Below are 144,179 nucleotides of genomic sequence, written 5' to 3'. Positions count from 1 at the left end.
AAAACATGACGGCAATTTGAAATTAATTTGTAAATATTTAAATATTGGTCATGTTTCTTACACAGTTACGCTTTTTTCACTTAGTTTGCTGTCAATAGTATGACATTTAAGTCTTGAAAATGTAAACAAAACAATCACTTAGCACAACACTCCAGTATATTATCGTTTCATGTTTTATTTAATACCGTAATTTAATTACATTCTCATTGTGCGCATGTTCAATTAGCCAGGCACACGCATTGTCAGAAAGGGAGCAAGTTGTTTTAATCTCACATTTTCAAGCACACGGGGTATGTTGTATCAATTTGCTCTCGCTTGTTTCACTGAAATGTATCTGTTGGCTTTAGTGGGACTGTACTAATGCTTTGCTATTTTCTGAAAACGCGTAATTCCTATCTAATTGGCTGAATACATATTGGTCCCTGCTGTCTGCAGCAGTGAAAGCTAAATTTTTGTCAACATCATTGCTGTATATATTTAGATGTAGCCTTTATCCAATACCTACCAGCGGTACAGGATGAACATTCAAGTGCCGCACTGCATTAGTGTTGGTTGCTAAAAATGAACTTGAGTCCACAACATTGTGCAGTCCATTTCTGGGGGCATGATAACTTCATTCTCCTCGGCCAGGTGTCGGCAAACTGCGACATTATTTATTACAAACCCAGCGTCTCGTATTCACTTGCTTTAGCGGCTCTTGTATTGAGTTTTTGACTGAATTCGAAAAAATGTAACCCGTAAAAACAAAGTTTTTCACTATAAATCCTTTATATGCGTGGCGGCTAGAGTCCTCTCGTCCTCTGGCTTGAGATGGCTGCCACCTATAGGTCAGATGATTGTCTGCCACCATTAAGCAATTGGTAATGAAATAATTTTTTTTTAAATTCCCTAAACAGTGTAAAATTTTGGAAATGTTTTTTCACAAAAAATAATTGTCACGCACAACGAGTCTGTGTGCAAAATGTCAGCTCGATTGGATCCCGGGCAGTGGGTTAAAAAATGACCGAAAGATTTGCACGGTCATAAGCAAGCACGCAAGCAGGCAAGCAAGTGAACTTAATATAAAGGATTTAAAAAATGGCTCTTGTCATTTTAGTTGCCGACCCCTGCGCTAGGCAGTGCGAAGGCCACATTCAAAACGGCAAGATGGATTACAACGCAGATGTTTCACGTGAACTTCCTCGTCAGAGGCCTAAGAAACAAGTGGGGTCAGCTGGCTTGCGATTTACGTCTCAGAGCCTCGGGCAAATCACTCAGAAAACATGTTCAAAACTGATCCATCCAGCCTGACTGCCAAAAGAATACGGCTGTAGCTAATATGACTGTGAGAATACAGTGGGGAGAACTGTAGCTGAAGTACCTCGTGGCCCCAGGACATTCCCAGTAAGCTGTTCTTGCTGTTGAAAGGATAATTATCCTCTTCGTGCAATCGGCTAACCTTCCCTCCCACCCACTTCTGTAGGGGGAAAGGCAGTCGGTTTGCTATGGCTTAATGTGTATTTATACATTTCTTGACTATTTATTTTCAGTTTTTCTCATTTTATAGATTTGCATGACTGCATTTTCTTAGTTAATATAGTTATATTTTTATTCTCGCATGAGTGACAATATTGTACATCAATTTGTAATCCTATAATGCCATTGTTTTCTTTTTTACAATTGTTGAATGAAAATGTTGTTTTTAAGCAACCTAGTTTCTGTACCAGAAAAAAAACCTTAAATTGTACAGAGTAATTGAGGTTAATACTGTTTATGTCATATGCAGGTGGAGTATATATTTAAATAACAATAGTTTTTTTAATCTTGATTTGAAGCTTACGAATCCATATACTTTGGTTCTTTCGGTAAAGTCACCCAGATAGAAAATGTATAGATCACGACGTTTCGATCGCAACACAAGCGGCCGTCTTCAGGTGAGAGACAGAGAAAGCTACTGAAACAAGGTCTTACACAGGCCTGAGATAGCTTTTGCTCACAGAGAAAGGCTAAGTGTTTAGGCTGGCTGATCTTCGGTATCAAAACATTCACCATCAATAAATTGAATCCATCTTTTGACTCCAGTAACTAAAGAGATTGTAATTAATATTCTGTATATAGTAAATAAAATAACAGTAAATTATGTTGTGGTTATTTTTCAAACATTACTATTTGAATGACCTACTGACTGTAGGGGTTGAATACTGTGCTAACATTTGAAAGTCATGAACGCTGAGTATAGGGACCCCCCCCCCCCCCCATTGCCATAATAAAGAATGAGCGCCCGTCACTGGTCAGCACAAGAGCTGCGGTTGCTTTAGGTTCACGCTCCACGTGTATTGTGATCAGACGAAGTCCACGTGCTCAATACGCGATGTTGTTCTCTTACACCCCGCAGTCGCATTACACGCCGCAGTGCTTTGTGAACGTGTCGGCGGTGCATTCTAGGACGAGGTGCGTGTTGGGCTCTGCTGTTGCTGTGTGGGAACATGTCTCGTGTTTGGCCGATGAATCTCGATGAAGTCGACGTTTTGATCACGCCATGGAACGATTCCTACACTCACGAAGGAGCCCCCTCTGCTGCGGTGTGTTTGGTGATAAAGAGTTCGATAGTCACTTAATTACGTCCTATGTTAAGTGTAGTATTTCAATAGAAAATGTATTTATACCCCTACTGTTGTATTAGCCATATGCTATATAACTCCACATTGTATAAAGTCTCTTTTTATAACTTGGCCATAACGATGGTAGGAAACCTGAGAATCAAGTTTCTTTGTGTTTTTTTTTGTCTTAGTTATTTTAAATAAACATCAAAAAATCTTTACGAGGTTTGCTTCTTTATATACTGTATATACATCTGTAAAAACATGAATATTGTCCAGCTGTATCATTACTCATGCACCCAAGACAATGCAATGACAGTAAAACCTTGGATTGCGAGCATAATTCGTTCCGGAAACGTGTTTGTAATCCAAAGCACTCGTATATCAAAGCACTCGTATATCAGTTGTGATCACGTGACACTCGGCAGACAAAGCGTATACACGTACTACTCGTATTGCAAGACCTCGCTCGTTTATCAAATTAATATTCATAAAAAAAAATTGCTCGTCTTGCAAAACACTCGCAGACCAAATAACTCGCAATCCAAGGTTTTACTGGATATATCCCATTTGGATTTTCCTTCTCTGATACTGAAGCTGCAACTGCAAGGAGACAAGCATTGGACAGGTTCCGCTTGAAGGAGAAAGTCTGAGATGGGCTAGTCAGGAAGGGATACAAAGGGTAGCTTGTCAATGCAATTTCATCCGCAGCAGCTCTGGGTTCAAAGGTTTGCACTGTGGCCCACTGCAGCCTGATTCGAAACAGAGGCGGCACCCATCCAAATCAATCTCAAGCCTCCACGTTCTGTTAAGTGCACGTCATATAGCTGTGTAAATCACTTGTCAATGACGTTACCTAATTATGGTTCTATCTTAAATCTGCTCTGGAAGTGCTGCATACATTGTAGACAATGTGTTGAATGCACTCGGCCATATTTCAGTCGTCAAACTAAAACTCGAGGATGGGACAGTCGTTAACGACTTTAGTTTAAAATGAGAACACTGTACGGTATGTTCAAAGTCAAGCTGCATCCTTGCCTTGTTAACGACTTTAGTTTAAAATGAGAACACCCTACGGTATGTTCAAAGTCAAGCTGCATCCTTGCCTTGTTAACGACTTTAGTTTAAAATGAGAACACCCTACGGTATGTTCAAAGTCAAGCTGCATCCTTGCCTTGCTAACACACGAACTGGGGAATTTCTCATTTCCAGCCAGTGGGTGACATAACTTCCTTAATCTCAGCGTGAGAGACATTCTACACATGACAACGTTTTACTCCCCCACAAAATATGAAAAACAATTCTGAACGGGGAGGATGATGCACTGAGTAACTCCATCCGCTTATAAGGCAAGTGTTCCACTTGATACAGTAAATTTGGCTGTGACGTTCCCACCTGAAGACGGAGACTTGTGTCGTGATTTAATGTAGTTATTTTCATTTACTATTATTTTATTTTATTAGTTATTATCTTTTTTTCCTACGTGACTTTACCGAAAAAACCTAAGAGTATGAATCCTTGCAGCCACGAAAGCTTAACATCTAGCTCCTACTTACCGAGATATACACACAACACTATCATGTTGCAGCCCTTTGTCAATCCACTGTTGGATGAGGGCCTCCCCCTGCTGTGTTGGGGAAAGGGATTGTTTGGCCATGCTTCAACACACTGGCGATGGAGTGGCCGAAAGGGCAGGACCCATTCGGATAACTTGCCGCTGATGTTAATCATGGCTCGAAATCGAAATCATGTCACCGAGTTCAAACGAAGAGTGTGCAAACCGCTACACCACCACTCCCCACCGTGTACACACATGTATACATTATACATAGGGGCCGTCCATAAATGACGTCACGTACCTGGGGGGGGGGGGGGGTCAGACATTTGTAACGATGTGTGACGAGGGTGGGGGGGTGAGAAATGTGACGTCACATTAAACTGCGCAACTTAAAATAAATATAGACAGCACGTTCTACTTAATTAAATATACTTTTTAATAAATATTTTCTCCTGCAATATCAGAGCGCAGCGCCACATTAAATACGCACTACAATGACAATAATTGAAAGCGATTTGAAGCATGTTTTATATTTTTTAGGGGGGGGGGGGCAGAGCTTTGTGACGTCATATTTGAGGGGGGGTCTGACTTTTTGTGACGCCGTGTGACGAAGCGGCGGGGGGGGGGGTCAAAAATCGTGTCACGTCATTTATGGACGGCCCCTTATTAAAAATAAACAAAGGAAACTTAATCTATAATCATATTTCCGACAGGCAGCGAATAATAATCATGATGATGATATGTCCATTCGAGCACCAGGGCAGGTTTTGTGGTTGGTGGAGAATGGAGCAAATTGGGGCATGCACGTGCTCACCCATCACACCCTGCCGTGCACAATTGGAGGCATTCTCCTCTCGCCAGGTGTGACTGACGTGGCGTGGGACGCCGTCTCACAAAGATCCCCCCCCCTGTGTAGCCTTAACACACTATAGGGGCAAGTGCTGTTAGCGAGCACCTATCAAAGCCGGCAAGGCACACGAGGGGGTGGGTTTCCAACACCACGCCCGGCCGCCTTTGTCTCCCTAGTGGCTATGTTTCCACATCACACCGGGTACTCATTTGAGGCTGGGTCGACCCAGGGGAGGCCCGCGACCCGTTGGATAATCGTCACTGGCGTTGGCCGTGAGCGGGAATCGAACCCCGGGTCTCCAGGTTCGTAGCGCAGAAGCGCGCTAACCGCTGCACCACCGCTCCCCGTCTCTGTCACACATCAACAGACACGCGTTTCAACCCAGCTCCGTGCTGAGTGGCTCAGTGTGGGCGTAACACAGACAGTGGCAGTGTAATCCCGGATGAAGAAAAACACATCCTTTTGTAACAAATAGCATGCATGTAAGTTCATGTTCCGTTAAATCGTGTCATCGTCGCCTATCTACCACGATTGTAATCAAAATCCAAGGCCGTAATTATAATATATATTGGAGGGGACACATCTCCCCCCCAATATTTAAATGTGCTCAACATGTCCCCCCCCCCCCCCAATATATTGCTATTAAATAGATTTATGTTTATATGATTGTGGTTATGGTTGTACTTTATTCATCCCTAATACAATGAAACAAGAAAAGGTTAAACATTTTAAAACATAGCAATTTAATACAATACACTATTCGACTTTATTGTAAAAAATAAATAAAAAGTCCATCCTGTGTGTTAGTGAATTTTTTAATATTTTAGGCAGGAAGTGGCAGGAAATTCGTTTTCAGATTTAGATTTTTTTTTTTCTGGGGTGGGGGACCCCCAGACCCCCTGGAAGATTTAGTCCCCCCCAATGTTGACTCCATGGCTATGGCCTTGTCAAAATCCCTATAGGTTGTAATTGCAGAGCACTGCGCTTTAAAAGTAGTTTGCTGAATAAAAAAAATATAGAAGCGCTGTAATTAAAGCCCGTGTTGAGTACTGTATATATTATGATCGGTAGCAATACATGTAGGTCAAGCGTGTGTTGACATAAGGGGCCCTCCATAAATGACGTCACGCACCTAGGGGGGGTAAGACATTTGTGACGATGTGTGACGAGGGGGGGAGGGGGGGGTTAAGAAATGTGACTTCACATCAAAATGCGCAACTTTAAATAAATATGAACTAAATAGAATTGTAATAACAACACAAATTTTGATTAATTGTCATTATTAACTATTTGATTATTTTAAATTACTAAGGTCACCTTTTATTAATTCCATGAAGGAGCATTTTGCTTCTCCATGGGAGAATGGAGAAACATATATTTTGTAAAAGAATGTAATGATTGTTATTAAAAATTTTGATTCTAATGATTCTACCAGGGCTTTTCATTCTGTGGAATGAATGTGATTGTTATAATTGTACTCTCCATTTTTCTTCGTTCTACTACAAAGTTTTAAATATTTTTTTAAGAGTTATAATTACTTTGAATATTTTATAATCATAAGAGAATTTCAATGTAATATTCTGAACATCTGCAGTTTAGTTAGACGTTGAATATTTTCAAGTGAATTTTATGCTAAATTTCCAACGCCTCCTTTTTAATATGTGTTTTCTCCTACAACATCAGAGTGCAGCGCCACATTAAATACGCACTACAATAACAATAGTTTAAAGTGATTTGAAGCATGTTTTATTTTCAAAATTGAAATATGTTTTTTTTTTGGGGGGGGGGGCAAAGCTTTGTGACGTCATACGGCCAAAATCGCGTGACGTCATTTATGGAGGGCCCCTAAAGACGTAATCGAATGCATTGAGGGAATCTGTGGAAAGAGAGTGCCTCAATGACATCTCGTCTGGATAAACAAAACAACGTATTGTAAAAAAAAACATATGAGCAATTGCCAAACAAAAGAAAGCTCGTACTGCATAAACCCCAACGCATAAAGCATTACAGCTAAACTGGAAAGTGCTAAGACAAAAAGACAAAGATCTCCCGTATAGCCTTAAATTGTTGGGACCAGTGCTGTTAGTGAGCAGCACCTATGAAGGCCGGCAGGGTACTCGAGGTGGGTGGGTGGCCAGCACCACGCCCGACCGCCTTTGTCACCCCAGTGGCGATGTTTTGACACACCGCCAAGATACTTATTTGAGGCCGAGTCTACCGAGACAACACAGGGCTCATACGCACACAGTGCAATACTCAAGCCCTGCCGCAAGGCGGCGGCAGTCGTTTGTTTCAAATCAAACCATTATAATATTGAATCTTGACTTAAAGCTTTCGTGACTGCAGGAATTCATATTCTTGGGTCTTTCGGTAAAGTCACGTAGATAGGTTCAAAGAAAATAACAAAAAACTACGACGTTTCAATCGCAACACAAGCAATCGTCATCAGGAGGAAAAAAAATTACGGGAAAAGCTGCAGAGGCAGGCTGTTGTAAAGGTTTGAAATTGGTGTAACCCAAGGGTCAAAAATGAAGTGGGCGGGTCTAGTGATGTTAAAGTGAGAAATTTGCATGTTAATGTAAGATCGGAGGTGGCTATTGTAATGTGAGAGATTAGCATGTTAATGTCGGCATCATCAGGAGGAACAAGTATAACCCGTAAAAACAAAGTTTTTCACTATAAATCCTTTATATGCGTGGCATCGGGGCGGCTAGAGTCCTCTCGTCCTCTGACTTGAGATGGCTGCCACCTATGGGTCAGATGATTGTCTGGCAGCATTAAACAATTGGTAATTAAATATTTAATTTTTTTTCCCTAAACAGTGTAAAATTTTGGAAAAATGTTATCACGAAAATGCATTGTCACGCACAACGAGTCTGTGTGCAAAATGTCAGCTCGATTGGATTACGGGAAGTGGGTTAAAAAACGACCGAAATATTTGCACGGTCCTAAGCAAGCAAGCAAGCGACCTTAATATAAAGGATTTAAAAAGAGGAGGAAAACTGCTGAGGCAGTCTGTTTTAAAGGTTTGAAATGGGTGTAGCCCAAGGATCATAAACTAGGTGGGCGGGGCTAGTGATGTTAAAGTGAGACTAGCATCGGAAGGTAGGATGGAAACATCACAGACAGTTATGACTTAAACTGGTTGATAACGTCCTTCCAATGATTGCTCAGTTTATACAGATCTTCTCGGTTTGAAATTGTGTCTGTCTACATATCTGGATGGCTTCATGAACGAATCTTTGTTGATAGCCAGTGGGTTTGCAAAGTACCTTCGTCTTAGAGAAATCAATTTCGTGTGAGCCAACCACATTAAAACAATGATCAGCCACGGCCGAGGTATTGGTCCTACCGTGTGTCAGATCTGCCTTATGTTCACGAACACGCTCCGAGACATGTCGCTTAGTTTCCCCAATTTAACTACTGCCGCAGACACAGCTTAGTTTGTAGACGCCAGGGTATTGCATGTCAGGGATCACATCTTCACAGATGGGATCAGATTACGAATTTTATGTACTGTGTTAAATCGAACCTGGATCTATGTGACTTTACAGAAAGAACCAAGAATATGAATACGTGTTTACTTACTTTGTTTGCAATGCGTTTTTGTTGAATTATTTTTTTAATATAGGACAGTAAACATGCCAACATTGGACCAACGTTGTTCCAACAGTTCCATGTTTACTGAGAGCAATTTTTAGAGTGACTCTGTGAAAGATTTAATATACAATGCATCCACAGATACGATACATTACAGTAGCACACACAATGTCACGTAAAAGTCTCAACATGAAATGTAAGTGAATAATTTCAATACTTTACTGCAATGTAACCACACTGTTTAAATTGTATTTGAAAATTCTATGTTATTGATATGAGGTTATAATACCCGTTAGGTGGCACTATTGCACTTTCAAGTCGACCTTCACATTACTGGACAGTACCATTCTGGTCCTGTGCTTCAATTGAATGCGTGTGCTGAAAGTACACTGCCAAACACTGAATGTTCTTATGCCGAGGATCAGTCTACTTGCTTTTTATACACCATACAATGATATCTGTATATATCTCCAACAGGTACTAAATCCGTTTTTCCACTGTCAATGAAAGGCGGAATGTAACACATGCAAGAACACATTTAAAAAGCTCTCCTTATTTGGGAATTGGCAGCCCATCCCAATGTAGCTAGGACCTGTTTTTACACGCTTTTATTTAACGCACTCTGTCTGTTGTGGTATCCTTTAAAAATATTGTAACTACATTTTTACCCACTTTCCAATGTGATATCGACTGCAAACTTGGTATACTTATGTCATACCGATGACAAGACTATATTCTATCATAAAAAAATCCAAGACATATTTTTGAACATTTTACACGCTTTTATTTAACTCACTCTGTTGTCGTATCCTCAAATCTTGTAACTCAATTTCAACCGTCTTCCCAATGTCGTATCGACTGCAAACTTGGTATAGGTATGTCATACTGATGACAATACTATATTCTATCATTAAAAATAAAAATACATTTTTCAAAACAATATTTTTTACGGCTTTAATTGTCGACACTCAACTCACGTTGGCTGTAAATCACCACGTGGTCCCTTACGTCACGGCAAGCCTCGGGGAGCCACGCCCAGGGGCGGGGGATGTGGAAGGAGGGGAGGGGCGATGGGGGAAGGGGGCAGGGGGAGGGGCAGCTCGGACAGTACATTTCATTAAAGCGTGTTAAAAAAGTATTTTAAATATTTTATTCCATAATAGAGGTTTTTGGGTTTCGAAAGCGAGTCATGAGACTAACAACACTTTCCTGAATAAAAATACAATGTCGAAAATTGTAGGGTTTTTTTATTGAACTTCCCTCCAGTCCAAACTCAAAAAAATAATGGTTACAGAGAACAAATGCAGATTAAGTACTTTCAGCACTCAGTTGCATACTGGAGTGAACTAATATCGAGAACACCTGTTATCCGCTACCCTATTACCCGTGACTCCCATTATCCGCGGTTATCCGCAATTTTCCCTGGTACATAAGTGGAATTCCCAGATAAGCCTGCGAATAATATGATCCGCAATACACTATCACTTGCCCCATATCATGACGGATATGGGTTATCTAATTATTTCTTGAATCATAGTTAATTCGTGTCATTATTGCCCCTCATCTGGGTGCTGGTTACGGGACAGGGTTTAGGTCCAGTTCCCAGTTCCGTTTCATGGATGTGGTGGTGTCTGCTGCATACGAGATGATCATGTGCTCCATGGTGTGTTAAAACGAACCTGCATTCACGTTTTAAAGCTTTCGTGACTGCAGAGATTCATATTCTTGGTTCTTTCGGTAAAGTCACGTAGAAGGGAAATAATACAAATAAAACAATTCCCAGATAAGCCTGCGAATAATATGATCCGCAATACACTACCACTTGCCCCATATCATGACGGATATGGGTTATCTAATTATTTCTTGAATCATAGTTAATTCGTGTCATTATTGCCCCTCATCTGGGTGCTGGTTACGGGGCAGGGTTTAGGTCCAGTATACGTTCCGTTTCCCTTCTACGTGGTAAAGTCACGTAGAAGGGAAATAATACAAATAAAACAATGCAATTCTCACGACGTTTCGATTGCAACACAAGCAATCATCATTAGGTGTGGTTTTCACACCTGATGATGATTGCTTGTGTTTCACACCTGATGATGATTGCTTGTGTTGCAATCGAAACGTCGTGAGAAATGTTGTGTTTTATCTTTATTTTATTGTTTCCCTTCTACGTGACTTTACCGAAAGAACCAAAAATATCTGTATTTACGTGTTTGCCTGTGGACATACTGTAGTTCATATCTATACTACACATTTGCATTGGTCCACCACGTGCTGACAGGGGGTACCTTGGTGGCTTGAGCAAAGAGCTGGGTTTTATTGGCTTAATAAAACGGCGTCCCAATATGCTGATTTACGCTCACATACTTACACCCACATATACGGACGCGCAAATAAAATGTTCTCCCTTTAAGTCTACGTTGGCTATAAGGGCGAGTGCTGTTAGTGGACAAAAACATTGACAGGGTGTTTTGAACCTGATGAAAGTTGCCGAGCGTAATGCATGAGGGAGGCTGGGAGGGAGCCGGGCATGTGGGAGCAGCCTCCGGGCTGGGTTATGGGGGGTGGTTGAAGAGGGAATGGAGGGAATAGGAGAGGGTGCGGTGGGAGTTGGGGCTGGCGGTGGAGGTGATGCGAGGTGGTTGTAAACGGTGGCTGTGCTCAATCAACGCGTGTGTTCATATTTCATGGTGTGTGCAGATGGCACTGCAGCATAACTCCGGAGCAATGCTAGGAGCCTCAAGTGCCTGGATGCCCAGCATTGTGCTCTGCAGAATGCTTTGTGGCAGAAAACGTGACGGTTGACTTCAACTAGAGCAGGCAGTTCTCCCTTGTAAAATAAATATTCTATCACACCGGAGCTGTCGTCTGAGTGTACGACTGTTTCTTTTTTTTTAAATCCCATTTATTTAATAATCCAAGAAACTCATGAAACTCTGAACCAAAAAGAGCACGACAATAAATAATAACATACCAATTAATGATTAACACGAATATAAGTCATGTTTTCAACCTACACACGGGCTTGTCTCTTGTAAATGGCACCGATTTTGGTATATACTGTTCAAAGTGCTCACCAGTGTAATGCCGCCTATTGTTGCTGATCACAAGGTCAGTTGCGAATGGATTGCAAACCTTTAATTGACATCACGGAGAGCACACAATTTATGATTCTCAAATGCAGTACTCAAACACCAGGCAAAGGTGATATGGATTTTGCAAGCAATATAATTAAGTTACCTTCATAGAGATCTCTCCAAAGCAGCAATGATGGCCTTGCAATAGTTGTGAAATTACATAATCAGTTCAGTTTGTTACTGCATTGTGTCATTACATATCAATGGAAATTGTAGAATTACCATGGCAGAGAGCAGTCTCTCCAATGGATGATCATTCTCAGTGAGCCTTCAATTTGAGGACAATAATTCACACAAAAAAGTATGTTTTACGTCGTGGTTTTAAAAAAAGCGAAATTTTCTGTACTGTGTATATACTGCGTGGAATCATAGGGCTGTGTTGTATTCATAGCGAGGTGTGATAGGCAGCAGGGGTTTTGTGTTCAAGGAGTTCGTTTATGGTTCTGAGCAGCGTGAGCAAGTCATTTCATCACTTTCAGTGTGAGGAATGGCTCTTTAAAACTACTGACAGGTGTGTGAGAAGGCTATGATGTTTACAACACGAGGTACAGAGATACAGTCGATGATGATGATGTCAATTTCATAACTGGATGTGACTTCCATTTTAAGCAAGTGTATTGCCTGTTGTTCAACGCCGTATACCATTTATCCTTCAACACCATTTAACGTTTTAAAATGCAGTAAATAAGAGACTTTCTTTAAAAAGTCGAACATTGCTTTGTTAGTCACTTAGCCATATTTGAAATATTTGGTCACAGAATACAATCAAAATGGTCGTGAAAATAAATCCAGACGACATCATCTTTAGATAAACTGGTGTAGTCACAGACTAGTGCTTGCGTGTATCATGCATCCGACACGTGACATGTGCATGCATGTTTACTACTTTATCTCTGAAAACGTTACACGATGAGTTTGCGTGCGTTTATTTGATATGTTGCCCGGATGATTCAATTTTGCCAGTTTCACGGTTATTTGACAAGGGAGATCCGTGGCGCGTGAGTATTGCAGCAACAAAAATAGATCATACAAAAAACAAAGCATGATTGCAGACGGTTACAAGGCTCTGAATGAATATTGCACAGCGAACTAACGAAGTATTTAACTGCAAAACGAGGTACACGTATTAAGCAAATCTATATTTAAGCAATATTCTTAGGTTTTTTTCGGCAAAGTCACGTAGGTAAAAACCTCCGAAACGTCGTGATTTTTATTTTTATTTTATTTTACTTTTTAATGTTTTTACCTACGTGACTTTACCGAAAAAACCTAAGAATATCTATATTTAAGCACACAAACACCGACGTTTGTCTTACACCAGTGACACGTTTGCCGAGGTGATGCAAACAACTCGCTGGTTGGTAATTCTGGCTGATCACCAACACAGGTGCCCCCTGGGGACAGCTCTTGACCAATGCAGCACATAAACATTTGTGCATTCAGCAGTGTGACCAGTTGGGTTGGTTGCTCGACTAAAGAGGTCACATGGTGACGCTGCATTTCCAATAAACTCAAGACATTTGTCAATAACACTGTATAACGTTTCAGGTAATAGCCCTTCTTCATAACACATAGTATGACCATAGTGAGTGGACAATGAGTTGACCTGAGGAAAATACTGTACAATTATTGAAAACAATATACTGATCACCGGCCTCCTCGACAAGGGCACGGAAGTGGCTATGTTAATGTGAGAGATTAGCATGTTAATGTGAAATCGAACAGTGGTGCAATGCAAAGGCATGAGAGTGCCCTCGTCGAGGAGGCCACTTTGGATTGCACCACTCTTCGATTTCACATTAACATGCTAATCTCTCACATTAACATAGCCACTTCCGTGCCCTCGTCCAGGAGGCCGCTCTCCAATCTTACAGTTACATGCTAATTTCTCATATTAACATCACTAGACCCGGCCACTTCTTTATGACCCTTGGGCTACGCCAATTTCAAACTTTTAAAACAGTCTGCCTCAGCAGCAGACCATGCTTTCCCACCTGATGACAGACGCTTGTGTTGCACCCGAAACGTCGTGATTTTTTTTATTTTATACCTACGTGACTTTACCGAAAGAACTAAAGAGTATGGATTCCTGCAGTCACGAAAGCTTCAAATCAAGATTGATAAGGCTATATTTTAAATGAAGGTGAGGCAGGCATTAATTCTGTCCTACCAGCTGCTTGGTGTTCAGTTTGAAATACGAGGTGGCATTCTATCCTTTTTCTGGTCTCATTCCCACCAGAAATCAAGGCCACGCATTGATATATCACGAGGGCTGTGCTCCCCGCTGTTGAAGTGACGGGCCACTGGTTTGGACATGCCTTCGCGGTAATCTGACAGACGAATTCGGGCAAATCTATCACCGAGGCATTCACCAGTTTCTCCAATGTAGGTGGAGGCCTACAGCTTTTGAACGTGATGCAATAAACCAGATCGGTATGTGTATAATTCACTCTGTGGTGACACTTAAAGGAAGCAAGTATATAAAAAACACAGTGAAATTAATATATTGCCCGAGTGAATTGATCATCTGTTTGGGAAAGAGAACAGTAATTATAATAGAATAATGGGTCGAACAGTACACACACTGCCAGTTATTCAAGCACCTGTGCAAACACCGAAGCCAAGGGCATGAGTGGGAAGTCTTTATATACACAGAAATCTTTGTTGTTTCAGTCAACACTAATAACGGACTCTGTGTGCAAGTGCATTTGTGACTTGTGTGTGTTAGATTAACGGTAAGTCTGAACATCTAGCCTCAGTATTCGTTTTAAAGACATGTGTGGGTGTGTGAATGAGTGCACGTGTTACTGCATGTGAGTGTAGTGGCGAACATGGGAAGCGGTAGCGTAATGGTTAGCAATAATGCCATATGAACCTGCCATCCCGAGTTCGATTCCCAGCCACAGATAACATCAGTGGTGATCATCTGAACCTGTCCTAGGCCTCTCTTAGGTAGACTGTGCCTTAGATGAGTATCTGGTGCAGTGTGTAAACATCTGCACTGGGGAGACAGACCCAAGCAGTCGGATGAGGCCCTCGCAACGCCACCCCATCATGTGCCATGTCGGTGTGGACGGCACTTGGCCCAACAGGCTGTGTAGGTTATGCGAGGGGTATATTTGTCTTTCGTAGTGGTTAATGCATTGACTTCACAATTAACCTAGTGACGTTGGTTTGATTCTTAGCCAAGAAAAACGTCAGCGCATGCTATCTGAACCTTCCCGGGTCGTCCCGAGGTCAACTCAACCTTTTACGAGTATTTGGTGTGTTGTGTAAACATCAGCACTGGAGTGACAGTCATGGTGCTGGCCACAATCGCATGTGGCATGCTAACCTCAGCAAGTGCTGGTACCAGCACGTGCCCTACAGTTTTTATTAGGGGTACTTTGTGTGTTTCAATTTCACTTTATAAAGTGATAACCTTAAGTAGCATTTGACATATCCGTCAGCTTGTAAGGCAAAGTAAATATATGGATGAGATGGAAGATATAACGCGAAACCTTGGGGAACCTGCTGTAAATGTTTTTAGTTTTTTTTTAGTTACATATGTTAGTGAGTCAGTCTCCTCTCTTAAACTAGCAGATGAAATAAACTCATTGAGGGCACAGGATGACCTCGACTGGCTGTTGATATAGATTTGTAATAACATATTTGTACAGTGCTATGGGTGTATGTGAGTTCCCGTGTGCATGTTCAGTATTGAGTCGTGCTTATGTCCTTGAATTTACCACACGAGACCTGCAATTTTGTAACGTTTTTGAAGAGAGCAGCTGCATTTGAGTGGAATATCAACACCAAGAGGCATTTGCCTGAAAAATCCATGTGCACGCCGCATCACACACCCTACTTGCTATGTTTTTTAACTGGGCAATAAACCTCGAATAGAGATGGGAATATGGTTCTGTACCCAGATCTTATCATACATTTAGTATATTATTATTGGCTTTGCCAAAATTTGATAAAAATAAAAGTGGCCCTGAACCTAAAAAGCAATTAACGTTTATAACATAAAACAAAAATAAGTTTCTGCATCATAATATCGATATCTTTTGGACGTGGTGCAGTTCATGGACATAACATTGCATATAATGCAGAATATAGACATTTGTAGGTGTAAAAAGGAGTTCAAATGTATTCATGCTCCAACGAGCATTGTGCGCTGCTTATTATAAAAAAGAAAAATTCACCAGGAAAGTTTCAGTGAATCTTCAGATTTTTTTTTCTTGAGGGTCTAGCAATGGGATGTTTGGCAAATGTCTTTCAGAATGTACAGTATTTTTGTTTGAAGTGAGGTGTGCTTATACACTATATATACAGTAGTGTACGGTGTGAACTCAGTGTAAAGTGCACATCGTGTGTTGGCAGGGGCAGTTATGAAGCTACACAAAGCTGAGACCCCAATTTTGCACAGTGGTTTGAGGCCATGAAACTTAAGGTGGTCAAAAATAATGTTGGAATTTTTTGTTGTTGTTACTATTAAACCAAGGAAAGCCTTGTAAATAATAGCCTAATTGGGATGTTTGACGGATTTTTCTTAAAATTTGTCCATTTGGACGTTAACGGTCAAAGAGCCATGTGAGTGGGTCACATACAGGTAGTCCTCTACTTACGATAGAGATGCGTTACGACGACCCCATCGTAAGTCGAAAATATCGTAAGTCGGACCGTCGTAACTCGGGGACTACCTGTACTTATCTTGGCCACCTGCTGTGCTACCATCTCCCGACCATCTCGTGTTGCAAGGAGGGTTTAAGACGTGTCCACAGAACATTGTGAAAACTGTGTGTTCCAACGACTCTGCGACCAAAAGTGCTATATTACAGGCGTGCCCCATCATGCCTGGCAAAATGTGATTATGTCTGCCACAGCCACGCAACGGAGCACTGCATGAGCATGGTTTTCGTTCATTGACCCAGGCCTCCCCTTAAACAAAACGAAACCACGATTACTCAGAATTGGCCCTCGCCCGTATAACACATTGAGACGTTGCTTGATTTAATTTAAACTGAGAATGCTCGGTACAGGCGCTCAAAAATAGCATCGGAAGTAACCATTTGTTGCACGTTCTGACAGTGTCCTCAATGTGCTGGCAGATCACAGGGGGTAAGGTGACCAGAATGTCATCGGTAGCCAAAAGAGTCAGCGTGCTCTTGTGACATCGCTCACAAAAAGCTGTGCGTGCCCTCGCCACGCCTTCACGGCTGACTCCCCTATACATCAGTCAGGTAGGTAGGGGCGTTCACACAGAGGGTTGGGCCATTGATAATTATATTAGTGACCAGGTCTGTATGTGTACTGTACTGTGCTAGCACTCACGAGGAGCGGTGGCGCTGCGGTTAGCAGATTTTGCGCTACACACCCCAATGGACCAAGTTCGATTCCCGATCATGACCAACACAAGTGATGATTATCTGAACCGGTCCAGGGCTTTCCCCTATGTCGACTCAGCCTCAAATGAGTACCTGGTGCGGTGTGTTAACTTAAGTGCTGGGGAGACAAAGGCGGTCGGGAGTGGTGCTGGCCACCCACCCCCTCGTGTGCCGTGCCGGCCTTCATAGGTGCTCGCTAACAGCACTTGCTCCTACCGTCCGGCTAAGGCTATACGGGGAGTCCTTTGCATTGTGCTAGCAACGCAGGATAAGCCAGGCTTGACTTTTGGACAAGGTTCCCCATGTCAGCTATCCCGTAAGAGCACTCACCATCCTGAGTGTACCTTGCAATGACAGCCAATTGTGTCTGCTGAAGCGCACGCGATTCGTCTTTAATTCTGCAAACAATGCATCCCTTTCCTGCAGCTGTTATTTAAGGATCAAGCATGTCACGTCCTTGAATGTGGCCTCAAACGCGCTCAGGTATCAGCGCGCAGGGCACCCTCTCTGGGGGTTTTTGTACAAATTTTACGCGTTTCTCATCATAGGCGTAAACAAATATATAAACATGACATCAATTGCACTTAACTGATGGACAGAAGAAAGTCTTACACTTACTGAACAGTGCCACACTTTTTTTTGCATCAATCTATAATGTATGCTATTGTTAGGTTATGTTGAGCTGAAAAACATTCAGCTCATTTAGTTTAACAACGATGTGAATTGTTTTTGAAAGCATATCTGAGCGCTGACAAAACGCCTTTAATGGCCCGCTTGTACAAATTCAGCATTTAAGCTTTCTTGTTTGCCTTTTAACCGATCTTCCCTTCAAACTTTGCATTAACCATTCGAAGCAGAAAAGTAGTTCAAGCGAGTCATCCGTCACCTTGTGTTCTCTGTGCCTGGCTTTCAGGTGAGCATTTGTGTCTACAATGTTTCTATTACAAGCCGTAATGCACTTTCACCTGTTTTGATTCCAGCAACCACGGCAGGCCCTTGGCTGTGAGAAAGCCATGCAACAGAACGGGAGCTGGAAAATAAACAAAGCGCCATTCCGTGCCACAGTCACATTCCTTGCTGGGCCCTCTCGTACGCGTGAAGTGAAACTGTTTATAGAATACGTGCTGAATGAGGGCTGGTGTGCTGTAGCCTGTGTAGCACACACACACACCTTTGGTGGCCTGTCCTTGCTCATTTGAGCCCTATCAACATGAACTTGGTGCAAACTGCTTTTTCTTGAACTGTTATTGGCAATATCGCCATCCGGGGTGTTTTTTTCTGAAAGAAATGTCACACACAAAAAAAAACCTGCTATAATTCTCAGTGTTTGATGTGGCTTGGCACGGTTCCAAATATGAAGGTTTATCAGTTATTGTGGGCCACTGATGTCCTATGTCACTGGAGGATAATTTAATCACCACTGGAACCATTGCCACTGACCATATCATGGTGGTATGGTCGGTAAATATTGGAACTATTGTCACTGGAATGGAGTACAGTACAGTATAACCATGCTTGCAAGAAAGTACTGTACAGCTGTAACATGCAACTACTGTACTATCAAAAGATTATCGATGTTAATAATAGCAAGGCTAACTTAACGATATTGCTTTCAGCATGCAATTGGTCAGGTTTTTGTTAGTCCAACAAGTAATTATTAGCAATTAAACTGTTGGAATAGCCTTCACAGATGAGACACATTGGCCACTGCCCTGCAAATGTGTTGGCCAGGCACCTACTTTTTCCATGAACAATGGTATCACAGTATAGGCAGCTGGAGTGTTGTGTCTGTTGCTTTGCTGGCCTGCAATGGCAACAGCTGCGATTAATTCAACGCAGGTATTTTATATGCATGCAGTCTGCTTCGTGAATTCACTGGAATTACTTTGGAAGTGTCTGTGTCTCATTCTGTTGGCAGGAGGATACATTTTTCAAAGGCCATTCTCGCATTTGTGTTAAGGTTCCCACTGCAAGCCCACTCCATCCTTAAAACACAAATGCAAGTCGTGCGCCAAATTCATGCAGTTGCTGCAAATATTAGCCTGAAGTTGCTTTCTTTATGAAGGAGAACTCGACTTAATAATGGCCGTTTTCAATTGACCTCTCTCTCTCTATCGATGGGAAAGTAATATTTCAATAGAACTCTTTTCAAAATGCGGTATTGATTGGGGCTTCAGATACGCGCGTGGTGTGTGCGAGTGTGTGTGTGAATGTTTTTTATATATTGTATACGCATTGTGTGTGCCCACCGCATATTGAAACACCCGTCAATATACTTTGATTTTAGACCTTATTTTTGCGTTTAGTTTGTTGTCCTTTCCCCGTACCTCCTATTAGCAAGGTTGGCTGCATACGTTGCGAAAGAAGCTCAACATACATACTGGACATCTGTGAAAAAGAGCCTCATAGCTCATCGGATTCCTCCAGGATAAATGCAGATTCTGATACATTACTCGTGTTACAATTTAAATTGAGTCCCCATTAAAACTTACGTGTATTTTGTAGCATTGGCTTAGTGCCGTTGGTACAGTGAAAGTTGGATTAAATATAATTAAGCTAACTGGCAGTTATTATTCTGTGTTCCAAATTGTGAGTTACCTCCAGTAACATCACCATTTACATTGTGCTGCTATAGGCAGCATGTCATGAGAAACTGGTAAGAACATATTCATTTCATTCTGACTGATTTAGTCGGCAGCAGTGTAAGAACTCCAACCCCCCCCCCCCTTGATTCTATTCATTTTCGCAATTAAGTTTTGATCGATCCATTGGCCTGATGTCACATCGGCTTGTCATTTGCATGAATTGTTAGTAGTTGATTCCCACACACTATTTGATGCATGCAATTTGAGAAGAATTATTTTAATTGATTAATAAATGCATCATTACATGCCCATGAGTACAAAAAACACACCTTCTTGCAACATACTGGTGCCATATACTGTACAGTTTTTAAAAACAGTACAATAGCTCAGGTAAAACTAGCCTTCGTGTGTATACACATCTTGTGAGCAACCATTATGTGGCCTGCCTTACTTTATGAATGGATTTCTACCTGTGAGCCTTAGACACGGCACACATTATGCATCATAGGTTCAAACCGGCTATATATAGCGTGTCTATATTTCATACCATAGGGCAAAGTTGTGGTGCCCAATATAACCACATATCAGTGGGGATTTCAGAGCAAGTGCCCAAGGCTCAAAGAACAAAACGTCGGTACCAAAACGACACAATGACGAGATGAAAAGGAGTGAGCGTGATGGATGGATGGACTCCGGGGAGATGCCATGCGCCAGAATGAAATATGAATTGGACTTAGGCAGCCAATTGCAACGTTCTCTAGTCTATGCCCTTTGGTCATTTCTACCCACGTGCAGCACAGTCAATCACATTGGGGTTCATTTAGACTATGGCTGTTCTACAGTTAAAATGATTGCAGCACTTACGATGTTTGTGTGCATGCATGTGTGGGTGGGTCGACTTTGGGGAGACTGTGGGGAGCAGTAGTGTAGCGGTTAGCGCGCTACGCTACGAACCCGGCGACCCAAGTTCGATTCCCGCTCATGGCCAACACCAGTGTCAAGTAACTGAACCGGTCCTGTTCCTCCCCTTGATCGACTCAGCCTCAAATGAGTACCTGGTGCGGTGTATACACATTGTCACTTGGGCGTGGTGCTGGCCACCGACCCCCTCTTGTGCCATGCCGGCCTTCATAGGTGGAAAGCTGATATTAATAAGCTGGTACCCTCATGGCATGTTTGTCGCTGTCACAGTGGCCAACGGGGGATCTGGGTGGGTGTGTGGGGACTGGTAAATCCACCATCTTCAACTAAATTACCAAAAAAAACTACGGAAGAAAAATCCCAAACCAACTTTGTGCTGGAGGCCCCAGGGAGGCAGTGCACCTATGACATTTCCTGGCCAAACCTAATTTGGTGGAGCTAGAAGACTGAACCCTGCCACTTGGGGGTTCCTCCAGAAACAACAGGAGACAACTGCGGTTGACCATGTGGATTATCTAAATGCTTTCTGCAGAGGAAAGGCTGAAATATCCTTTGTCAAGAGCTAGACTGGCACTGCCTGCACCCCTATAGAATACAGAACATCTATTGGGCTGGTTCTAGCTCCAGTCACTACAAGGGGTGAAAAGTCCTCCACTCGGTGCAGAAAGAGCAGAAAATGGTGCACCTAGCCTGGCATAAACGATATGGAGACATCACCACCACTTAGTGGCGAATGACAGCTGTTGTTGTTGTAGACTGCTGTATAATATTTTAAATAACTCAACATGTATGTGCAATTTGATGAGTATGGACATGGATAAAAATGGGCATTGGAAGGGCATGTCACATGAAGACTGAGCAAGTTCTCTGTTGGACTATCTTATTATTGTGAAACGGCGTGCCAAAATAATGAGATAAATTATGAATGTAATATCACTTTTCCACACAGGTATTCACTTGTAATTTTCCCTCCATTCACACAGGTTCCCATCTGTGCACGTAATACCTTTGAAGCACTTATTTCTCAAACTGGAATCAAACGCTCGCTGGTAACTGTGACAACTGGCAATTGAACACACTTGTTTTTTTATATTATGGCTGCAACCATTTTATTTAAATAAAACCAGATTTTTGTTTTCAGAAATGCAGACCTGGCCTGTGTTAAAAAAAAAACATCTGAAATGACATGTTGACCTTCGTCGGTATGAAAGGTTGAAAGGCAGCTGGAATTCTGCAGTCACACCCCAACCCACCTCCTCTTTATGAAAACGTCCTCCTGAGTGCCAGGTATCTGGCTGCTGTTGCACATTATACTGTAAACTGAACTGTCGAAATACAAAGGTATGCCGATGCTCAATCAAACAATTGAAGATCGGTGCAATTCTTTGCTTGAGGATAATAATAATCATAAGTTTCAACTCGTAACGAGCACAATATTCGCTTACTCTCGTAGAGAGAAAATGACTCGTGAGATGCAGTCAACCGGAGACAATTGGGAAGACAGCAACGTGGTGATCCGGTGCCAACACTTGCCCATGCACTGCAGTCCTCGATATATGAAGGTGTTATCAGACAATTAATGAGCATTTACACGTGGGAAGAAACTGCAGCACCCGGATCAAATCCACACGTGCGAGGGGGAAACACTCTATCCCATACAGACGGAATAGGTGGAGTCGACATGTTTGCTGCACTGTGTCGTCCTGGAAAGCCAGGGTATAACATCTCGATATCTACAGGAAGGGAGTTTCGCAAAATGTGTGCTATCCACCAGCCCTTGCCTCCACAGTCTTGGATTACATGCGTCTTGCCACCACCGTCCAGCTATAAGTTGACACTATTAATGGACATCTCTCACTTCGGGTAAGAAATCAAGGGTCGAGCTCAACAGTTGAGTGGCTCATTGCTTTCACACGAACATCAACCAGACACCTTTATGTATTCACATGTCACGTGGCACATGCCACGAGATCAAACAAGAAGCAGCCGGGAGGCTGCGTCATCCATCCACGACAGCGTCACGGTGTCCTCACAGTGCAACAGTCATGCCTCCACATCACCTTTCAAGGGGGGTAGAGTTGGAATGATTGTGCGAAATGCATCCTTAATTTTCAGCGATAAATTAATGGGAAAAGCCATTCCGATTGACGAAATTTCGCTTAACGCATGTTTTTGAAAGAACGCTTATTTAACTCATTATATCAATGACTGTTTACACATAAATTAAATGCATCAATCAATGATGTTTCAGTCATCCTATTCAAACAGGCTTATGCCACGTATTTGAATATTTACAGACCCATACAGGAGTATCAATACAGCTTATATCGTATACAAAGTACATATCCTTTACGTACAGTAATGTACACATTTTTTTGTTATAAACTCATGATAAATATTCATAAACACGCCATTGTGTGTGTACTCAGCTGCTTACCAGTATTAGCACAGGCGTCAAATAACAAATGGAGTGGATTTTTTTTACATGTCTGTGCCAAATATATTCGCGAGGTTAATGTTGAACATATTTTGTCGCTTTTGTGATTTTAAAACGCAGTGCACTCATTGCAATTGTGTCCAGTGCATCATCTTGTGAAATATCATGGTGTGTTTTTACCATTCCCTTTGGGAATCTGGCATTCATATGCAGGGGATATTGTTGCACATATCGTGCTGATCGAATTGAAACATCTATTGAATGGTGTCAGGTGAAGCTCCTCATCCGTCCAGTCTCGAAACCAGGTGTGCTGCATTTGCCACCGAGCATTCGATTTAATTGTAGGGATAAAAGTGGAAGGGGGTGGAGGGAAGGTGGTTTCTCAGGGCGAGGTATGTACTTTATTCATTGGCGTGTGAACACACTGTCGGATGGTCAGCCTCCGGCCCGCAGGCCTGATTGCTGTTAAATTGTTAGGTAAGGTAAGTCAGGAATGTGTTCCATCCCCTCCCCCGCACTGAGCAGCCAACATACATGACTGCAGCAGCGTGCTCGCACAGAGGCAACAGCTCAACTCGTGTGCAATCACGCTGATGGAGACTGTAACCATGGACTGAAGCAGTCGTGAAGGAGATGGTGGTCTGATAAATGTCGCGATTGTGACTGTCATTCAGCCACTTGTTTGTTTACAGAACGATGGCCATTTCCAAATAAAACGGAACCCAGCTACCTGAGTTGGATTTCTAGCGATGGATCATATCGCTAGGGAGTGAAATCTGAACCGTTCTGGCATAACCTTCACCAAACTGCATTGAACATTGGTGAAGTATGGTAAAGCAACTCCCTTGACCGATCGAGCACGGGGAGAGGCCTTCATCCAGCGGTGGATCGACAAAGGATTGTACATATGATCACACTGTACTCAACAACACATGAAATGTTTTTTTTTGTATAACTGATAAGTGGATTTCCTCTAAAAGGGATATCCAGAGAGATAGCTGACAATTCCACATGGAATGTGACCCAACGTGTTATTCACAGAGCTCGGTGTGAATTCCTAAGCCCTTACATTCTAAAGTAAGCCACCTTAAACAAAGGACAGGACTGTTCTGCAATGTATATGCTCAGAAACTCTCGAGGCGACAGTGGACATTGCAAGTGCTTAACGAAAATTGTGCATTAATAATACACGACGGTACATTCATGCTACAATGAAGAATAAGAACTTAGAAAAGTGTCATTGCATTGTGGATATAAATATAGTTTCTTGGTCCCAAACATAACAGTGGTGGCGAGATGTTAACTACCTCGCCTGGTATACAAGAGGTCGTGTGTTTGATCCCGACCCTGACGGCGGTAGATTTGGAGTTTGCATGTTCTTCCCGTGGTCGCGTGGATTTTTTTTCTCTGGGTCCTCCGGTTTTTCCCTACGCATTTAAAAAAAATGCGCTTAGAGCATTTGGCCGCTATAACTGTTCACATGATAAGACACTTCACTAGTTCTAGATTTGAAGCTTTCGTGACTGCAAGGATTCATATTCTTAGGTTTTTTCGGTAAAGTCACGTAGGTAAAACATTACCTACGTGACTTTACCGAAAAAACCTAAGAATACACTTCACTAGGCTATCATTTGTGGCCAGGTCGCTTCTGAACAAAAGAGCTACTTAGCTCAGTGGACCTTACCTACTGAATTACAATAGTTTTAGTTTAGTTTAACAGCAAAATGTGTTTCACGTGTTAATGTATGTTATAAAATATAATTACACTTAAAATGTATCAATGAACATAATGGTACTTTAATCATGGTTGGCTTATATTAACAGATGCCTGTCTGTTTTATATAATAATGCTATTACATTTTAATAACAATCTTCTTGAGAGAATGACTCATACATAAGAGCTTTACATTTCCACCACTGGTTCAGGGTCATCTTCTTGGTTCTTTCGGTAAAGTCACGTAGAAGGGAAGTAATAAAATAATGAAAATAAAACATAATAAAATTATTCTCACGACGTTTCGGCCACAACGCAAGCAGCCGTCCTCAGGTGAAAACCTTTATTTTTATTATTTTATTACTTCCCTTCTACGTGACTTTACCGAAAGAACCAAGAAGATGAATCCCTGCAGTCACGAAAGCTTTAAATCAAAATTTGGTTCAGGGTCATCAATGGAGGTGAGCCGCGATCCGATGTGCACTTGAGCATTTAACACAAAATAAGCATGGGCGTCTTGGAGAACATAAATAACAAAATAATTGAACAGATATCATGCCTCCTTCCCGTATTTTCCTCTCAAAATAAAAAATGTAAGTACAATTTCACGTATCTAATTCATGGAGTGAAGCTTTTCACCAGCATTCTTTTAATACGGGCAATCTCAGGACTGGTTTCTCGTCAGTAGAGTCAAGCTTACTTTAAACCAATGCTGGTGAACGGCCAGATGAACCGTCACATAAGTACCGTATACAGGCATATATTGTATTTCTACATTTTCACTTAACTGTGAATTATATACAAAAACGATACTGTCATACAAAGTTTTGCTTTTATTATTTTTTACCATATATTTTGTAAGCTTTTTTTCACTTACATATTTGATCGTTTACTGTTTATTTTACGGTAGAAATATGCGCAATTTGCTAGCACACTATAGTTGATGAAGAGCAACTGCAGTTTCTTGGCAGGGAGGCCCATTCCCTCTGTGCCTCTATGAATGCTGTCCTTAAGAAAAGCCTTGTAGGAGGACGTTTGTGCGTGCGTTGAGTTTCATAAACAGCCAGTGACATGCAGTGCTAATAGCCAACAGTGTTTAGCCTTCTGGACCATACCATTCTCCCTCAGGATCAAATCAGCCTGCCAAGTCAGGTACATGTGCAAACTGGTAGTGTTGGCTGGCCAGCGCTGGCTAGAGGCAGAAGCAGGAGATTATTTAAGCAAATGCCCCATTCTCATTCAGAGTTAGTGGGAGAACAAACTTTCATAAGAGGAAGTTCTGTGTTTTTGTGCAAATTACGCTGACATGATCATGAGATACGATGCAAACCAGGCCTATCACAAACAGAGGACTATAGTGCTAATGTCACAACAATTATTCCGATAAATGTTCCATTATTTGACACTGTTTGAAGCTATGCCCGGTTAGACATACCAAGGTATACCAAGGGTTACTTAATACAAGAGCAAGAACAACACTTGTGTTATGGTTCTTTAGTGTTTTGTCTGAATTTCATGAGCATGTTAATTTTATTTTGTTCTGTTTTGTACAAATTACTCATAGAACGTCGATGATATATGTTTTCCTTGCGTACACCAAACACTTGCTTGCAAAATAAATATTGCATCCCAATGAGCAGTCAGTTGCTTGAAAATGAAGTATGTATGTTGAATTTCTTTCGCGGCGTACGTGATGGATTGAATCTTTGTGTTACAATGTCACACATCTGAGATAAACCCAGTGAGACAGCATTGTCGCACAGTTAATTCTATGAACAATGTCCCATACATCACACAGTTCTAGAGGTGTTTGTTGTATTTTGTTGTTGCGAAATTACCCAGGCTGACATGAATTCTTCCATATCCCTACACAACATTATAAGGAATGTATTAATAACAACTACTCTGGATAAAATAAAAATACAGTAATACCTTTCACAAACGTTATCTAAATATTAGTTTTATTTATATTGGTAACATAATACAGCCATTGCTTTCAACAGCACTTTTTCAAAGCCTTTTTCTTAACGTGTCACCTAATACCATGCAAAGTTCAGTAACGTAAAGTTAAATTCAGGCGAGCACTTCTGCAGATTTCAATTGGCCCAGTTCTGAGCCTCTGACCTGGTGGCTGAGCATGTTGATTTGCCAGCATGCACCTCGTTAAATTGTTCAGGGAGAGCATCAAAAGTTGCTGTGGTTTCCCATCTGTTTTTCCCTCCCCACTCCACCTGCCTCACGTCCAAATTTTGCCATTCAATGTAAAGCCACACCTCTGTTTTGTAGCCAACGTTTAGCAATCCTCACTAGCCACGAGTATAGACTTCATGTGGATATGAGTAACACATGTGCTCATTTTAAACTCATTCTCCTTATTTGGTACTCATGTGCCCGTGGGCAATGTTTCTCTATTACGCAAGCATTGTCAATGTTTGAAACCTACGAAGGTTAATCAATATTATATAAATACATATTTTTAACATGATTACGAGAACACTCATGCAAGCGCACACACACTTAAACTCACACATTACTGTGGCGCACAGCTCTCCTAGCTGACATCAAAGGCGAAGCATTTTGCATGTCAAGTGCCAAAAATAGCAGTGGCGGAAGCTTTGATGGATGTCTTTGGGCTCAGATGATCAGACTGGGCATAAGCATACCAACGAGCTCTCCCCAGGGCTAGATCCTGAGATTTAGCTGCCAGTTACTACAACTCAATCATACACATATGCACGCTCAGACATACACACACCAGCACCATCATGCGTGTGTAACTTTCTGTGTACGTTTAACAACATATATATATTACATGGATACATAATTTGTTATTTTGGAACACGGTACAGTTTCAAAGGGGCAAGTTACGTAGTTTTTCGACATCGGTCATGTTTCTGATTAGTCTGGCCACTTACTGGATTGATGGAGCAGCTTTCATGGGCAATTTAGAGAGCTTTGCTTGTCAGCTAAGCTATGCAACGTCATGTTAGCACCCAGAGCATGTTCACCAGGTCAAGTGAGTACAGATGTCCTCATCGTCACTGACTGCCGGATGAGTAAGTGCTTTCTGTCCTGTGGGTTCATCAGTGTGGCGTCAATGACTGTCCTCAGTTGTTCGATCTTCCTCAAGATGAATATGGGCTGTATCGATATCGATCACATGAATCTCCTTGCACGCATGGATCCCATCAAGGCGTGGTGGAAAACCTTGTGCAATCACCATGTGCGCATGCTCTTTTGAATACAACCGAAATAAATGCAGTGCAGCCGATTTTGCGGCCAATATGTCAGTACCAGGGAACTCGTCCTCAGTACACGGGTCAGGTGTGGACAGCAGATGTGGTACAAATGTTGCCTCAGTGACTCCAGAAAGTCAGGAGCAGCTGATCATGGTCTCGTATCCCAGCAGCGAATCCCCATCATCTGAAGATGGTGCACGATGATTATAACAGTTTGGTTCACATGTATGTCTTCTGCAGTGAGTGTTGATAATTATTAATGCACGGCAGTGGAATGAATATATATTTATTATGCAAATCTCCATGAAGTGCTTGACCATGCAAATATGAACCATGATATTAATTCGTCTAAATAAACGATTGACGATTTTTTTTCTTCTAAACTCTAACTGACTCGTTATTTTGATTTGGTCAGTGGGAACAATCTAAGGCATGATTTAACTGAGTGTGTTTGTTGTATTTTATTATAATTATACATATTGTATACATTTACAGCAAAAAACAAAAGAAACCTTGAAGTTATTAAATTCAATTAAAAGTATAAAAAATAAGGGTGTAGATGATACAGTACCTAGTATTTCCAAGAACTAGTACAATCAATTAAAAATTGGCTTTTCGGTGACAAAATTCAGCCTCAAAGTGCCCAAACAGTATCGTAGCATCAAGGGAAACATCAAGTGGAGTCAAGTTGCTTTGATTAACCAGCGCAAAACTCAAGACACGAGGAGAGGCTCATTTTGCAAGGGTTACCTCGGCCACCAAAATAACAAAAAAAACAAGTACGGATGTAAAACAAATAGAAATCAGTTTAACACATAGGCTTTCGTAACCACTATCATCCATAAAAGAGGTTTTTGGGTTGTCGCCTGATGAAGCTAGTTGTAATTACTGGCGAAACGTCGTACTCAGATTGTAAATGTTGTGGCTTGGCTCTCCAACACACCGGTGTGCTGTACTAGTGACGAATTGGCCATGTTCTGTTTACGTGACAACCCTTACTAGTTGGCTGTGTCGGGTGGTGGCAGGTTTTAACGACACATTTATATATTTACGCGATCTAACCAAAAAAATATATATTACAAATAGAAATCAGTTCAGAAAAAAACTACTTTCAACGTGAAATAATAAATTCCCTCCAGCGAAAGTCCGCTATGCCAGATTATTTCTAACCTGATTTACAATTACAGTATACTGTTTGGGACTTTCGGTAAAGTCACGTAGATAGAAAAATAATTTTAAAAATCACGACGTTTCGATCGCAACACAAGCAATCACTTCAGAGGAAAAAATACAGCAGGCGAACTGCTGAGGCAGGATGAATATCGCGAAATTTCTCTAATAAAAAATCACGACGTTTCGAAATTTCGCGATATTTCTCCTGCCTCAGCAGTCCGCCTGCTGTATTTTTTCACCTGAAGACGATTGCTTGTGTTGCGATCGAAACGTCGTGATTTTTTAAAATTATTTTTCTGGCAAAAAGTTGGAATTGCTTCACTGAAATCGTGACAACTGGTTATTTTTTGTAGCATATTTTTCTGGTTCTTTCGGTAAAGTCACGTAGATAGAAACAAATTATAAAAGTAATGCTTTTAAAATTATTATCTCACAAAGGGACCCTGTATGTAAATTAGCCGTGGTTAAATAAAGGGACAGAAATGGGAATGAAGCATTGACCCCATGTATAAATGTGACTATATAAAAGTGGGGATGATCTTTTATTTATGAAGCAGTGACGCGAATAGACATTACAGGAAGGCGTCATAACAATTGCTTGGTTAACAAATTAAGTTATATAAATTAAAACTACAAAACTAAACTATTTGTACTTTGCCAGGTAATACATATTATGTAAACTGCTATGCCATAATCAGAATACTTTTTATATAACAGTGGTGTGGAACCTACCCTAGATGCCTAAATATATATTGTGTGTCAAGCCAGACCTCCTTGGTTGGTTTAGTCAGTTTAGGCACTTTGTGATATTTTTGTTTTAGGTCAAATACATATTTTGTTCCATTGTTTTGAAATTAAATTTGATTGTTTATAAAAGTAAATATAATTAGCTTCAGCTTTATGTTCAAGGCTGGCAATATTTCCATTAATCACATTTCCCCACGTATTAAGAGACCTTGATGGTGTTATTGCTGCCCCAGTAACTCTGTGCACATGTGGTTTTGATGTTATCACTCAACAGATAACACGCACACACACTTGTAAATCAATCAACACTGCATGCAAAAGGCACAAGGTTACCCAACGTATTGTGGAATTCCAAAGTCAAAGTGTGGAAAATCAAAGATTTGCGCATCAGCAGTTTAAACACGTTTAAAAATCATTACCATGTACAGAAGTAAAAAAAGCTAACTAAAAAAACCCGAAACTATTTTATCAAGTAAATCCCACTGAGCTATGAACTATTTTGCAGCGGTAACTTGGCCACGCATGATAGCGCATCGAGGTGGCTTAATAATCACATATGGAAATGTATGGCAGTCAAATAATCTGAGCGCATGTTTCTAAATGTGCAAGGAAAAACTGGAGGACCCAGCGAAAAATCCACGCCACCACGGGGAGAGAGAACACGTGAGCTCTAAACATACAGGTTTTGTCAGGGTTAGGATCGAAACCACGACCTCCTGTGTGCCAGGCGAGGGAGATAACATCTCAGCACCGCATGTAATCCTCTGTAGCACAGGTAGGTCTTATTATGCATTTTGCACGATGAGTGTTTATACTGTCAGATTAATTAGTTGGTATAATATTTTCACCCTGTATATATGTCATTGCATAACTATCCGAGTGTAATAAGGCATTCATATATATTGTAAACATCGCGCTAGATGCAGAAAATAATTTCTAATAATGAATGTTGTTTTATTTATATATGTTGTACTTGGTTCATATAACCCCTACAGTTGCCAGAGATGGCTACATCATCACAATGCAATGTAAATCAAGATATTGATTACTGGATTCCGTATATTGAATACAATTGCGACCCTGGATCGCGATTATTCATAGAATCGTGAGTAGGAGTTCCTTATTACACCTCTAGTTTCTACCTTATATAGTTCACCAAAGGTGTTCTACATGCATTACATTGTGCCTGTCAAGGCCTTGGATTTATGTACACGTACATAGGCCTGTATTTAGACAGGATTACTTTTGGAATACACGTTGGATTACAACTGTTCTTATTCTTGGTGTTTTCGGTAAAGTCACGTAGAAGGGAAATAATAAAATAATAAAAAGAAAACATCATAAAATTCTCACGACGTTTCGGCCACAACGCAAGCAGCCGTCCTCAGGTGAAGAAACAGAGCTGTCGGAAAGACAGCGTCCTAATTTCCGACAGCTCTGTTTCTTCACCTGAGGACGGCTGCTTGCGTTGTGGCCGAAACGTCGTGAGAATTTTATTTGGTTAAGTTAATTTTTTATCATTTTATTATTTCCCTTCTACGTGACTTTACGGAAAGAACCAAGAATATGAATCCGTGCAGTCACGAAAGCTTTAATTCGAAAAATACAAATGTTCTATTCGCCTGGTGCAACACGTGAAGTGCGTGGCCAACATCATTCCTCGCTGCCTGTGTTTGCCCACTTCTTCTGCTGTTTACACCATACTGAGCGTTCCTTTTACCGAGCTCACGAAGGCAAAGTTCGGACACCAATTGCCCTTGAGTTTATACACAAGGGCGATCACCACTAATTCAGTCTGCGTGCACTTTGACGCCACGTGAGGTTTCGAAGGCTCACTTCGTAATCTGGGTCACGGGACAGACTCAGGTGTTATGGGTTGTCTGGCCGTGTCACCTTGCTGTGTTTTAGCCACCAGACGCAGTGCACCAACACCTATGCGCTTCCACTCCCCTCTGTGTAGATACAAAATACTAATATCCCCCGTATAGTCTTAACATACTGTTGGGGCAAGTGCTGTTAGCGAGCACCTATGAAGGCCGGCATGGCACACAACCTGGGTAGGTGACCAGCATCACGCCCGGCCACCTTTGTTTTACTGGTGGCAATGTTTATACACCGAACCAGGTACTCGTTTGAGACTGAGTCGACCTAGGGGAGGCCCAGGGTTTGTTCAGATACTCTTTACTGGTGTTGACTGTGAGTCGGGTGTCATACACAAAAGCACACACACTTAACACGTTTGCGCATGTTGGTGAGATGCATGCAAACTCAGTTGTACATGTGAATCCAGATACACATGCTCACTCATACATACATACATGCACACAGACGCATACGCTCACATGTACATATCCCTTAACAACATACTTTATATAACCGTAACATGTCAGCCTTAGGAAACCAGCATCGCCATTGTTTGGTGCCATGGTAATGGATGTATTTGGCACACTGCCCAACAGCACAGACAATATAGTAACAAGTGATTATCACGGCTGGGTAATTTTGAAACCTCAGTCCTTATATCCTGCGACGGTCCATCTTTCCTTGCTGGCCCTTCAACATGTGCACATAATGTGCCCTGCTCAGTTTGTACTCTATTATGAACACAGCAGACTGAAAATAAGGACCTTGTAGGGCATTGTGCCCATACAAACAGGCACTCAGAAAGTGACCCGGTGGCTCATGGGTCAGAGCACTGAGTTGACGCCACATATCCTGGATTCGAATCCAGTGAACCACCCGGAATTAAACCAGTGCAGTGTTTTTGTGATCTCGGCGTAGTCACCAATGACTGCACCCCCCCCCCCCCTATCATATTAGGTTTCGTGTTTCACTCAATTTGGTAAAAAAATCATTCGAGTTTCAAGCATTAAAATGACAGTTTCATTAACTTGTCATAAAGAGGTCACTTAAAGGGAATCTCAGAAGTAGTGCTGTTATACTCTTAGGTTTTTTCGGTAAAGTCACGTAGGTAAAAATAAATAATAAAAATAAAAGAAATAAAAACGACTGTTGTTCTCTTTTAGCCCAGCCCACCTCCCCCCCCAACACGTTCCATTCATTGGCTACCACATTCAGATAAGCCCCTCCCCCCTCCCCCCTTAACTTGTATTTAAGAACTCGTCTCTTGGAATTTTGCCTCACTGGTTACAGTAAATCTAGCTGTGACGGTCCCACCTGATGACGGAGACTTGTGTTGCCTCCGAAACGTCGTGATTTATTATTTTTATTTTTTATTTCTATTATTTTTATTTTTACCTACGTGACTATACCGAAAAAACCTAAGAGTATGAATCCTTGCAGTCACGAAAGCTTCAAATCTAGAATTAGTGCTGTTATATCACTATCGCATTCCACGAACCTCTCTCAGTTGGGGGGTGATGCAACACTGCACTTTGACAATTCTGAAGGAGCACTTTGTCACGTGGCAACAGGACAGCAATAGCACAATATGCTATCGCGAAAGCAGGCACTGATACCATTGTTATGTAAACAACAATATTGTTATGTAAACAACACAACAATAGAACAACAGCGTAACAATATGCGTACTGTAGATGTTCAGTTGCTCACAGGATGTTTGGAAAACAACAACTTCACGGACATAAAGCCAATTTGTGAAGGCAACTGTGCAACATGGAGAGAGTGCCGAAACTGCTCTAGATATAAAGCACTGGAACGCAATAGTGTGGTCTGTGGCAATGATTTTCTTAAATTAAACCTCATTGTTGACTGAAGTAAGGATGGATTCTGAGTGAAACTACCACTGTCACAGGACTGTTGCCTAAATAGACCACGTGGATCTCTTGCTCAAAGTATCTTGTGGTGAGAACTTATGTTCGAGATCGGAATGTCCTTGTACATTCAGCCTCTCAGAGGATGTCCCAAAGGACACAGGGTTGTCCCACAGCCACCACTGGCTTAATCAGGCACTCGGAATAACTCCAGTGTCTCCTCGTGCTGAGTCGACCACACGTGTATCACCAGCAGTTTCAGGCTCGAGTTAGCTCCATATATATAAAAGTCAAAGTAGTGATTATGTGTGTGTTCAACATGTTTAGCGTACTTCTCGACATGCAACAAACTGGTAATTTGCCATGTGGGTACTTTCCAGACGGTACACCATGCACAAATTATAAAAATACACTTTGGTGTTTTTTTTTTTTGGGGAGGGGGGAGCTCAATAATGCATTTATTTTTCTGCACAGCAAGTGAGCTGTGACGTCAAATCTGTCACGTGACCCGCGCATGTGGAAGCGTAACGCATTGTAGTGTAGCGGGTAGCGCGCTGCGCTACGAACCCGGCGACCCGAGTTCGATTCCAGCTCACGGCCACCACCGGTGACTATTATTTGAACCCTAGACTCAGCCTCAAACGAGTATCTGGTGTGGTGTGTGAACGTCGCCACTGGGGAGACAAAGGCGGCCGGGCGTGGTGAATCCAAGTCCCGGGCGAAGCTGGGTAGTAAAGCTAGTGAATAATAATATAATCATGAGCGGGTGGATTTTTATACTCAAGCGGAAGAAGGTCGAGTGGAAAGATTTTTTTTTCGCAAAGTCGCTTCAAATATCACGTTTCTTTACAGAAAGTGACGGTCATCTACGCATCACAGTGCGACATCCGTACGTGACGTCACTGCAAAAGAGCCCCCCCCCCCCCGTCATTACTATCATAAGCAAGACATTTTTTTACGCAAATTCGCTTTAAATTTGACGTTTCTTTATTGAAAGTTATGCAAATAAATAATTCTACGCAGCAACAAAGTGTACTTTGTGTCTTTATTTATTTCTTCAGCACTTGAAATAAAAGATGAGTCAAATTTGTGCTTCTAAATTATGATAAAATATGAAAATTTCTCCGTGAATTTCCAGACATTGAATCGAATTCAAATTGATTACAACCCCAGCGAGCGAAAGCAGAAGAAAATAAAGTATCAGAGCAGTGATTTCTAACTAATTGAAGGTGAGTTAAATGCAGTGCTACAGTGACATGAAGTGAGGTGTTTCATGACATAGTTTTGTGCAAGAATCATTGCCATTAATACGGTACAAGAGATTCACACAAAATTTCGTATACCGAGGTTTCATTTCTTAAGTTAAGACAAATTAATTTACGTGCAACAATTCCTAAAAAAATATTACAATCGCACAAGGAAACGTAAATGTACATCTTAATAATTACAGCTTCCGTCCTAGGACGGGCAAAAGGCTAATTGAAAGTCAATTATATACAGTGCTACAGTGAAATGCAGTGCAGTGTTTGATGACATTATTTTGTGCAATGTTTACTGCCATTAAATTTACACAAGATACAATTATACTCTGCTCAATTTTTTCGTAAATATTACAGCTTCCGTCCTAGGACGGACAAAAGGCTAATATCATATAATAACACTATGTAACACAATTTTTGTTCCTGGGTGGAAAGTGTTATTTCGTAATTGCTTATGCCTAAAAAGTATAGAAAATGGCTATTATTACCCACAAACTTTGCTTTTGTGACCAGGACAGTGATATTTTGAAATTTACCTATTTTCAATGAGAAAACAGGCGAAGTTGTGTCTTTTCGTTCACATAAAGTCAGAAAATAACAACATGAATCAAAATTAACATGTTTTCCCACCTGATGACGGACGCTTGTGTTGCGCCTGAAACGTCGTGATTTATTTTATTTTATACCTACGTGACTTTACCGAAAGAACCAAAGAGTATGTATTTATACTAAATAAAAAAAATTACTACAAAGATTTAGGAGTAGTTTTTCGAGATTTAGATTATACTGTAAATCACTTTCACGAATCAGTCCCCAAATGTAGTTTCCCATCATGTTCTCGTTATACTGCCCTTGGTAGCGGCATTCAAAGTCCAGTATTTCCTGGTGGAAGCGCTCGCCTTGCTTCTCCGAGTACGCTCCCATGTTCTCTTTGAATTTATCAAGATGAACATCAAGTATATGAACGTTGAGGGACATCCTACAGCCCATTGTGCCGTAGTTCTTCACCAGAGTCTCAACCAGCTACACATTGTTTTCGACCTTGTGATTGCCCAGGAAGCCACGAACCACTGCGACAAAGCTGTTCCAAGCTGCTTTCTCCTCACTAGTGAGCTTCTTGGGGAATTCATAGCACTCCAGGATCTTCTTTATCTGTGGTCCGACGAAAACACCGGCTTTGACCTTTGCCTCAGACAGCTTAGGAAAGAAGTCTTGAAGGCTGCCGACTCCTTATCTACAGCTCTGACAATTTGTTTTATAAGGCCCAATTTGATGTGCGGTGGTGCCATTAGCACCTTCCGGGGGTCTACCAGTGGTTCCCACTTGACGTTGTTCCACCCCACAGAGAACTCGGCCCGCTGTGGCCAGTCCCACCTGTGGTAGTGCGCCTTGGTGTCTAAATCTTTTGTAGTAATTTTTGTATTACTTAGTATAAATACATGTTAATTTTGATTCATATGTTGTTTTTTTCTGACTTTATGAGAGCGAAAAGACACACATTCTCCCGTTTTCTCATTTAAAATAGATGCATTTCAAAATATCAATGTCCTGATCACAAAAGCAAAGTTTGTGTGGAATAATGTCCATTTTCTGCACTTTTGAGGCATAAGCAATTAGGAAATAACACTTACTACCCAAGAACAAAAAAAATTGTTACACAGTGTAATTAATACATAAAGTTAAATAAATATATTACATAGAAAACAGTAACGATAGTAAGCTTATTTTACCCTAAGTTTCTTTTGCAAGGGGAGACCTGAGTTACTATTAGTTTAAAGGCAGAACAGCGGCATATTTTGTAAGTAAAAAAATTGGTGCTAAATTAATCATACCGAAATTACTATTAAAATTAAATGTATACGCTTTTTAGTTACATCCACAAGATCTTGTTTGTTTCGTGATTTTGGTAGTGGAACAATGGTTTGTGCCATCACAGGTACCTATTCAAATATTTACATAAAAGTGACAAACTGTAAAAAATAAACATTGTATGAGGTGTAATAATTCACGGCAGCGAAAGGGCATTTCAGGTCCCTACTGTTTAAATACCTTTAAAAGTCAGTCTCCTTTTTTAAATTGATGAGGTTGAGCTAGTGATTAAAAGTCAAAATTTCAATGGCATACACAAGTCTGTGAACAACCACTGTTATTGTTAGCAACAACCATGTATTTGTGGAAATATATATTTTAATGCACAGTAACTCAAACCCTAAACAGTGATTGGTAACTTCACAGCACACGGACGCACGTGTCTCAGTAAAGATCTCCAAAGCACGCTTTTACGTGCATCAATAAATGTATGATCAAAATATATGGATCAAACCTATATTTTAATGTGTTCGTGTTGTAGTAGTGTGTGCACATCAGATGTCCTTCATATGCAGATGTTCCAGGGTCACGCAAGTGAAAAATCACAACCGCATTTTGGCAATGTTTAAGCAAAAAAAAAATGTTTTGTGATGGCTAAATAACATTCTAAATATTTATCCTCCCATGATGGAACATTTAATTTGCACCCCCTCTTTGGGGTTGAAAATATGGGACCTGTTATGGAGTACCACAGACAGTTGAGATGGACCAGGTGGCCTTTCACCTCAAGGCAGGCCTGCAAAAAGAGCTCATTAGCTATATCACAGGGCCTTCCCATAGGCCTATCTGCACACAAAAACCTTTCTCTTAGAAGCAAAAGGGACAATGCTCTCACGATTTTAAAAGGCATATACAGTAAAACATGTTTTACAGCCACCTAAAAAAGTAAAATTGTAATGAGGATATCTGAGAATGCCTCCTTTGGCAAACCTGTTGGATTTCCTGTTTTTGTCAAGAAAAAAGCCGACTCAAGTAAAGGAAGTTCCCCATTAAATATTTTTCTTCAGAAAAAAACACCCATAGTACAATAATCTTCTGACCCTCAAGCATGACAGCTTTGGTAGTAGGTTGAATTATTACATTCTGAAAAAATAAAGCCAGGAATATACTTTTTAGTTTTAAATGCATACATTGAATCATATTTAAACTACACATATTTCCATACATTTCAGTATGTATACAAGATGCAGTCATGTTTTTATATGATTTTAGTTACTCATTAAAAAGTGAGCATGTTTAATGCTGTTCCATTGTTCGTTATATTTTAGGCTTTCTCATCAGATAACATTGTTGTAATGTTGTTTTCATCAGAATGCTTTGATTTGCAGCTGAGCCTAAAGACTCCTCCAGTGATTCTAATAATTCTTAGTCATGTGTGTCCCCCAAATTATGATAATAAACCTCAGCCTTACTGGATCAAAGAAGTTTCATCCTGGCCATAGCCATACGGGTAGTTTTTGTAATAGCATGTTTACGTAGTTCATGGTGTGCAGTATCTTACTTGGCTAGGTGACAAGGTATCAGGCGCTCGTTTATGTAAAAAAAGTCTGGTACTGGCACTGGTTGAATGACAAAACGGCATTGTATGTAGGGGAAATGAAGGGGACTTTGTGAGCGTGCATGGCGATCGGCAGGAACGAATAGCTCTGTGCCAGGAAGAATGACAACTGTAAATCACGTGAGAATTATATCGTTGATGAATTAGGCTTTTGGCTAACACATCCTAGGATAAAGGGAATGTGGGGGAGCTGGGAATAGGGGCAATAAGGGAGGTTTGTTCGAGTACCAAGTAATGGCTGGAGATGAGAAGGGCTATATTCGGAAATGGGACTATAATGCACCCAGGCAGGGTAGCCTTTGGAACTTGCCTGCAAACCACGAGCATTGCCTTTGAGGGGCAGAGCTCCAGCCATAAAGGCAAAGCAAGATTATGTTACTTTAAATACCTGCAGCAACACTGCTTGGATGTATAGAACATGATTTTGCAATGCTCAGATGAGATAATATATTTGGAAGAATGGGCGCTGTGTCATGTGCAAAATGATATCATCAGAAAGTCACTGTTCGTCTCAACCAAAAGCCGTGTGTGTGGTTACAGCCTACAAGTGCAATACAGACCACTCGTAACGTTCCTGGATTCGTTACAGGGGTCTTGTTGCGTACCAAAAAAACAACACAATGTAGCCATGTTTTGCTTTGGGCCGAGTTCTTAATTCACAGAGGGTTGTGAATTTCAATCTCAGCTTGAGGGGTCAAACACAGCCCATCGTCAGCCTTCCCGTAAATTGAATGGGTACCACTTTTGGGGATGTTAACGGTGGTTGTGCTTTGCAGATTGCATCAGCCACATCAATCTGCAATTTGCACTCCTGACTCAGAGCCGCTAACGAAACTCAGCGCTGGCCAACACTCGTTTGAATACGATATGCCTCGTCTTTTATAAATATAGGACAACTAGCTTCTTTGCCCGTCCTAGGACGGACAAAATTGAGCAGAGTATAATTGTATCTTGTGTAAATTTAATGGCAGTGAATCTTGCACAAAAGTATGTCGTCAAACACTTCACCGCATTTCACTGTATCAAAGTATTAATGGCAGTGAATCTGGCACAAAACGAATTAATACACATTTCACTGCAGTTCAATGTAGCACTGTATTGATGGCAGTGATTCTTGCACGAAACTACGTCATAAAACACCTCACTTCATGTCAATGTAGCACTGTATATAACTGACCTTCAATTTGTTCAAATTCACTGCTCTGATACTTTATTCTCTTCTGCTTTCGGTCGCTGGGGTTGAAATAAATTGGAATTCGATGCAATATCTGGAAAATCACCGAGAAATGTCTATTTTACCATAATGTAGAAGCATAAATTAGACTTACCTTTTGTCTCAAGTGTTGAATAAATAAATAAAGACACCAAATGCACTTTGTTGCTGTGTATAATTATTTATTAGATTCACTTTCAATAGAGAAACGTGAAACTTAAAGCGAATTTACGAAAAAATGTCTTTCCGCTCGACCATTAAGTAATGCTCACCTGGTTCTAATAATTGATTGACATCCATGCATATATATGTATTCAAGTATGGAACAGTGTATGTACGGAGTAAATAACAGTAATTTTAACTTGGCTATTTATCAGGCAGAGCTACGTGTTCCTTCGTTTCTTAATCTGCTGATGCGTGCTGGAATGTGCAGGTGTGTTCACACACTTCAAATTAGTAAAAAAAATAATGCAGATAGTTACTGCGCTGAGCTTGCGGACTAAACTGGATGTGCCTTGGTAAGGACATTTAATATGGAATGTGGCCAGATTGACAGCTTTGGCTCTTTGTAATATAAAGTCATAAACTGACCATCTGTTTTCTTAGGGACCTTTAAAGTGAAGCTAATTCCTTCACAAAGCAATAAGAACGTGATTTTAAATGAAACAACCTTCTGTTATTCAGACGTCTCCCAGTGCTAAGGGGAGCGTATATAGTGCTGTGCTAAATCTTGACTTAAAGCTTTCGTGAATGCAGGAATTCATATTCTGTGACTCTTTCGGTGAAGCCACGTAGAAAGAAAAAAATATCACGACGTTTCGATCGCAACGCAAGCAATCGTCATCGGGTGAAAAATAGCGAGAGAGCTGCTGAGACAGGATGTTATAAAGGTTTGAGATGGGTGTAGCCCAAGGGTCATAAGCGAAGTGGGCGAGGGCTAGTGAAGAAATTTGCATGTAAATGTAAGATCGGAGAGAGCTGGGAAATCTCCATGACGACGAAGCTACGGAGGTGGCCATTGTATTGTGAGAGATTATATTGTTGGTTTTCGTAACCAGGCGGTTGGTGGGATCTCTATTGATTTTGAAATAGTTACTATCATTAAGTAGGTCCTGAATTTTGTTGTTGTATGTGGTTTTGTCCATGATGACAGTGGCGTTGCCCTTGTTGGCTGAGAGGATGACTATGTCATCTCTCTTTTTTCGTTGAGAAAGCTCAAAGCGCTCATCCTTGCTGATGTTGCTAATAGGTGTCTTGGCGTTTTTGAGGATTGCAGCGATTTCCGATCTTGCCACGTCTGCAGGAATGTGTCCCAAACCCTTAAGGGCTACGTCGACCTGGGCAATGATATCATAAACTGGGATGTGTTTAGGGGTGACTGCGAAATTCAACCCTTTAGCTAGAACTGGCTGTGATGTTTAGTAGTTATTTTCGACTCTCTGGTGTTACATTAGCAGGTTAAATGCCTTTACATTAACAGGTTAAATGTCTCACTAACGCAGCCACTGTTGCTCGTTTTCCTCGATGTGGCGGTGGCTCTACGATCTTACATTGACATGCTAATCTCTCACAATACAAGGGCCACCTCCGCAGCTTCATCATCATTGAGGTTGCCTAGCTCTCCGATCTTACATTTACATGCAAATTTCATCACTAGCCCCGCCCACTTTGCTTATACACAATACAATGGCCACCCCCGTTCCGTCATCATCGTGGAGGTCACCCAGCTCTCTCCGATTTTACATTTACTTGCAAATCACCTTTAGCCAGTTACTTACTCAGCTAGTTTTGGTGGCACCGGCTTCGCAGCAGCCTCAAACAAAATAAGAGATACCGTTGGGGTGGTAAGGCGCCCAGCCAGCAGCCAGCCGGGAAACTTGAGGCATAGATTAATCATTATAACCCAGGTTTTCAAGGGTCAATATGCTCTCGATTGATTATTTAATTAAATATTTAATTAAATATTAACGTGTTTGACCCATAGCTGGTAATAAGACTGGTTCTTGCTTTCAGCTGAATGATGGCCTTTGCCACATTGAAAAACTTGAAGATTATTTTTCTCATTTAACATTTTAAATTGCAAAGTACCGAAGAGCACCAGTATCAACTGTAATTAATTTAAACTAACAATTAATCCCTTGACGTTCTGTACTAAGTTCTTGTGGCCTTGCATCCAGATAATTGTTCAGAGCCAAATTCATATTCACCATGACATCTAAATGTTTTAATCGTAGCCACTTAAATATCATGAATTGCATTTTCTTTGTTAGATATCATGTATGCTTTGTTCAATTAAGGGAGAGAGACCATATATGCAAATATAGGGTTGTGCTTTACTTTTCATTTAATCAGATCATCTTAAATATACCCAATCTTCCTTGTAACTGCATAGCATGACCAAGGCATATCGTTATACTGTACATTATTTATTTGCCTTACGTTAATTATATGAAATTTTGTGATCAACACTTGAATTCCCACGATTATATGGCCACTGTATCTCTATTGGCTTACCAAGGATAAATATGGGGCAAACGAATGATTTGACTCAACAACATTGTTCAAATGTTAACAGCATTCCTCCCTGGCAGCTAGATAGGTCCCAAAAGTGAGAAAAAGGACAGTACAGTCCGTTCTCCTAAAACGCATCTTTTCATAACGTGAATAGTTTATAACACGATCGAGTTAACAGAAACACGTCGCGCGAGTAGGAATAAGCAGTTGTGCGACTGCCTCGGCATAGCATCGCACAAGGCATTGGGATGCTGCTGGATGCTTCGAGATGCTACCGACGCATCTCGGCCCTTGTTCAGCCCGCGTATGCATCTCACGTGTTATCGCGGACTGTGCTTTACCCTATATTATATATTATGACGAAATTTTTATATATCACGTGGCGTTCTTCGGGCACGCAATTACCGCGTTATAGAACAGACAGTACTTATAAATGCAACCCCCTCCCCCCCCAAGTGAAATTCTCAGAAAATCTTTTACTCAGACACTTGTTTTTAAGCAACTACAATGATGGACTTGGTCTCTTTATCAACAGCATCTCAGTCAATCTCGAGCAGATGAAGCTGACAATGACACGTCTTCAGAAGGACAGTGCTGTCTGTCACCTGCATATTTTCATATCTAAACTCAAAGTCGTCAAACAAGCGAGGGCAAAAAAATCTGCACAAGACGCAATTGTTAAACTTGTACTAGACGGCAGTGTGACAGACTGCGCAGAGAATGTTATCTCGTCAATCGGTCGGTTGTTTTTGTGCCCACATTGTCTCAGTGAAATGGAGAAGGATTTAATTCTCAAGAGCTGTTGTTATAAGGATAGGCTGAACATGTTGATCGTCTGGTGAATAACACGCGGGCATGTTTCGGTCTTGTGAAAGCACTGCAGTACGTAAAACAGGCTAGGCATGTGGGATATTCCAACATGTTCATTCTAATTTGTTTTCATGTGTTAATAAATTAATCTATAATTGTACTTCAGATGCATTACAAACGCTGTACAAAACACTATCTTATAATTCATATAATAACGTACAATACAACTAAAATACTGTAATTATTTAATGTTATGTATTCCTTGAAAACGATTTCAGCATCATCAACATTTGCCACATTAATTAAGTGATTTACTTTAACCAGGCTGTATAACAAAATTGTAATTGAATAATTACACCACCTAAACAAATATGAGGAAAAAGACTGGCATGTGATATACACCGATACACCCAAACAAAGTGGGACAAAGTCAGCCAAAGAGCTCGGCAGCAGAACAGTCAACTGACAACCAGACGGTTTTCATGAGTTTGAATCCCATTCCAGGGTTTATTCAGGGCATCATTTATCTGGGGTCAATAAAGTATGGACTGGAAAGTAGCAGCGGTTGTCCTGTCCAGAGGCTTGCACCGCACCATAGGGATGTTGCAATTTCCACCCCTATCTCAGGGTCACCAATGGAGATGAGCACCGACCCACGCTTCTTTGAGCCGGGAGAAACTCTTGACTTAAAAGTGGCACGGACAGGGTGCCAATGTGTATGTGTTGTGTGTGTAAACTTGGAAGTAGACTTCTCTCTTGAAGGCAACGCGTTTCTTTGATATAAACGATAACAATAGCTGTAACACTAAGGGTTATTGCCCCTGTAACACTACGTGGCACGGCCCCGTCACCCGATAACCTAAGGGAGGTTGTGCCTCCCTTCTAGCGGGCCCTACAGACTCCGGGCTACGCTTTCACGGTGGGTGGGTTACCCCAGGTTAACCAGTGCACCTCCCGCTCACTCTTCTGTCCGCCCCCTATCGGCCTGTGAGCGTGGTGACAGTGATACGACATACAGCGCCTTGGTATGGCGCAACATATGTACAACACAGGGTCCCTTTGTGTGAGTCTTGTATGCCGCCAGACAGCCCGGGGGCTCTGGGAAAGATTTGGCACCGAGCCCAAGTCCCCTCCCTTGTTTTCTTACTCCTCTTCTTCATCCTTTTGCCAGTGAGCTTCAAGCGGCGAAACTCTCGCCTAAGTGAAACAATATGGGGGGGAGGAGGGGGGCATTAGCGATGAAGCTGGACAGTGGAAGGGGGACAACTGCACTGCACGCATGCACAACACATCCCGCAGACCACACTTTCACCTTGTACCCATATACAGTGCTGTAGATGCAGGCCACTCGACACTATTGTGGTTTAATACGAGTAAACCGTTTTTCTCCCAAGGGCTGGGTAAGCAGATCACAGCTTTTTGAATAACAACCTGCAGAGAGCACGGGCTGGAAATGCTGTGACCGCCATTGCTCATTAACAATCACTGCCATGCCACTGATTGTAGTAAAACTATGAGATGTTAACGACAGTTAATACGTGAATTAAGTGGTGGACCAGTGGATTAGCACATTGTGCTATGAGCCCAGCCCCTTGAGTTCTATGCTAAGCCATGGCCAACATCAGTGGAAGATTATATCTGAACAGCTTCCAGAACTCTCCTTGACAAACCCATATTGACCAGCACTGTGACGTATGGCTAACTTAGCCCTTTGTGACCGACATGGTGTTGTCTGAACCCTGGAAAGTTCTTGAAGGCTGATTGGGATCAACATTATTAAATAAAATAGGATAAGTACTGGATGGAGTGCCTTTTTCAAGTTAAAAATGGGAATGAAAAAGCAGCACACTGGCGTTTGAAGGCTAAAGTGTAAATATATTGCATAGCACCAGCTGTGACATGGATACAAAAAAAACACACGGACACTGTAACTTTTGTTCTATATTATTTGTCAAAGTAAACAAGGATGCATTGAGACGTTTATGCTTATAAATCCACTGGGAGAAAGAAAAAGGTGCACACAAATCAATATACAAAGTACTTGGGCACTGATATTACCTGTGACCAGAAATCAAACTTAGTTTGGTGGGTTTATTGCGTAGGGTGCAAACCACTCCCGGTGTGATGCCTCCAAAATAAATCATGCTCTGTTTTTTTTTTACTGTGGCTTAACAATAACAAGAAATAAACAAGATAAACTAACCAAACACGAAAAGTAAGTAATGACACTTTCAGTTCTGAAACATGTACATTGTAGGTGTCACAGGTCATGCAGTCTAATATACTGTACATAAATCTAAATTTAAAAGGTTAAATAATGTCTGAACTTTAAACGTTGAATCTCAACTATCAACAGGCACACCTTTTAAATGTATTTTATGCACGACATACCATCGCTATACATATGACACCTATATGGGAACTTTTTATAGAAAGAGAGCACAAAGGGGCCTGTCATCCTTTAACTCTGTCACAAACAATCTTGAGAGCACTGGTTCTTAACGTTTACTGCAGCCTTGTACCCATTTGGCTCTCAACAATGTATTTTAATAAATACATAGGTTTTATGAAACAAAGTAGTTGTACTTATGTGGCCGTGCTTAATTTGTGTTTCGATGATTTACCTTCTAAAAAGATCTGGCCATGTCTCGCACCCTCTGAAAGGGCATCTCGCACCCCCAGGGGGTGCGTGCACCCCAGGTTAAGAACCACTGCTTTAGAGTGGGACCCAGTATCTTTTCATGAACCACATGCTTGGCATTCTGTCTCATTACCATGTCAGGAGGAGTTTAATTTGTAAGTCCCGTGGATAAAGCCTACTAATTTTAAACGGAAGAAACATTATCTTTCTGTCTGGGCTCTGACAGCCCTGCGTGCTGATCTGACCCGAGCAGCCATGACGTGTCGGGCACCAAGGACCCGGTGTGGCTTTGGGTTGTATCATCCAGCACTTGGTAACGTGCGCACTGATACGATAGGCATGCAAACGTCCATAAGTGGCATCCGAGGCTCACACAAAGGGACCTGTGTTGTACACACGCGTGGCATCCTCGCCGTGCCACTTTAAAGTCAGTGTTTCCCTGCTCAAAGAAGTGTGGGGCGGTGTTCGTCTCCATTGGTGACCCTGAGATAGGGGTGGAAATTGTACATTCCTGTGGTGTGGTGCGAGCCTCCTTATAGGACAACCGCTGCTACTTTCCAGAAAAATAGCAATTCATATGTTATTGACCCCAGAGAAATTATGCCCCAAATAAACCCTGGAATGGCATTCAAACTCATAACCGTATAATTAGTTGACTGTTGTGCTGCTGCGGTCTTTGATTGAATTTGTCCCACATTGTTTTGGTGTATATCACGTATTGTTTTGTTTTCGAGGTCGCGCTTCCTTTACTGACCACCTTCCACGACGCCGACATCTTAACGGCATGGTGTGAGGCTTAACAAATCTCCCCTACCTGAAATCGACAGTCACCAAAGACCCTTTTTTGCATTTTATGAAGATGTTGTCAGGCAGAATGTCACTGACAACTGCGTTTAGCTGCTACTCATTCACCTGAAGCAGCTTAACGTCACACGGGTTTTTTTCTCGCGAATACTTATCTAGGTTTCACCGAGAGAAATAGAAGACAGCATGTTCACGCTTGCCCACTAAAGTCACAATTGTGACCGTCCGCGTAAGTGGTACGCTCTGTGACGGTGTCATTCTCCGGCATTCTACATTCCTTGATGGGTAGAATCTGCACAATATCAGAATGCTTGCTAGGATGGGTATAACACTAAATGCGACCAATTAACAACAAGTTATCAAGAGCCAATCTTGGTAAAATGACACAACATTAATTTGTTAAAATGCAGTGTTGGAATTGTATATCATTGTGTCTAATTGTCTACACAATGTAATATCTTTCATAGACAGGTAAATGACTCATTCCTTCATCCTGTATGTGCATGCACAGCAGCTATAAGTGTAGTGACTGGGAATCTCACTGTGTTTTGCCGGGCCTGCGAGGCCACGGCGGGATTTATACTGTTGTGTGTACACCCCGGACACGGTGTGTAGTACCAGCCTTAGTGGGGGCTTGGGCGAACGCTGGTTCAGCGCTGGTTCAGCGCGGTGGCAGCATGCACAGCGTGCGGTGCGGGCTCCGGTTGAGAGAGCGAGAGAGTGTCAGCCAGCTAGGGTTACGTTGGGGGCATGATACTCTGGCTGACCTGGGGACATGTGACCGCGTGATACTGAAGGGGGGACCACCGGTGGAGGGGGCCAATGGGTGGTCACATGGTCTGAGAAGAACTCTCGAGAGCCTTCAGGCAAGGGCGAGAGAGATCGAGAAGGTGGGCGGGGCGAGAGGCGGAGCCAGCCCCAGCCCGGCCCGATATAAGGGGGGCCCTGAGAGGGGCTCGGGGTTCTTACTGTTGGAGAGGCAGGAGATCCACGTCAAGCTTGAAGAAGCCTCCAGCCACGCGGTCCGGGACCCAGCTTGTGGTCTGGACCGGGATAGTAGAACCGTGTCTAGTTCCGCTGTAGCGTGGTTAGTTGGGTGGTCACCACCCGAGACTATGTTGTGTTAATATCCTGGGGTATGTTGTGCTAAGAATTTAATAAAAGTGTTGCTCCCAAGACAACGTCTGCCACTCAGTTGGACTCACTAAATAAACATAACACATCCGTAGCCAGATGTGGTTGCTGTGTCTGACAAAAAAAGACTGACTGTGTGTGGGCTTTAATTGCCTCGTTCCCCAGGAAATCTCAAAGCAGGAAAACAAAACCGATGAAGTCCCAGGTATGTGGCCGGGAGTGAAAGGGATGTTGACATTCTCCCATTTCTATACATGGGACACAGTGCATTTGCAATGAGGGACACTGTTCCTCAAACACACCCTGAATTGTAAACAAATCATAAAATGCACCTGGCAAGTGTGGTGGGCTATCGCCTGTAGATATGGTAGCTCACTGCAGTGTTAACAAATGAACACGCACGTTTTGGGCAAAGTCTAATTATGATGTGAGCAATGGGTGTCCATGAAGAAGCCATAAAAATCACTCAATTTACTGAAATCGAATGTTCCCTGTCCGTATTCAAGTAGTAACTTGCCATTTTCCAAAAACGGAATCTTTTTTCTCGTAACGGCCCCAACTGGTGTCATCGTTTATTTGCCGCCGTCTTCACAGACGGCACCTCCCTCCACTTCTCTCTGCCCTCCGCCGGTCTCGCCTTCGTTTCCGTAATCTGTCCATCGACTTCTTGCTCTACTATCTCCGGATCTCTGAAGAGGTGTTCATCCTTGTGTTATGGCCTCTTTTTTTAGACAACTGACAGGTTTCGTGGATGAGGTGTCCATGATTTGGACACCTATATTTTCGTGTATGTACGTTGAATTACTTTCACACCATATGCAGCCAACCGTGCTAATCGGAGGTATTGGAAACACTCACTGTTCTGTCAATGATCTAGTATCTGTCTATAACTCCACATCTTAAATGCTTTGATCTATTGTTGCTCATTTTACTTGTGATATATATGTAGATGTATGTATATGCCTGTCATCTGTCCTCCGTGTACCCTTGGCCACTCCGTGCACTCTTATCCTTTGTCTCTCTCATTCCTACAACCCCGATCTGTAATGCATTTTAAGACATTCTGGAAATATGCCTAGATTCAGTGGCTCACAGCCAATGCTCTATGGCCCCGAGAGAGATTCCTATTAAATCTTTCTCAAAAACCATGGTTGATGTGCCCTGGCTAAATTGGGCTGCCCGAACATCTTTCAACACTTATTGTGTCATCCGTATCGGACAGAGATTAACAGTGCATGGGATTTAAAATAAGACTGTACAGTGGAACCTTTTTCGCAGTTAATAGTTGTGCATATACTGTTATGATGTTACCCATTCTATATTAGGGGAACCCACTGCAGACAGTCTGAAGTTATGGAATACAGTACCGTTATAACATTTTTAAGTGCATGTAAAGTAGTTATAAATAATCTACAGTATCCATAATTCACGCGATGGGTTGTTTTAAACTGTAGTGACAGGGTATTTAAACAAAAAAAAACCCATAATTAGCTGCCTTTAAGGGGGGTAAACCTTGTTCTGCATGGTTACGGTAATATGAGAACACTGTAGTGAAAAACTTTGACAATAGCTAATAAATCTAACGAACACGTACAAAGAAATTGCTGAGGGCACACAGCATGCCCAAGCGTGTAATATTGCCATTCACATTGACAATGTAACCACATTAAAGGTTGATTGATATGGATGTTATTTTCTAAATTTCAATCCTTCATGTTAGAAAAAAAGAAAAATTACTTGAGAGCTTATTTAATAATTTGCAGTCCTTTAGCGTATAACATTATGTCTATTTTATGTACGTGTAGTGTACCGAACGAGCAAGCGGAGCGAGCAGACACGCAAGCGGGAAAATCACGACGGATTTACGGGGTGTCGAACGCGAGGAGTTCTGTTCAATAAAAAGTGACACCGGAGAAAAAGAAGTTGTCTGCGTGAAATAAAAACACTACATATGCATTAATCATAACGCATTGGCATGTGCATGCTAAAATGAGCGTATTGTGAGCATGGGAATCACCTTTACTTAATTGTCGCCGTGTCACATGCCTATGAAACAGCATACAGTTAAATTAATATTGTTGGTGGAAATGTCGAAATCACCACTATTTTCTGAGAATGTATCTGTTTTCTCACACACTGAAAGAGAAAAAAAACTTTCACCAGGTCCTTGGAATTATACATTAACGAAATAACATATCACCGCACCTCCGATTAGCACGGTTGGCCACGTATGGTGCGAAAGAAGTTCAACATACATACGTGTTCGTGTTGCAATAGGATGGCATTTTAAAGTTGACTGCTTCACCAAACTAGACCTACAGTGGGCAGATTTATGCAAAACATTTGCCAGGAAAACAACTCATGCATATGCAGTTGTAGTGTTTGTACATCTGTAGGACTTGAAATATCACGCGCCAGGCGTTCTGTTGCTAGGCAAGCGAGCAGAGTACAGTGGGAGCATCTGAGGACACGGTTGTTGTTGTCGTGGCATTAAGGGGGGGGGGGTCGTTAAGAGACGCAACAGGTGTTAGGGGTGACTGAGGACGCAGGCCGGTGATTGGTCAGGAGGGTGAGTGGTTAATGACTGGCGCCGGCCTGGCGGCAATAACATGGTCACGTGAGGCTGGGGGCCTGGGGGCGAGTAGCAAAGCGGGGGATGAGATAATTGATTGGGACTGCTTGGTGCGGGGATAAAGGGCACAGCGTAACGGAGAGACGGGAGTCTTGGTTGGGATTGGAGCTGGAGTGGTTGGTGCCCGGGACAGAGACGGAGCAGCAGTGAGCAGGAATAGATACGATAAGGATAGAGAGAACACAGTGTACGGTAGCAGTGAGAGTGAGCGAGCGAAGTCGCGGAGCGGAGCGAGCGAACGGGGAGACATGGAGTGTTGTTAATGGCGGGTTGTGCATCGGAGCGAACAGAGAGACACGGAGCGATGGTGTGGAGGAAGTGTGAACTCTACGCGTGAATAAACGAGACAAGAAAGACAACGAGAGTACGAGTCCTACACATCTATCGATCGATATATATAAAAGTCAAATATTGTCTGTGGGTTTGTTTGTGGGTTTGTGTGTTCGCGCGCTTGCGAACGATTTGCCTCTCCAACGGTGGGGTTTAGGTAAAAATTAATAGCCAGGTACCAAGCCGTAAGCCTCGCAGTGAGCAAGCGCTATTCCTTCTTCACATCCGTCAACTTTAAATTGAATACCTAGTGTGGTATGTGAAGATCACCACTGAGGAGAAAAAGATGGCCAGGCATGGTGTTGGCCACCCACCCCCTCGTGTGCCATGCTGGCCTTCATAGGTGCTTGCTAACAGCACTTGCCCCTACAGTCTGTTCAGGCTCCCACGGAGGATGTTTGGTCTTTGCCACCACCAACCACGTTATTTTCCTGCTAGGATATCCTTATATTGCTCAATTATAAGTAGGAAATAAGTAAACACTGCTAAACATAGATCTTTATTTACATTCACATTTGGTGCAACTGCGTGCAATTCAGAGCAATTACCGCTCTGGATAATTGCTCAATTTAAGAGGTCAAAGGAACCATGGTCATTAAAAACTAACTCTGGATATGGGCACAAGATGTATGTAAATATGAACATCTTGTGCTCACACATGAGTGACAACAGCAAAGCATGGAGGCAGGATATTCCCAGCCACCCTGCTAAAAAGAGTAATGTCCATTCTATTATGATATACTGATATTTTTATTCTCAGAGCTGAAATTTTGTCAAATGAAGTGGCAAATACATACCTGTCAACCCATACAGTTTACCCGTATTCTTGTACAGGGAAATTGAGTTTTCAGATCCATTCGTGTCAATACGGGCAAAAAAAGAGGTGTTTCTCCATTGTGATGGGACTTTGTAGGATGAACGTTGAGATATATAAGGGCATGGTGTGACCAATTCGGTCTGAATTTGTCTGTAATAAGGTAGGCACTGATAAGGGGTTGACAGGTATACAAATGTATTTTTTCGGGCAGTCATTGGTGCATGCGTAGTGACATTACGGACTTCACTGTGTGGTGCCGGCCCTAGAGAGGCACGGCGTGCGATGTACTCGCATCGCGGACATCACGTATGTAGCGACATCGTGGATGTCACTGCGTATTGCCGGCTCTAGCGAGGCACGGCGTGCAATGTATTGACATTGCGGACACCCGTATATGTGGGTGTAGTACCAGCCCTAGAGGGGCTCGGTGAGCGCTGATAGAGAGCGCTGAGTGGCACCACGCTCGGCGTGCAGTGCTGTCCCCTATAGGAGGGAGTGTGAGAGTGCCGGCCATGCATGGGGTTAATGTAGGCCATGGCACTCTGGTTGACCCGAGAAGGCACGTGACAGGTAAATCTACACAGGGGCTCCAAGAGGGGGTTAGGGGTGGTCACGTGTCGGGGAGAGATCCTGCTCGAGGATTCGAGAAGGTGCTCGTGGCCAAGGGCGGAGCCAGCCACGACCAGTGAGGATATAAGCCGGGTCTCCAGAGGAACCGGGGTTCAGCGTTGCTGTTGTTATCCTGAAGATCTACGTTCTACGTTCTACATCCTGAAGAGCCACCAACACGTGGACCTGGACCCAAGCTGTGGTCCGGTCCTTTGTAGCTTTCTCTCAGTGCAACTAGTGTAGTTAGCCTGGTGGTCTACCACCATAGGTTGTTATCCGGTAAAGGGGCAGTTATCCTTTTGTGTTGATATCAATAAATGTGTTGCCTCCAAAGAGTACGTCTGCGACTCAGTTGAATCCACTACACATGTATTCAGACCATCATCTCACGAATACCCAATACTGTATCATATTATTCAGCATTAAAAACAACCTTAATGAATATTATTCAGCATGTATTTATGTATATTTAACTTATTTTTCAGTGTATGTAGCCTACCGTGCTCATTGGAGGTGCGAGGGGAAGGACAAGCTAAACACAAAAAGCAGTTCTAAAGAAGTTAGTTTTCAATTTAGCATACTAAATAATAAAGTCAAAATGTATTTCCAGATCAAAATCGAATTCATTGTATCTCTTAATTAAGGCACTGGTCAAATCCACTGTAGAAATTATTACTACAATCAAGATGAACACATATTCTTGAGTCTTTCGGCAAAGTCACGTAGATAGGTTCAAAGAAAATAACAAAATAACAAAAAAACTACGACGTTTCGATCGCAACACAAGCAATAGTCATCTTTTTTCTCCTATCTACGTGACTTTACCGAAAGACCCAAGGATATGAATTCCTGCAGTCACGAAAGCTTTAAGTGAAAATGAACACACTCAATTTAATTCCAAAAACGTAGAAAGGAAAACAATTATTTAAACTATGTGAGGGCATGATCACTATTTAAGCTGCAGTCCTTCCAAATGCGCATATTTTACAAACCCCCCCCCCCCTTCAAACTTTCATTAAAGTTATTTTATCAAATGGTGAGAAAAAGTTAAACAGGTCCACTGAGTATCATGTGAAACTTGTTGGCCGAGTCCTTTGAGTAATTCCATATTTTTGGGTTTTTTGGATTCTTTGCATTGTTGAGGCCGTCTCAGGGGTAATTCTGTAATAGTTCCCACCTCCGTCGCAATTCATGAGAACATTTTTCAACAGCTTTTTACAATTCCTCATCTCCCACCAGCACCATTTCTGGAAATGTTTTTTGACTGCCGTTTTTCTCAACTCCCAAACCCCCCCCCTCTTCCTCATTTTGGTAATTGTCAAAGGAAACTTTTTTTTTTCGCCACTGCATCCTTAACTGTCTGGTTGGATATCACATGCTTCCTAGGCTTGCCCCAGACCCACGTGAAGTCGAGGAAATGACATTGTCTGGTATAAAACAGAACATTCAAAAGCAGAAGTATCAAAAGCATACTCTGGAAAGAATTTCAATTTGAGCCACTTCCCATTATTATGCAGCTGTAAACTCTTTGTAGTCCACCAAAGAAGAACTACTCGGTAAATATGGATATGCAACAATCACATTCAAGTAATGTAGATACTTTATAGTCAACGATAGAGAAGGTATCATTTATAAATTGTCATTTGGCAGTAAAAATCTCCTGCAAAGATAACTCAAAGTAAAAGTGTACCAGCACATGGAATTGCAAGGTCTGCCCTGAGAATGATGATCTGCAGGTGACATCAGATATGTAACTTATATGTGAATTATTTAATTGAAAGCATTGGTAACATAATCTTAAATGATCAAGGTTGACTAAGTGTTCCTGTTATCAAAGATTACTTCTCCTTCCACACTCGTTGACTTCGCCGCTGCAGGATACAGACTCAGCATCTCACACTATTTAAAGGCACTTTTTTTACACGTTCTAGCTTCTTCCGTGCATATCAACTTTTCAGCATCCAGCCTTGACAGGTGGTAGCCGGGTGGCTCAGAAGTCAGAGCGCTGAGCTGGCAATACTTAGACACTAGGTTCGAATCCAGGTGGCTGTCTGTGATGAAACTGGTTGCTCAAGTGTAGTGAGTTCATGGTCTCATGCCAGTCACCAACCACTGCACAACCATCATCACATTCAATTTGGCTAAATTCCAATTTCAGAAATTATACTGTCCTGTATATATTGAAACGAACATCACTCTCTCTGGCAGAGTGGTTGGGAACATGCTTTCCCCTGTTGAGCAGAGTTCACTTGAAAATGTTTCTGGGGTAGTTCTGTGGTATCTGCTTCTGTAGGCCATTCTCTAACAATGGGTTGCCCTTCTCTACTCTGCAATGCATATAAATTGATTGTTTTATGACATGACACCGATAGCACAATTGGGATAAAACTGGGAACCAAAAAGTTTCCAGCTTTGAAACCTATTAATGTTTTGTCTCTCTTGATTAAAAGATAAACAGGTACTGTCATTTGTAATTTTGATGGAGACCAGTCCTTGAAAGGAACTCATGTCATTGGCACCTGGTCGTTGTATGAATGGCTACGTATCTTCAATGAACATCTTCCCACAACAAAATGTTGGCCAAGAATTCGAATATTTACATTTATAGCTTGTTATACAGTACACACATCTTTACACCGCAGTGCACTCAATGTACACGAATACCTATCTTACAAAGACCATTCAATAGACAGGATTGCACTTTGTGTTTATAGTCCTGCACATTCATTAGTGGTATTCGTGCATTTGTCACGACTGTATTTCCTATGTTTTCGTATTGGTGATCGGGGCCAGTGTTGTCATACACCACTCGCCACTGATATCAAACGTGGCCCAGGATTTGAACTCGGGTGGCCGGGTTGATAGCGCAGCACTGCGCTAACCGCTGCGCCACCAACCCCCCTCTTGAGACCTTGTTGTCGCCTAACCATTTTACAAAAGCCCATCTCTCTCTGACTTGCATCGCGAACGCGTTTACAAGCGTGGGCCGGTTCACGCGAGCTCCACCGCGTCACGTGGCAGCCCGGACGAGGTTGAGTGTCCACCCGGTGGCTTCGAGGAGATGTACGTCGATTCCAGTTCGGCACCATGGAAAGTGGCTCATTCATCTTGCACGTAAAATTACAAACACTGCGTCGCAATGTGCCGTGGACTCTTGGTTACCGTATTATGGGCGGCGCATGATTTGCTGACATTACTCTGTGATAGATTACTGACGTTTCAACAATGAGTTATTGTACACCACTTTAAAACACCACTGCCTTTTCGTACTGAATATACCGCACATAGTTTGAGAGAATAAAATGGCACTTACGTTTGGTTTAAAATAGATTTTAAACGCATTTATCACTCGACTAACTCAAGCCATTAGATCTGTATGTGACAAAGCAGAAAATGCCAGTCCCTTACACTTTTTTAATATAAAACAATTTTCCTGAATTCTCTTGGGGTCGCTAAGTTACGACCGCAACTATTACGTGAGAAACACGGCCAGTTTCATGACAGGCATGGGATTTGTGTGTTATTTCTTCATGATGGGTTCGTCTTGTCACTGGCAGATTTGATAATAATGTGTGCGTGGTTGCTGTTCAGTGAACGTGACTGTGATATGTTGTCGTCCTTCAACCGCACATCCGATTAGCACGGTGTGTTACGTACGGCACGGAAGAAGTTCAACATACAATATCTACATTCACTGGGGCAAGATTTTGGTGCGATGGAGTTCTGGCTGGGAATGCAATGCCCACCATGCCCTCTTGCTGCTCTCGTGCACTCAAAGGGGTTGCTTTGTGGTGGTACCCGCACTCTCACAAAGCACATTGCATTGGACTTGCAATGCGGGGCTCTGCTGACCTTGAAAGACCCTGTACGAGTCCACGGTTATTATTTCCCACCAGCCCGCCCGCCCCCCAAACAAAAACCATGGATCAACTACTTTATTGACGCAAATTGATTACCGCCCACGTGTTCAGAACTGTTTGTTCCTTCCCCGTAGTTGGAAGTTTTCGCCCACACAACTGTGGGGTTACCTGTCAGCTACTGAGCAGATGCTACTGTGGTATGCAGTAGTCAGGGCAAAACCATGAGACCTTGTTGAAAGAAAACACCCCCATTGCAAGTTGTTGACGTCTGGGAGTTAGGGAGTGAATAACTTTGTTGCCCAAGGCACCCAATGTGGTAGTGTATGGTACAGTATCACACGACTGTACTCTACTTGCTGCAGGGCTGTACAGACTTAATATCCGCAACCTATCGGGCGGGAAAGGTGAATGCAGCTTTCATTTTAATAAGATCTAACAGTATTTGTTCAACCGGTACAACTTTTTTGTAATATTGTATGAAACTCATCACATTCAGGCTGCAGGCTGTACTTAACACGATTTAAAATGTAAAAAAGCATATGAATATACACCTATTCGCAACCATTGAAATAACATGGACACCCTTCAACAGTCAAAAAGTTGTGGGAAATCATCTCTTTTACATTAAAAGTAAAGTTATAAAATGTTGCTGGCGCATTGCATTGTGGGAAGGTTTGTTTACGGTACAATCCAGAGAACAATGCATTCACCATCTGAACAGAACACATTTTTACTGCTCTACATTTCCTGAGGCAGAGAAGTTTGAGAAATAAAATTAGGTACTGTACACACAGTATATGAAACTAAACGAAACGAAAAAGGCGTAAGTTTTGCTTAGCACTCAATAATAAAGTAATGTTTTAAGTTAAAGTGAGGTGTTCATTCAGTCCTGCCGGCTGAACAGTGTTCATCAGGTGTGCTTCTGCACCACTGACAGCATCACCAAATACTGTTTTATAACAGGCGACGTTTTGGGCAATGGTCCTTCATAGCACACATCGATGTTGAGACTGACAGGACATTGTAGCAAGTCAGACAGGCTAGCCCATCAACCTTCATCAGCCAAGATCAATCCACTGATAGATGCAGGCCTCCCAACGCCGCCTTTGTCGCATATCACGATGCAATAATCCATCCATCATCTGCACCCACCAGCTGATTTCATTACTCCGATATTATTCTTGAGCATTGCCAAACTTTTCTTAAGTTTCGACGATGTCATTCAATTAGGTATGCTCTCTTTTCCACGTGTGCCGCTTTCTTTCTCAATGCCCAGGTAGCCCTTGCAAAAGAGGCAACTTTCAGGCGTCCCAATAGGGTTGTTTGATCGAGTTAAAGGATGAGGCGATAACTATTTTTATTTTACCAGGCACGGCCCACTGAACTACAAAGTTATTTTTGCAGAAGCGACCTGGCCCCAAATGATAGCTTCAACGAAAGTGGCTTATCACGTGGACATTTATAGCAGCAGCCACATTCTCTAAACGCACGTTTCCAAATGTGGAAGGAAAACCCGGAGGGTCCCGGAGGAAAACATCTACGCGACCAGAGGGAGAGAGACACGCAAACTCCAAATATACAGCATCGAACCGACACTCGTGTGATTCCAACCGTGCACCTCCAGGAAACGAAAACTAAATTTTGATTTAAAGCTTTCGTGACTGCAGGGATTCATCTTCTTGGTTCTTTCGGTAAAGTCACGTAGAAGGGAAGTAATAAAATAATAAAAATAAAACATAATAAAATTATTCTCACGACGTTTCGGCCGCAACGCAAGCAGCCGTCCTCAGGTGAAAACCAGGTCCGTCGAGGCGACAGAGTCTGAATGCCTCGACGGACCTGGTTTTCATTATGTTTTATTTTTATTATTTGATTACTTCCCTTCTACGTGACTTTACCGAAAGAACCAAGAAGATGAAACGAAAAGTTGTCTTCAGCGTTCGTTCATATGCTAATGACCGTGATTGACCCCTACCCCTGCTACGTCACAATGGGCGGGAGGGAGGCACCCAATCTCGGCCAAGTTCACGCCCTCATCCCGAGCGTGCAGCAGCAGCAGCAACAACGTGCGCAGAACGTCGCGCAAATGCGCGCGGTCCCTCGCCCGTGTTGTTCGTTCCGCATCGGAGAGCCGTGGTAGGGGAGGGGCTTGGGGTGGTGGAGGGCGAGGGGAGGGGCTTGGGGTGTAGGGGGAGGGGCTTGGGCTGTGGAGGGCGAGGGGAGGGGTGTAGGGGAGGCGAGGGGAGGGGCTGGGGGAGTGGGGTGCGGACTCTGTGTTAGGGGCTGGGGTGTGGATGGACTAGGTGGGGGGGGGGGACTATGGGGGAGGGGTTGGGGGACGAGGGGAGGGGTTGGGGGACGAGGGGAGGGGTTGGGGGACGAGGGGAGGGGTAGCAAAGTGGGCGACTGGGGGAGCGACTGGGTTTTGGGGAACGAAGGGGGGGGGGGTAACTGGGGGACGAGGGGAGGGGCTGTGGGCCAAGGGGAGAGGAAGGGGAGTGAACGACTCGGGGAGGGGCTGGGGAGTGAGTGAACGAGGGGAGGGGTCTGGGTGCGAGGGGAGGGCCCGGGGAGTGAGTGAACGAGGGGAGGGGCTGGGGAGTGAGTGAACGAGGGGAGGGGCTGGGGAGTGAGTGAACGAGGGGAGGGGCTGGGGAGTGAGTGAACGAGGGGAGGGGTCTGGGTGCGAGGGGAGGGGCTGGGGAGTGAGTGAACGAGGGGAGGGGCTGGGGAGTGAGTGAACGAGGGGAGGGGCTGGGGAGTGAGTGAACGAGGGGAGGGGTCTGGGTGCGAGGGGAGGGGCTGGGGAGTGAGTGAACGAGGGGAGGGGCTGGGGAGTGAGTGAACGAGGGGAGGGGTCTGGGTGCGAGGGGAGGGGCTGGGGAGTGAGTGAACGAGGGGAGGGGCTGGGGAGTGAGTGAACGAGGGGAGGGGTCTGGGTGCGAGGGGAGGGCCCGGGGAGTGAGTGAACGAGGGGAGGGGCTGGGGAGTGAGTGAACGAGGGGAGGGGCTGGGGAGTGAGTGAACGAGGGGAGGGGCTGGGGAGTGAGTGAACGAGGGGAGGGGCTGGGGAGTGAGTGAACGAGGGGAGGGGTCTGGGTGCGAGGGGAGGGGCTGGGGAGTGATGTGAACGAGGGGAGGGGCTGGGGAGTGAGTGAACGAGGGGAGGGGTCTGGGTGCGAGGGGAGGGCCCGGGGAGTGAGTGAACGAGGGGAGGGGCTGGGGAGTGAGTGAACGAGGGGAGGGGCTGGGGAGTGAGTGAACGAGGGGAGGGGCTGGGGAGTGAGTGAACGAGGGGAGGGGCTGGGGAGTGAGTGAACGAGGGGAGGGGTCTGGGTGCGAGGGGAGGGGCTGGGGAGTGAGTGAACGAGGGGAGGGGCTGGGGAGTGAGTGAACGAGGGGAGGGGTCTGGGTGCGAGGGGAGGGCCCGGGGAGTGAGTGAACGAGGGGAGGGGCTGGGGAGTGAGTGAACGAGGGGAGGGGCTGGGGAGTGAGTGAACGAGGGGAGGGGCTGGGGAGTGAGTGAACGAGGGGAGGGGCTGGGGAGTGAGTGAACGAGGGGAGGGGTCTGGGTTCGAGGGGAGGGGCTGGGCAGTGAGTGAACGAGGGGAGGGGTCTGGGTGCGAGGGGAGGGCCCGGGGAGTGAGTGAACGAGGGGAGGGGGCTGGGTTCGAGGGGAGGGGCTGGGCAGTGAGTGAACGAGGGGAGGGGCTGGAGGAGGCGCCCCCCCCGTGGCTTGCGCTGAGCTGCGCGTTGTCCATTCCCCAGCGCCCGAGCGAGGAGGCTCCGAGCGCTGGTCGTGACTCTGGTGCCAGAGACGAATTCGGGTGAGTCGCACGGTCTCACCGTCGACGTATCTCGCCATTCGTACCATCTCCTTCATCGCGACCATTCGTTGTTGGCTTACTTCTCTGTGTCTGCTTTGAGACCGTAAAGCTGTCAGAGCCGTCGTCTACGAGCGCATCGAATTGCTATGTGTAAGTGCCGAAATGCCTAACGCGGTGGTGTAGCGCCGTAGTTGATCTCAACTCGTGATTGTTAAAGGTTGCTTGTAGGAAAGTTCAGAGGTCGTGGGTGCAAATGCTACTCGAACCCTGTTACATTACTTCGGTGGTGCGTGTTCTTCATCTACAACACACGCTGCTGATCTCCATACGTAGTTTGCTGGCTGCAGTTTCTTTGAGTTCAAGACCCCAAACCATCTCGCATTGAATCGTTCTGCCCGTGGGTGTTCGCGTGAAGACGCCACGGTGACGTGAACACTGTTGTCACCGGACAGCCCAAACGACTCATCGTGCTGGAAGGAAGAAGCCGCCGACATGAGTTCGACTCTGGGCATCAGCCTGTACGCGAGCCGCAAGCGCAAGAAGCCCGTCCAGCGCAGGTACATGGCACGACTTGACGACTACTACCTTACCTGTCACCCACTACTCAACTACAACATCATCTGTTACCCACTACCTTACCTGTCACCCACTACTCAACTACAACATCACCTGTCACCCACTACTCAACTACAACATCATCTGTCACCCACTACCTTACCTGTCACCCACTACTCAACTACAACATCACCTGTCACCCACTACTCTACTACAACATCATCCGTTACCCACTACCTTACCTGTCACCCACTACTCAACTACAACATCACCTGTCACCCACTACTCAACTACAACATCATCCGTTACCCACTACCTTACCTGTCACCCACTACTCAACTACAACATCATCTGTCACCCACTACTCAACTACAACATCATCTGTCACCCACTACCTTACCTGTCACCCACTACTCAACTACAACATCATCTGTCACCCACTACTCAACTACAACATCATCTGTCACCCACTACCTTACCTGTCACCCACTACTCAACTACAACATCATCTGTCAACCCGTTATTCACCCGTCTCATCACCCACTCAGCATCCACCTTACGCTTGAACCCCCCTTGCCAATTCGACAATCCCCTCACCTGTCTCGTCGCTCTCTCCCCCCCCCCCCTCTTCCTACAATCCACTCACCTGTATATTTACTTGTCTGCCAGTCCACACTCAAATGTCTCCCCATTCGGCTTCATGTTCGCTCACCTGCCTGGCCAAGCACTCACCTGACTCTCACCTGTACTGCTATCCACTAAACCGAATACCCACTCACCTGTTATACACATTCTCACCTATCTGACTTATCAACTTACCTATCTGACTACTCACCTGCCTTTGCGACAATTCACTCCCGTGTCTGATTATATACTCAACGCTCTGCCCGTCAACTTGCATGTGTAGTGACTTGTACCCTGTCACTGTGTGGTGCCGGGACTTAATTACAGATCAATTTAGACCTTGTTGGTCACCCCGTGCCCCTTATAAATATCAACGTTCATCCTACAAAGGCCCATCACAAGGGAGAAACACAAACAAATAGACAAAGTTTTTTTTCTGCCCGTATTGAAACGGCTGTACGTGTATGGACCTGAAAACTCGATTTCCCTGTACAAGAATACGGGGTAAACCGTATGGATTGACAAGATAAACTAGGGTATTTGTCTTGCTTCCTGACTTCCTGAATGCCCACCAAACCTCCTTGACCTACCTGCATGTTCACCCGAAACTCTGTCCGGTCAATATGCCTATCTGTTTATCCATTGAGCCCCTGTTGTTGTATCGCTGCATTTCTGTTCGCAACAGTCTATAATACAATGGCCACATTTACAAGACTGTTAACGATTACTAGATTAAATAGACACGGTGTTGTGTCTATCGGTTAATCGCTAATGTATTAAGAAGTACCTCTACTGCATATGTAAAATTGATGCGCGTATATTTTCAAGATGTTATGACACTGGCTTCATATTTGAAAACAGCGATCCTGTACAGCTTTCACACAAGGACGCGTAATATTACACTGGATGCTCTATATTCTGCAAGACTCACAACACCCCATTTCATTTCATAAAAATGTTGAATGAGAACGATCACATTGTTGTTGCCCTAAAAGGAGCTGGGCCCTTTTTTGTTTACATTATTTTCAGGGTTGTTGGCGGGAATTTGTTATGAAATCATGATGCGTGAAAAGCTGGTCGTTTCGTTTTGTTGGTGTCAGCCCTAAACTGGTTTTTGAGCACCCATTGTTCCAAACTTCCGTTCAACCCCACGGTGCAATTTGTATACAGCCTTTTGAGATGTAATGGTGGTGTGTAGTTCACCCAGAAATGCTCGTCTTTAAATAGGACTGAGCGATGCAGACACCTTTTTTCGATATCTTACCTTTAGCGGAATGTGTGTTGTTTTACGTTAAAAACACGGTGTAGCTGTCCGATACAGTATGTATTATTATTGTACTGCATGTTATTCAGCATGAAATCTGACGTTTCACTCCATGTGCCGGGAGTTTCTTTAGGAATTCAGTTCCTGAACATGATGCCAGCACATGGAGTGAACCGTTGGACATCATGCCAAACACATGGTACAACCCGAAAACGTAACAGAATGCTAAAGCCACCGCATTGTTTACAAGTCTTACCTTGTGACACAATAATATAATAGCCCCCCCTCCCCCTTAACTTGTATTTAAGAGCTTGTCTCTTGGATTTTGCCTCACTTGATACAGTAAATTTAGCTGTGACGGTCCCACCTGATGACGGAGACTTGTGTTGCCTCCGAAACGTCGTGATTTATAATTTGATTTCTATTATTATTTCTATTATTGTAATTTTTATTATTTATTTTTACCTACGTGACTTTACCGAAAAAACCTAAGAGTACACAATAATATATCTGCACTGGAACATCATTTCTGTTGTGTTTTTATGCTGTCACAAAAGATGACACCATTTGTATACATCTGAAGTGTTGTTGAAGACGCGTGGACAACGGGGTAAGGCACACGTATTTATTTACACAAAGGGCTTACAGTACTAGAGGGATGTATCGGCCCCCTCACCCGTACAACTGGGAATTCACCCCTAGCTAGCCTTCCTAGCTGAGTCCTCCGCTAACGGGCTAGGGGAGGCTGTCTGGCCCGACACTGGTTAGTCGGGCTACGGTACCCGGAATCCCAGAGGTCTGACTCTGGTTCCGGGACCACGCCACTGGCTCCAGCCTGCACTGCCCTTACAAGGGCGGCGTCCCAGGGGGAGTCCAGGGCCTATCTGGCTGGTCTTCTCTCTTCTCTTAACTACTCTAAGACTGAGCCCCGAGCTCTCTGGCTCAACCCTTTTTATACCCCGTTAGAGGATCGAAACCCCCCTCACGCCGTCCAGTACGGACGTCGTTGCGGGCACCACCCCGTGTGCTCACGGAGACCCCGCCCACTGTGTCTGTTTTCCATTAGCCCCTATGTAAACAGCCCTACACAAACAGACCCTCTGTAACAGCCCTACATCACCCCCCCCTGTACAGCTCGCAGCCGTCCCGGCTGCAACAACTTTCAATAAAGGTTATTCAACCCCTGGATCCCCGCGTGTGCCTTAAAAAAACGTTTTTAACGCTAACTTGAAGGAACCAACAGTAACAACAACAACAACGACAATGACAACAACAAAACCCTCAACCCCGAAAGGGAACAATCCGACGCACCCCCCCCCGAATAAATACGGATACCGTAAGAACGAGCTATATACAATTTGTAGCGAAGCCACAATGCACACCAATGGGCAGGGGACACCCCCCCCCCCACACAACACACAATGAACACAACATATATATACAAATCTTGCGGTTCCTCAACAGTCTGCGCATTTTTGCGCGTGTCCTTGCGGTTTCACAACAGTTTGCGCATTTTTGCGCGTGTCCTTGCGGCGGGCCCCTCACACGGGGGAACCCCGGGTGGCGGACCGTCAGGTGGCAATCGTCCGTCCGGGAGCGGGGCCTCCTCTGATGCCTCGTGACTGTTGGTATCCCCAGAAGGGGTGGTCGGGCGTGAGCCCGTCAGTCTCGATGCACCTGGAGGTGGCACGGCCGGCAAGGCATTAGGTGAGCGCGGTGGGGACGGACCTAGTGAGTCGGTCGACCCCCCACACGTCTGGCCACGCATGTGTGAAGTGGGTTTGTGTGCCGCGACGAAAGGTTTCAACCGAGAGGGGTGCACGAACCATCGCCGCTTCCCCCAACGAATGCGCACGCACTGTGGTCGCAGGACCTCGACCACTTCCACAGGCCCCCGCCACGGTCGCGCCAGCTTTGGGGAGGTAGCCAGGGGTACTTGGGGACAGTGCAACCATGCCCTGTCCCCCGGTTTCCACTGTATGACATGCGCTCGACCCAACCTGAGGCGCTCGTTCGCCTTTTGACGGAGGTCCGAGTTTAACCTCGCAGCATCCCGTGCCTCTGTTAACTTAGCCAAATTAAATTTGACGTGGTCAGCCAATTTTGTTTTACCTTGCTGGTCGGGGATCTGCAGCTGGGCGCGAACAGGCGGGTCGGGTTCGCGACCGTACATAAGGTAAAAGGGGGAAAACCCCGTAGCTGCATGGGGTGCCATCCGATATGCCGCCAAGACCCCCTGAATATGCAGGTCCCAATCAGTCTGGGAATCTGAGACCTGCTGTGCCATCATTGACGAAATGGTGCGATGCAGGCGCTCGACCATTCCGTCAGTCTGTGGGTGATACGGGGAGGTCCGAATTTTCTTTGTGCCTAAGAGGTCACAGACTTGTTTAAGTAATTTGCTGGAAAAATTTTTACCCTGGTCGGTCAGCAGCCGTTCCGGGGCACCTTTGTCCAGGACGTATCCCTGAACAAAGGCGTCCACGATGGCTGCTGCCGACTGGTTGGCAAGGGGCCAGGCCATGGGCCAGCGCGTAAAATACTCGACACCTGTCAGCAAATACTTATTGCCCCTGGGGGTGGCGGGAAATGGGCCCAAGATGTCCAGTGCGACCAGCTCATTTATTCTGGACACCTTGATCGATTGTAAAGGCGGGTTAGACTCCCGCGCCGGCGGTTTCCGCTGCGCACACCGCGGGCATGAACTCAGAAGATCCCCCACATCCTTTGTCATACCAGGCCAAAAAAATCTAGCTGTATTAGTGCGAGGGTCTTTAGAGTCCCCAGATGTAACAGGCGCTCATGCGCGGCCCACACCACTTTGCCTCGCAACTCCGAAGGGACGACCAGCCGATGTCGCTGTGATTTTGCGTCCCAGTGCATGAGCAGACCCTGTACCATTTCCCATGCACCCGAATCACCTTTCACCCGGCCAGCACCCCCGACGCGACGACGCCACCCGAGGAGGGAGGTGTCCTCCATTTGGAGGCGCCCCCACTCAGTGACGGGCAACCCCAACAGGGAATCCCTTCCCTGTTGTTCGATAGAATTATCAGCCAGTGGCTCGTCATCGTCGGTGGCTGCCAGGATCGGGACCGATGCGTCCCCTGAAGGTCTGCAACGTCCCGACCCCAGGAGGCATGCACATTCCGAGGCGGTTGGCATGCGTGACAGAGCGTCCGCGTTGGTATGGCGAACGCCCTTACGGTAAGTGGTCTCAAAATCAAAATCCTGGAGAACCTCCAACCATCGAGACAACTGTCCCGATGGTTGTTGAACTCGCAGGGCATACTGTAGTGCCGCATGATCTGTGCGGACGGTGAAATGCCGACCGTACAGATATGGGCGGTACTGTTGGCCAACAGTTCTCTACGGGTAACACAATATCTCTGCTCCGCAGGAGACAACACCCGACTACCGTATGCGACCACCCGTTCAACGCCATCAACCACCTGGGAAAGCACACCCCCAATACCCGTGTTGCTCGCATCGGTGTCGAGCAAAAAGGGTTTCGAAAAATCAGGGTAGATCAAGGGAGGGGCTTTCACCAGGGCGTCCCGAAGGGAGCGGAACGCAGCCTCCTCCTCTTGACCCCAGTGGAAACGAACCCCTTTAGATGTTAGAGCGTGCAGGGGTTTTGCAATTGTTGCAAAATCAGCAACAAACCGTCGATAATACGACGCGAACCCAATAAAACTCCTGACCTCTCCCACTGTGGTGGGAGTCGGCCAGGAGCTGACACACTGCGTTTTGGCGGGAATCGGTAGCAATACCCGAGCGTCCCACGATGTGCCCCAAATAACGCACCGAATCACGCAACAAATGGCATTTTTGGGGCTTAAATTTCAAATTAGCAGCCCGCATCTTTAGGAAAACTGCCCGCAACCTCTGGAGATGGTCATCAAAAGTTTTACTAAAGACGATAACGTCATCCAAATAAATGAGGCACGACTCCCATTGCAGTCCAGCCAAAACCAATTCCATCAAACGCTGGAAAGTTGCCGGCGCTGAGTGCAAGCCCATCGGCAACCTGTTGAATTGAAACAAGCCGTGCGGTGTACGAAAAGCAGTTTTAGGCTTAGACTCATCATCCAGAGGAAGCTGCCAGAATCCCGAAAGTAAATCGAGTGTGGAAAAGAATCGCGCTCCCGCCAAAGCGTCAAGCGATTCATCCATCCGAGGGAGCGGGTATGCGTCGGCAACCGAAATTTTATTAAGACGCCGGAAGTCAACGCAAAACCGCAACGAACCGTCCTGCTTTTTAACCAGGACGATCGGCGCTCCCCAAGGGCTGGTGGAAGGAGAAATGATGTCCGCGGCTAACATGTCATCAACAGCCGATTTGACATGTTCCTTTTCGGCGGGACTCAACCGAAACGGATTTTGGCGAATTGGCGCGCTGTCACCCGTGTCAATATGGTGACGCAGCAAGTGAGTGCAGCCCAAATCATATTTATCTCGACTAAAAACGTCGGAAAATTCTCGCAATAGCGTTTTAAGTTGTTGACGCTCTGAATCGGACAGGTCCGTCGATCCCGCACAAAGCGCCTCGAGCCACCCTTCATCGCTGTCCGAACGCGGTCGCGACGCAGGGACAGTGTTGACGGAATTGACGGCGGGCTCCTCACACGGCACCGGCGTTGCGTGAGCAAGCACGGTCCCCTGTGGGAGCACCACCGTCCGCGAGCCCACGTTTAGGACCGCGATGAAGGGTTCACTATCCCCTCTCACTATGGTCTGGGCCGGTAGTAAATCAGGTCCACTAACCCCGGCCCTCGACGGTCCCAACAGTACCCCTTGCGCCCCGGCACCCTTAACGAGGGGCCGCCGAAGCTTCAAGGGCACCAACATTTGCGTTCCCGGAGGAACGCGTACCGTTCTCTCCACGAACGCCGGCACCGTCGCGAACGCCGTCCGAGTCGCAACTGGTGATGGCAGGAACGCCATGCGTCTGCCCGATGGAAGCTCTATGCACCCCTGGTCGATCAAAATTACAATCGGCATTTTGGCCAGGAAGTCCGTCCCCAGCAGGCACGGAACCGCCAGCGAGGACGAAACAAAAATCGGCCCAGACAATTTAATTTCCCCAATACAAATTTGGGCACGAATTTGTCCGATGATGCCAAGTGAGCCCCCGTTAGCCGCATAGAATGGTACGTTAACAGGCATCAAAGGACGGCTCCGGACAGGGAGAATATTGTAAATTAATTCCGAAATAATAGTCGCCGATGCCCCCGTATCGACCAGGATGCGCACTTCCACCCCGTCGATATATCCTACAACGGCCGACGACCCCGACGATGCGGCAACCACACGATCGGCCAGCACGGACCACTGGCCGGGTTCGATATGGGTACCCGGAGTGGTGCGTGATGGTGCGATGGTGCGTGATACCGGCCCCCCTCTCGTCGCGGTGTTTGAGTGCGTGACGGGTGTGTGTGTGGGCCAAACGTGTGGGGTGCCGCGACTCGCCGGTTTTTGACGGTGGAGCTTGGGATGAGGCCCGTCGTCCCGGTGAGGTGTCGTCCCGCGCTGACGAGGAGAGCGGCACCCCGAGGCGACGTGGCCCCGGACGCCGCAGTTATAACACCGCGGGAGCGACGCCGGAGGTGACGAGTGGTCGGAACGGCCTGACCCGTCCTGGCCCGGCCTTGCACTCGTCGCCTGTTGCCGTCGGTGGTCGACGGCGTAGAGTTCCTCCGTCGGAAGGGTGGCTGCAGCCACCGCACGCCCCGCCGATGCCCTGCTGGCTTTGCGTCGAAGCGACAGGAGGTTTGCGTGGAGGAGCCGCGCCGCCTGGAGCGATGTCATTTCCGCGTCCTCCTGTGCGACGACAGCGATGTCTAGATCGTCGGCCAGGAGGAGTATCTTCTCCGTTACCATAGCGTCGATGCCGTCGTCATCCATCCGGGGGAAGGCCGACTTGGCCATCGCCAGGAGGCTCGTTCGGTACGCTAGGGGCGACTCCTTCTCTCCCCGCTTGCGGTCGTAGAACTCTTGTCTGCATTCCGCCGACGGTCCGTAGACCCCTCCCAGCAGCTGCAGCGCCATCGGTAACGTGGAGCGCCTTTCCTTGGGTGCCGATGTTAGGGCGGCAAGCGCGTCGCCGTCCAGGAGCGCCGGCAGGGCGCTGAGAGCTTCTTCGTCCGTCCATTTAGCCATCTCCTGGTGGGCGAGGAAGCGTCTTTGAAAGCCGCTCCAGTCGCCCTCTGCGCCCACGAATTCTTTAAGCGGGGGCAGCCTTTGGTGTAGCGCAGCGGCTGCCGTGGAGTCCCGTGGACTGCTGCCTCCCCGACTCGGCTGCGTCTCGGCGCGAATGGCAGATGGCATCGCCTGTCGCAGCTTTGATGACGCGCCCTCCTCCGTCGTTGATGCAGCAGCCCCAGCGCGGCCGATGTCGGACCCCAGGTTGAGGTTGGCCACGCCCCTAGCGGTCGCTGCGTCGATGGCGGGAATTTCAAAATTTAAATCTTCAGAAATGGCGGGAAGGCGCTCCACACGCCAGTTCCTCTCGCCCCGCGGTGGACCACCAGCCGCCAGCCGTGTGATGTCCCCCAGCGCAGCGGCAGCGGCGTAGAGCAGTTCCGCCAGCCTCTCATGAGCCAGCCTCAGGTCGTCTCCCCGCTGCTCCTCTTCATGGCGATGCTCCGGTAAGCCCGCATCCGGCCCCGGCTGCACGTCGTCTAGTAGAGCCATCTCGGGCTCGGCAATTTCGGCGGCGTCCTCCGCCCGCTGTTCCCTGGCTCGAGCTGTTTGGCGCGTGTCCATGTTCTTGGTTCTTCTGACGCCAGATGAAGTGTTGTTGAAGACGCGTGGACAACGGGGTAAGGCACACGTATTTATTTACACAAAGGGCTTACAGTACTAGAGGGATGTATCGGCCCCCTCACCCGTACAACTGGGAATTCACCCCTAGCTAGCCTTCCTAGCTGAGTCCTCCGCTAACGGGCTAGGGGAGGCTGTCTGGCCCGACACTGGTTAGTCGGGCTACGGTACCCGGAATCCCAGAGGTCTGACTCTGGTTCCGGGACCACGCCACTGGCTCCAGCCTGCACTGCCCTTACAAGGGCGGCGTCCCAGGGGGAGTCCAGGGCCTATCTGGCTGGTCTTCTCTCTTCTCTTAACTACTCTAAGACTGAGCCCCGAGCTCTCTGGCTCAACCCTTTTTATACCCCGTTAGAGGATCGAAACCCCCCTCACGCCGTCCAGTACGGACGTCGTTGCGGGCACCACCCCGTGTGCTCACGGAGACCCCGCCCACTGTGTCTGTTTTCCATTAGCCCCTATGTAAACAGCCCTACACAAACAGACCCTCTGTAACAGCCCTACACATCTGATTTCAAAGACACATGGTGATTACATATTGTCCTTCTTACAGAGACAACCACCTCAGATATCAGACTTTTCCATTGTGTAATGTTTCATTAAAAAAAAAACACAACACTGATAATGAGCTTCCTGTATGTACAGTGAACACATTCTCAAGGGGTGACAGTCACTAAAATAAATCACAATTTGGCTTGGATTGTGTCAGCTATGTTGTTCGTAAGGACACAGGACTTTTTCTTGGATATTTGAAAGTGTGATATATATGTCTGTATGCCTTGTTCCGATGTGTGTTGCCCACCGTATTACCTTTCCCATATACCCTGCGTGTTAGCGAGAGCACAGGTTTTGTTTACGAAGAAGCAGTGCATCATGTTATTGCTCGTTCGTGTGTCCATGTTCACCTGTCTGCGTGGGTTAGGAGGAATTGTGAAACGTGTCAGTACCTTTGTGTGCTTATAAGTGGGGAGCGGTAGTGTAGGGGTCAGCGCGCCGAACTACGAACCCGGCGATCTGAGTTCCATTCCCGCTCACGACCAACATCGGTGACGAATATCTGAACCGGTCCTGGGCCTCCCATAGTTGACTCAGCCTCAAATGAGACACTGGTGTGATGTGTAAACATCGCCGCAAGGGAGACAAAGGCGGCCAGGCGTGGTGCTGGTCACCTGCCCCCTTAGGTGATGCTCGCTAACAGCACTTGCTCCAACCGTCTGCTAAGGCTGTATGGGGGATCTTACTCTTGTATTCCTGTATGAGTTTGCGAGTCCCTATGGAAAGTTAGGACATTTATTAATCCCAAATGTCTCTCAAAACATGCTTGACTGCAAGATTTCGCCACGGGATTCATTCTGTACTTATCCATGATAGGCGTATTTTCATTGCATGCTTATGCAATATTGAATACTGTACAGTAGTTATCACACGTGAACATTACCATGGGAAATTGTTATTCTGTACATGTAGTGCTGTAGTTGGTAAGAAGTCGAAATTCCATGAAGAGGAAAGGGCTGTGCAACGTTTATAATATCACGATGCTGATACGCAAAATAAGATGTTATCTTTTAGGTTGCAGTCGGGTTCCTATATATTTGACCTTTTGCAGCCTGAATAAATGAAGTTCATGAACCAGTGATATTATGGCTGTTCTACATATGAACCTCATGGCGGGACCCCGGGGTCCCGAATAAACGGAAGTCAAAATCGTAATTAATACATTTTTGGCGACTCCGTCCCACCGCGCACATAAATGGCGCGACCCACGTGGCGCGGATCATTCTGTTGTCATGTCCAAGCGCAGCAGCGAGGACGAATGCGCACAAGAGCTGAACAAGCGAATGCCACTCAATGCTCGGGTTTGGGCAGGATCATAAGTCGTATCCAAAGCTGCTCAAACTGCCTACAGCAGCGGTGCCCAACCTTTTTGGCACCAGGGACCTGTTTCGTGAATTTTTTCACGGACCGCTGGGGGAGAGGTCATCATTGGGTCTTACCATCCTTTTCAAAGAAGCTCTCCAGCGACGTTTGTTTTTTTTGCTCATTTTGGCTAGGGGTTAGCAACTTGTGGGCTTACCAAAACTGTGCCTGTGACAAGTGCGCAGTGCGGGAAAGAGGCGCGGATGGAAGTGGTAAATAAAATAATGGGCTGGCAACACGTGCGGACTCACCGCTCACCTACTGCTGTGCGGCCTGGTTCCTAACAGGTCACGGGGGTTGGGGACCCATGGCCTAAAGGACTTAAGTCCTTTATTTGTCATAACGGGATGCATAACACAGTGAAACTGCTCTCTTATCTTCATTATTATTTGTGACCTACCAATGTCTGCAGCCAGGATCAATCGATGACAATCCTATTACCTGCAGATATTTAACAGACGAGATGCGTTGCACCGTTAAGTCCTCCTGTTTGATAATACTTCTCTTGTCGGTATGCATCTGTGCAGATAGGTTTTTTTCTTGCGGTTAAGCCATAGCCCCACATACCGCGCGTATCAATGCGGATAAGAGGAGCGGCGACCCACTACTCTGTAGAGTAACATTGGTATAAACGCTTGTTACAATATGAACAGCGCATTGAAAAGGCGTGCTATTTTATGTACTGTTTACAAAGCGTATACACAAATCCACACTGAGAAACATGATGATTGACAGAGGGGTGTAAATGATTTTTTCGACAGTGTATTTAAATAGAGGTACTGCAGGTAAGTAGTTTTCAGTTTTAAAGGCATAGTTTAACAAGACTTGCCACCATCCTTCAAAGCCATTGGTGAAAAAGAGCAAAGTTTTTGTGTAAATGATGATTTCATGTTTATGCGAGAGCTGGGGGCTTATAGGACCCCAGGGTGTCGCCATAAGGTTCATATGGGCAGTGGTATGGCCAGCATACAAAGCCCCACTGTGCATCAACGTATTTATTGTTGGCAAAGTGGTTTTCATAGTGTGATATCATAATATGGCATGGCACAGCATGGTAATGTGCAGTTGCTGCAGAGTGCAATGCGATATTGCATAAGCAGGGTAGTAATGACTCAATGCAGCTTGGGATATATTTTGTTATATACATTGTGAAATATATTTATTTTCATTCAATGTTTCCACAGTGTTTCGTACACACGTATTCTTTGCCTGCTAAAAAAAAAATCCGTTTACTTAACTTTTTGAATAAACTATCTAAATGGATGGAAGTGGCCAAGTATAGCACTCTCACCCCACCCCCCCGCCCCGGGCTGTACCCACACGTGCGCAGATACCCTAATTCGCTGGGTATGAATTGTTTTTTTGGAAAATGTGGAAGCGCGTGACCCTGTGAGTGGGCACGTGCACACGCAGGGAGGAAGAGATCATGCAGTTCAGTATTCCCTCGTTATTCGCGAGGGATATGTTCGGGATATGATCGCGATTAGAACATTTAGTGGATAACAATACAGGCCGACGAAAACCTATTTTATTTGAAATTTGTTTTATTGCCTTCAATAAATACGTAAATACGCGAGTGAGTACGTGAAAATGATATCATCACTCTATCATTTTATCTAATCACTTTCTTGCATCACATTCTCTCTCATCACTTTATCTCTCACTTCATCTCATTACATTATCGCATCACATTTTTTACACGCATTCTTTTAACTCACTGTTGTCGTATCCTCAAATCTTGTAACTCAATTTTAACCCACTTCCCAATGTGATATCGACTGCAAACTTGGTATACTTATGTCATACTGATGACAATACTATATTATATCATAATAAAACAAATTTTTTTACATACATTTTTATATGTTATGTTTCGGCTTGGGTCTAATTGTCCACGGTCAACTGACGTTGGCTGTAATTGGCCACGGTCCCTAACGTTGTGGCAAGCTTCGGGGCCACTTCCTGGAGTCGTGGAGTTCTGCCATTACTAGTACATTTTATAAAAGCGTGTTTTAAAAAAAGTTTTTTTTTTATATTACTTATTTCTCTCTCGATGCAGTCGTGTAGAGTTCCAGATGCGATAGGCAAAAGAGCAGATATCAAAGTCGCGAATAACGAGGGAATAATACTGTACACACTCAGTACACGTATTACCAGAACCTGACAATTGATAAAGCTTTATTTAATTCCTCCATGGGTAAAAGTTATTAAGCTATTACATTGTTTTTTCCATTTAATTCATATCAGGAACCATGGTGTAAAGTGAAGTCGAACTCACATTCAAACCATCTGTCTGGCTTCTTTCCTGCAACTTTGCTTACGTATTTTTTCTTTTAAGGCAGTGTTATGGATGAATGTTTTTAGAGTGTTTTAGTTATGTATGCTTTAGCACCACTGCCAACGCAGTATCACTAAAGTTTTGATAATATAGTAGCATTATAATTATTAAATACACTACGAGTGAGATGCACATGGTGGAAAATGCTTATTTCCGTCCGATTTTTTGGTAAAATCTTTCCAATGACAATGGGACAACTCTCCAGGGGTTAAGTGTTTCTGTCTTTTTTTTCGACACGTGCATCTGGCCATGTGTGTTTAGCTCGAGGTGAAATTATTAATTTTCCCTCATGCATTGTTATACAGTACATAGATTAGTTCAACCGCAGTTGTTTTGAAAGCCAATTTGTTTTCAGTAACCATAGTAGTTATACAACATAGCTTTCTTTACAGCTGATATTTGTTTACTTATCAGATAATGCTCATCGATTGTAAAACAAGTAATGTATATATGGTAACGATTGAGAAAGTGGTATAGCTCTGCTTCATATTTGCATAACATTTAAACTTTAAACGCTTTACATTTTGGTACACATGCAATTAGTATTATTTTAGCATTGTGGCTTACCTTTGCAAGAGTAAATCAAATACATCTATTGCAAAATATGCTATGCATGTAATTGCTGAAGAGAGTGATACTCTGGTAGAAAACGGAAATACAGATTGTGCAATTCATTTCTCATGGCTGACTTGTTAAACAAACATGTTTTTTTACGTGATTTTAGGTGATCACAGTTATGTCTACTAATTCATAAATGTGCCTCCTTCATAAATGAACAACAAGACCTTTGATGACAGTCATAATAATCAATGCAAACGAACTCTAGGAAAATACAAACTTAATAGAGTCATGGCCGTTGCAAATGTTGCTCAAGATATATTTTATCTAAACCAAAGTTTGCTAAACTATTGAAGATGAGTTCAACACGTAGGCTTTTGCGACCAATATCAGGCTATCGCCTGATGCAGTTGGTTGTAATTACCGGCAAAACGGCGTACTCGAATTGTAAATGTTGTGGGTTTACTCTCCAAACACCGGTGTGTTGAACCAGTAACGAATTTTCATGTTTTGTTCACGTGACAAACCTTACTAATTGGCTGTGTTGGGTGGTGGCGCGTTTAACGACACATTTATATTTACAATATTAAGATGTTACTGTATCCTGAATATTTGAACATCATTATTATTTACGTTTCATTTTTGCCATTGTTTGTGTTAAACAAGTTATGTAATAGATAAGCTGACAGTTGTGTTATAGTGGTATCCCATTTGGCCAATAATTGTTTCATATTTTTTACTCGTGAAACTTGGATCCTAGGCTTAAACAGAGGGTGACTGCCAAATCAACAGCCTACTTTATACTTTTGTTGTAACGCATTGTTAGACACAATGGTGGTGAGATATGTTTGGTCTCTGCGTGTACTGCCAACACTGTCAACACGGATCCCGTACATTTCATTTCTCATTAATCCCTCTGCAGTGCTTACCCATTAAATCTAAGTGTAAAGAAATGAACATCGCTTACACCGATACAATTGTAGGAGCTGAAACACTCAAAGATGGGTAGACGGAAGTGAAAACATAAAAAAGGTCTAGGAGATGAGCTGCCGCCCCTTCACCGTGCTCCGACTCACACGTGCGCCTGTTCTTCTCACCGGCACGTGTGCGCCGTTTAGCCCTAAGATGGAGGGCGGCCCGGCGGTCAAGACCAACCCGTCCAAGCGGCACCGCGACCGCCTCAACTCGGAGATGGAACGGCTGGCTGGCATGCTGCCTTTCCCCCAGGACGTCGTGGCCAAACTGGACAAGCTGTCCATCCTGCGACTGAGTGTCAGTTATCTACGCGCCAAGACCTACTTCAACGGTGAGTGATGCCACGGCCTGACATGGCCCGGTCGCTCCGTTGCTCCCGGGAGGTCCGCACGATGCCGGGATGGAAGGTGGGGAACTATAGGAGCTACCATTTGTTGCCAGTCGGCCTTACCTGGTAAAATAAAAAAAAGGTTTTTCTAATAGTTTAGTTTTGGCTCTGTTATCATGCCAATTGAAAGAAATTTAGGTGAATTATTGCAATTACTGTTTGGAAATCAAGACTCAATTCTGTCAGTCTTGTGTTTAATGCCTCGTTTGTATTGTTTTTTATTTTGATCTGTATTGTTTGACCAGTTTTGTTTGCTCCATAGACTAAATATGCCCGCGTATCATTAGCAAACATTGTGAATACTCATTGCATTGAATACATTTTAATTCGGTAATCGATTAAACGTTTCCTGCCTATTGTGCGCATTGACCCATGTAACACTTGGGTCTGTCCTGTCACCTGACATCGTTATTCCATTAATAGTCCATGGTCTCTCAGTTCACCTGGGCTGTGTCAAGGATCACAGTAATGTCACTACGATTTATGGTGAATGGTGACCTTTGTTGTTGTAGTGCACCGAGTTACCAAACTGCGCTGTTCAGTCGTGCATAGCAGTGGGCTCTTCTAGGATAATTTGACATAAAGTGAGCATCTAATGTGGTGTGTCAATATCAGCACGTGGGAGACAAATACATCTGGATAGAGTGCTATACCTACCTCCCCTGTTGATGCTGTGCTAGTGTCTACGGTGATTCCCTGACAGTACTTGTCACAGGAACATATGACTATTGTGCAGTATATGCCAGCACTACAGTGTATGTAGATCAGAAGGGAAATTAAACATCATATTCTTAGGTTTTTTCGGTAAAGTCACACGAAGCCATACAAATATACAAACACAGACATAATTTCAACCGTGATGATGGTTACAAACTGAGTAATCATTGGAAAGATGTGATTAACCATGCAAAAAAGATTTAACTACACTTATTTGGCCAATCTTATTTGACAGACAACTATTACAGGTTTACCATGTTCAGTTGTTTTCTCCTTGTCACAGGTTGAGTCACAAACCGTACCTCTCCATAACAAAGGCTCACCCTCTTAAGCCTCACCTTACCATACGAATAAAAAGTGTGCTATACTTGGCCCTTCCCCCCCTCTCCAACCATTATATAAACGGAGTGGTAGCTCCTGCAATCTCTCATTTACTTGATACAGCTGTCGTGGCTGTGACGGTTCCACCTGAAGACGGAAGCTTGTGTTGCCTCCGAAACGTCGTGATTTTTATTTTATTTTACTTTTATTAATTTTAATGTTTTACCTACCTGACTTTACCGAAAACACCTAAGAATATGAATCCTTGCAGTCACGAAAGCTTCAAATCTAAAATTAAACATCGTTTTCCTGTGTGTGGGGGTGGTGGTATAGTGGTTATGGGGAGAGGTACTGTCGTGGTTAACACGCTGGACTATGAACCTGGCGACCTGAGTTTGATTCCCGCTCTCGGGTAATAACAGTGGCAAATATTTGAACCGGTCCTGGGCCTCCCCTAGGCCGACTCAGCCCCCAGTTAGTCCCTAGTGCGATGTGTAAACATAGGGATACAAAGGCGGCCGGGTGTGGTGCTGGCCACTCACCCCCACGTGTGCCGTGCCCACCTTCATAGGTGCTCGCTAACAGCATGTGCTCCGAATGCCTGTTAAGGCTATATGGGGCATCATTGTTTTTTTTTATGGTGGTTAGCACATTGCGCTACGAATCCAACAACAGGCAATTGACGATGGGCCCACCGATGTAACTCATGCATTTTCACTATTCGGTGTAGTCATGATTTGATTCAATAATTAAGTTTATATTTTACATTGTGGCGAATATAGCACATCTAGTGGCTGCAGGGGTCATGTGAACCAATTACATAGAACGCATACGACCAAACATAATCGATTTCCAAGTGCATGATTCGATGCATTAATTTTGTTTATATGAATCTTCTTGAAATAAATTAATTGATGCAACGGTATATACCTATTTCGCAACTTGAGTTTGAGTGGGGTTAGAACCTGCCCTGGTGCCTCCCGTAGGTCAACATTGCCCTATATGAACAACTGGCCAGGTGAGTAAACATTAGCCCTGGGCAGAGAAGAGTTAGCCAGCTTTGGTATTGGCCACACCATCTCTTTATGCATCACGCAGTCCTTAAAAGGTCCTTAATGGATTGATGGCACTTGGCCCCAATCGTCTAATAGGCTATTTCGGGGGATTCTTTTTTTGAAATGCTTTGTTTATGTGTGCGCTACATGGTGGGAGGGACGTGTCACCGTGCAAGTGTTTTTATTCTGGCCCACCGTTGAACGTTGTTGCCGATTCGGGCCATCTCTCTGCATCACAGTTAATGTCAGAAGACTAGAATTGACTCAAGTAAATAAAAATGACTCCTTGCACGCATACAACCACACACAGCAGTTACGGAAAGGAGGTGCATTGTCTGATTATTCATTTTCTACACAGTGCGGTGTGATTGATAATTGATGTATGTGACGGAAGCATTGATTGACTTGTGGGAATAAATATATTGTATTTTTTTTATAACACTTTGGATGCGATGATTTATTTACACAAAGTTTCAAACCATCCAAAGCTTCCTTTCAATCAGTAGTCAGTCATGCACAATACCAGGCACTGTGTATGCACTGTCCATTATCGCCGATGTTTATTTAATCTCTTCACACTCACTCATCCACGTGTTTACTTGGTCCCAGACATCTGTGGATTAACAAGCAGTTACTGTATAGATAATGTAATGTGTGTGCGTGTATAATGTAGTATATTGTTGTGCCTGGCTGAAAGTCAATTTGCTTTGCACTGATCTGTTCGATTAGTGAATGCTCATTTTGCACACCAGGAGCAATGTTGATATCGATGCATAATTGGCGTGTGCACAGACGTAATGTGAGCAAATGTGTTTTATGGTTCACAAATGCCAGTCTTGGGAAAACAACCCCAGAATAGGAAAGCAAGGAAGGATATATCGTGTCACCTTTCAACAGTTGCGACTTTTGAATCTGTTTTGATGCTTATTGGCCAAGTCTTGCTCGCACACACAGAGGGAGAGTGCTCAACAACACATCTGTTTGCCTTTACCTCCCAGTTCAAGAAAATACCAATCTCGTTACTCACTTGGTGCCCAGTTACCCCTATAGGAGGCCCGCCATGGGTATTGTCCAACTGGAGGCAAATGGCAAGTGCTCCGATGGCACTCGGTTTGATGGTGAAGCAGTGTTAAAACCCAACTCCCACGACCGTTGTAGCAAGCTCCAGACCACTGTGCATTAAATATTTTACACCTACGGACACGCGTAGGTGGGGTAAATAGAGATGTAGGTAGTAGCTTGGCAGTGTTGGGGGGGGAGGGTGTTTTGTTGTCTTGGAACCTGGACTCTTGGGGCCCTGCTGGGGGGCATGGATCCACGCGTAATACTGCCATCGTGTGTGGCATTTGTATGTATGTGGAACTTCTTTCGCACCGTACGTAGTCAACTGTGCTAATCGGACGTGAGCCAGGACAACACACATAACGTGTGTTTTCCCTTCTTGGCTTCAGTTCCAAAGTTTCACGCTGGCTTTGGTATGCAAATACTACAGTACTCCCGTGTTTGTTTGAATGTGATATGGCAGTCCAGTGAAAACGATTTAAATAACCCCTTCAACTCCTAATTGTGGCATCTCACTGTTACAACTATTCTTTATCAACCCCTATTTTAAGAAAACCACTGAAGATGCAGTTCGGAGTGTTTTGATATTCATTTTCTTACCGTTGTTACGTGAAGACATTTTCCAATAAAAGTGTAAGCATAGATCACCCAGGCGCTCAAGAACCGTGCGCTCTCACTTGCAGTAAAAATCACGACAGTATTTGTCATTTTAGTGAGTGATGGGTAAACCAATGCCCGCATAAAAAAACACATAGTAAAAATGTAGTTTCGTGCTTTATTCAGTCAAGCCTTACTTAAAGGGCTGGTTCTGCACAGATGTGCTGAGAAAACAGCACTCTTAACCGAGTCTCCGACAGTGCGGTTGCTAAATTAAACACCCACTAAGCATTTTGTGAAACACTGTCGATCACTTCTATCGTACAGTTGCATGGCATGAACGACAGCCACAAATAATAGAGAGCACATACATGCCAGTAGATACGTAAACCTATGCACGTAACATTGAGCCCAGTTTAAAGCGCTCGAGGTAGACGCCCACGTTACATGGTGATTTATACAGAAGAGTCAATGGCGTTCATGAAGTGATCACAAGGGGACCTGATGAGTTGCTATTGCGATGTGATTATGAAGGTGTCAACTCGCAGCCACGGTTTCTGTCCAATGGAGAAACCAGTAAGAAATCCACCAATGCAACTGATTAGTCGTCGCCAAATTGAACGGTTCAAGTGTTTGTTTAACACGTAGGCTTTCGCGACCAATATCATCCATTATATAGGCGAAACGTCGTACTCAAATTGTAAATGTGGATTTTCTCTCCAACACACCGCTGTACTAGTAACGAATTGGCATGTTCTGTTTAAGTGACAAATCTTACTAATTGGCTGGGTCGGCTGGTGGCGGATTTAACGACTAATTTATATTTACGCGATCTAACTCAAAACACCTATATCATGAGTTCAAATGTTTGCTGTCCTGTCACTGTTTATCATTTCATTGTGGGTATTTGACAGTTCAATCAATAGCAGAAGCTGTGAAGTCATGCCCGAGTGCTAACACAATTCTAACCCCCATGACTGCACTAGTCTTGCAATCATGCCGATCAGACACCCGCAGAGTGAACTGGAAGCCATGAACAATCTCATCACCAGTGACTGCCCAGTGTTTCAACCGAAGCAATACTCTGCACCCCACTTACACAGAGGGACTCACTCCTCTTTGTGTCGATCACCATACTTGTTAATGTCCCCTGCTGCGAATGTTGTATATATTGTGAGTGTATTCTGAATGGTGATTTATGGGTACCAGAGAGCGATTGCATTTTACTTCTGCAATATGATCGCAGCCACTTTTGGTTTGAGTTTTGGCCATCTACACCCGTGGAAATTTGTATCCAAAGTTTTTTTGGGCCTCTTCTGGGCCAGTGTAATTTACAATAAAATAATCGTCTGGGCTCAGGAGACAAAGGTGGTCAGCCTCTGTCTGATGTTGGCCTCCATCAGCCTATTTGCGTGTCCTACTTGCCTAGGTAGGTGCTTGTTAACAGCACGTGGCCCTGAAATACAGGCACTGCAGACTAAACGGGGCATCTTTGGCGTTTACTGCAGGATAACGCCTCTGATCCATAGTCCTATTACTCGCAATTTCTATTATCTGCAGCAGCTGTAGGGTTCCCGAACATTTTGATAATCCATCACCCTACTTTATATTATCTGCGAGTTATCCGCAAAGTTTTACCCCGCAGGTAAGAGGAGTAAAATCACAAATAACCCCGCGGATTATAGGATCCGTGATATTGATCCTCCATATCGCCGAGGATAAGAGTTCTTATATATGTGCATATGTCATCGTATGATTATAGTTTTGACAATTCTGCAGTAACATCATTCCAAGACCCGTGCAGGTGTAGTAGACACGGGGATGAAATGAGCTACTACATACCAATCACACGGGCCTGTGTAAAGAACACATTAGGAACTACAAATACATAAATGATGTTTTTGTAAAATGTTTTAATTTCTACAATCCCATGATTATAGAATTGACAGTCCAGCGCTCAATCATTACAAACAAATGCAGTTCAGCATCACTTGTTACATAACCTGCTTGCTGTGCTTCTTATAACTGACGCTATGAGTGTTACCACCTGTAATCGTAGTTTTCATATGGATGTAACTTGACTGTTTCTACCTAGAGTTGGTTGTTGACTGTTGGATAATAATGTCATTCAGTTCAATGATCTCGGGTCTCTTCCCAAGAGCACTGGCTTTCCCATTCATGATCGCGGTCTCCCTTTATAAGAATGTATACATTTAACCACGTTTGTGGCTTTTTCAAATTTTATTTTTACGAATACTTTTCACAATCATGCCTAAATGTCACGTTTTAACCGAAGAAGTAATCTTCAATAAAAAGTACATTTATAACGTAAACATGTTTTTATACTGTAGGTACATTTTTAAGTTATAGAACCAAAACTTTGAAGAAAAAAACCCACCAATAAATTCATTATCACATGCTATAGGTACGGGCTGGGGCAAAACTACAGGTGAAAACAATAACAAACTTGTTTTTGGGAGTCTTTTGATGTTTACTTTTGGCTTGGAGTTGACTTTCAGCCCCGAGTGCTTTCATGTTAGCGAAACTGCACAGGGACGATCTTGATTTGAAGCTTTCGTGACTGCAGGAATCCATACTCTTTGGTTCTTTCGGTAAAGTCACGTAGGTAGAAAATAAAATATATCACGACGTTTTGGATGCAGTCTGCATCAGCAGCAGACCATGCTTTCCCACCTGATGACGGACGCTTGTGTTGCGCCCGAAACGTAGTGATCTATTTTATTTGATACCTACGTGACTTTACCGAAAGAACCGAAGAGTATGCACAGGGACGCTTTAAAAAAATGTCACCACAAACAACACGGCCGTGTCACTTGCACTGCCCCTAAGAACAGAACGACCTTATCTTCTTGGTTCTTTCGGTAAAGTCACGTAGAATGGAAATAATAAAATAATAATAAAACATAAAAAATAACAGCGTCTGAAGACACTGTCTCCCCGACAGACCTGGTCTTCACCTGAGGAGGGCTGCTTGCGTTGTGGCCGAAACGTCGTGAGAATTATTTTATGTTTTATTTTGATTATTTTATTACTTCCCTTCTACGTGACTTTACCGAAAGAACCAAGAAGATGTATCCCTGCAGTCACGAAAGCTTTAAATAGAACGGCCTTAGTTCACCCAATTTGACCTCGCACTTTATGATTAGGTCCCAGTTTTTCCTGTGATCATTCATACTGATTATAGATACCACGATCTACATATACAGTTGTTGTAACACACTTGGCAATACACAACTGCAATATTAGCTGTTGAAATTACAGATTCATCCATCGACAATTGCTTTAATTAATTTCAATAAAGAAAAATTGGGCTTACACTTGGTGAATTTGACATTTACTTCTTGCAATTCAACAAATGTGCGACTTGATTTTATAATTGATTTAGAATCTTTATTTATCACAATCAGAATCTTAATTTTGACTGGAGGATTCCGACGAGCTGTGGAGCTCTTTTTCACAGATGTTCAGTATCAATGTACGGGTCACTATTGGCTGGGACACTTGATTAAGAATCGATATTAATTAATCGATGCATCGTTACACCCATAATAATCTCCATTGGTTAACTTGTAGTTCATAATCAACGTTTTTGGGTTTAGATTGCGTTATTTATAAATGTGTCGTAACACTCCACCACCCGACACGGCCAATCAGTACAAAAGTGTCACGTTGACAAAAGACAAATAGTTCACTGCTTTAGCCCACCGGTATGTTGAACTGATTGGCCGTGTCGGGTGGTGGAGGGTTACGACACATTTATAAATAACGCGATCTAAACCCAATAAACGTTGATTATGAATAATATTGGTCGCGAAAGCCTGCTACGGGTTCAACTAACTTGTAGTTCTTGTGAATGGGATGCATGACAGTTGGTAAAATACGCTTCACGAATGGATAATCTTCAATTGAGAAAGTAAAAAAATACATATTCTTAGGTGTGTTCGGTAAAGTCACGTAGGTAAAACATAAAAATTTATAAAAGTAAAATTAAATAAAAATCACGACGTTTCGGATAAATTTTAATGTTTTACCTACGTGACTTTACCGAAAACACCTAAGAATATGAATCCTTGCAGTCACGAAAGCTTCAAATCTAGAATTAAAAAAATACACTTTGACTCCTGTTTTATTCAGTGTTTAACAATGCAGTAGTTAAATAATAACAGTGCACAGCCCTGAGTAATTCCTTTGTTGGATGAAGGACTTACCACACCGTGTCATCATTCATGAGGGTTCTTTTAACCCTACTTCATGTTTATCAGTGCAAGATGATGAAAGGGGTGGCCACTTTATGTTATCCATGGACAGGAATCAAACTCAGGTCGCCAGGTTAAAAAGCGCATGGCCCTATCGACTGCGCCACCACTCCCCCCCCGCACCCCCGCAATTTATGACAAACGAAATAACAGCCTCTAGGATATTCTTTGGTTCTTTTGGTAAAGTGCTGACGTCAGCAGTTCTCCTGCTGTGTTTGTCTCACCTGATGACGGTTGCTTGTGTTGCGATCGAAACGTCGTGATCTATCAATTTTCTACCTACGTGACTTTACCGAAAGAACCAAAGAGTATGGATTCCTGCAGTCGCGAAAGCTTCAAATCAACATTAGCCTCTAGGATGCTTACAATAAAGGTTTCTTAAAGTCCAGAAAATCTTGTAACGTAAAATTCAGCTTCATATGTGTTAATCTCGTGGGATTGATCCAGCGTCACGTTGCATTTCCCTATCAATACATTTACACCGCGAGTAGGAAGTGACACGGTTGAATAGTTTGCATCGGGGCATGTGATGCCCATTGGCTGCGTAGATGATAGCCAAACGGGTTATGCTGAAAGCTTAGGATCACTGAATTGTGAACGACACGGATATGCTGTACTGTAGAATATTTTTTGCACTCAAATTATTTGTGAGCTGGCTTTTGACTTACTCAAACAAGTATATACGTATATACCTTTATAGCGGAATGCGATAAAAAAGTAGAAAATGCCTTTCGCAAATTTATACTCCTAATATAGATGTACGGAATCCGTTGCCGGCCACTCCTATATGCAAACACACCTTGAACCTTGTTCACTTACACTTTTAAAATGGTCGTTGCCACATATGTACTACAGTACTTAATGCTTAATGATTGATGCCTTAAAATGCCTTCCACAAACGCCCAATATTTGTTTAGGAGGGTGGAAACTGGTCACATAAGACAGAGTGCATTTAAGAAATCTAACACTAAATCTCAGGGCTTGGAGTGGCAGTAATGGTTTCAGTAACCCATCTTGTCCATAAGTGTACTTTCCAATGTCCGATGTGCTATGAGTTAGAATAAAAATAATTAGCGATGACTTACATGTTACGTGGCCCACAACTCACAATGCATTGGACAACAAATGTATGTTTTAGAAATAAGATGTTCTATCATTTGGCTTGGATAAAAAAAAATTACATTCAAAAGCAAATCCATATATTTAGTTTTAAGACGTCTAATAGTCCACGTGAGCAATGAACAGCATGTCTACCGTGCCACAGTGAAACACACGTAACGTTTACCGACAGTACTGTCATACACAAGCTTCTTTTGTAGCGTTCACTTGCAACGGCATAACGTGAATGATGGAGGTGGCGTGTGGGCGTCCCTGCTTTTCGTGTCGGCATTATCTCCACCTCCGATTAGCACGGTTGGCTATGTACGGTGCTAAAGAAGTCCAGCGTACACGCAATACAGCTCAGTGTTAGTAGCACTGTCGGGGGGTTCGAGGGGGTATGGTGGAGCAGCCCACCAAATAATCGCACCCACAAATCCCTTGCCATTAAGCTTAGGCCCCATTGTTTGGGTTGCAAGTGCGCACAGGAAGGTTTGGGGGGTGGTGGAGCTTGCTGGGGGAGTTACTTTGGTTCATTTTATTTCTTCCACTTCTGGTCACGTTTAGTCAGTTGTCTGGCTATGTTACAAGGGAGATCCGTGGTTTGGTGTTTGAGCACAGCGACAACAAAGCAAAGACAAAAAAAAAGGTAAATATGGCAGAGAACTAGTACAGGGTCCTTAAGGAAAATTGCACAACATTTACACATAACAGTGATGTGCCGTGTCACACAGGCGCCAGTTAATTGTCAAAGGGGTGACTCCCGTTCAAAACTGCAGGCCTGGGCTTCCAGATGGAATCCAATACTGCTGGGCGACCACAGCAGCAGAGGGGAAACTGCTGAGTCATCGTCTAATCGCACTTGGTCTGACTTTTGGCACAATGGATTGTTTTTAGCCTCTGCTCCAATCAACTGGTAAGTTGATTTGTAAATCTATTCGTGGTTGAAAAGCGCTGCACAGAAGCCATGGTCTCCAAGGAAAGTTCCAACGTGAGCTCGACACGGCTTTGCGTGCGTCAACCGTGTCCCCAAGTTCCGTCAAAGAGGGCTAAGTAGGAGAATGCACCTGGATCAAACTCAGAAACAATCGTGATGTTATGGTGACCCTTTGACCTTGCTTCACTCAAACACTAAATCGTGTTGGGGTATGCATGACATGTATTTTTTAATCCACACAAAGTGCTGTTTTAGAATGCATTGTGACCAAACATAACCTACCCCTCGTGAAAAATGATTGTGGTTCAGTGAGGCACATGCTGCAGGAAGTCTAAGCTTTGATTTAAGTGCTAAGCTGTAAAATATAACTGAATTAACAACTAATAGCCGTTCAGTAAAACATCCACATATTAGCACAGGCTGCATTAGCACGTGGTTAGGCGGAGGTGCAGACGTGCGTGTTGAGACCCTTACGCTCGTGCTGTGTTCACTTCATATTGTGCAGTTTATGTGCATTGGAACCTTGGGTTTTTCCTCCCTTACCACAACTCTTTGACTCATGCACCAAGCCTGGAAGATGCCATTCCATTTGCTCAGACTGCATGGAACTTGGAAATGCGGTTCAAGTAATAGGTCAAGTCTAGTCCCCCAGCGCCCTTGCTGACGCAATACCCACTAGATTAAGTTTCAAACGGTGGCGATTAAGCGTGCAAAAAAAATCGGTGTGATTGTGAGCAGCCTTCGATTATTCATCCGTGAACCTGCCCAATGATTGTATCTCAGTGAAAGCCAGTACAGCAAGTAGGCTGTTGTGTAAAACATTTTCATTATTGAATGATTACAATGTTCAAATGCAGTAGTTGTGTGCAGTGGCCAAAATGGGAATTTTAAAGTGCCGTTACAAAATCTCGTTCGTCCAGCAGTCCATGTTCACTGCCGTTTCCCATTTACGGAAACGTCGTGGTATTGGCGTTCTGAAAAATACCGGTAGACGCGTTGGCCTTCTGAAAAGTGCCTGTACATAACCATCATATACCGGCACATTTAATCCACCGTTTGTGTGCGTACATTATTTTTCTGATTCTTCCACGTGTTCGTCCCACTCATGTGAGAACCGCTGTCCTTGCCAGTCTTCTCCATGCTGCCCTGTCCTGTGACATCTCTCTTTCCGTTCCTCGGGCCACCATGTGCGATCGCACCACATCGCCCCACCTCCTCTTCTTCTGCCATCCTCTTGATCTCTTTCCTTCCACTTGCGTCACTTGCACCTTCTGACCCACATCATTTCCCTGTTGTCTCTCCACATGACCGAACCACACCAGGCTTTTCTCTCTCTTCTTCTCTCTGATTTCTACCACCTTGAGTCTTCCTCTCACTTCTTTATTTCTCACCCTGTCCTCCCTTGTTAAATCCAACATCCACCGCAACATCCTCATCTCTGTGACTGCCGTAGTTTTGTCCTCCCTCTTTCTTGTGCCCCAGCACTCGGCCCCATACAACAGCACCGGCCTCACCACCGTCTTGTACTATACACTACACTATACACTACACTATACACTACACTATACACTACACTACACACTACACTATACACTACACTATACACTACACTATAATCTACACACTACACTATACACTACACTATACACTACTATACACTACACTATACACTACACTATACACTACTATACACTACACTATACACTACACTACACACTACACTATACACTACACTATACACTACACTATACACTACACTATAAACTACACACTACACTATACACTACACTATACACTACACACTTTTCCCTTCAACCGAACTGGGACCCTCTTATCGCACATCACATCCTTCATCTTTCGCCATTTCATCTATCCAGCCCTTGTTCTGGTTCTCATCTCTCCTTCGAGTGATCCATCAATAAACATCGTTGCACCCAGATACTTAAAATCGTTCTTCTTCATTAACTGGCCACTTACAATTTGAAATCCTCCTGCATTATTTCCACTGAAATTTTCCACTATGAACTCCGTCTTTGTCCGACTGATCCTCAACCCAATCTCTTCAATGTTTTGTGTGCGTACATTATGACATTTTAATATTATTGGAATAAATATTTACACAGTGCCACGGATTGAGAAATCCTGCTTCTTTGTTTAAACTTAACTCAACACCAGGATCCATAGGGACAGTGCTTTGTCTTGGGTGTGTCTGTTACTCAGTCTACTCTTAGGCAACTATTCTCATGTTTATTTAAAAACTTGTCATAAAAACGTTAAAAAAAATTAAATTCTCATCAAGCCCCATGGTGTTAAGTGCAGTTTCCAAGTCTGCTTGACGTTGTCTCCCTGGGCCTCTATTTATGTACTATGACGAAGAGCCATTGCTTGAAACGTCGCCTGTTAGATATTTTTTTTTCTTTAAGGCCACAGTGTTTTTGCCAAATGTATTGAGTACCTTTTTATTCAACTACTCCACTGATCTAAATTAGGCGAATTTAGAGTGGCTTCATTCAATAAACACAATCATAGGCCACTTTATTTACATCTATGTATCAAATTGTATATATAGGCCTGCTTTCCATATATTGATTTATATATATTTTTTATGAATTTGTAAAATGTTACACACGCTATGTAACATGTTTTTTGTTGCTGGGTAGTAAGTGTTATTTTCTAATTACTTATGCCTCAAAAGTATAGAAAATGGCTTTTATTCCCCACAAACTTTGCTTTTGTGACCAGGACTTTATGTGTAGGAATGACACAAATGCACACGTTTTCTCATTGAAAATAGGTAAATAAAAATATATCACCGTCCTGGTCACAAAAGCAAAGTTTGTGGGGAATAATAGTCATTTTCTGTACTTTGAGGCATAAGCAATTGGAAAATAACACTTACTACCCAGGAACAAAAAAATACATATTTTTTTGTTACACAATTATCAGCAGCAAGAACATTTCGGAAGTCGTGTGCTTTATTTAAAGATTAAGGAACTATGCAGTGTTATTTTTTCCCCTTCATACAGTACGGTGGTTTGGCAGGAAATTGTCTAGACTTACCCGCCACAAACGTACCTTAGAAGGACATTTTGGTTTTGTTAATAGGCAAAAGATACCCACTGCTCGTATTTTACACAATGTATAAATGTTCAAAAGAGCCCACATCAAAAGCTGTATAAAAATTGGCACTAATCATGAGTCAAACGTTAGCCTTTCAACATGGAATATATAAGTATAAATATATTTGTGGAAGTAAACATAATTTAAATATTAGATACGGATTTAAACTTAAAGGATGAGTAATCAAAGGTCATATAACAGAACATTTGGGTCATTGGTTTGCTTGAATATTGAGTTAATTACTCACAAATTGCCTTGAGTGGACAACATTTTCCAACATAATTTTGTCCTTTTTGTAGAGGTAATATCACAAAGTTCAGTGAAATGCCTTGTTATATGCATACCTTTTAATCAATGCGGATTGATTTCCCCTGTTATCTGAGCTAAGTTAGGTAATGGGAATACTCACCATCAAATTATTCATATTGTGCAGGCAAAATTGCATAATAAGGTCAATTTGGCACGTAAAATTATCATAAAAATGCATCTGACATGCAATGCAAAATGATGAAAATATTGTTTTAGACGATAATTTGTGTTCAGTGGAGAGGCTGAATGGGTAAGCATTATGAGGTGCTTGCAGGGCACAGGAAACCTGTTTGGATCATTATCAAAGTGGAAAAGTACACAATGTTCAACCTCTTTACTACAAAAGAGTATCAACGTAGTGCACATCTCAGAGGATATACTGTGCAGGCGTGCCACACTTAACGGGCGGGCGTTCTTTCTTCAACAATTCGCCATAACGAGCAATTTGAATTTAGACCCATTTGTTCGCAAAACAAGCTAAATATCAACTTATCGAGCAGAGACCAATCGATTAATAGGCGTCCCGTGGTGGCAAGGGGTGCACGATGGACCACAGCAGTTTGTTTACCAGCTGTGCTGCGTGCCTCGTGTGTTTCATGCTGTGTGGGACGGGGGCCTCGTGGTGGCACTGTGATGGTGGGTGGTATAGCGGTCAGTGCGTAGGCGCAACAAACCCGGACGACCTGAGTTCGATTTCCGCTCACGGCCAACACCGGTGACGTTTATCCGAACCAGTCCTGGGCCTCCCCGAGGTCGATTCAGCTTCAAATTAGTATCTCGTGCGGTGCGTCAACATCTCCACTAGGGAGACAATAGGCTTGGTGTTGGCCACCCACCTCCTCGTGTGCCATGCCGGCCTTCATAGGTGCTACTCGCTAACAGCACTTTCCCCAACAGTCTGTTAAAGCACTGTGGTTCTTAATGTCCGGTAAGTGTTAGATTTGATGTTTTATTACTTACTTTAAAATTCTAATTTGTATTTCTCACGTAAAAAAGTTGTTAAAGAGCGAAACATTTTGGGGCTGAAACATAGTTCAACTTTCACCGTGGGAAGGAGTCAATGGGAAAACGATGATCGTTTCACGGGGTTTTGCTGAACCGAGAAATTATCGTGGAACGTTTCTCCCTCGTTCAAACGAGACGAAAAGCCTGCACGGAGGTGATGCAAATTTTGAATGTCTGAAAACTGCGCATAAACTTTGGGAAAGATTTGATGAGCAACAGTTCTTACGTAGTGTAGGGTAGTTCCTTGAAACCTTAGCCATTACCAGTAAATCAGAAAAAAACCCACAAAATGTTTTTAAAACGTGTCGTAGATAAGACATTTATTTTGACTTGTTTGGAAAATTATTTTTTGGGAAAGCACACCACAGATAAGCAACTCAACTTCAATTGTCTATTGTTCAAACTAAACAAATAGTAAGCTTAGGGTAGAGCCATACTGTGCTCGGAATATTACAAAACAAAGATCCTCCGTATAGCCATAACAGACTGTTGGGGCAAGTGCTGTTAGTGAGCACCTATTAAGGCGGGCAAGGTACACGAGGGGGTGGGTGGCCAGCACCACGCCCGACCTCCTTTCCTCAGTGGTGATGTTTATACACCGCACCAGGTACTCATTTGAGGATGAGGCCCAGGACAGGTAGGGAAAAACGTCACAGGTGTTGGCCGTGAGTGCAAATCGAACTCGGGTCGCTGGGTCCGTAGCACAGCGCCCTAACCACTACACTACTGCTCCCCCAATATATTACAACACGTCACTATACACACATTTAAATAATTGCTCGTTGCCTCATGTTAAGGTTATTCAACATATGGCTGGTTAATTTGGCTGGCAGGGGCAGGTGGCGGTGTTGTAGGAGACCACTGCTCTGACCCCCTCACTCACCTACTTGCTCGTTTGAAATCCGAGTCTGACCACTGGTGCCCTGAACTCCATCCACCCAAGAGGCAGCATCAATCATGATGAGGACACTGACAATGATGCTTGTTGTTCTTGGTGCATTAAGTAATTATAAATCATTTACAACTCCAGTCTGGTGCTGTTACAGTAGAAGAGATGTTATTCACATGGAATTGTCAACCCTGTAAAAATGTGAAAACAAATATTTACAAGACTTAATTTGGATCCAGGAATTTCTGTATAACGTATATATTGGATTTTCCAAGTGGCCTACACAGGTACACAAGTTAACGTCACAGCACTAAACTGTGGTAAAGGTCACTTGAGCTGTGACTTAAATATTTTTTTTGCCTGACTTGATTAAAGCAAGGCTGTACTCGACAAAGTAAAATAACATTAAACTACAGCACAGAAAGGTTCAATGTTTCTCACTGGTGCAGTTTGAACTTCATTGCCGTGTTTCGCATTGTACATATTTTTTGATTTTGTGACGAGCCATTGGCTATACAACAGCTGTACACCACAAGCTCCAAATGTGCACTGGTCATGCCATCCGACCACATTCCTGCCCATTGCACAGTTTTACCGCCACTACTGTAAACGTCCCCTAGCCTTGTCGGCAAAGTCAAAGAGTTTTGGCTGCACCACCAATTGCACATAAACCTTAAACAGTGTGACATAGACATAAATAACATGTGCCTGCCTGCCCTTATGCTACAGGTTCCTAGAAAAAAGATACTTTAAAAATATTTTTTTAGCTTTTCTACAATAGGCTGTGGCCAAAATTTGTTGAAATGGTAATTTTTAAATTGGGGCATCCACTTTCGTTTTAGTTAAAGTTGCATTTCCCTGCCTAAAGCTGTACGGTGCACAGATTGTATTCGTTTGCTTGGAAATTATTTTTCATATCTCTGAAGTTTGCATGTAACACGCATGGTTATTCTCTCCTGAATAATATAATCGATGCTAGTTTTTAAACGGAACAGCCGTTAGCTATTTTAGGTTGTGATTCTCATATTGAGTGTAACCTGAATTCATTTTGTACACTACAGAGGCAAAATACCAATTGCAAGATTTGTAAATTGGAGTGTTTTATTTGTATCAATAATTAAGGTCTGATCTTATTTTTAATGTGCGCCTATTCCCTTTTTACGTGTTCGTGGGTGACAGCCGCGCCAGACTAGAGCGTTGTAATCGCGAGCACGTGACGGCAGTTAGTTTGGTTCATTTTATTTCTTCCACTTGTGGTCACGTTTAGCCAGTTGCCTGGCTATTTTACAAGGGAGATCCGTGGTTTGGTGTTTGAGCACAGCGACAACAAAGCAAAGACAAAAAAAAAACGTAAATATGGCAGAGAACTAGTACAGGGTCCTTAAGGAAAATTGCACAACATTTACACATAATAGTGATGTGCCATGTCACACAGGCGCCAGTTAATTGTCAAAGGGGTGCCTCCCGTTCAAAACTGCAGGCCTGGGCTTCATTATCCTAAAAACGAGTTATTATAGGATAGCTGTAGGCCAGGGCATGTCCATATGTACACTGTTGCTGATTCATACAGATGCGAGGTTTTACAGTTCGTAATCTTGCCTGTGCTTGTGAAGGGAGAACTTAAAGTCAGCTCATTTAATGTGTTTTTAATCCACATAAGGATGCGCCATGGTGTAAAAGTTAGTCAACTTGCAATCCAGGGGTTGCCGGTTAGTTTTCCTGGCAAGGCAGTTTAAACAATGGACAAGTTGCTTAATCCCCCATCCTTTGTCCACCCAGAAGTATACTGTAAATGGGTACATGACGTTTATTTGTTCGGAAGGTCTCGTGTAGTGAGATAGCTTGTGGGTAATCCCACCTTTTCCAATACGTCTAGTTAGTGTGGAAGAGTAGACCAAATACAGTACTCTAGAGAGGGGGTCCCACTAGGGCAGGGGTCCCTAACCCCCGGGCCGCGGACCGGTACCGGTCCGTGGCCTGTTAGGAACCGGGCCGCACAGCAGGAGGTGAGCGGTGAGTCCGCACGTGTTGCCAGCCCATTATTTTATTTACCACTTCCGTCTGCGTCTCTTTCCTGCACTGCGCATTTGTCTCAGTCACAGTTTTGGTAACCCGACAAGCTGCTAACCCCCAGCCAAAATGAGTAAAAAACAAAGGTCGCTAGAGAGCTTCTTTAGAAAGGGGGAAAGACCCAATGATGAACCCCCCCCCCTCCCCGGTCCGTGAAAAAATTGTCTTCCACGAAACCGGTCCCTGGTGCCAAAAAGCAGTGGTGTCAGCAATCGATTGCAGGGTTGCACCTTCACCTAACCCATGTAAAGTATTGATAAGGTCAGTTTCTCTGCTCAAACAAAAGTTTGTGGCTCCAATCACCTCCACTAGCAGCCCTGAGCCAGTGGTAAAAACATTCCATATTCCCATGGTGGAAACCACTCGCTTAGAGCAGTGTTCTTCATTGGAAGGCCCGCAGGCCACTGGCAGCCCCTGGTGGCCTTTAGTGCGGCACCCTGATGTGCGCCCCCTGATGCGCGGCCCCCTGACAATACATAGATGTGAAGACACCCTTTGCAGATGGTGTGGCGGCTCTCAAACTGATGGCTTATCGGCGAAAGTGCACCCACACCTCTGAAAAACAGTGGAAAGAATTACTACTGTTGACTTACCACAGAGATACACCCGTTTAATGACCCCGGAAGGAGTATGGGCTACGTTTACCCCCCTACTGGCATTTTAAGTCTTTGGTATTCATCTTGGATAAGAGAATGATGAAATTGTGGCTTTTGTGAGGTTTTATGTTTTAAAATTATGTATCCATTTTGTGCTGTGGATTACCAAAAGTACAAGATCATTGTATCCATTCATTATAAATTATAACATTCCTTTTACGTATGTGAATAAAGACTCAGACTAGTTAAGGAAGTTGTTTACCAATACCATACATTCCTTGATACTTATCTCCCTTGCCAAAGACATTGCAGCTGACTCTAACCTGGTAATACATTTGTAGTGTTCTTCACGGAGACACACACTAAAACTTGGAGGCAACACGTTGATTATAACACCCCAATAGGGTAACTGCATAAACGTACACTTGGTTAACTATACCACAACGGGGTAACTATATAACCGGGTCAGTCAGTAACATACTGCCTGACCCACGAAGTCGAGCGTAAAGACCGAAGACCGAGGATCGAAGAGACGTAGCACCGACGGGTTCCATTCCAACAGACAGCCGCGATCGCTCTCGGGACTTCCCTTTTATGCTCCAGAGCGTGGCCTCGCTCCACCTTCGGCCACACCCCCTTCTGGATCTTACCAGAAGGTTCTCGACCAAGAATCACGTGTCCCTCGAGTCCCCTTTTGGGCCCCCTCACTACCCTGTCCCGGTTACATGCCCTCTCGGGTTCACCCAGACTATCACCTCGTTACTTACCCTTTCTTTGACCGTCACCAGAACCATGCCCCCTCGGGCCCGCTTCCATGCCATACCCACTCTGGTGCCAGAGAGAGGCTCAAGATGCACAGTTCCACTCTTGTGACAGTAGCTGGCGCTAAACTCCATAGTGACTCCGTTGACGTCACTACACATTAATAACGTTTGCATAACTGTATAGTCACGTGGATACATGTTGAATACCGTGGTGTCTTTGGTAGTAAAGCTGATGTGTAAATATTAAAATGAACTATGATAAGTAGGTTTCAAGCTTCGTGTTTTAAAAATAACACTCTTCTTATCTGCCAGTACCCGGAATATATTTCAACGAGACATTGGCTGCATGTAAGTCAAAACCAAGCATATCCCATAATTGTTTTTCAAGCTAGAATATAATTGCAGCCTCAGTTAACTAAACGAGAAATAGGGTAAGCAGTTCATTTTTAGTTGAGTTAAAGTCGGTTTTATGCCTCTCAAGTATGAAGTGTATAGCCTTGCCCTTTAATCATTTCCTGTTATGCATGGTTTGATATTTTCCATTAAATAAGGTCAAATTGTCGTGAGTACTATCAAGATAGTACAGTATGTGTTAATTCATTCATCATAAAGGTTTTTGGGTTAGATCGCGTAAGTATAAATGTGTTGTAACCCTCCACCTCCCGACACAGCCAATAAGGTTTGTCACGTAAACAATGCGACAATTAGTTACTGCTTCAGTGCGACGTTTCGCTGGTTTCCCAGAATCGCCCGATTATTTGCCAGACTCGCCCGATGATGCTGGATGTAATTACCAGTGAAACGTCGTACTCAAAATTGTAAATGTTGTGGGTTTAATCGCCAACACAACGGTGGGCTAAAGTAGTAACTAATTGGCGCGTTGTTTACGTGACAAACCTTATTTGCTGTGTCGGGTGGTGGAGAGTTACGACACATTTATACTTACGCGATCTAATATTATTGGTCGCAAAGGCCTACGTGTTTAACGGTGTTTTTTCGAGGTCTTGCTGTGGTGTTATAATGTAAACATTTGCAAAGCCGTTTGCAAAAAGCAGGCAGTACTGATGTGCTTTTTAGAAAATTTACTTCAGAATAAGTATTGACATTGGCTGAGTTTCGTTCTATACAGTCATATTAACTAATAGGTATGTTAATAATGAAACCACGCTTTGTACTGCACATCCATTTGTGGTGCTGTTTGCTCAGGAAAAACGTGTCACTATAGAAGCAGATCTTTGGTTAAATATCCTATAACAAAAAAAATAACACTTTACAAACTATCTGGATGATTATTACTTTTCATAGCCTATAAATACAATTCCATCATTGGAATCAAATGTGAACCCTAGCAAGAACATGGGATTGGCAAGGGCCGCATGGAGCCAGCGTGGCTTAACAATGCAGGGCTCGTAGCGCCTGGCTGGCCTAGGGAAATATATATATCCATTTGCTATCCATTTCTCTGGTGATTCTGGTCAATACCAGCTGGCAGGTATTGGCCAGAATCGCCATTCTCCAGCCACGTAACACCCTGTGAATGAGTTGATGAGCTCAGTATTATAACTGTTGAGTATGTGTTTGCAGTGAAGCAGGCATGTCTGCTTTTGCTTGGATTGCACGTGTGATGGAAGGTGCTGACAATGTGGCTTCAATTGCACATTCGCTGTGACTTACGTGCCTACGCATGTAGAACATTTCTAACTGGGAGATTTCTCGTACATTTTTACTAATTTGATTAATTGCACCAACACAATTCCACCGTTTGGTGACATTTTTTTGACTGCCATTTTATAAAATGTTGAAGCATTGTAGACTGGAATCCGGGAGCCTTATGCCATACCAGAAGCAATGTTTTTTCTAGGAGTTATGCTGTAATGGATGCCGCTGTTGTGCAATGGTTAGCGCAATGTGCTTGCAATCCAGAGGTCGCTGGTTTATTCTCCCTGCGCCCTGGTTGAAGGGACATGCTTAAATATCCTTCCCACCTCTGTTTAGTCCACGTGGTAGTTATACATCGGTACACCACTTTTCACCGGGGGGGTCACGTGTGGTTTAGAGACGTGTGGTACGTCCGTATCTTCTCAGATACCTGGCCAGCATGGAAGAGCATTTGGAAACTGTGTAGGGCTCCTGGAAGCCCTTCTGCCAGCAATGTTATGAGCAAGCAATTGCAGGGCAGCACCTATACCTTAATTTTACTGCTATAGATTGTTATTTTAAAGATACATCTATATTCTTAGGTTTTTTTCGGTAAAGTTACGTAGGTAAAACATAAAAATTAATAAAAGTAAAATAAAATAAAAATCACGACGTTTCGGAAGCAACACAAGCTTTCGTCACAGCCCGACAGCTGCATCAAGTAAATGTTGTCGTGATTTTTTATTTTATTTAACTTTTATTAATTTTAATGTTTTACCTACGTGACTTTACCGAAAAAACCTAAGAATATGAATCCTCGCAGTCACGAAAGCTTCTAATCTAGATACATCTATTTTAATGTGGGCTAGATAAGCATAATTTTAACCCTGAAAAACCGACACAAAAACAGAGAACCGTCATTTGCACCACCATGTGGCGTGCCCAATTAAAGTGGGAATTTGTGGTTTCAAACGCCCCAATAGCGAGCGCTTTGAACGGCAGCTATTTCCACTGATTCAAAGATATCTTGCAGCGTGACGAGCAACAGGAAACGGGGGGCAGCATTAGATGTAATTTTACTCCCGGTATTTGTTGCCCCGCAGAAATAATGGAAAAAACAAGCGTCAGAACCATGGTCATATGAATGAGTAGTAAGAAGAGAGACTAGTAAAAACACCATCCGAAGTAATATCTGTATAATTCATCTAAATTACTGCTTCTTTAAGGCCGAATGGACGTGACTTGCATGCTTTCAAAGCAAATCCATGCGTTCGCCTCCAGAATAGATAAACACGACTTTTTTTAATCATCACATGATGCTCAAGTGTAACGTACACAAGCACTTTCGTGTTAATAGTAATTCTATATGAAATAATCCGATGCGGGATGCAGACCTTACCATGCCGTTTCAGTCATGTTTGACCATACTTTACCCTGCCACTTTTGTTTTTAAATCCTTTATATTAAGTTCGCTTGCTTGCGTGCTTGCGTGCTTGCTTGCTTACGACCGTGCAAATCTTTCGGTCGTTTTTTAACCCACTTCCCGTGATCCAATCGAGCTGACATTTTACACACAGACTCGTTGTGCGTGACAATTAATATTCGTGAAAAATTTTTTCCAAAATTTTAGACTGTTTAGGGAAAACAAATTAAATATTTAATTACCAATTGCTTAATACTGGCAGACAATCATCTGACCCATAGGTGGCAGCCATCTCAAGCCAGAGGACGAGAGGACTCTAGCCGCCACGCATATAAAGGATTTAGAGTGAAAAACTTTGTTTTTACGGGTTATACTTATTTATAGCTGACTATGGGGGAGTGGGCCAGGGAACCTGTTCAGATATCACTCGAACTTTTAAATTGTTTGCCGTGACCAGACAGGAATCAAACTCATGTCGCCAGATTTCATAGCGCCAGTGCCATGTTATTTGTGCAACATTGTACACATACATTAAGATGTTTTTTTTTGTAATCGTATGTAAAACGTTGAGCAGCTGGCTCACATGAATTACTTAATATGGCCCTCATGCCACAAGGCTTTTATTTCATTTCATTTTGAAAGGAAGAACGGCGAGCTGTAGAACCACAGCAGACACACTGACGCCAGACTGTCTGAAGCAGATATAAACAGTGCCAGCTACCATAAACAAAGGATGTTGCTTCTTTGGGGCGGAGTAGACTAGCTTTGCTGCACCTGTTTAACCTGTTACTGGGATATGTGAGTGTGTGTCTGATTCCCTTGTGTTTGCATGCTTTTTGTAATGCGGGGTTTATCGTTATTTTAATTAAGAACATATCCTTGTGTGTTGTTCATGGTGATGCACTTTGATCTTTTGAAAAAAACCTATGTATTCACCCCCTCCCCCCCCCACACTTTTAATTAAGGTTCAACCCAGTCTATAATTACACTCCTGGAGCCGCACATAGATATTAGTTTGATGTTTCATGCTGGCGATTATTTTTGTTGATTAAAGTTTCATTCTTTATCTAAGGTGTTTCCATGAATGAAGCTAAATGCTCACAACAAATCACAAGCAATTGGATCTAGAAACTTTCAGGAGCGGTTCTGAAGTTAGATATATTTTGACTCGTATAAAACAAATATAGGGGCCAAAAACCCCAAAACAAACACGAATGAAAACCTCAAAAGGTGGGGGCAACCCCCTAAGATCCCAAAGGAATTTCCTTGTGGAATTCACTGCACTGAAGGTTTTAAGTGACCCGCTGCCAAGTACATGGCTTGATTTCATCGCTCCATCTCCCGTTTTGTTGTTCTTCCGTGCACGTTCCCTAGCTTCTCTGCTAAACTGTGGGAACGCAATGTGCAGAATAGCGTCGTCGGTGTCGTTTATTTTTAAATCCTTTATATTAAGTTCACTTGCTTGCTTGCTTAGGACCGTGCAAATCTTTCGGTCGTTTTTTAACCCACTTCCCGTGATCCAATCGAGCTGACATTTTCCACACAGACTCGTTGTGCCAGACAATTATTGTTCGTGAAAAAAATTTCCCAAAATTTTACACTTTTTAGGCAAATTTTTTTATTTTACATATATTCAAATAGAACGCATTCATGGCTTTGGCTGAACGTCAGAGTGTAAGAGCCCAGGGCGTAACCCCTCCACAGGCCGTGGCGGAGTAGCGCAGTTGGTAGCGCCCTCGCTTCCCATGCCAAAGGTCGCGGGATCGATCCCCGCGTCCTCCACAGGCGAATATATTTTTAAATCCTTTATATTAAGTTCACTTGCTTGCTTAGGACCGTGCAAATCTTTCGGTCGTTTTTTAACCCACTTCCCGTGATCCAATCGAGCTGACATTTTGCACACAGACTCGTTGTGCGTGACAATTAATTTTCGTGAAAAAATTTGTTTTTCAAAATTTTCAACATTTTAGGAAAGAATAAATTATATAAGTACAACGGGGGCATGGAGATGGCACGCCGTTTGTGTTGGCACGCATTGTGATAACGCAACTATTTGGGTGTCGCTGTCAGTAACTTTTCAATAACTTGCTGTAAGATAAATTTAATTCAGAAGAAGAGGAAGGTTAAATAGGACTCTACATGTAATATTACAATTGTTTAACAGAGCCCTTAGTGAATTATACGTAGATTATTGGGGATGTAGCAAAAGTTTCCGATTTCATTTCATGCATTCTTGCTATTATCCATGCACCGTAATCCAACAGCATGTATGTTATCTGTGCAGTATTCCTATTGTCTGAGCCATCACGCGGATAATAGGAAGCAACTGATAAGTGGTGTTAAATTATTAATATTATGCTTGTTTATCCATACTTAACCACCAGGGTAAAAGGAGCAAAATGCAATTATAAACATATACTGTATTAGGATCCAGAAATTAGAGCCTCTAAATATGAAATCGTATAAGAGGTGTCAGCATGAACTTAAATATAACTAGCTTTTTTGCCCGTCCAAGGACGGGTGTATGTTGCAGTAAATCTGAAATATTCAATAGAAAAATTGTTCAGCTTATGATTATTAATGAGGGGGGGGGGGGTGCCCCATGTGGAGTGACGTCACCTCATGGTTATTGGGGAGGGGTGCGGCATGTGGAGTGACGTCACCCCCTCATGGTTATTGTGGAGGGGTGCGGCATGTCGAGTGACGTCACCCGCTCATGATTATTAATGAGGGGTGCGGTATGTGGAGTGCGCGACCTTGTGCGTTTGAATATTAATGAAGGGGGGGGGGGGGCTCTTTTGCGGTGACGTCACGCACGGATGTCGCACTGTGCTGCTTAGATTTATTTTTTACGTAATTTTCTGTAAAGAAACGTCATATTTGAAGCGACTGTGCATAATAAATTATTTAATTCAGCTCGACCTTCCTCTGCGTTAGTGTAAAAATCGACCCACTCGTAAATATTAATGAGGAGGGGGGCTCTTTGTGGAGTGACGTCACACGCGGGACACATTCTTTGCTCATTATAGTACTAAAAAATTAACCCGTAAAAACAAAGTTTTTCACTATAAATCCTTTATATGCGTGGCATCGGGGCGGCTAGAGTCCTCTCGTCCTCTGGCTTGAGATGGCTGCCACCTATGGGTCAGATGATTGTCTGCCAGTATTAAACAATTGGCAATTAAATATTTAATTTGTTTTCCCTATACAGTGTAAAATTTTGGAAAAAAATGTTCACGAACATTAATTGTCTCGCACAACGAGTCTGTGTGCAAAATGTCAGCTCGATTGGATCACGGGAAGTGGGTTAAAAAACGACCGAAAGATTTGCACGGTCGTAAGCGCGCAAGCACGCACGCAAGCAAGCACGCAAGCGAACTTAATATAAAGGATTTAAAAATAGTGCTGCTCGTACTTATATGAATGTAGCTAAAATCTCAACCTATTTTTAGTCAAGGATGGTGAACATGAGGGCAAACATATATACAACACTATATATGCAAGTTGTGCATTCGGTTGTGTATAAACGCGCTTCTTGATCAGAATGCGTGATGTCTTTGCTATCAAGAAAGCCCTTTGCCTTCCCCAGGCATGATGCACATTGTATAAAATGGTTTGGCTTTCATTTCTAAAAAACTGGTCAGTCAAAGTGAAAGTCAGTGGCTCTCCCAGCTGACCAGCTGAACTAAGTTACACAGATCATGGCATAAGCTGTCGTATCTGTGGCAGTAGTCGTTTATTTATGCAAGTGTGTTTATAGTAATGTTAATAAAATTGTATCAAAATAATGGTGTGCTACTCACGAGTGACACAAATGTATAGCATCGTTTTGTCGAATGTACAGTTAGTTGATTGTTAGTATTGTATTAGTATTCTGCCAAAAAGGAATGCTCATTTCAAGTAAATGATAATAATCAGTTCATGTATTTTGTTTAACCACGTAATAATGCTGATCTGGGGTTGACAACCCATTATTACCATGGGGTTGATCAAAAAATATGACTTTATGAAATGTCAACACAGTTGTCTTATGGGTAAATCTACTCTGCAGTTTAATCCAAGTCATTTACCATCACCATGAAGCAGTGGGGAAGGTTAACTGGATGTGGGAGGCTGCAGAGATGATCTTTTCTTGCCAATTAATGATCGAGTAAACGTGATCAAACAAGATAAAGAGCCACGCGCCTTTATGCCAGGTGGTGGCGGCGGATATGCACGTCTGTAATACATCACTATGGAGGTGAGAGTTGGTGGATTGCACAAATGTTGTGAAACTCCCTTCCCGTGGGTGTTGAGTTTAACACATTCCTGCGGAGGGAGCTGGTAGGAACGTCGGGTTGCTCGGTCAATGGCCTGCAGGGTCAATGGCGGCGTGGTGTGTTCCGCAAATATGGCCGACTGTGAGGGCGGGCACAAGCCGGCGTGAGTAGGTTAAACGTTGAGTTTTATAAGGGCACCACGGGGTGACCAGCCCCTCCCCACCCAGCCCCACCCCTCCCACCCCTCACCCAGCCCCACCCTCCCCACCCAGCCCCTCCCCACCCTCCCCACCCAGCCCCTCCCCACCCTCCCCTCTCCACCCAGCCCGACCCCTTCCATTTTTGGATGCACGACGGACGGACACAATAATCCCCTATGGGCTGTTGTAACCAGGAGGTTCCTACCAGTACCATTCCCTGACTGGCTGGGCGATAGCAGGACAACAATTGTGGACTAATCTCCATCCATTCCATCTGTATGAGTAGTGTTGCCACCTCATACTTTTCTCCAGTTACTCAGCCACGTAACATATCGTGCACAGCTTAACTAGTACGTGACCCATGTTCCAGTTAGAGTTTAAAATGTAACTTTAAATGTATTTATCCACGTATATTAGTTGCCTTTGCCACTTTCCCATAAATTTGCCTGACTGGGGTCTTGCTACAAGTGGTTTTACTGTACATGTTAAAGTTTTACAAAATGCAACCCTTTGTCAAGTTTAATCAGTAAAGCAAAATACTGTCAAACAGTGTAATGATGCACTGTGATTGAAAATAAAGAAATAAAAAATATATATACATTCCAAAACCTTCAAATATTTACAAAAAGCACATTTTTTCACACAAACCATTCAGGCAATGTGCGTGGCATTACCTTCACACCGAGCAAGTTTTTGTTACAAACTGTAAATCGTTGTCTGCCCATCTGTTATCGTGCTGCCAAAACTCGAATCGGAAATACTGATGGTTTGCACGCACATGGCACAAGTGACACTGGGTGATTGTACCTGAGAGACTCACCTAAGCACGTGACTGTTTCATATCCTCATACGTGAAGAATAAACAACCCTCCACCTGTGCCCAAAACCGGTATTCGCTTAACCCAACCCGACTTGCCTATGTCAGACATTAAGTTAAGATAGTGGTTGACGGATCATACGTGTGTGCTTGGAATGTTATTTTCCTGGATATGTCACGTTAAATATATTTCAATGACATCTGTTTGGAAGGTTGTAAAGGCACACGTTTACTATGTAAAGTATTATGCAGTAGCAACACGAGTATAGAAGTGAGATGAGAATGCCCGATTAAGGAAAATTAATTGCTGTGTTTATTTGTAGCCATATTTTATAAGTCATAACAAACATATCCATGATGAAGCCTACTTTTGTATGCATGGTACACTTATTAAGACAGTTCTGTGAAACTCATATTGCACGTTCTTTTACATTTATTACAATGAAATGTGTGTGTGTTTGATTACTGGAAACGATATGTTATTGATTGCTTTTCCAACACCTTTTCTGCCGCCCAATGACCTTCAACCCCCCCCCCCCCATTCCTTGAACCCTCCAGTCACGACGAATCGGAGTCAGAACCAGCTCACAAATGGAAAGCAAATGTACGGTGGCTCGATGGGCCCAGGGCCACCTGGAATCCAACCTGACCTGGACACACCTATAGCAGAGGGGGAGCACCTGCTGCAGGTGAGGACGCAGCTGCTCCCCATGCTGGCTACTGCCTGACGAACGAAGGGCATGATTATATGCCCGGACCTCCAAGTGATTAATGGTTGGTGAGGCTGAATGTTGATTCACGGAGAAAAACTTAAATATGTGGCGAAAAAAAATTGCTAGTTTTTTGTTTATTAGGCTAACCTTTCTTCCTTTTTTTCCGTGTAGCCAACACTGTTGCATATATATGCACGCGTGCCCATGTCTCACCTTTACCAACACGACCAATAAAGCTGCTTCTGTACCAATTTATAACCTACCCTGCTCATTTCACGTGTTTACTGCCTTATGCCTGCCCATTCTGCAATGCACACTGTTACTCACTCCTCTTACCCACCTGACGCTTGGATGTGAAAATGTGGAATACAAACAGCATTAAGAAGATGTTTACATTATTAATGTTGTGCAAACCATGCCGAAGGATGTCGTACAGTTAAAATAGTGAACACTTTTTCAAATACCCACGTGCACTTATCCACTCACATGCTCACAAACCCATGCATAAAAACAGCTTAAAGTCTGTAAATAGTGCCACACACGCATGCTATGTTGCTGCAGCTGTCGCTGTCTTGCCTTGCTTGTGTCGTGAACACACACATTGAAGCCTTCAGCTTCCTTTTGCAGTGCGGTGCCATCACTCCATAAACCTTGCTCAAATAAACAAGGGAACCCCAGGAAATTCTGGCATGTCCGTGGGACAGATTTTGGCACGCAACGTTATGCCAAAAATATCGTGGCGAGTGTGGAATACTGTAAATGCTGTGGTTTCACGCTTCAATACACCGGTGGGCTAAAGCAGTGAACTATTTGTCTTTTGTCAACGTGACACTTTTTTGCTGATTGGCCGTGTCGGGTGGCGGAGGGTTATGACACATTTATAAATAACGCGATCCAACCCAAAAACGTTGATTATGAGTGTGGAATGACTGCAGCCTGACCTCAAACCCACAGGTTTTGCCCCTTTGACCTAGGCCACCATTTGTAAATGTTGCTTTATCTTCTCAAAGAATATATAGAAACTTTATGGGGCCTTTATGGATTTGGGACACATTGTTTGCATGAGCTTTGGAACACTCGTATGAGCACAATTGATAAGCATGGCTAAACACACAGACTTAGAATACACATGAAAACATTTGGAATAGCGAATCCATACAATACATTGCAATTCATTCTGGATCTTGGTGGTGTTTCGCAACATTTGCTTTACAGCCAGGATAGCATTGAGTTGTGACAGTGGAATGAGTTAGATGAGTATTGCAATCAGTGTTTTTAGATGAATAGTTTTAATGCACAAGAATATCAATTTTTTTCACAACCATGTTGCCTCTATCTCCTTTTCTTCTGTGGGTTATCCACGAGTCATGACCAGCCTGTTTTCACGGCATTTACTTTGAGGAAATACGTCATTGCTCCCATTATTTATAAATGTTTCACGCATAATTGAAGGACATTGGAAAATTCATCCTATTAGCTTCCTTTATTTGCAAAAAAATGCCCACACATAAATGGAGTCAATTCACAGAACAGTGGTTCAAGCACTGCACTCTAAACCTGATAAACTATACTGCATTCTTTTGCATTAATTGTCTCCATATAAGCCCCATATAGGCTGCAAACACAGGCATAAAACTTGTGGGCCTTAATAGCATTGCATACCTGACATCCCCTTATCAGTGCTTACCTTATTACAGACTAATTGAGATATTATTGGTCACCCCGTGCTCTTATAAATCTCAATGTCCATCCTACAAAGTCCCATTACAAGGGAGAAACACAAACAAATAGGCAATTGTTATGCCCGTATTGAAACGGCTGTACGTGTGGACCTGAAAACTAAATTTCCCCGTATAAGAATATGGGTAAACCGTATGGGTTGACAAGTATGGCATTGTGGGAATTCAATATTAACTCGTTACATTGTCCATCATATGGTAGGGCCATTATTCTATTGACAGTTGTTCCTAGTCACATAGTCGATTAAACAGCAAATGCAAACAAGATCGTTAATTTACGTCGTTGATTAAACAGATGTTTGTCACGTGTAATAGTTTTCACGACTTTTGAAATGTAAAGAGTGAAAATTGAAGGAATGTGAAGAGCCAAAAGAGTTAACCAATTATTAAGCCTTAACTATGTGACGTAATTGTTTTGGATTTATAACAACCCATATTCAAGTCAGCCCACCTAAATGTAATTAAACTGTTTGCGATAATTGTATGTATTAAATATATGATGGCAATAACTATATTAAAAAGTTTGTATGAGCTTATTGACTTATGGATGAAGTTTTAGACAAGTTATCGCAAAATAAGTAATTGATTAAAAGAGTACCTTTGCAATTGTCTTGTGTAAAACAGAGTACAAAAGAGGATGATTAACTGTTCAAGTGTTAAACCGAACACCGCATTAGTATCTCTAAATAAACGATGTGCACTTTATGTGTACAGTATTTACATGGATTCGTTGTGATGATATGAGTATATTAGTTAATGTTGACATTTATAGACTTACCAATGGAAATTGTAAATTATTGCATGCATACTTGCTTAGCCATGCTGCACTAAATTATATTAGATTTTTGTCCTGTTCAGACGCAGCCAAAACCCAAAGGGCATTACGAGTCATCAGTTACTTTTCATATCTTATATAATCTTTATATTTCTGGTCTAAATGTGAACATGGACCATGAGGAAATGTGTGGTGGTTGGGAAATACATATTCCCATTCATAATCTGGGTTTATTTCAATTGACACATGCACATTCTATGGAGGGATATTGTTGCTTGTGTTAATCTAACTAGATACAGAGCTAAATGGTATACTCCTAAATTAAAACTCTGCTCTTTACTTTTTTAAGTGAATCTGAAGAGTTAAACTGATCATGTGGTATAAAACTGTTTTTTGTGTTTAGTTTCTTGTCCTTCCCCCGCATCTCCGAGTAGCACGGTTGGCGAAGTACAGTGTGAAAGAAGTTCCATATATGGCAGTCCTCGGCTTACGAACACAATTAGTTCCTGATGCCCGTTCAGAAGTCGAATGGTTGGAACACAGTAATATACTGTATGTAAATGCCCAGACACACACACACTTTCATAATCAACGTTTTTGGGTTTAGATCGCATTATTTATAAATGTGTCGTAACCCTCCACCACCCGACACGGCCAATCAGTATAAAAGTGTCACGTTGACAAAAGACAAATAGTTCACTGCTTTAGCCCACCGGTGTGTTGAAGCCACAACATTTACAAAATTGTGTTGAAGCCACAACATTTACAAAATTGTAAATGTTGTGGCTTCAACACACCGGTGGGCTAAAGCAGTGAACTATTTGTCTTTTGTCAACGTGACTGATTGGCCGTGTCGGGTGGTGGAGGGTTACGACACATTTATACATAACGCGATCTAAACCCAAAAACGTTGATTATGAATAACATTGGTCGCGAAAGCCTACGTGTTAAACTGACACACACACTTGCTCCCAGCATGAGGCTGACTCATTATATCTCACGGAGGATCGCTCAGCTGAACAAAATAGTGCCTCAGTTCAATTTGCAATTGAGAGTTTGTGTTTTAAATCAACGTAAAAAACAACTTAATGGAATCTGGTTCGTAAGTGCAGGTGTTTGTAAGTCGGGCGTTCGTAAGTTGAGGACTGCCTGTACATGCGTACAACACTTTCCACAAGTTTGAGCCATAGAGGTTTCGTTAAAGCCTTTTTTACTGTGACTTCCAGATACTTGCTCAAGCCACAAAAACACCAAGGCACAGTTATTCTTCACATAACATTTGGGTGATGTCTGGTGCACTGAATACAATAACTATCAGAATTGCAATTTTATTGCTTTGCTGGTTATGCTAGGTACTTTGCAAGATTTGTATATACATAGTGGCAGATCAAGAGTTGTGGAAGAGAAGGCAAATCACGATGTGACCTTGCAATAAGGAAGAGGCCGTTTAAATTGCTGCATTAATGTACATAAGTTAAGTAGTCTTCTTGATTCTTTCGGTAAAGTCACGTAGAAGGGAAGTAATAAAATAATAAAAATAAAACATAATAAAATTAAATCGAAAGTTAAGTAGTGTAAAGTGTGCAGAGGTTTGGTGTTTTTTGTTATTCTTTGAGTGAGCCTAAAGCTTGTACTTGTTTGTGTTTATAGCACAACAATTATAGAAAAGTTATCACAGCTATAAATGATGCAAGTGAGTTTTCTGCAATGCGAGCGTGAAAGCAGAAAAAGCGAGGTCAATGATGGGACATTCACAAATGGGAGAAATTTGGAAGCATATCACATGACAGAGATAGAATCTTAAATTCAGTGGAGGAATTGTATGCAGGTCTTTATAGCAGAAGCATTAATATATTACAGCAATAAACCTATTCTTCAGATGAAGACGTTCAAAAAGCCACGAAAAAAACAATCTTACGTCCGCAATATTATGCAACCTTAATCATGTCCATACATCCCGTGAGAAGTGAACTGGATTATTTCTCATACATAGATTGCTGCCGTTGATTAATTTTCTTTTTAATACATCCATTTCGTTTACTGTCTCTCCAGATGAGGCCTTGGTGTTCGTTCATTTCAATAGTCACTGGCCTTCATTACAGCATACTCCGGCACTGACCCTACTTACTGGCGCCTCGCCATACCTTAAATACCCACCCACTATCTGAATTATCGCCTTCTCTGAGCAGTGATGCTGAACCCTGATAAAGTTCCCTTTGCGTGACTTATCTGCAGCAGAAAACAAATTGTTCAGCCCCTTCTCTGCCTTTTTACCAGTCCATACCCCAAACTACCCAGTCTGTCTGCCCCCCCCACCCCAACCCCTGACTCTGGCGCCTCATAGTTTTAGGTTTATAGAGAAAATGGAGAGGTGGGCAGAGAATTGTGGTAAAAACTGGTAAAGCCTACCTTGAACATTACATCCACATTTCTTTTCTCTTGCTTTGCAAACGTTATGATGGGCAGCATTTCAATGGCTATCTCTTTTAGTCGAGCTTATCCTTCCCAAAAAAAAAATTCTTTTTTTTTTAATAGACAAAGCTAGTTGTGGAAATTAACAACCAAATAAATAAATTGATTTAAGCAGGGCACATGTAAGAGGAGATTGATGTCATGGCAATTATTATATAGCATCAATTAAAAGCTCCCTTCAAAGATGAGAAATGACAGTCTACATCAATCCAAAGTTTTTTGTTTCAATCTCTAACCGGGAAACGTCTCCCTAAGGTTTACTCAAACTGCTTTAAGTACAGTACCCCGGGTTGTGAGTGAGGTAAAATCAACAAAGGCAGCCAAGCCTGGGGTTTGGCTGGCCATCCATTGAGTAATGGAACCATAGGTAAGTAAACTTTTGCAGTAGTTGTCCACTATGGTTCACAAATGCTGCAATACTGTGGGAGGTCCTTTGTCCTCAAATAATGAAATATATTCAGACCTTCATTGCAATTTTCCTGCACAGCAAGCATGGCAATTATTTGCAAGGTTTATTGTCCATTTGAAAAGCCTTTTTCTGGGTTACATTATTTAAGCTGGATTAGGCAGTGGCTAATAAACTGTCCATTCTATGAAGCTGCACTAAATTGAGGCTTCTATTCTAGCAGATAGCAGAGCAGACGTTGAAGAGCTAATTCAGTTGCGTGCAAAAGTAAATGATTATGCACTTGTGTCATAAATCAGTTTGAGTTATCACGCAATTGGATGCAGCACCAATATATTAATAATCTCTGCACTTATATAGATACCCAGGTATTTATCGCAAACGGTAATATTTTTTAAATGGCTCTCACGTGAATAACCGAGTATACAATAGTTATTTAATTGAAATTACCCACACTTTTAAGTGTCTTTAACAGAAAGCTAAATCACGTGTGAAAACAATGGAAATGACGTGTAAAAAATATATATTATACCATACTCTTTGGTTCTTATAAAATAAAATACGTGACTTTACCGAAAGAACCAAAGAGTATGGATTCCTGCAGTCACGAAATCTTCAAATCAAGATATTACACCATTTTCAGTATTTATTGGAAAGAGTGGAGCAGTGACTCAAGGGTTAGGGGGCACTGCATTTTGAACCCTGTGGCCGCAGGTCCATTTCCAACCCACCCCTAATATCCTTGGTGAGTGATATCTCAACCGGGTCTGGGTCCCCCTTCACAAAATTCCATTGACTACCACAACACATTTTTTTGTCCGTGAACTACAGCCGTAGGCGTCTGCTTTTGCCTGTCGGTCTCTTCGTTGTGCATTCAACAGGTACAACGTTATCTAACTTCCCGTAGACCATGTTTTATGAATACTGGGCTGGTATTGTTTTTATTACTGTCGTGAATTTTTATGGATTAAAATGAATTGAGCTTGTTATAATCGTGATCAAATTCTTTCGAGTTTTTTTTTTATTTAGCCCACACACAGTGCTGCCTTTTCATTTTCTGAAAAGTGGTACACACTATGGTAGGAATGTTATCCTATTTTGAATTCCATGAGCTTTACTTTATCTAATCATTGCTGTATCAATGGTTTAACAGAGTACCATGAAACTACTGTTATCCTAGACCATATTAGCCATACTAAACATGATCTGCACACCTTTTTATTTCATGTATGTGTGTTAAATTCTCCCTATTATCCAAGCCTTCACATGGATAAGAAGTCACCTGGCAGTATCGGCAAAGCCATCCTTTTATCCGTGATTATCTTTAACTGGGGACTATGCACACAAAGGCTAGTGAATACACATATTCCATCAACAACACCATGTGAGTACTGTGCATCTGCTTTAATGCCGTGGTAAGGCTTTCTAATGGTTGGTGTTCCAACGTTTTTGCTCGGAGCTTTCGAAACCAAATCCAAGAACAATCTCCCAGCACATCGAGCAAAGCATCGGATATGGTGCCGAAAAACACGCAGCACAACCAGACATCAGAGAGCTAACCAAATAAATGTGTATTTAATTAAACGCGTGTATTATTGAACCTGCTTTTAAGTTTTTGTTTCATTTCAGTAATGTGTTTCTCCATTAGAGGGCAATGTATTATTGAATTTTAGTTAATTATACCTCTTACATTCACTTACAATATTTCTTATGCACCTCCGATTAGCATGGCTGGCTACATATGGTGCGAAATAAGTTCAACATACATACGCAGATTTCATATCTCCGAAGACTGAAATGCTGAGGTTTTGTTGAACATGCTATTCCCCATTATTGACCATTTTTTTCCAAACGACAATAGTGTTCTTGTTTACTGTGCTCAGTGTACAAAAAAAAGTTGACCCAAAGTGAAAAGGCATGAGAGATTTTAGGCGGTGTGTCGTGTGAGCTTTACTTGACCTTTGTCTCGGTGTTATCAGTGATCTGATATGTAGGTGAGTGTTAAAAGAACCATGAGTTTCCTGCAGACACACACATGAGTCCTTGGTATGTTCCTCCCTTTGAGACACTCGTTTATCTGCCCAGTATTTACAGAATGGGTGAGTGGTCTTGCAGTACAAATGGTACAAAACGAAGCGGATCCCATTGTTATATGCTGCCTCTGTGCTGGAAATATTAGGTGCTTCACAAAAAATAGGCATTTCTTTTAAATAATAATCAATGGCTTGTGCATGCGAGGGTGTATTAACGGTATCTTTATTTATATATTGACACAACCGCACAAATGTGCAATCGTTTAGCTTTGCCACAATTGATTATTTCTTGGTTAATTATATCATTCTTGACGGACACTACTGTTCTGCAATCAGCAAGTAAACAGATTAGTTATTGATGTTTGTAAAACTTGCATTTATATTATGCTCATAAGTTAACGGTATGTCTTGGTTCAGTTTTTTTTATCCTATGCGAGAGCCTCATAGGTAGTTTGTCCCTATGCCAGACAGGGGACAATTGCTGTGAACTTTGACTAGCTGTGATATGTTCTAGCAATAGCAATCATGTTAATACTTTTATAGGAACTGGAAGCAGGTGTTTTTGGGCTTAAATTATCTGTAAATCTTGAAACAGTGTTTTCCTTAATATAACCTTATCAGCAATATAAAGTTTCCTAATAGCAGTCCATTGTAAATTTGTGTATATGGGTTGGATTGTGGGATGCTTGGGTCTAATGCTGCTGCATGCTTTCTGGTAATGTTGTAATGGACACTGTGCCGCTCGGGGTACCCAGATGTTAATAGATAGGACTCAAGAGGTGTTGGGCAGGCAATATTTTTCCGTCTCTCTGTCCCTAGACTGTGGATACCTCTCGGCTTTTGTTGGTTACATTTAGGTGGATGCAGTGATAGAAAACAGTACAAAATAATACATAATAAATTTTTGAGAAATATAACGCGTAATATTTTTTTCTAAACTCTCCAATGGTTGGCACAACCACCGATTGGAGGAGTCCTCGGGGTTTTGTCATGGGATTTATGTCATACATAGCTATTTGGCTTGCAAATCATAGACTGATAATAATAATGCAATTTATAACGCGCGCAAATTTGCGGTTGTAACGGCCGCAACTCAGAGGCGCGGAGCCAAGCTCAGAGTCGCTCGAAAGCGTGGTTATAGAGGTGAGTTTTTAAGTGTCTCTTGAAGGAGACGATTGAGGTGATGCTGCGAATGTGCAGAGGGATAGCGTTCCAGACTGTTGGGGCTGCCACCGAGAAGCGGCGCATAGACGTGACCATCCTGGATCTTGGTATTAAGAGGGGTTCGTGAGTCGCGCTGCGCAGCATCTGCCGTGTGCTGAGCTGCAAGTCGTCAATAATGAAGAAAGGTATGGCGGGCAGGCAGATGTGAAGGCATGGTGGCAGAGGCAGGCGATCTTGTATATGACCCTGCTGGCGATGGGTAGCCAGTTGAGGGCACGGAGACAGGCAAGTGAGCCGAGATGGGGATAAGTGCGGCCAATGACGACGCGTGCTAGGTTGTTTTGTAGTCTTTGAAGTTTTTTTAGGTTGCCGGTGGAGGTCCGGACTAGGACTGAGTTGCAATAGTCGAGGCGAGACCCAACTATGCAACATGCCAATGTGTTGGCAATTTCAGTGGAGATGAGAGGACATAGGTGTCTGAGAGCCTTCAGGTGAAAGTTACATGAACCGATGATATGATTGGTTTGACGGTCGAAGGATAAAGTTGAATCTAGGATGACACAAAGGTAGCTGAAGTGATCGGTGAACCTGATGCTGTGACCAAAGATGTGTATGTGTGTTGGGAGTGCTGTTGAGTTGAGACGTTGCTTGGTACCTAACATGATGGACACTTACTTTTTCGGATTAAGGGCTAGGTTGTGTGCAGTGAACCACTTTTGCAAGGCGGTGGTACATTCCGAGAGCCTCTCGAATCCAGATGCATTGCTAAAATCGATGGCGGTGAATAGAATAGTGTCATCCGCGTATGAGTGGTGCTTAACACCGAAGCTTGCGATGAGCCGGACGATCGGGGAAGTATAGGCTGTGAAGAGCAGGGGACCTAGAACAGAGCCCTGGGGAACCCCACATAATGCTCTTGTTTCAGGCGATGTGGATGTGCCCACCCTGACTGAAGATTGCCGGTCAGAATTATACAAAACTATCCACTTGAGTGCTGAGCCACATATACCGAAGTCGGATTTCAGGAGGGAAGTAAGGAGCAAGTGGTTGACGGTGTCAAAGGCTGACGACATGTCCAGACTTACAAGTGCAACAGTTGAGCCGGAATCAATAATCGTTAAAATGTCATCGAGCACTCTAGTGAGTGCTGTTTCTGTGGAGTAGTTTTGACAGTAAGCTGACTGGAAGCAGCAGTAGTTTGGGGAGGAGGTGATGTGGGGTTTTTGCTAGGCGAGGGCTAGTCGTTCAAGGAGTTTAGAGAGGTTCGAGAGATTAGTGATGGGACGATAACTAGATGGGTCATCCAGGTTGAGACTTGGTTTCTTTAACAAGGGGGAAACCAGGCCAGATTTGAGGTTGGACTGAAAACACCCCATAGAGAATGAGGCATTTGCGATGTTCCTGATCATGATGGCGAGTTCCGGAGCACATTGCTTGAACAAGGAACCTGGGAGCACGTCGAGTGGAGATCACTTCAATTGAAGTGATTCAATTAAAGAGAAAACGTCTTTTGTAGACGCCGGCTTGAGTGTAGTTAGAAAGGTGTCTTGGTGAATACTTACAATTTCTGAAAACTGGAGCGGGTACAATGGTGAGATGTGTGGATAGATGTGCAGGAGTTTGCGATGGTGATCAGCTTGTTGGTGAAGTAAATATTTAAAGAGGTGGCAAGTTTCAGTGAGGCCAGGGGATCGCTAAGGTGAGGGACCATGGTATTACCAGGATGTAGAAGATCCTTGACGGTTTTCCATAGAATGCGTGGTTTTCCGGTTTGCTGTTTTGATGCGTTCTGCAATGTAGGAGGAACGTGAGACAAGGCTACATTTGTTAGTTTTCCTGCAGGCAACTCTGTAGGCAAGTCGATCAGCAGGTAGACCACTGCGGGATGCGATAATTTCAAGGCGCCTCCTTGTTCGCTTAGCAATGATGGCGTCTCTTGAGAGCCCGTGAGTGTCGTGGGAAGACTGCCTAGCGGTTCGTGATTTTAATGGAGCCAGTTTGTCCAGCACCGCCCTCATGTCAGCTTTTAGTTGGAGAGCGCAGATGGTTGGATCCGATGATGGGGATAACATTGAAGGCGAATTTGCGAGGAAGTGGTGTAAAGCAGAAAACTCGATACCCTTGAAATTACGGGAGTGGCGGGTGAATTTGATGGTGATTTGCTTGGGAATTTGAAGGGAAAAAAGTACGAGGCGGTGGTCGGAGTAACCAGTTTGGAAAACTCCCAGTGCAGTGATGCGTCGATGCTGGTGAGGTTCCAGAACCAGGTCAAGCATGCTCTCAACATTTGTTGAGGAAGCTCTGGTGGGGCCTCAGTTTGTGATGACCAGGTTATGGCAGGCCAAGGTTGACTCAAGGTGACTATCAATGGAGGCTGGGGTATTGCGTGGGCAATTAATGTCTCCTGTAAGCACGAGCCTGTGAGATGGGTTAGGAATGAGGTAAAGGAATTCCGAAAGCTCGTTTAAGAAGGTAGTGAAGCTGCCATCTGGAAGGTGATAGATAGAAATGATGGAAAAGCACTCGTTAGTAGTGAGGGTTACGGACTGGACCTCAAAGGTGGTGGGAGACATGGTAGATAGAGCTCTTTAATAAAGGGGTTGTTGACAGTTTGATTTGGCTGAATGCCATAATGCCTTACAAAACATGTTTTTTTCGGAGATCTTTTTTTCATGAATGAATGTGTTCATAATATAATTGGCTCAAGTGTAATTAGATGCTGTTTTGTTATTTACATATTCTGGGCCAGGCTTTCAACAGGCTTGGGTACCCATACAGTCTATAAAAGCTTTAAAGGGCCTCTTAAAATGTTGTGTATCCATGTGAAAAACATGGCAGAATGCACATGAAGACATTAATAAGGAGATGCTTTGTTTCCCCTCCCCCCCCCAGGCTCTCAATGGCTTTGTGTTGGTGGTGACGGCTGAGGGACTGGTATTTTACGTCTCCCATACCATCCAGGAGTATCTGGGCTTCCATCAGGTTGCCCTTGCCAAAAGATCACAATTCACACACCGCCCGCTCTAACCTGTACTCAACTAAATGGCCATAGTCACCCCATGGCTGTTTGATGTAATAGCCAGGAATGCACGATCTTGTTCCCTCAATATGTAAACACCTCACTCCTGTTTAGATAAGCCATTTTATAAACAGGGTTTATTTTTTTACGTAATGAAAACAGATATTTTTTACTGATAGTACGGAAATGTTTCCGTAGATCCTTTGAAGTTTATTGTAAAAGAATGGCTTTTTTTTTCAAATGTAGTAGAGCCTTTGTGGTTTTACGAAGGGCTCAAATCACGGTTGTCACTGTGTTTGTGAAGAATGTCAGCATGTTGGATTCAGCGAGTGGGCCCGTATGAGTCGCATTTTCTGCATGGGTCCTGGATTTGAGTTCAACCCTCAACGCGAAACGTCAGCACAATCTCTGTGGTTCAACTGAAATGGGTCCCATGCAAGACACCCCTGCACGTCCCTCACCACTTGCCCCTTTCTGAACGATTTTGCCGATGTTGTCCTGGCATATATAACATAAGCACAATCCTTTAGGAGTGTGTTTTTTTATTATTGCGACTCAACACAATGTCCAGTACATAGCAACCAGTTACAGCACAGGTGGAGGGGGCAGGGTTTTGGGGGATAGAAACTCCGCCAGTAAAAACCCGAGAGCCGGGCGCACCAGGGGCTTAACGAAGGGGGGGAAATCGAGCTCTCTGTCCCACTCAGGTGGGGACCGCAAGCCAGAACACGAAAGCTTGTATGGGGAGGGAAGGATGGGGAAAGAAAACCAACATAATTAGGTAAAGAAGGGGAAGGGGGGGGAGGAGTTGGAACTTTTAAATGGAAATTTTATTAATGAGGCCCTCCTCATGGCGTGTTGATCATGGGGGGTAGTTTTACCATATGTCACCACGCTGGTCGGTACAGGTTAGTGAAGGGATGCCCAGGACCGATTGAGATCTTACCACCGATAGCCACGCTCGGGAATTTGTCTCTCATCGCAAATTTCATATTGCAATGCGCTGACCGGTACACCATTGCTCCACCGCAGTTCATGTGTAAATATATTTCTGGAATATATAAAAACAGTTTCACTATAAATAATTAATTTAAATTGTATGTTTAGAAACTAGGTTCGAAGCTTTCGTGACTGCAGGAATTACTCTTTGGTTCTTTCGGTAAAGTCACGTAGAAAATCAAATCAAATAATAATACGACTTTTCGATTTGCAACACAAGCAACCATCATCAGGTAAGAATGAATGAGAAAAAACAAACATAGTAAACTTAGAACCACAATGCAACACAACACAGAGAGCCGGCCAACACAACAGCCAACACCCCACTTGGCTGACCACGCTCCTCCAAAGAATGACAAACAGAAAGACAGAGGCCTTAAATAGAGAGAGGGGGGAGGGGTTGGGGCAGAGAGAGAGGGGGGGGGGATTAGGGTAGAGGACAATGAGAGAGTTGTGTGGAATTCCGGGCCATAGTGGCCAGAGAAGAGACAATGGACTATAAACAAACCAGCACGGCAATATTCAGAGCAAGAAAATGAGAAGTTTGAGAAAGTAAATTTAGTAAAATTCAAGAAGTGTAATGCAATGCAACACAGAGAGTCTGGTAACACACAACGCAGAGCCTGGTTGATTACGTTCTTCCAAAGATTGCTAAATTAGAGGTTAAGTGTGAAACAGACAAGCAAGGAAAATTAGAGAGAAAAATAGGAAGTTTGACAACAAATTCAGTAAAATTAGAGAGTGCAATGCAACACAGAGAGTCAGCTAACACACAGTTAACGCATAGCCTAGTTGATTACGTTCTCCCAAAGATAAATTCGAAGTTAAGTATTAGTTGTGATGAAACCTTCCCCGTAGAGTGGTTCAAACTAGATTCGAAGCTTTCGTGACTGCAGGAATTACTCTTTGGTTCTTTTGGTAAAGTCACGTAGAAACTCAAATAAAATAATAATAGAATACGACGTTTCGATTGCATTCATTCTTACCTGATGATTCTGCAAACATGACTGCTCATGTACATATTTACAATGATTAAATAATACGATATACATGTAGAAAATATTGCATGAACATTGTTGCATTTTCCCATGGACACAAGCAAATACAGTAATATCCGATTTAAGCCTCCCACTTTTAGATCGTTTTGCAAATACATCACCACTTTATTATTAATACCGCTACCTGATTTGCATCGCCTCAACACGCGCTTAGCTTTGCTGACAGCATCGTCCGTCCTTCCGCGTATCCGTCGCCTCTCAACCTTCGCCTCCACCTACTCCTCTGTAAATGCCTTCGATTGACGTTGTTTGGGATTTTCGTCGTCACACCGCTCAGGGACGCATCCCCGACGTAAACCGGGGGGGGGGGGGGGGGGGGGTAATACTGTATAAAGGCAATTTCGTTGCAATATGGTTATATTTCTTAAGGTACTACTTCGTCAAATATCTATGCTACAATGATGTAAACTAGTCTCTCATTGTAGTAAGTACTTGGGTTGCAGGCCACAATCTCTTACAGACACATGCTGCTACATATTTTTCTCACCAGAATGTCTGGCCACCCAGGTACTCCTATGATGTTACATCCTGCACACACAGCTGCCACACACACATAGTGAATGCCGAACTTGATAGCCATGGTCACCATTCGTTGAGGCTGAGATTTATGGGTTCTTTGCCATGTGTACTGTTTCGTGGATGTAAACCTTTAAGAATGCTGCAGTTTGAAACCTGTAATTTGACCTCTTAATGGGGGCCGTGATGGAAGAAACACACTTCTTTTACCATAATAATGCATGTTAACCAATATAACGCATGATGAGGTTGGATTTGGGTAGTCTCCAAAATCCCTAGTTGAAAGTGTTTTACGACATTTCCAGCAGGCACCCAGCCTTCGAGATCACCTGCTAACAATTTGGCCAGAGAAAAAGTTATTTTAACATTGTAAATGTATTTGAAGCCTCACTTGCCATGTTGTAAGGAATGCCCTCTTTGGATGTTTGGCCATCGTCTTATTAAGTATTTATTAACATACGGGGGGGGGGGGAACCAAAGTGCCCAGAGAAAGTTTGCCTTTATCAGAACTGCTGATGTTTTTTTAGAACTCCTTTCTTCATAACTGCTTTTTGTGTTTATTTTATTGTCCTTCTCCCGCAACTCCGATTAGCACGGTGTGAAAGAGGTTCAACATACATACATACATCAGGGGATAACACTCAACAATCTTTAAAGCTAATTGAGCTACCCACTTGCTGTGGTGACATTCTATGTGATCTGCCTGCCAACCTTGCACCCATAGCATTGAATCATAGGCATGTGCCACCGTGTATGACGTCAGCTATTAATATTAGCAGGTTGCATGCAAAAGGCAGGATGTCCTGCATTGGGGTTGCTTTTCTCATGATGTTTCTCGTTGGTGTGCAGTGCGACGTGGTCCATCAAAGTGTATACGAACTGGTCCACTCTGAAGATAGATACGAGTTCCTTCGACAACTCCATTGGGCTCTCAAGCCACCACCAGCAGCCAGAGATGCACACAAAGATGGTTCAGGTATGCATGGCAGCTTCAGAATTGCAATTAATAAATGCCTTTGTTTGAAAGATGCACTTCAAATTGAGCAGTGGCCTTGTGACTGTTTTTGTGAATATATACACACATTTAATGCCAAACCCAAAACTGGCCTCTGTATCTTGTGAAATGGTATTTGATGAAAAAGGATTTCCCTGTCTTTGGCTCAAGGGCTGCTCAGTTTGGTGCGTCTAGCTCATATCCACATTGACCAGGGCTTAGTATAACTGGATGGATGCAATGTATGATATGACTTTGTTGGGTTGATTAAACGACGTGTTTTACGCTCAATATCCTCCATAAAGGATACTGATAATGAAACATAAAGTAATGTAGTGGCCTATTGGCATCTTTGTAATTTACAGAATATTTGTTTAAAGGCATAGCAAATGTTTTGTCTACACATATAACATAGTTTATTGTAAATATGACTCCGCAATGAGAGCATGGATATTGGTTGTGACCGAGCCACAGTTCTGAGTGGGTATGAAATGTGAGTTAATTATATGTTTTGTACGATATAACATTTGTGGTTGGATGGTATAACCAGTTTCCTTAAATAAAAAATTATGATTTACCATCGTGTGACAGAGCAGTCACATATGTTGTACGGACATACCGAAGGAGAAGGTACATGATGCCAGGCTTGCTGTAACACAGCCTATTAAAAGTTATAGTTTCTACTGTGTGCACCTCTCCAATTGCCATTGTACAAATATGTAATCCATGTACATAGTAACCCATGCACATAGAGTTGTGACGTATGTACATAGTACTATAGGGCTGTTATGTTTGATGAATCACTGAATAGAGAGGATACAATCCAAATACAACCACATTGCTTTTCGCCTTTCCTTGTGATTTATTGCATGAGGCAACAGATTAAATCACCTGTTTTTGTTTATATTTAATTTCCTTTCGGCTTGCATTTTATTGCACTGATACGTGATACAATATTTGTACTAGCTTATGGAAAGTCACAATAACAATCCACTGTATGCTTAAAAAGGGCACCTTTTAAAACACTCATATATCCTTGGGATTTTTCTAATGGCCCTCTTATGTAATTGCACATTAGAATTACAGCTTAAAAACATAACTTAAACTCATTGAGGATACGTATAGCAGCTTTATGTGGCTCACATATTGCAGTGTTTTTGGATTTGCTATACATTGCATTTGTTCTGCTTTTAAGCTATGTACGCATCTCACAATTAGAGCTTGATACAATAACTTTTGAATCCTAAATGTAATTTGTAGTAAGGGAACAGGAATTTGAATGGTTAGTCATAGGTTAATTGATCAAATTGAATTTTTAGGCAGGCCTCTGTTTTGTGTTGATTAGATTTGCCTAAGCTGTCCCATAAATGGTTTGCTTCCTGCAGTGCCTGTATTCCACATCTAATTGACCAGTCACATGTGGATCTGTCTCTTTGCTGTGTTATTTATTCTTCTCTGGAGCTCAGCCGGAAAACAACCTTTTGGAATTATGGCATATAATTGGGTCAGCTTGTGCCATGATGCTCTAAGGCTTATACACCTTGTTTCCTCCCATTGTGCTTTGGTGATGAGACAATCAGGAGACAGTATAATGTCACCCAAGATGATCGTTATTTATTGTCTGCTTGTGTGTGCAGGTGACCAGGATGGCAGCACATCATCAGTGGCAGTATACAACCCACAGCAGCTACCGCCTGAAAACTCCTCCTTCCTCGAACGCCAGTTCATTTGCCGCTTCCGCTGTCTACTTGACAACTCCTCTGGCTTCCTGGTGAGATGGCATGTGCCCACAAACTCGTGTGAGCTCACATTTGAATTTCTTTGAGAGACATCTGATGCCAATTGTCTTTCACTGGAATTCATGATTTCTCCACATACTGACAAATATTCAATTAATATTATTAATAATATAATTTACCCACAATGTCTTGTCTGTATGTATGTTGAACTTCTTTCGCATCGTACAGAGCCAACCACGCTAATTGCAGGTGCGGGGGAAGGACAACCAACTCTAACGCAAAAATAACGAGACAGTACATTTTTGGTAGCGTTTGGCGTGTGTAGCTTGGTTTTTGGTCGTGTTTGGTAGCATTTGGAATGTGTAAGAAAAGCAGACTATCCTGAGAAAACCCACGACTATGAGGTGGTGACACTGAGCACTGCTATCTCCTGGCCTCCTTGCAAGCCCCATGCTGACAACATCTGGCAAACTCACAGTGGTCGGTACTCAACAAATTATTTGCCGATCCTGTGTTGGCAGTGTTGCAAAAGCATAAATAACAAAACGTTAAACACCTTTGTCAATAGTCTTGCCTTAAAATAAAAAAATGTATAATAGGCAACCTTTTGGGCGATGGCTTCACAGCAGATACAAAGAGTACTGGCAAGTCTCCAACCTACTTAGCTTCTTCGACTCCATAAGGGCGATACGTCCAGAATTTTCCCAAACCTTTTTCGCCTTGTCTTTCACGAGTATATAAACTAATTTTGACAAAGTATGATGCTTTGGTTTCAAGGATGATTCTTTGGTCTGAAAGAACTATATATACAACATAATATCACCACACATTGTCTTCATCGACAATGATCCTCTGTTTCCATCCATAAGTTGAAGGGTCTCAATGCTTTAACGAGTGTTGGATTCTCCATTTGGTGTCGATAGAAACACGGTGGAAATTCCACATTCCTACAGTGGAGGATAACCACTGTTGATTGCCCCACAAATTAATACTTTACCAATCCTGCAGGGGTAATAGACCGAGTCAACTCACAATTGGGAATTGAACTCATGAATGTCTAAATGTAAGTCAAGCACTTGACCACAGTATTAGTTGGGCCAATATGGGTTTCTTGAAACTTCGTAAGCATGTGTCAATGACCAACAATAAAATGTGGAGCTCTCATCCACCCATGCATTACAATTGATCCCCCCGTGCCAGCATTGACACGCAAATTTGCTCTCTGTACGCGCCAGGCTTTGCAGATGCAGGGACGCCTCAAGTTCTTGCATGGTCAGAACCGTCGTTCGGCGGATGGGTCTCTTCAACCCGCGCAGCTGGCGCTGTTCGCGGTCGCCACCCCTCTCCAGTCGCCCTCTATCCTGGAGATCCGCACCCGCAACATTATCTTCCGCACGAAACACAAGCTGGACTTCACGCCCATCGGTTGCGATGCCAAGTGAGCATTGTCTACTGGGCACACAGTCACGTAACGATACGACGACTTGACAGTTGGTCACGACTCGGGGGTTGTGATTCCATGCAACAATCAATGATTCTTGTCAAATTTTTGGCCATCTTGTTTGTATTGTTTCTAGTTTACCTCTGACTCGTCCGTCAAGTTTTCTTTGCTCAGTTAGGCTCAACGAAACATCAGCAAGTCATTTTCATTTGATTTGTATGAATTGTAATCACGTCGAACTAACATGATTCAATGCATGCATCCTGAGCGTGTGAACTGATTATAATAGATGCCTCAATGGATGATTACATGGCTACTAAGAGAGCCCAATAGTTTGTAAGTTTGACTACGAGTCCATTTGCATGGAGCTTATGGTTTGATTTTCAATGCGGCTCAGTCATTTTTCCGTGTAATTGCATTTTGTCTGCAGTTAAGTTGATGTTAAATACCATTTGTGTCATTATGTGCTACTTATGAACATTACTTATTGTTAATTCCTCCTGCTTCATTTGATTGCCTGTGGTTTAAAATGTCCCTCTATTTAAATCAAATTAGGAGTCAGACTGATACAACATAATCCATTATATGGAAAATCTAATTAAAAAAATTGACAATGCGCATAACATGTTCATCCAGAGTAGTTTTGGCTGTTTTTATGACATGATGTTGGGCAGCTTTATTGATTTATTTCATATACATATGGTCTTTTGTCGTTCCGCCGTCGGGATGAAGGCCTCGCCGACACTATGTCAGTAAATGGGGATTGGCTGCGCTCCACCACGCCGGTCAACGCGATTTGGTAACAAGTAAACCCGTAAAAACAAAGTTTTTCACTATAAATCCTTTATATGCGTGGTGGCTAGAGTCTTCTCGTCCTCTGGCTTGAGATGGCTGCCACCTATGGGTCAGATGATTGTCTGCCAGTATTAAGCAATTGGTAATTAAATATTTAATTTGTTTTCCATAAACAGTGTAAAATTTTGCACGGTCCTAAGCAAGCAAGCGAACTTAATATAAAGGATTTAAAAATATATTCGCCTGTGGAGGACGCGGGGATCGATCCCGCGACCTTTGGCATGGGAAGCGAGGGCGCTACCCACTGCGCTACTCCGCCACGGCCTGTGGAGGGGTTACGCTCTGGGCTCCTACACTGTGACGTTCAGCCAAAGCCATGAATGAGTTCTATTTTAATAAATGTAAAATACATTTTTTTTTGCCTAAAAAGTGTAAAGAAAAATGTAAAAAATTTTCACGAACATTAATTGTCTCGCACAACGAGTCTGTGTGGAAAATGTCAGCTCGATTGGATCACGGGAAGTGGGTTAAAAAACGACCGAAAGATTTGCACGGTCGTAAGCAAGCAAGCAAGCACGCAAGCAAGCGAACTTAATATAAAGGATTTAAAAAGGGGGGCCCAGAACTGGCTCGGATAACCGCACGTCACGGTTAGGAGTGGCAGGCAATCAATCTGGGAGTCGCCGAGTTCACATTTGAGCGCGCTGCGCTCGCCGCTGTGTCACGGCTCCGTCGTTAATTGCCCGATGTGTGTTTGTTTATAGGGGACGTATCGTACTTGGCTACACTGAGCTGGAGCTTGCCATGCGTGGCACTGGGTACCAGTTCATCCATGCCGCCGACATGCTGCATTGTGCGGACAACCACGTGCGAAGTGAGTAGCGGTTAGCACAGCCGGTGCGTCGGAGTGAATTATGATTGGAGACGATGTTTTCATCACTTATCCCGTGGCCAAAAGAAATCACAGAAAACTTTTATGTTGTCATGATAATTATCTTCCTTAGGCGGTCCAATTGAAAACGCTTTCTGCTTTTGTAATTTTATTTACAATAGTATTGATTTTGGTAATATATCAGCATGCCAATAATCACTTGTGTGAGCATCATTTACATGTTGGAAATGTCATAATTCTTAAAGTATTAAAGTGTATATATGAAGGATTATTTGGAATGTAAAAATTGCACATATATTTTGTTATGAGGAAGTGTTAACAAAAACCATTGCTTGTATACACTGTTGAATTGGTAAAGATAGAATGGATATATTACACCGATTCACTCCAGAACTGCTGTTGACAGCTAAATGCTAAAAAACGTTATGCCAATAAAGAAATACTCCCAAATCTTCAAGACAGCAGGTAACATATCTGGCGTCTTGCTTCCAGTTAAACTCGCCTATAGCCCGTCTAAGAATGGGTGTATCGCAGTAAATCTGAAATATTCAATCGAAAATAATGTTCCGCTCATGATTATTAATAATAGCGTTACGGAATTAGCGTGACATCAGGGTCCTGGATTTTTACATGTAAAAAATAAAATGTGTCAAAGTGTTAGTGATCGGATTGAGCTGAGTGCGATGTTTTCTGCTCTGCCCTGTTTGGCAGTGATGAAAACTGGGGAGAGTGGCATCACCATCTTCAGGCTGCTCACCAAGGGCAACCGCTGGGCTTGGGTACAGGCCAATGCGCGCCTCGTCTACAAGAACGGCCGCCCAGACTACATCATAGCAACACAAAGGCCACTCAGGTAGGCCATGCCTTGACCTAGTTGCATTATATTGGAGGACATACGTTTGAATTTCGATTTAAAGCTTTCGTGACTGCAGGGATTCATCTTCTTGGTTCTTTCGGTAAAGTCATCACGTAGAAGGGAAGTAATAAAATAATAAAAATAAAACATAATAAAATAATTCTCACGACGTTTCGGCTACAATTCGTGAGAATTATTTTATTATGTTTTATTTTTATTATTTTATTACTTCCCTTCTACGTGACTTTACCGAAAGAACCAAGAAGATGACATACGTTTGCTCTGAGGTAGTCAGGTGGCATGCCAAATATTGCCCCCTCAAGACACTCGGTCCCACTGCACTGAAATCAATGGGTTAAAATCACAGATACAAAGACATTAAAGATCCCCCATATAGCCTTAACAGACTGTTGGGGCAAGTGCTGTTAGCGAGCACCTACGAAGGCCGCCACGGCACACGAGGGGGTGGGGTGGCCAGCACCACGCCCGGCTGCCTTTGTCTCAGGTACTCATTTGAAACTGAGTGGACCTAGGGGAGGCCCAGGACCAGTTCAGATAATCATCACCGGTGTTGACCATGAGCGGTAATCAAACTCGAGTCACCGGATTCGTAGCGCAGCTCGCTAACCGTTGTACTACTGTTCCCCACAAATACAGTTGTACAAAGACACACCCAAAGAGACGTGTCTATCTGTATCTCCATGTGACCAACAGAGATTCTACAAAGAAGCACTCGCAGAGATATACACATATGTAGTTAGTGTATTATTGCACTTTTAACTGTACTTTGCTGGGGACAGCAAGTAATTTAAAAATCACGTGATATAATACGTAAAAAAATTGCGGTGAAATACTGCCATTGTGTCTTTGTGAAAAAGGTAACATTATATGCTCAGCAGCTTTTACTTTAAAGTGACCACATTTTCCACTTTTAAATGTGACAAATATACAAGAATGCTGTCGAAAATGTTGCTTGTTAGTGGAAGCTGCAGACAGTTGTAGGCTTACACGATGCTTATTTGTGCTCCTGCAGCAACGAGGAGGGAGAAGAACACCTGCGCAAGAGGGCACTGCAGTTCCCTTTCGCCTTCACGACTGGTGAAGCGATGCTCTACGAAACAGGCTTCCTGCCCCCGGAGATGCAAGGGAACCTTCCCCCGAAAGATGAAAATCATCTGTTAATCAAGAGGATGAGCAGCGGGAAGAATTCTGAGTGGGACAAGAAGGTGGATCCCAGCTCGCTGCTCGGTGCCATGATGCAGCAAGACCAGACCGTGTACGTGCGGCCACCAGCCACTGAGAGCCGTTTTGCCACCGACTTGGCAGGAGGTTTAAGCATGCCTAGCTTAGTGGCAGAGTCTTCACACAGCGTCGGTCAGGCTTCTGGGTGGAATGGAGGCAAGGGCAGTTTGTTAAGCTACGTGAAGATTGAGTCTGACGTGGAGAAAAGCCTCTCTGAGCCAAGTTCATTGGATTCTGGCTTTCAAGTTCCAGACGAATTGAATGATATTCTGGAAACACTGGGCCTAACTATAGATGACATTGAGTTACTTGAGGAGGAGGAGAAACAGCTGATGATGGATGTGGATTGTACACCAGACCTTGAGAGTATTCTTTCAAATGATGATATCCTTTCCTTGGTTCAGGAGTCACTCAATAAAAACAAATACCTGAGGGTACAACAGCCACAGATGCGTCATGGAAGCAGCAATGATTCCAACATGCAAACATTTGAGAACTACTTGCAGCCTTCACAGACATTCAACGGAAGGTTGCAGTCCCATCTTCCAACACAGAAAATGCGTCCGTATGGACAGTTTGGTGCAATGCCTGCTGATGGCATTGAACAAAAGTTTAAAGTCCCATGCAACATGCAGGGTTCAATAAGTACAAGTGGAACACAACCTACATCCATCCAGAATGTCAGCTTGCAAAACACTCCCTTTGTAAGTTCTGTCCAGAATGCTCAAAATGGTCCACTTCAATGTGCAACACATAATACTGTGTTTCAAAGTGGAATGAGCCAAAATATAGTGCAAGCCACAACCAGGAAAAGCAACATGCCTGGTCAGCTATCAAACTTGCAGCCTCAGGACTTCAAAGGACAGCCTTGGGGCACCATGCATGCACAAAGTCAAGATTTTGCAAACACGATGCAAGGCCACTTTGTCATGAATGGAAGTGAAGGGCAAAATGTAGCAGCAACTCAGAGCTATAGAGACAGGTTTCCAGGGCAAAGCATAACTTACAATGACACAATTAAATATGGAGTCCTTTCCCAGAATCTTGTGAATGGTGTACTGCCACAGAACCAAATGGGTGGAGTCACTGTCCAAAGTCCAGTCAGTGCCATGCAGGTTGAAAGTCCACTGAATAGTCTTCCGGTTCAGAGTGCATTAAATACAATTCATGGCCAAATGCAAATGAGTAGCCCAGTAGTGCAAAGTCAAATAGATGCTGTACCAACGCATGACAGTGCTCTTGAAAACATTTTATCCAAAAACTGCATGCAAACATCATTGGTTGGTGCTCAACCACAAGGCACCTGTGACTGGCCTCGTAAGACTCGCCCGCAAAACATGCATCTGCAGCCAATGGAGTTTCCTGGAGGACATACTGCAAACTTTAATGGGACAGTCGGCCACAGAGAGTTCAGCGCACCACAGCAAACGTGTAGCACTGGAGTAGCAGTTCCTTTACAGCAATCGTCATTTCCCGGCCAATCCCAACACTTCATGGGCTACTCCACAGACTCGTCGCAGTTGGGAAATGCAAGGAACCAACAAGTGAACTCACACGAGTATAACAACGACCAACAGCATCATCCGCTCCAGCATCAAGGCCAATACAATGAGGAAAAACGTATGGCTCCCTGCAATTTCCAGATGCAGAGTTCCTGTCCGCCAGCCAATCAGCAACGACTCACTGCTGAAGAGGTGAGATTCTTAAAGACAGGGCAATTGTATGAGCGATGCTCTCTGAGCAACTGCAAAAGTTTTTTCTTTACAAGATATTTGCCTTGCCTTGCTTGCTTCTGCAGATGTGCGTACTTAGGTGTGCAAATTAATTGATACTTTTTTTTTTATAATGTAGGTGAAACCATGAGGACATATTCACTTACTTTATTGACAAAACCACTGAAACACATCATCACAGATTGCTTCCTGGGACATTTTTTGTATCAATATTTTAAAAATAAAATAGAAAGGATAGATGCAGAAATTCTAGGCATTTAAAAATATCTAATTAGCAGAGCCAGTTTTTTTCCTTCATAGAACTGAAATACATATTGGCCATATACCCCATTGTGTTTGAGTGCAAGGACACCTATATCACCAGCATGAAAGAATACAACCCTCTTGCCAAGATGTGAATTATGGCATAGTATTACGGAATAAACTCGAAACTAAGCAGGAGGATGGAAACCACATGGTGAGTTTGGCGACTGATCTATCCTCATACATTTGACCAGCAGCTTCATGAAAATGCCTTACCGTGCAAGATATGCGTGCACACACATATACAGTTCACACTGTACGTGTGTGCACACGTAAATCTTTGTTTATTCATGTATTTAGCAAAACCCTGTCACAAGTAGGATGTAGTTTCAATTGTGCGGTGATCCAGCAAATTATGAATGTTGGCTTTCCATTGTGTTTTAATGCTACATACAAAATAGGCAATGTCATGGGTTGCATTGTCAGACTTTTACACCCACCCATTCACCTTCAATTTGAAACGCATGTGTTCTGTGCTTCCGGTGATATTAGTAAGTTTGAAAAGAAAGTAACTTGCCTATGCAAAAGTGGCGAGATTTGTTTTGATTACTTTTTCTAAATTATATTATTATTATTGATCTTCAGGTAAAACTTTAGGATTATGGAATTGGCAGCACTGGCTTATGACCACCAAGGCAGATATGAGCACTGGGCCTTGCTTATTTGTGCAGGGAGAAACAAGGACTTTAATGTAAAAAGCCATAGATACCCGAAATTCCACTGGTTTATCAGAATCCTAGCCATAGGTGTTGTGTATGGATGGGACATGGGAAGAAAAACACCGAAATATCGGTGAAAAAGAAGTTTTAATTAATTATTTACAGGAAAGAGTTATTTGACATATTCACAATCAATGTTTAATATAGAATAAAATAATGAATAATTCATACAATAGCAAAACGTATACTCTAAAGACCGATGTTGCACGATCAACACTCAATCAACAATTAACTTACATCTACTTTCCAGAATGTCAACTTTAAACCTATCTATAGTACTGTCAATGACGACACGTTGTTTTAATCAAATATCTTAAATATATACCAGCCTTTCAGCGTGAAAAACAAAACAGAAACTAATTTCTTTACAACTGCTTTTTGCGTTTAGTTTGTTGTTGGCTACGTACGGTGCGAAATAAGTTCAACATACATGCATATAGCAGCTCGATAAGAGACATTCGGCCATCGGGGATCCTAGTCTCTGTTTGCACCACCTGGGTTAAAGGGAGCTTGGGGGAGGGGGGTGCGGCGTCTCACTGTCGGCACACATGGTATTATTGTTGCTGTCAAATGGCGGACAAGTCACTTGTACATAATTTATTACCAATGCAGCTTTAGCATTAATTTCACTGAACGCTTGCTTCACGTCTTGACTCGTTGCTGATATTGCAAGTGCAGTGTTGGCTTAAGTGCTGCTGTGAATGTGAAGTCACACGGTGGCTGGAGGTTTCGTCCGTAATTCAATGTGTTGACAGGGGAAAGATTCTGATATGAAATGAAGCAAAACGTTTACCTGTCTTGAATTTAGTTGAGGTTGCTCAACACCTGGATGAATATAATTGCCACTTGGTGGCAGGATGTACGTTTCCCTGTCGTATGAACCTGAAGCAACTGCAGTGACCTGCAGAACACATGGTTGCAGCAGACCACAATTGTAGTTGGCAAACAATACATACATATTCCAATCATGTCAACATTACCAATGATTAATTTCTAAAAGTTGTGTTGTGAGACACCACTTGGTCAGGAATCAGATTGTGTCGTTGTGAACAGCTAATTGTGATGAGCTACAACTGTAAATGCATCTTGAATGTTAAATGTTTGGACTCCTGTATTACAAAATGTTTCCTGCAGAAAAAAACATGCTTTGTACTCACGAGACTCTTTATATGAATGTGTTCCGAAGGCTTTAAAAAAAAGATCACCCAAGCCACCCCTTTTTTGGTAGAGTTTTTTTCTTCAATAAGAGGTTTTTCAAGAATGAAACCTGTTCAGAAATACAATGGTTGATACATTTCTCAAGACAGTTACAGACACACCAGAAAAGACACACAGCAATAAGCACGCAGGCATACTTGTGCTGCCCATTCACATTCGTTTATTTCAGATTATCATAACCACACTGATGTTCATCTTCAGAATGTACAGAGAATAACATATGTATTTTGTATAGCTCACAGGTCAAATTGGATTTTAATGTTTGCCAATGATGTCATGTTGGGTCTGGCTGGAATAGGCCTTGGGTCAAAGTGTAACAGTGGAGTGTTCAGTCCAGGTATTGTTGCAGGTTGCTTTGTATTTAAATAGCGATGACTCATCCACATATGTTGTAAAGCCTAGGAAGAAATGCATACTTTTAGCTAATTACGAAGTGCTTTTGACAATACGGGTACTGGTGGTGATCATTGACGCATGTTTAATTGGTTATCAATTAGCATAATGTATAATGCTTAACATGCATTGAGGGGTTTGTAGCGAAATAGAAGAAATCCCTTGAGCGGTACGGTTTTTCCATACTAAGACCTCGGATGTCATGCCACAGTTCACTTCACATGCAAAACTTGAGTCACATTTGGACACAACCATTTCAGTGTAAGGGGGGATGTTTTATGGGCTAGTTTCCTAATTTCCTTACGACTGTCCAGGGAGTCATTTCAGCCAAGTCTATTGAGGTTGGTAATTCGGAAAAAAAATTCCACATGCTTTACGACATCCACCAGTACTTATACCCCTCATTATTCATAATAGACGTTTTTTTGGTTAGATCGTGTAAATATATGTCGTTAAACCTGCCACCACCCGACACAGCCAACTAGTAAGGGTTGTCACGTAAATGGAACATGCCAATTCGTCACTAGTACAGCACACCGGTGTGTTGGAGAGCCAAGCCACAATATTTACAAACTGAGTACGACGTTTCGCCAGTAATTACAACTAGCTTCATCAGGAGACAACCCAAAAACCTCTTTTATGGATGATAGTGGTTGTGAAAGCCTACGCATTAAACTGATTTCTATTTGTACGACGTTTCGTGGCGGGTTTAACGACACATATTTACTGATTGGTCCACACCTCTGGTCTAATACCGTTTGAGACGAGGCTCAAAAGAAAGCTGTCTCCTGGTGTGGACCAATCAGTTTCAAGAACAATGCAAAAATTATCAGAGTATGTTTTTTGTTTGCATTCTGACCACAAGCATTGTGGTTAATGCAGACATGATTCCTTGTAAAAGGTTTCAGTTTGGTGTTTTATCATCTTAACACAACGGTTTTGTTGCCATAAAAAAGGGGAAAAGCTATTCTCATTCAACACATGGTTGCTGTTTACACAGAAAAATACCTGGTCTACAATGTGGCAGGTATACAAGGTCATGGATAAGGGAATTTGTGACTGCAAAAATGTACATATTTTATGCTCCGTTGACAAAAGTTTGATAGTTCTATAATGACTGCCAACAAAGTCCCAATATACTTCACAGTATATCGCTCAAATGATACGACTCCCAATAAATGATGCATTGGCATGCAGGGTTTGGCATGCAGGGTTTGCCATGCTTTTCGTGTCTTCACAACAGCCGTGTTCACAAAACGAATACCGAATATAGTGTAGGATTCAGCTTTGCAGTGACAATGATGGAATACACACACGCACATCATTGTAATGTACGTAGCGTTGGACACATGCCGAAAATAGGGTATTAGGACCGTTTGAATAGTCGGTTGTACGTAGCAGGCATAATGCATGTTGGAGGAAAGGCAATCTCTTCCTGTTTGGCAGATACACGTTAAAGCGGAGCATTTTTTCCACGAGTTTTGCACGTGTAATTATTTTTCTCCTTGTGCTCATTAAATTTACGTTCCTTTCTCTGACCATCCCACCCCACCATTGGTCTTCTCCAGATGGCGGCCATTTACTGCACTCAAGGCAGTGTGCTGCTCCCTGCTGGTGGCGTCGGTACGGCGAACGCGGCAAGCCTGGCTCCTGCAGATGGCGCTCAACCCTACCCTGAGATCAGCCAGACGGAATACTACGGATAAGTGTTTGAAAAGAAAAGTTAGATATTCTTCATGGGCTCAAGTGATGGGTTTTTTTTCTCCAGATCCCCAGAAGGCACGTTCAAAGGACGAAGAAAACATGGAATGTGAAAAACAGTGAATCGGACGTTCAAGAAAAATTGCACGTCATGTATATAGACCACATTTTGAAAATACCAATAATGAAGTGTTTATCTCAACAAAATTCAAACACGCATGAGCATTATTGAATGCAAGTTCACATTTTAGTGTATGCTTTGATCCGCGTATGAGGTCATGCACAAAATCTTCTTTACGCACACTTTGGTGTATGCTGCTTGAATGCTCTTAAGGAAGGATTAAATATTTTCCGAATGAACACTTCTGTGAGCTTTATATCTCGATGAGCAAGCTGCTTGTCGTTTCCAGCTTTCTGTGTCTTACACAGCAGAAGTTATTTATCTTAACAATGGTACACACATTAAATATATTCCTAAATGGTATCTGCATTATCATCAACGTTGGTGCTTGATTATATTTGCATAGTCACAGCAACGTAATAGTTATTGTAATCAGAACGAATGTTATTGTTAGAGAATGGCTGCAGTAATTGTTTGTCGGGTCATATCACATACAGAAGAGAATGTCTGTAAAGGGCTGGTCTGTTCTGAAATGTTATAGTTACCACACAATGGGTAAATACAGTACACCCTTTTGATTTACAGTTTTTAAAATGTGTCAGGCATACCAATGTTGTGTCCAGAGCACAACATAAGTGGCCTAGAGTTCTAACAATTGCAGGTCGTCCACTGGGTTGACAGTACAGTAATTAAATTCAAGCAGAAACATTTAAATATTGATGATTGCAGTAATGCAGCTGTATTGTCAGTTTGTCCAAGATGATCCTGACACTGCATTAATTGTTGAAGCATGCAATGGCACCATTTCCAACTAGCTTTCAATGGCACTACACTGGTTCCATACAACAAAAGTACATGGTACCTAGAAGAAACACTAGTCTCATGAATGGAATTGTTTTTACACAGCTGTTTTACAACTGCAATTGTGCACAGCACGGTTAATTTAAAACTAAAAAATACATACATTATGTAAGCAATGGCTCATTATTTAGCTCTCAAATACTACACGGGTTTGTGTAACAAGCTAATCGCACTTGTTTGCAAATACTGAACTTTGCACTTGTTTATTTTCTCACACAGCCACTGCAAGAGAGGGCACTGCGATCAGTCTTTCACGCACTTTTGGCAACATAAATAATCCCTTCTTGACTGTGGAGACCAAATTCTATTCAGTTCTTCACTCATGTTAGTTTGGTCCTCAGTGAAATGTAACCTATCTTAAGATGTGCATTAGGAGGAAATGTTTTAAAGTGTTACCAAGTAAAACTCCAGCATATACCATTGTTAATACCATCAATTTGTGCGATTCGCAAACATTGTCTATGAAACCAGTAAATACATATTTTTGTTTATTTTACTCGAGTACATCCATTCTGTAAGTAATCATTTATTTGGTCCTCTGATGATGTGTATATACATAAACTACAGTGTATCAGGCTTCTTTCTGGTCTATAAAGTCTATTTTGATATTTTTGCTTCCATTAAAATATCTTCCACTGCAGGTTCTTTACATTACCTCAAAATGAGGTGTCGTTTTAAGTTTGTTTGTTCATTTCTCAGTCTTAAGTATGCATGTTAATTTCTGTAGTGGAAGAGGTTGTGGGAATTAGATAAATTAGAAAATCGTACTTGTTTTTTTCTTGTTTAAAATGGTTGTAAGTTGTCATATCACAACTTAAGATAAAACATTTACTGTTTGAGGCTCTTATTCTTGTAATTATGTAGTAAATATTGTATCAAAAATATTTTTACTTAACATTAATTAGCACTTACTGTGAGGACAAATCATGAAAATTGTAATCCTTACTGTATAAAATACATGGTATACAATATACAGTATACATAATTGCATATTGGAGCTGGTTGATGACAAATTGTCCATATAAACTGTTTAAGTTTATTCAAATGTCAATTTGGCTTTGCTCAGTTTTTCTGCTGCTGTGTTAACTATGTTTTCAATTGCATGCATTGCTTTTCTATATTTTTGTTACTAATTGTTAATAAAAACAAGATGGAGACTTGGGATAGTTTTCAGGCCTTGTGTAAGAGGTTTGGATAGGGACACTAATAACTAGTGAGAAACAGTTTTAATTGTTATTGTTCTTTTAAGTCACTAATGTGTTGTTGTAATGGTAGTCTGTTAGTTGCAACATGGTGCTTAACATAGTTTCAGAAATATTGGTCTCAAGGTCAATCAAAAATAAGTCAAACACAAATGTGTGTCAACTTTCAAGGAAACCGAGGCAATGAGTTGGGAGAACCTGCAGATGCTCATTGGTTGCCACTTTTTTTTCAAAATAGGCTTGACATTGAGTAGACGGCACAAGTGAAGTGTAGTGGTAACACAGTAAAGTGTACATGTATGTCCATGCCATTAACATGAACATTTGAAAACTCAAATGCTGTATAGAAATGCATTTTTTACCCTCACTTTGTTAAACATGTATGTACCAGCTCTTAATCTTTATATGTATACTGTATATATGAAATATGTATTCACAAACGTAGATTGCATTGCTATTGCATATATATTACACAATATATTTGGCTATCATATAATTGATATTGTACAGTACTAATATTTAATGAGTTTTTACACATGTCAAATACCATTTGTTTTTGTTATATTGTTAGATTTTACTATTTGGCAGCCGACAGCATGTTTTGTAAATCATTAACCTGCTCAACACACCAGAAGTTTAAAACTAAAATCTACTGTCCTGGAGGCAAGACCTTTTCTGTGGTCTCGCTTCACCACACACACGAAGCTTCACACTGTGGAAGCCCTCAGTGCTATCACTTCTGTGGCCATCAGTGGTTTTCGTGAGCTACACATCAGGGGTTAGATTTTTTGTTGCTAATGGAGTTTGCTCCCTTAGTGTGGTGCTAGCAGGGACATAGCACAGGCCAGTTTGGCTCAGGACTGGCTCTCAAGTATTAGCCCGCTCGAGTTGTGAGCAATCAGCTGAGCCCTGCAGCATTTCAATGTTTTGGTAACAGAGAAACAAGTCTTGGTCATATGCAACCTCTTAAGCGGTGGCAATGAATTGCCAGGGCTCACCTCATCATGATCTCTTCATGCATCTTTCTCCTTATATGAGTGAAGGAGGTGCGGATGTGACTGGTGGTGGCCCACCACTTGGCAGGTGTAGAGAACAGAGTTGTCGATTGGCGAGGTCACAAAACTCGTGAGGTCCGGGGAGTGGAGCTTGCTGTGTCAGGATTCAGTCAGGTTCAGACTGACTGCCTTGAGGTGAAGATGGCCATATTTTATAGGATCAGCTTGACATCGAAGGTGCTTGACGTTTGAAGTCACAGAGAAGCTGTACTCGCCGAATCTACAAATCATTGGCATACATTTGGGATCTGGTGTTCAATTAAATAATCTGCCATGTCAGTAGTTTTGAACGTTCGAGTGGAGGAGTTTCAAAAAGGGACTGGCCCTATCCTTGCTCCATAAGAGTGGCCACAATTTTGATGGGTTTAAAGGAAAATTGGTTGGCTCATCTAGTCTGGTCATCAAGCAATATGTCAAGTGAGGTCCTGCAGTGAGGTTGGAGGTGGTCCCAATGAAACCCTCTAGCCTTTAGAGTGTATTGCAAATCAGACTTTGAGTCCCTGGCTACGTGTTAATTTAAGCTTTTGAATATGAAAATTGTGTTTCTGGTGGCCGGTACCTTGACCAGGAGAGTTGGAGAAATCCACGCGCTACTGTATATTGCAACCCTTCAGTCATTGTTCTTCATAGGGATAAGATAGTGTTGACGATCCTGCCAGGTTTTTTTCCCAAAGTGGTGTCCAAGATTCACGTAAATCAGGAAATTGTTAACCTATTTCTGCCCAAACCATTCAGATTTGAGGGGCAGAGGTTCTTACATAATCGTGGACGTGATTTGCTACTTGACGTTTTATTCTGGGCAAAACAAGGATTGGCATTAAAATGAACAACGTGTGCTTTATTGAGGCTCACAGTTATTTAGGTAGTCTCAAAATCGAGAATTGGCATCTGTATCATGAATTAAGAGGTATTCAGCCATCTCTAAGCTGTATGTATGGTCCTCTCTGCAAAAGGGCTATGGCGACGCCATGCTAGCAAAGTGCAAGCTCAACTGGAGAGGTATTTGTGAGGGGGCTGTGGTGAAAACCACACTTTAGTTAAGCACTACAGGCTTGACACTGGCCTCAAGGGATATCACGTTTGGCAAAGCAATTCTCTTGTTGGGTGTCCCTTAGTTTCATTGATGCATTATTCTCCCACCTCCGGAAAGGCTATGTATTGTTTTACGATTTCCAGAATGTCAAAAGCTGCTGAAGGTAAACACATGAAACCTGGTTTTGTAAGGCAGCCATTGGCATGTTCCACTCCCTTCTTCCCCACTGAATGAGGGATCTGTAGTTTTTGTGTGTCCCCATCTGTCTCATTTATTTGAGAGCAGTTTGGAGTTTTTTTTATTGTTTAGTTTCAACAGTCACTGAGGGCTTCAATTGCACAGGGTGACCTGCGTGGTGATGTGGAGCCCCAGCAGTGACGGGTGTTACCTAAGGGTGGTTATTTTTCGAGTTTAAGAACTTCTGGTGTGCTGGGCATGAAGTGAAGTTAATGATTTATGAAGCAAGTTAATTTCTGACTCAGAAATCCATGCTTTAGGTACTGCTAGTGTAATCCTAGTAGTCATAGCCTGATGTTATATCATAGATGGAGGTAAAACTTTTTTTTATCGTATCATAGTCATTCTAATTTTAGGTTTTTTTAGCTTTTATAATACAATATTTCATTACCATGTTTATATATTGTGTCGGAATATTTGACCTACTTGATTTGAAGCTTTCGCGACTGCAGGAATTACTCTTTGGTTCTTTCGGTAAAGTCGCGTAGAAACGTGACTTTCGTTCTACGTAACGTTACCGAAAGATCCATAGAGTAATATTTGACAAGGCTGACAACTAAATCTAACTTGTAAAAAACATCGTTTTAATTAAGTGCCTTTAGATGAAACAAACCGTTTTTAATACTTGTCGGTTAATTTGTATTTGCTGTTTATAAGTGTAATTACAGGAAATATATTGCAAGGAAAAAATAAACATCTTTGTTGGCGTGACTACGTGCCCAGGTCTTACCACTCATGACTCTACTTGCCATGGACTACACTTATCAGACTCACAACCACAAGACACTCACCACTCTCAAGACACCACTCACACCCATCAGACACTTACCACTTAGGCACTCACCAGACATTGACATGAAACACTACTCACCATGCTCCACGCACTCATCAGACACTCAACCGCAAGTCTTATATATGTTGAACTTTTTTTAACCATACGTGCCCAACCGTGCTAATCGGAGGTGCGGCGGAAGGACAATCTAAACAAAAATAAATTCAAAAAGAAATGTTTTCAGTCTAGATGTAAAAGTGTATAGCTTCAGTGGCTTCCTAATATCGGAAGAGCGTTCGAGACGGCCACAGAAAGCGCATCTGAAAGTGAGCGATGAAGTGACCGTCTTTGTTCGATGGCCAGCCAAAAGCTGCCGCTGCAAGAGAAGACCGGAGTTTGCGTGATGGTTTGTGCTCCTTGACGAGATCAGCAAGATATTGTAGGTGAATTCGTGGCAAGTACTTTGTGTGGAACGAGCGCGACCTTATAATGTATTCGTTCAGCAACCGGAAGCCAATGTAGCTCAGCGAGCACCGGACGGACACGGTCGGATCTTGCAGTACCCGTCACGAAACGTGCTTAACAAATTCCCCAGACCTCGCGATTTTCACTTTCGACTCATATCCACTCAACAGTGATGGTGACGGCCTAACACCGGAGCAAATCTAAACCTTTACATCCACGCGTCGTTCTCTCCGCCGGTGTGCCTCGTGCACCCTCGTGGAGCGCGCTGCCAATTGGGCCACAGCCTTGGGCGGGGAATTGAAATGCGGCCAATCAGAGGGCACACGACGTGACGTCAGTGGTGATGGGGAATCGACACCGCCGATAATTCTGATTGGTCAGTGATAATTCCCCGACAACTAAGCAGCGTTATTGCTATTGTTCAGTGATGACAATGATGGATGTTCTTTGTCCGTTATTAAAAACTGACGCGTAACAAATATCCTAACCAGTATTTATATTATGAGACCTCCTTTGCCAGTAGCAAGATATGGTAATAGGTTTTTACCCTTTTATCTGGCACAAAAACGGACACCTTTATACAAGGGATCATGTTTGCAATAACCACAACACAAGCAGTCAAAATACAAACAAAAAGAGACAACTCTGATAATGATAATTGGTTTTTTACCCTTCTATCTGGCAACAAAACTGACACCTTTTTGCATTATAATGTGCACATTATCAGAGTTATGTTCTTTTGTTTGTATTATGACTGCAGGTATTGCGGTCTATGCAAACATGACTCCTTGCAAAAAGGTGTCAGTTTTGTTGCCAGATAGAAGGGTAAAAAACCAATTATCATATTTTTACTGGCAAATGAGGTCCCCATAGTGTAAACTCTGATAATGACATGCACTGTCCTTGAAAGTGATTGGTCCACACCCGAGACGGCTTTTCTTAAAGCCGAGTCTCCAGAATTTCAAGGACAGTGCATATCATTATCAGAGTTGTTTCTTTTTGTTTGCATTTTGACTGCTTGTGTTGTGGTTATTGCAAACATGATCCCTTGTATAAAGGTGTCAGTTTTGGTTCCAGATAAAATGGTAAAAACCTATTAAGATATCTTGCTACTGGCAAAGGAGGTCTCATAATGTAAATGCTTACCCGGAGCTCTCAATACTCTGATAGTGCGCTGTTTTTGAGTTGTATGCCTTTTGGCGTTATCTGGTCCAACACCAGTGGAGACTAGGCTCTAAGAAAAGCCGTCTCGGATGTGGACCAATCAATTTCAAAGACAGTGCATATCATTATCAGAGTTTTCTCTGTTTGTTTGAATTTTGACTGGTTGTGGTTATTGCAAACATGATACCTTGTATAAAGGTGTCAGTTTTGGTGTCAGATAAAAGGGTAAAAACCTATTACTATATCCTAACCAATACTGTATGTAAATGGAGTGTGTGTATGTGTGTTTTCCTTATAGCTTTTGGCAGAATTATCAGCAATATCAAGAGTGCCCTATGGTTAAATTTCGATTTAAAGCTTTCGTGATTGCAGGGATTTATATTCTTGGTTCTTTCGGTAAAGTCACATAGAAGGGAAATAATAAAATAATGTTAATAAAACAATACAAATTATCACGACGTTTTGGCCACAAGAAAAACAGAGCTGTCTTTCCGACAGACCTGTTCTTCACCTGAGGACGGCTGCTTGCGTTGTGGCCGAAACGTCGTGAGAATTTTTATTCTGTTTTATTTTAATTATTTTATTATTTCCCTTCTACGTGACTTTACCGAAAGAACCAAGAATATAGTGCCCTATGGCTTAGACTCTGCCGATGTCGGGCATTGATGGATGTGTGAGCCACATGGTTGGCTCGGCATGGAGCGGTCATTCCCCACGTGCGGCAAGCACAGAGCGCGGCGGCTTACCAAGTGTCACACCGTGACACCAACAAGGGCTCAACACTTCACCAGATTCCTGAATGCAGGCTCATATGAAGATGGCGATGATGATGGTAAGGGGCCGTCCATAAATGAGGTCACGCGATTTTGGACGATTTTTGACCCCCCCCTCCCTCGTCACACGGCGTCACAAAAAGTCAGACTCCCCCCTCAAATATGACGTCACAAAGCTCTGCCCTCCCCCCCCCCAAAATATAAAACATACTCCAAATCGCTTTAAACTATTGTCATTGAAGTGCGTATTTAATGTGGCGCTGCACTCTAATGTTGTAGGAGAAAACATTTATATAAAAGTATATTTAATTAAGTAGAACGTGTTTATATTTATTTAAAGTTGCGCATTTTGATGTGACGTCACATTTCTCAACCCCCCCCCCCCCCTCGTAACACATCGTCACAAATGTCTGACCCCCCCCTAGGTGCGTGACGTCATTTATGGATGGCCCCTAACGACGACGACAGTGGTTCTTATAATGATGAAAATGAACATGGCTAAATGACTCCAGCTGATGACGATGTTTCTGCGGCTATTCTACTGATGATGGTGGCGACGGTGATGCAGAAAAGTGTTCCCTTTACGCCTCGTTTGTAAGATGATTTGACATGTGAATGCAAACTGGAATACCCAGAGAAAAATCATGCTTGGAAGGGATAACGTTAAAAAAAGTCCACAGATTTAAGATCCAATGCCTCTTGACTTCTGGACATCTAGTACTTTAGTGAGTTTTGGACTTTAATCATTCTCCACGTGATCCAGCAACACATGCCTCGAAAGTGATGGGTTATGTGGTGCCACAACGACGGGGCCGCTCTGCCGAGCCAGGGAGCCGCCCGGCTTCCACCACTGCACTGCCCCCCATCACCCCCCCCCCCACATAAGCACGCACCCGCACCCACGTAGGGCCTTGTGGTCGGGTCACCTACCCTGAGTTTTCACCCGAGGGCCCCCTCGGGGGGTTACCCCACGGTTTCTCAGGGCCAGGGAATTGGACAGGACCCTTCCCAGGCTAAGTAACACTGCGGCGCCGTGGGCGGATTTGAGATCGCACGACCACGGCGAGCTCAGAGAGCCCCGCAGTTAGAAACGCATACAAACACAAACACGGGTCAGCAAGGCAGATAGCTGGGATCAGGACCCGGGGCTACTGATTGGTCAAAAGGTCAAAGGCCGGCGGGATCGCAAAAGGGCGGGAAATCCTAGGCTCAGGATTGGTCGAGAGACCAAGGCGGTCGGGACGGGGGCGCCTAGCCTTTGATGTGGATAGTTTAAAAGAAAACGCAGGGGCAGTAGGGAACTTCTCTTCTTCTGGAGTAGAGACACGGGGTCAACGACGAGGGAGTCATCGGGCGAGCTGCCAGATCGTCAGCAGGACGACCTGAGCGCCGCAAGGTCACCTAGGACTACAGACGGTATCGTATTACGCGCCTTACAGCACCTCAGAGCGGAGAGTAGGATCCGTAGGAGAGGGTTAGTTCGGGGTAAGGACGAGTAGGAAAGCGGTTTAACAGAGATCGCAGCATAGAATAGGGCTGCACGCCACTAGAGAGTGGGTTAGAAGCGCCTTGCTGGCCCGTACACACACACGGGTGGCTCGGTGGGTTAACAAGGGCTAATAAAATCTCGAGCGTAGTAACAAAACCGTGTTGTTGGGTGTTTTTTGAACGTGGTATTAGCGTGCACTGCATTCGCGGGTGTGTGGTCGTTGTATGCGTAAAGGCCGTGGTCTCTGTACGATTGTGCGGGTACGGAGGTGTGTGTGTTAACGCCCGGGGAGAGCACTTTTGTGTGTTGGCGTGCCTACGCAGCCGTGTGAGAGGAGAATCGTCCTTGCACGATACTTGTGTTGACGTGCACGCGCGAGTGCGGGAGGGGACGAGTCGTTGTGTCGGCGTGTGCCCCGCTTGCGTGTGCTCGTTACTTGCGTAAGCTCTCGGCGTGCGTAATCGGCGTACCCCAGGTGCGCGATCGTAACGTGAGCGGCCAGCGTGGCGCAGAGCGAAGCTGTTAGCTTTGTGCGAGCTTGCGTGTGCTCGAGCGCGTAATCGGCTGCGCATTGTTGTACGGTTTGTCTCGTGCGCACGGCGGCGGCAACTTGAGTCGTTGTGTCGGCGTGTGCCCCGCTTGCGTGTGCTCGTTACTTGCGTAAGCTCTCGGCGTGCGTAATCGGCGTACCCCAGGTGCGCGATCGTAACGTGAGCGGCCAGCGTGGCGCAGAGCGGCGCAAGAGTGGGTATCGCGTGTGGAGCTGTATGTGTGTGCGCGCACGTTCACGACGTGTGTAATACAGGTGCGCGATCCTAACGCGAGTGGTCAGTGTTGAGTGAGTGCCGTGCAGAGCTGTGTGTGGGTGTGCGCGTGCGTAATTAACCATGCCTGCTACGCGGACCCGCGGTGGAGGGGAATCCTCGGGCGACGGCTCCCACACCATGGGTGAGGGACCTAGCAGCGGTTCGCTTAGCAGCGGGGGGGCGATTGATGATGTTAGCCCGGCCGTTAGCATTATTGAGGGAGGGATCTCGGGGGCTAGCGACCCCCACAGTTACAGGCATCATTCGCACGCCACATGAGACGCGCATTTAACGATGAGTCGACCTAAGAGAGGTGACCCAAGTGTGATTCCTGACCATGACAAACAGTGGCATGAGCAGAACCGGCCCTAGAACTTTGGGGGCCCTAAGCAAAATTTGGTTGGAGGCCCCTTTGATGTAGGATTTTTTTCACCCACTAGCCAGCCGTGACTCTAGGGGGCCCTCTGCTGGCCACGAGGCCCTTTGCAATTGCAAGGGTCGCTTAGTGGCTGGGCCGGCTCTGGGCATGAGGTATTTGAACTGGTTCCTGGAAATGCTGAAGGGAGTGAAGCTAAGAACGTGCGTGGGATTGCTGGTCACAGCTGACGTCAGTGACGTTCAGTGTCGCCAAGTCTCACGAGATAGAACGCGCACTGCTTTTAAAAACAATCCCAACAACCGATTTCAGAGGAAGGGAAGTAAATGATATTTTTTAGGAGTTCTCATTTTTACACCTGATATTAAAATATATTTATGGATACTTACATTATTTAAAAAACAAAAGGTCATCCTCACTCCCTCCATCTCCGTGTTCTCTGTTGCCTCAATGTGGCACATTCCCGTGTTGAAAAAAACATTGAAGTATATCCCACGTGGCGTGGTGGGTTAGAGGAGTTTACCCATTGTGGGGGGCCATCCATACGGGGCCCAGGGCGACTCACACTGGGCCCCCCGACACCTTCGAACTAAATCGGAAGTATTACATCTGACATCGTGACGACGAGGCGCGCCTGATTCGCCGTACCCTGGCCACGTGGGTGTTGTTTTCTTAACTGAATGGGAGAGGAGAGTGGGGGATTGGATGATTTTAAAATCATGAATGTTGGAATCGAATGAGTGTTAATACATGCGTTTTGACATTGACATCAATCACCAAAACCACCCCGACAACGATTGCTAAACTATAATCGGTGTTGAAGTCACCTCTTACAACACACCCCAAATAAGCGACAAGGACAAAAATCGATCTCAAAAGGTAAAGCAATTTTATAACAGATAAGCCCATTCTACTTATTATCAACAGACTTTGACATCACTCGGTGGCATATATTCTGTGGATCCCTGCAGCATAGGTGTTGGTGTGGGTTGTTGTACAGTGTTTGTGGTTGGTAGTAGTTACAGCTGCATCAATATTATAATCGCATCTTCAGATATCATCTATCGCCATCACCATCGTCTTAATTCATGTATCATTGGAACCACTATTACCGGTGTCAACATCATTTATCATTCCTGTCAACTTCGTGTAACGTTATCTTCATCATAATCACTGTCAGCGCCTTCAGCATGACAATATTCAGCATTTATAACCGGTAACAGCATCACCATCGTGTTCTTCGTCATCATCGGCATGTGTATTTTTAAGTAGCGGCCAAGCCATTTTTGACTGAAAGCTTCGTCATTTCGCACCTCCGTCAAGGACAGAACAACCGTCTCGCACGTGTTCGTGTGTGACGTCATGGACCCGAGACTGATTGGTCGCCTCAGGTTGTCGGCGGAGCGAGCGTGCTGTATGTATTTATGTTTCTGGCGCATTAGAAATGGACCACTCTTTTAATTATTTCCTTGTGCAGCAATGGAGTAAAGTGTGGGTTTGTGAAGGTCTTTATGTGCTGTGCAGTACATCAATGCACGTGTGTACACCAGCATGCGATACTGAGTTGGGCCTGTAGGTGGCTGTCAGGGCTTTTGAGTAACCTGACCTGTACACAAGTCACGTGGTTAATCGCGACTCGGTTGAGAATTGCTGTGACACATGTGCTGTTGCATTTTACAGGTAAAGGACCCAAATGTTGTTTTTGATAGTTATAGAAATGTTCTAATCTTTAAGCTTGCCTTTGAATTGGTAGTGTGTGTATATCAATAGGAGGGGGTTTAGCACTGTACACTGTTAAGGATGACGTACTGTAGTTAATACTGGTAATTCTCTAACCCTGATACTGTTTATTCTATAACCATGCCCATGCACCCAGAGTATGACTACTTGCAATGCTATTGCATTGCTATTGCATTGCAAGATATCAATATAAGTGGATGGTATAAAGTAACCTGATCTGTACACCAGTCACGTGGTTAATGGCGACTGGTTGATAATTGCTGTGTGTGACGCACGTGCATTTGCATTTTACAGATTATCACAATAAATGTGTTTGCCCTCCATTTGGAGCACCTGCCCACGTCCTTCATTTCGAGTGTGCAACATGTTCAACTTCTTTTGCACCGTTTATAGCCAACCATACTAATCGTAGGTGCGGGGGAAAGGACAACAAACTAAACACAAAAAAGCAGTTTGAAAGCAGTTCTAAAGAAAGTAGTTTTTCAATCTAGCAGCAGTGGCTGCTTAAGAGCGATCCAGACGGCCGCATAAGTGCAGCTGGAAGTGCGTGGTGCAGTGACCATCTTTATGCAATGGTTAGCCAAAAACCGCTTCTGCGAGGATGACCGGAGTTCACATCATTGTTATTTTTTCTTGACGAGATCAGCAAAGTATTGTAGTTGATGTGTCGCAAGCACTGTGTGTGTAATGAGTGCACCCTTATAATGTATTCGTTCAGCAACCGGAAGCGAATGCAACTCGGCGAGCACTCGATGGACATTGCAGGACCCGTCACGACAAGTGCTGATCCGAATCAGAATATATTGGAGGCATCCCATGAGCTCTTTTTAAAATGTCAGCACGTCTTGCCCCGATTACTGATTGGCCTTGGGATTCTGTTGTTATTTGCAGAATGGTGCTCCATCCGTTCTGCACCGACTAATCGGGCCAAAAATTGACACGTGAATTATTGGGGAAATGCTTTTTTTCAGAATTGACGAACGTTGGAAGTTTGCAAATGTGTGGGAACTCTGCATAAATCAGGCAATTTTTATCGTACTTTGTATG

At 43.2% G+C, this 144,179-nt stretch overlaps 2 protein-coding genes across 7 annotated transcripts in view; both read left to right on the top strand.

Annotated features, from left to right (window-relative positions):
- Positions 1-2,798, top strand: part of LOC133345380 (SH3 domain-binding protein 4-like) — an 18,543-nt gene extending 15,745 nt beyond the window's left edge. The window contains exon 5 of the mRNA XM_061556082.1: positions 1-2,798. This exon is cut by the window's left edge and continues 2,609 nt beyond it. The gene's annotated coding sequence lies outside the window, so the exon portion shown is untranslated.
- Positions 2,799-47,296: 44,498 nt separating this feature from the next.
- LOC133345378 (aryl hydrocarbon receptor-like) lies at positions 47,297-136,258 on the top strand. 6 transcript variants are annotated; one of them, XM_061556076.1, is made up of 14 exons: positions 47,297-47,650; positions 59,462-59,520; positions 59,973-60,077; positions 62,097-62,162; positions 74,720-74,907; positions 102,677-102,807; positions 114,313-114,402; positions 117,862-117,988; positions 119,644-119,777; positions 120,981-121,183; positions 122,746-122,855; positions 123,585-123,726; positions 124,763-126,665; positions 130,906-136,258. In XM_061556076.1, exons 1-14 carry the CDS (start codon positions 47,639-47,641, stop codon positions 131,041-131,043), a joined length of 3,408 nt encoding a protein of 1,135 aa, XP_061412060.1. In that variant the 5' UTR covers positions 47,297-47,638; the 3' UTR covers positions 131,044-136,258. The 6 variants fall into 6 exon arrangements, with proteins under 6 accessions (XP_061412060.1, XP_061412061.1, XP_061412063.1 ...); XM_061556079.1 differs by lacking the exon at positions 47,297-47,650 and adding an exon at positions 57,768-57,829; XM_061556077.1 differs by lacking the exon at positions 62,097-62,162.
- The last annotated feature ends 7,921 nt before the right edge of the window (positions 136,259-144,179 follow it).

The sequence above is a fragment of the Lethenteron reissneri genome, chromosome 21 (genome assembly GCF_015708825.2).
Source record: "Lethenteron reissneri isolate LAM-NWPU_2019-01 chromosome 21, ASM1570882v1, whole genome shotgun sequence".
NCBI classification, from domain to species: domain Eukaryota; kingdom Metazoa; phylum Chordata; class Hyperoartia; order Petromyzontiformes; family Petromyzontidae; genus Lethenteron; species Lethenteron reissneri.
The sequence above is the reverse complement of the archived record's forward strand: the minus strand, read 5'-3'. Positions and strand labels throughout refer to the sequence as shown.

Excerpts from the sequence above, each read along its gene's own strand:
- LOC133345378 (XM_061556076.1), top strand. Across the intron at positions 59,521-59,972 it reads GGTGCCAGAGACGAATTCGG|CCCAAACGACTCATCGTGCT; the intron begins GTGAGTCGCACG and ends GTCACCGGACAG. Across the intron at positions 121,184-122,745 it reads CCCATCGGTTGCGATGCCAA|GGGACGTATCGTACTTGGCT; the intron begins GTGAGCATTGTC and ends GTTTGTTTATAG.